Raw genomic sequence first — 119812 nt, 5'->3', positions numbered from 1 at the left:
GAGCTCTTACTGGGCATAGTACTCTTTCTTGTTCATTTCCAACCAAACTAGCAAGGCTTGGAATTTCGAACGATTTGGGCCAAGGACGAGAAGGAAGTTCGTTTTTGGCTAAAAAACCAAGCTGTAAGGAACATGTAGCCGTTTCAGATGTAAATCCAATGTTCCTGCTGAAGGCGTGTATCTCACTGACTCTTTTAGCTGTTGCTAAGCAGACGAGGAAAAGAGTTTTCAAAGTGAGATCTTTAAAAGAGGCTGATTGCAGTGGCTCGAACCTTGCTGACATAAGGAATCTTAGTACCACGTCTAAGTTCCAACCTGGTGTGGCCAACCGACGCTCCTTCGTGGTCTCAAAAGACTTAAGGAGGTCCTGTAGATCTTTGTTGTTGGACAGATCTAAGCCTCTGTGACGGAAGACTGCTGCCAACATACTTCTGTAACCCTTGATCGTGGGAGCTGAAAGGGATCTTTCCTTCCTTAGATATAACAGGAAGTCAGCTATCTGAGTTACAGAGGTACTGGTTGAGGATACTGATTTGGACTTGCACCAACTTCGGAAGACTTCCCACTTCGACTGGTAGACTTTGAGAGTGGATGTCCTCCTAGCTCTAGCAATCGCTCTGGCTGCCTCCTTCGAAAAGCCTCTAGCTCTCGAGAGTCTTTCGATAGTCTGAAGGCAGTCAGACGAAGAGCGTGGAGGCTTGGGTGTACCTTCTTTACATGCGGCTGACGCAGAAGGTCCACTCTTAGAGGAAGTGTTCTGGGAACGTCTACTAGCCATTGCAGTACCTCGGTGAACCATTCTCTCGCGGGCCAGAGGGGAGCAACCAACGTCAATCTTGTCCCTTCGTGAGAGGCGAACTTCTGCAGTACTCTGTTGACAATCTTGAACGGGGGGAACGCATAAAGGTCTAGATGGGACCAATCCAGAAGAAAGGCATCTATGTGAACTGCTGCTGGGTCCGGAATCGGTGAACAATAATTTGGGAGCCTCTTGGTCATCGAGGTTGCAAACAGATCTATGGTGGGTTGGCCCCACAATGCCCATAGTTTGTTGCATACATTCTTGTGAAGGGTCCACTCTGTTGGGATGATTTGACCCTTCCGGCTGAGGCGGTCTGCCATGACATTCATGTCGCCTTGAATGAACCTCGTTACAAGGGATATGTTTCGATTTCTTGACCAGGTGAGGAGGTCCCTTGCGATCTCGTACAACTTCATCGAATGAGTCCCTCCTTGCTTGGAGATGTACGCCAGTGCTGTGGTGTTGTCGGAGTTCACCTCCACCACCTTGCCTAGAAGGAGGGACTTGAAGCTTCTCAAGGCCAGATGAACTGCCAGTAGCTCCTTGCAGTTGATGTGTAATTCGCTTTGAACCGCATTCCACGTGCCCGAGCATTCCCGACCGTCCAACGTCGCACCCCAGCCCGTGTCCGATGCGTCCGAGAAGAGAAGGTGGTCGGGGGTCTGAACAGCCAGTGGCAGACCCTCCTTGAGGAGAATGTTGTTCTTCCACCAAGTCAGTGACGACTTCATCTTCTCGGAAATAGGAACTGAGACCGCTTCTAGCGTCTTGTCCTTTCTCCAGTGAGCAGTTAAGTGAAATTGAAGGGGGCGAAGGTGGAGTCTCCCTAACGCGATGAACTGGTCCAGTGATAAAAGCGTCCCTATCAGACTCATCCACTGTCTGACTGAACACCGGTCCTTCTTCAGCATGGACTGGATGCATTCTTGGGCTTGACTGATTCTGGGGGCCGACGGAAAAGCTTGACTCTGAATCTCCATTCCTAGGTAAACTATAGTTTGGGATGGGACGAGTTGGGACTTTTCTATATTGACCAGGAGACCCAATTCCTTGGTCAGATCTAGAGTCCACTGTAGATTCTCCAGACAGCGACGACTTGACGCAGCTCTTAAAAGCCAGTCGTCCAAATAGAGGGAGGCTCTGATGTTTGCTAAATGCAGGAATTTGGCAATATTCCTCATCAGTTTGGTAAAAACTAGAGGTGCCGTGCTTAGGCCAAAGCACAGGGCTTGGAACTGGTATACGACCTTCCCGAAAACGAACCTTAGAAAAGGTTGGGAATCTGGGTGGATGGGGACGTGAAAGTACGCGTCCTTTAGGTCTAACGAGACCATCCAGTCTTCCTTCCTGACCGATGCTAGAACCGACTTTGTCGTCTCCATGGTGAACGTCTGCTTTGTGACAAAGACATTCAGAGAACTGACGTCTAGCACCGGTCTCCACCCTCCTGTCTTCTTCGGCACTAAGAAGAGGCGGTTGTAGAAGCCCGGGGATTGATGGTCCCGGACTATGACTACCGCTCCCTTTTGTAGTAAGAGAGACACCTCTTGCTGTAAAGCTAGCCTCTTTTCCTCCTCTCTGTACCTGGGAGAGAGGTTGATGGGAGTCGTTGCTAGAGGGGGCTTGCGCAAGAATGGAATCTTGTACCCCTCTCTGAGTAACTTCACAGACTGTACATCTGCGCCCCTGTTCTCCCAGGCCTGCCAGTAGTTCTTGAGCCTGGCTCCCACTGCTGTCTGAAGAAGGTGGCAGTCAGACTCTGCCTCTAGAGGACTTGGAACCCTTCTTCTTGCTCCCACGTTGACTTCCGGCACGAGCACCTCCTCTGCTGGAGGCTCTGCCACGAAAGGGCGGGATGAACCTTGACGCTGGCGTGTCCATCCTAGGTCTAGGGGTGACTTTGCGTGCGGATGACGCCACCAGGTCATGGGTGTCTTTCTGGATCAAGGAGGCAGCAATCTCCTTGATCAACTCTTCAGGGAAGAGACACTTCGAGAGTGGAGCAAACATCAGCTCCGACTTTTGACATGGGGTGACTCCAGCTGACAAGAAGGAGCAAAGGTGATCTCGCTTCTTGAGTACCCCAGACACGAAAGAAGCCGCAAGCTCACTAGAACCATCCCGAATGGCTTTGTCCATGCAGGACATGATGAGCATGGAAGTTTCCTTATCCGAAGGGGAGGTCTTCCTGCTCAATGCTCCCAAACACCAGTCCAGGAAGTTAAAGACTTCGAAAGCGCGGAAAACTCCCTTCATAAGATGGTCCATGTCCGAAGGGGTCCAGCAAATCTTGGAGCGTCTCATAGCCAGCCTGCGGGGAGAGTCTACTAGACTTGAGAAGTCGCCCTGGGCAGAGGCAGGAACTCCCAAGCCGAGAACTTCTCCCGTGGCATACCAGACGCTAGATCTGGAAGCAAGCTTGACCGGGGGAAACATGAAGGATGTCTTTCCCAATTGCTTCTTGGACTGCAACCACTCTCCCAGTACCCTTAAAGCTCTCTTGGACGAGCGAGCGAGTACGAGCTTCGTAAAGGCAGGAGCTGCTGACTGCATGCCTAAAGCGAACTCAGAGGGAGGCGAGCTTGGTGCTGCAGACACAAACTGGTCTGGATGCAAATCCTTAAAGAGCGCAAGCACTTTCCTAAAGTCTAAGGAGGGAGGCGTGGACTTGGGTTCTTCGATGTCCGAGTGTTGGTCGTCAAGATGTGCAGCTTCGTCATCATCAGAGATACCATCGTCTGAATGTTGAGGAGGAAGAGGCAACGGAGTGGGCTGGACGGCTGAGTCCGGCAGCACGGGTGCATGCGTGGCTGCACTGGACCCAACATCATGCCACTGTTGGTCAGTCTGAGAACTGGCAACAACCAAAGCTGAGTGGGTGCGCAAAGAGTCTACTCCCGACTGTGGAAGGATAGCGGAGACCACCGTGGGTTGCGGAGGCTGACGCACCGCGTCAAAACACGGCAGCCTAACTCCACCCTCCTGTTGTTGTGGTAGCTCACGCACGGCAACGGAGTGCTCCGTGCGTCTGCGAGCGTCAGCATGCGTCTGGCAGGGTCGACTGCGCATGGGTGGAGGAGCTCTCACAGCCGGAGTGTGGGAGCAGGCAGCCTCAGCGTCTGCTGGGCGCACAACCGTGGCAGGTTGTAGGCTAACGTCTGCAGCGTCAACCTTCTCCGCACGAAACTCCTGCATAACCGCAGCTAACTGAGTCTGCATAGACTGCAGTAAAGACCATTTAGGGTCTACAAAAGCGGCAACAGACGGAGCTACTGTCCATTGTGACTGAGGGTCTAAAACAGCGGGTGTGGCAACAGACGGAGTTACTGCCTGTTGCGGTACCACCTTGCCTCTCTTGGGAGGTGTGCAGTCGTCGGAGGACTGCAGCGAGTCCGAACTGACCCAGTGGCTACACCTGGGCCGTTGGACTAGCTCGGAAGGAACCTTACGTTTAAGAGGCCGTGAGACCTTGGTCCATCGTTTCTGTCTAGAAACCTCTTCCGCAGACGAGGAATAAATGGGCTCACTCGTCTTCTTGTGGGTGGGACGATCTCGGTAAGATACGTCCGAAACCACGGAGGGTACGTCTGTACTCTGATTAAAGCCTGTCGAACCCTTTGGTCGTACGACATTGCTTCTCCCCTGGGCTTGGGAGCTTGCAAGAGGTCCCGGACTGGGAGGACGACAGGCACGAACAGACGCACCCTCATGCGTAACACTGACACTTTTCACTGCACTGACACTCACTTCACTTCCCACTGCACTTTTACCTTTCAACTCTCTGACGTCAGCCATGAGTTGATTGCGGTCATTCGCCAATGACTCGACTCTCTCACCTAGAGCCTGAATGGCACGCATCATATCCGCCATTGAAGGTTGATGAGAGCTAGCAGGGGGTTCGGGTGCAACCACTACAGGGGAAGGAATAGGTTGAGGGGCATGGGGAGAGGAAAAATCAATTGAGCGAGACGAACTCCTCCTGATCCTATCCTTCTCTAGCCTACGTGCATATTTCAGGAATTCTTGAAACCCGAATTCCGAAAGCCCAGCGCATTCCTCACATCGATCTTCCAATTGACAGGCTTTACCCCTACAATTGGAACAAACGGTGTGCGGATCGATAGAGGCCTTCGGAAGACGCCTTGAACAGTCCCTAGCGCTACATTTCCTGTACTTGGGGACTTGAGAAGGGTCAGACATCTTGAATTAGTCAAAGGGGGGAATTCAAAATCTATCCAAGTCATCAACAAATAATCCAAATCCAAAAAAGAATGCAAGGAAGTATTGAAGATAACTTCTGCACAGCGATAGCTAATAACTAGAGATGAATACTTCACCAAATAACGTGAAAATCAATCCAGAAAACAAGAGCGTATTCAGTAGGTCTTGCCGGTGACACGACAGAGAGAAAATTGGTTCTGTGTTGACATAGAGTGCTTGAGCACCTACTCGACAGATGGCGCTGTTGATGTACACCCCCACCTGTATAGCGATCGCTGGCGTATTCCGCCCGTAGGTTTTTCTGTCGGGCAGCAGAGCTGACAGCTATATGATCATCGGGTAAGTTTAATATTGAAAAATAGGCATTTCAGGGATTCCTCATTACTTATCTCCAATAGCTAAAAACTTTTACAATTGCCAAGCTCTATTTCAGAATTCATATCACGTCTCTTGCTTGGCCATGTCAGAGGTTTTAAAAAACACTGCTGATGCCAACAAACTGATAAAGCAACTGTTCATTGGAATAAACCTTGTGCTTGTCTTTCAGTTTAAAATTACAATCCTGCTTTTCCACTAACTCACCCGACTTATAAGTTAACCCATCTGATGCCGAGGATGGAATTTGATAATTAGATATTTTTGTAATTGCCGATACATAACAGAATATACTGAAGGAACTTCTCTCTAACCATACCTGGTATTATTATTATTAACGGGACATATCAACCTCTGTACCTGATTTGGGATCCTTATATAAGAAAATCTTCTTGACCTTCAACTAGGTCATATATCTGTTCCTGAGTACCCATTTTTACACATGGGCCAACTGAATAACTTTAAGCTTTACTTTCAAATCCTTTATAAAATTTAATGGCAAAGGATGGAAATCCATCATATAGCTAGAATTATAAAGAGGTACCATCTTCTATATTCAGCATATGCAACTCAAACTGCATTCATCATTACCATAAAGGACAATAAAAGCACTCTCACATGGAATCACAGGTTGGTTTTGGGCATCCAGTAAATACCGGTAAAGTAATTTACTTTGCTTCATTTCGCTTTAACAGAGACAAAAAATTGATTAGTGAGGAAGGTTTAATGACCTAAGAGACCATGTATCCACTGGATAACTCCAGAGTGCTTAGCAATGTTAGACAATTTGAAATGACTTCCTTTGATGTAAAATATTTTTGACACCCGGCATGTCCATGTATATAATATCTGTTGTCTAAAACCTTAAGTAATGGTCTAGAGACATGTCTGTCTGTATCAATCATGGAGGCAATGAACAAGGGTGGACAATGTCACTTCCCCTATGAGCAAATCCTTTACTTTTGACAAACTCATATGACCTGTCAGTAGGAGCAGGGGAAATGTGTCAGTTTTTCTTCCTATGTGATTAAAAATGTGGAAATCAAAACTCGAGATGGGACATGGAAATACTACGTCATCAATACAGGACAGTTGCTGTCTTGAGACAAAGAATGAGAGGGAAGAGGAATTCACATCTTTATCACGTGGCAGGAACAGATTGGAACTCTTAATTACCCGGTACTTTAATATCAGCAACTCTTTCTAGTATTATAAAGTAAAAACTATAACTTATGGTATAAGAAGTTAGGCTAGCATCCATATCAGTAACTACTGGTAAATGCAAGAAAATTTGGAAAACAAAATGAAATAACTTTGCAAAATCCTGGATGGAATTACTTAACAATAAGAAAAATTAGCCTCTCTGGCCTAAAGAATTTGAAAATTTTCAATTATGTAATTGGTTACTGCATCATCACCTCCCTTGGCTAAGAATACATCCACAACACAAGAGTAACATCATCAAAACACTACAGTAGAATCAAATTTGGTAATTCTACTCTAACATTTCTTCTAGAACTTGCATCAGTCTGTTGACCGGGCCTAATAGTTAAAAATTAATTTGTCTTCATCGAGAAATATAAAATGATGCTAGACAAGGTCAAAAGGGACTTTCTGTGTCCTAGCATAGAACACACAATGGTTAATGGCAGTGTCCAAAAATACAAAAACTATTCACATGCATTTCAGACAGTATCTGTGTAAACAAACGGCAGGGCTGTGGTGGCCTAATTGGTAACGTTCCTACCTAGTGATCGCCAGACTGGGGTTCGGGTTAGTTCCTTCAGTGGCTGCAACCTCACCATCCTTGTGAGCTAAGGATGAGGGAGCCTATAGGTCAACCTGTAGAGTCTTCAGCAACCATTGCCTGGCCCTCCCTGGTCTTAGCTTGGGCAAAGAGGGGCTTGGCTACTGATATGTATAGTGTATATGGTCAGTCTCTAAGGCATTGTCCTGCTTTCTAGGGCAATATCACTGTCCCTTGCCTCTGCCATTCATTAGCGACCTTTGAACTGTAAATACTGTATACACTAAGACAAACAATAAACTTTTCTCTATTGCTGTTAATATGACACAAGGGAAAAAAAGATAAATAATGATATACTGTACATATGAACAAAAGGTACAACTGAAATAATCTGAATCACAATTTTTTTCTTGTACTTGCTAGACACTCGTTGTCCTCCCGTCTCATCTTCATGTGGCTTAGCAGTTCCTTGGAGAGGATGCATGGTGGCGAGAGGAAAATTTCATTATTGCTATTCTTATGACGAGGTCATCGAGTAGTCACTTCTAAGTTAAAAGCATTTTACTTTTCAAAGGTAAGATTTATGAAAGTAATAATGATTGAATATCAACTTGAATTGCCATAAAGAAAGATGGACAAACAGTCAGTTATCTCTACATTCATTAACAAGTGCTATAAAAAAAAGGTAATTTGATTAAGGGAAAATCAATTTTTGAAGAGTTGCTGTAATGTCTTTAAAGACTTTCCTGTAATAGGGCAAACACAGATAATCCAATTAGACAAAATTACCAAAAAATATTGTCTACCATGCTCTAGGCACAGTGTTTTAACATGTAAAGCCTGAACTCATAGTGTGTATATGGGAGACCCCTGGGTTCAGGCTCTCTTGAACCTGTCAGAGCACCCTCCAATGCTGGAAATAATCTGGCAACTGATGACACATCATCACTGAGAACTAATACTAATACTGGTGACACTGCTACTCGGTCCCTAAATTGTCTCGTCAAGATCTTCCGGACTCTGAGCGAGAGTAAAATGTTCCCTTCCCTACATGAGGATAGGGAGGATGGTGACTCTTGGAGACAACACATCAACCCCCAAAAATAGGTTTTTTCCTTCATTAAAACAATATTTTTGGGATTAATATACTGTGTGGTCTCCAATGACTAATATCAGAGTAATAACTCAGTAGACTTGTGGACCATAACAGACAAATATCTACAACCAAGCAGGCAACTAAATCTCACATGTATGGGCAAGAAGAAAAACAAAAAATCAGACATTCATCACGAAAGAGAATACTCCAAGGAAAATGCAAAATGCTTGTCATTATGCTTTTGTTGAAGGGCCTAGTTGATGTGCTCCAACTTTTATCGGATTTTCCCTCGTAGGCGCCATGAACGTATGATGTACTTGTATTTGTTTCAGGCAGTGTCATTCTTATTAATACAGTAACCTACGCCCAGAATAACCTGTAAAGCTTTGGTTGTCCTGAAATTGCATTTCAGCCAAATAAAATGCTAATGAAGAATTTTTTTTTTTTTTCACATCATGAGTTTTAGGGAGGGAGGTCAATATACTATGGATAGCTTTTGTCTACAGGGACTTTTTTGTCCCATTTTTAAACAGACTACCTTCTGAGGATGTGAATCTCTGCAGTTATAATTGCATTTTTTTTTCTTTTCTGGCTAAAACAGAAAACCCAAAGCAAAATTAGGATATGGTCAGGAATAATGTTGATAAACACCTGATCTCTCCTTAGTGATGCAAGTTTACCAAATTTTTCTTCCGAGGCTAATGCTACATAAAAATATAGCTTTTTGAGTAACTCTCTAATGGAAATAGAGGAATTAAAAGAAATGGAAAAACTCACTCTATTGAGACAAAGATACTGAAGGGGTTGGTGTACATGGCCATTGTGAAGAAAAAGACAAAGTATTCTTGTGAAACATATCAAGAGTCTAAATTCACATCAACAGCATTCTTGAGAGTTTCTGTCAATGAAGATTTGTATGACAAGATTGTTAGTGGCTTAATTAAACTTGCTCCCATGTTCACAGAGGTGGATCAGAAAGCAAATCAGGAAGTCTGGGGTTATCTGGCATGGAGACCTATTGTTCAGGAAGACCATCCATGATATCCACACCAACTGGTATTGTCTGGTGGTAGACCTCTAACAGACTATCAAATATGTCATGTAGCCAGCTAAAAAATCCCTACCATATATCATCATCACCATCTCCTCCTACACCTATTGACGCAAAGGGCCTACTAGATGAAGATGGTTTGGGCATGCTCTTCGCACTCCCCAAGAGATTAGTTTACCAAACATTCAGGTGGGCTCTTCAAGGCACTAGAAGAGTTGGAAGACTCAGACCTACATGGCTGAGGACTATGAAGGGTGCAGTAGGAGATGATGAATGGAGAAGTATTGAATTAAAAGCTCAAGATAGAGACGACTACCGTATATACGGTAAAGAATATCTAAGCATGAAGGTTCTGGGTCAGAAAGTTAGAAGTAAAGATATTCTGACTCCCTACCTTCTGCTGGAACTGTGCTGACTGAAGCTGATGCAACTTCAGTTCCAGACGCTAGAGTAGTGGATACCATGGGCTGTTAGCAATATACTAACACAACTGTCCTTAAGAAATTTTCAAGAATATTCAAAGCCTTTGAAATGAAACTTATTGGAGAAACCGTTAAATCAAGGACATTTTATTCCAGTACAGGTTAAAGACCTCTTTTGCCACTGGCTGAGAATCCACATTTGGGGCTACATATAGGGGAAGCTTATGGTTCCCTTTCGTTACATACTACATACAGGGGAAGCTTATGGTTCTCTTTCATTACATACAAGTGTACTTGGGTTTAAATCCTTCCTTCCCCTTCTCTAGAATTGAATTGAATATAAAACTTAGCCCTTAAGCCAAGCAACGGGGCACCAAATGTGTATCTTATCTTTTATTCATTAAAGCTAGGGGAAAAGGAATTTACATGGAAGCTCATTATATGGAAATTCTACTACTTTAACCTTTAGAATGCAAGGAGCTTTACCTAGAATTTTAACAAAATTCTGTAAATTTTCGAAAGTAGGCGTACAGTACATGGTAACTTTGCCATTGCTGGGAAAGAAAACTGGGATCCCCTAAAGCTCCCACTTCCATAGAGGACATGACAGACACAAGATTAGCAAAGTCTGTCATGCACTAAATTCTGCTGTTCTAAGATGGTCTGGAATGGAAGATAAAGTTACCTAAATGATTAGTATTTACTTGAGCATCCAATTTTTTAGGGAGAGACTTCACAAAAACTTTATGTTCGGCGAATTCTTGGAACTCTTTAGGATAAAAGGGGCTTGGGCGCTGATCATATGTACAGTATATGTGCTCAAACCCTTGGACATTGTCCTGTATCTTGCCTCAGTCACTCGCAAGCAACCTTCAAACAAAGCAGGCTATAACTAGGTCTTACTCTTTTTCCCTGGCTACACAGTAGTCAAAACCCATAACTTGTCAAGCCAATAGGCAAGGAAAGGTAAAAGCATATTAATGCAAGCTTTCATCATCTTCAAATAGAAAGTAAAGACAAACTTGGATATAGGTAACTCAATTGAAAATTAAGACTCTGAAAACTAACTACTTCCCCCCAACTATTAAATAGTGTCAACCTTCAATGAATTAAGGGTACGGAAAGGAGACCATAACTACGTCACACTTTTCCATAACTATATAGTAGTTGAACCTATAAAGTCAATGGGTAGGAAAAGGATTGCATCTCTCATGAGAGGTTCAATTCAAGTAACTCTGCCCTCCCTCCAATACCTATCTCCAGTAACTATGGGAAGGAGTGTAGGAAATATAACGCTCCATACTGTTTAAGTGCTCAAACAACATATGTAATAATTTCATTACCTACAATTTTAGAATGGATAATACTATATGTACCATATGTATAAAAATAATTGATAGATATATATCTGTTTTGTACTCTTTGATATTTCTCATTTATGTAATAGTAATTAATAGATATTTTGTATCTGTTTTGCATTCTTTCATAGTTTTGTATTCTTTGATAGTTTTGTGTTGTGGGGTGCTGTAATAAACGTTGCCATCCTTTCTTCCCAGTTCCCGCTCAGTTCACCTTATGCACTTGAAAAGTTAACTTCTGTCATGTGAAGTATCAAGAAGGGTTCAACATTTTGGAAGCGTAGATTGTTATCTATGTTAAGTGTTTTACACATTTTAAGTCGTTAATCCCTAGAAATGATTCATGTTTGATTGCCAGTGTATGAGGGTTCTCTGAAGAAATTATTTATTGAATTAGTGTGTTCTGGAGGTACCGGGTAAGAACACGTTTACTTTTCTTTACAGAACTACAGTACTTATTCTTGTGAGATTTAACTGATCATTATGATTATTGTACAGTATATTGTCATGTGTTAACTTTCTGCAATCATATTAATTTTCAATGCTTATATTAAGATTTTGATTTGTTTTATCACTTATTTCCGTTCAAATGTAATCCATCATCTGACAAGTCTTACATTAATAAAAAAAAAAAAAAAAAAAAAAAAAAAAAAAAAAAAAAAAAAAAAAAAAAAAAAAAAAACACACACACACACAATAATGAAGTCTTTCATAGTGGTGTCAATTAGAACCCCTACATTGAAACACAGCCTATAAGGAAAATCTAGTCATATGGGGAAAAAGCTACATACTACCACCTTCCACCTTGGTGGAGGGGAGAGAACATCATCACTCTAAACATATTCATATATTCTGAAACAATCCATTGTAATAGTGAAAATACAGCAAAATCAAGCTAATAAAAATATGGGTTATTTACTATTGCATTATCTTTCCAGTTGATGAGTCATTTCAAGGTTTTGGATACCACTTAATTCCACAAACCTGGAATTACTGTACATCATTCATTTTAACTTCATTATTAGGTCTTAATATTTCTTTAGTATTATTGTGTTTGTCATATATCAAAGCATGTTTGTATTTTATTTTTAAATTTTGGAAGCATTTCAATAACAAAAACAATTGCTTTTATTTCACTCTTTATAATCATCAGCTGATCTCAAGGTTACCCAACTTTATTGCAATTATGCACACATAAGAATAACAAGGAGGTTCGTTTATATAATTTCTCAACTTATTCAAAATATCTTCATAATTAATATTACATCAGTACCAATAGGTTATAAGATATAGTTTCCATATAATTCGTATAAAGCCATTAATATTACTTATCATACGGATACATTTGTTCGTTCATTTCTCTAGTTCTCTCACTCTCTCAAACTCTGTTTGGGATATTTCTTTAGAAATTGTTAGATATACGAGGTTTCGATAATGGGTTTACTAATATTACTTGGTAAAGTATCAAAAGGAAATCACTCGATTTGCTGGCTCGCCTTCTGCCAGAAATATGATGTCACTGGACATGCTGTACAGTACTTCTTTTCTTAAATCTACAGTAAAAAAGCAGTACTGTCAAATACTCATAATAACTGATACGGACCACTGAAATACTTGGTATCGTTATGCGATGTTTCGATGATGGGAATAAGGTTATTCTGTAACGAATCTATAGAAAATCCCTCAATTTGCCATTCGCCTTCCGCCCGAAATATGACGTCACCAGATGTGTGCACTGTGATATGAACTTACTGACAATGACTTGCGAAATATGTAAAACCATTCTCCGTTTTTCTTGCAAGAAAAAATACTAAACTACTCGGAAATATATTTAACTTTTATAATGTAAAAGAAAATATATTACTTTCAGAAAATATTTGTCCTGTTTGTAGAGTCAAATTTACACTATGTAGCACTCAACAACCGATACAGACTCTTGAAAGACTTTGTATTATTATTCAATATTTCGATTATGAGAATGCTATCATTAATCGATAGCCTGTTGAAAGAAAATCGCTCGATTTCCCCGCTTGTTTTCCATGGCTTCGCCAAAATACGTCACCAGACATACGCAGTATGAACTCAATAGATATCAAAACTTTTCTTAATATATATCTTATCTAAAATGGATACTGTACATAAAGAAAATTACTCATCAAAGATAAAATAATTCATTTTCATACAAGAAAATAGATTATATCTATGGAAATAGTTGTCCTATTAGTGTATACTACTTCCCACAGACTTGTGACATCATCAAAGTGAAAAAGTGGTCGTAAAGTCGTAATTTGACGACTACCTATACAATCAGCCCTCCATGTCTACGGTCTCTTTCTTCGTGATTTCGCAACACAGAGAACCATAAAACCTATTAAATAAAAAATCCTATATTTGAAGTACTCTCGCGGCACGACAATTAAAAACTGAGCCGTCTCGCTTGGCGCCACTTCCCTCTCCGTCTAGCATAACTAGTGTTTTGTGTGTGGCGTGTACATCTCCAGCATCATCTTAACATATTTTGCAAAATTTTACGGGTTAACTAATCAATGTATATATTCCCCACAGCTATGTACATACTGAACATAATATACATACACTGGGTTAATGTACTGTGGATGTGTGACTTCCTACAGTACAGTACTGCAAGAGACGACGCATCAAAAGTTGCATCATGCTTCAAGACTGCGTAGAGCTTCGTACAAATATGGTTAGTGGTCTTTGTATAAAATATGTATACTTAGTTTATCTTAAACACTGTATCATTGTATATATATATATATTGTAGAGTACAGCACTAAAGTAATGTGTAGTATTATTTATTACCTATACTGTACAGTACTGTACATTAATCATTATTGTACTCTACAATATGTAAATGTAGAATACGTGTGCAGTGAGTTGTCAAACAGTGCAAGTCGTCCAAACGAAAACAGCAAACACTTTCAGTACAGTTAAGCTGTACTGTAGTGATAGTACTGTACATACATTACAGTAATATACACTACAGTTTAAGCAAGTGTTATATTTAGATAGGAACAATATTTTGTTGTTATAAGTGTCCCGATGACTACTGTAGTATTACGTATTTTACTGTACTGTAGCCTTACCATGTACAGTACATAGTGTACATGTGTGCACATGTACTGTACACTTGCTGCAATGTATTCATTCATTTACACAATATTATACTGTGATAGAAACCAAGTGAAATCAACATTAGATAGTACCTAGTGTGTTAGTCAACCATGTAGGCAATGGATAGAGAGTTGATAGGGTTAAGATTTATCCAAACCTAAGGCAGTAAGTATTTGCGGATTCTCGGTCTTCGCGCATGTCTCTGTTAACCCCCCCCCCCCCCCCCCCCCCGAATGAGGAGGGCTGACAGTATAAACACTCGTAAGCCGACTTGAAAAACGGAGCTGAAAGGTGTCATGTGTAGGCAAATGTAAAAAATACTAAGCTATGTTGGCCAAAGAATTAAACTATAAAAACTAGAAGTTGTAATTAAAATGAAATGGGAATAAAGTTTGTAAGATGGCAGCTTGGCAAAAATCAGCATGCAAGTAGCAGTGTCCCTAATATCAGCAATAGTTTCTCGGGAATGATATGTCATTGTTTCCCGGATGATTTTCAATACGGGAGAAGCTAGGATGAGTTTAAGAGAGCCTGAACCCATGGATCTCCCTTATACACACAAAGAGTTCATACTTTGGACGTTGAAACAGACCATAAAGCAGGGAAGAAAGTATTTCTTTTGGAAATTTAGACCTGTTCTGGCCTTGTACAGGAAAGTCCCTGGAGATCACTGCATATTAACCCCAAAAATATAATTGGTAAACTACTGAATTCAGCTGAATACAAAGAGAAATAAGATAGGGATTCAAAGTTTGATACCAAAAAGCTTTGCATGAGGCAATGGTTAGTAGCATAAATATGATGACCACCACAAAGGTAATCTTGAAGAGCAACGAGATGAGCTGTAAACTTAGTCACACAACAGAATGAGGGATGATGAACCTGCATCAAATGATGGTCCAGGCATATGCAGCATTTGTGTGAGAACTCTAATGCCTAATAAAACATAGTTTGGAGGCTACAATATTACTACACAGAAATGAGGAATTTTATGATTAATGGGGCTTTGATGAACAAACTGAAATTGTTCGTACACAGAAAAGAGATAGAGCTGATCACTGCCTTTATTTTCCTTTATGAAACTAAGATTATAGTTCTTGCTTTCATTATCATTATCTCTAACAACAACACTTATTACCCCAGTAAATATCCTGACAATAAACAGTATAAATTACACTAATATACAATACTGTACAGTAAAGGACTTTCATGTAAAGCAGGTGCAAAAAAAGAGAGAGAGAGAGAGAGAGAGAGAGAGAGAGAGGAGAGAGAGAGAGAGAGAGAGAGAGAGAGAGAGAGAGAGAGAGAGAGAGAGAGAGAGAGAGAGAGAGAGAGAGAGAGGATGAGAGAGAGAGAGAGAGAGAGAGAGAGAGAGAGAGAGAGAGAGAGAGAGAGAGAGAGAGAGAGAGAGGAGAGAGAGAGAGAGAGAGAGAGAGAGAGAGAGAGAGAGAGAGAGAGAGAGGAGAGAGAGAGAGAGAGAGAATCACTTTTCTTCATTTACATGAATGCAATAAAGTACAGTATTCTACTTTTAGGCATTTTTGTTTTCTTAAAGTGCATAATTAAAGAAGTTATGCATAGGCTACCTATAAAAAATATACAGTATATGGTGTTAACTTACATGTTATTAATTGAAAGCACAATAAGAAAGACAGAATGTGCAACATGGATGGAATGGAGACGCAATAAGATTATTGGTAAATAAAAATTGTGCCGTTAGAAGAGTGAGCAGACGTAGAATGGTAAATAATTATGCCTCTACAATACTGTGCTACTCTATGCAGCAGAAACTAGGGAACTGAAAAGTAAAATGAAAGATTCTTAATGATGAAACCTTAAAATGATTAAGATTCTTAGCAGGCATATAATAGGAAGATTCTCTTATGAATGAAAAATGGGAGAGATGCGTCAGGAGATTGGAAAAGGCTAAAATCTCAAACTCAATTAAAGGAAAAGCTGATGTAAAATGTATGATGATGTGGTGAGGATCATCTACATTTACACAAATCAAGCATTGAAGCTTGGGACCAGTATACTACAGATAGCAAGGGACAACAACAACTTGAAATTGTAATTCTTACAAATTAAAAAACCATCCCTAATCTATATCATCCCCTTGCACTAACAGTATTGGACATCAACAATTAAAACTATTTTCACTTCACATGATAAAAAAAAAAAATACTTATATGCCTGAAGACATGTGGGAAAGAGCCTGGTACGTGTAGATTCCTATTGCTCAACATATATAACCTGATCACAGCTGACATTCAAGTGCCCTTGATGTGCAGTAAATTAATGGTTCTTGTAGCAACATTGATAATAATGCTGCACCTTCATAAATTCTCATAACAATCTATCTATAATAAGCAACGTAACAAACCATATGAAGTTTAAGACCACTTTCACACATGCCGGGAGACTAGTCATTCTATTTCCACTGAAAACAAAAAGTAATTAGTTTATTCAGAACGAATTCCACGAAAATCCCATTCAGAGTTAAAATATTTGGTAGCATATGCAATGAACCGCAAGTTTGAAGTGACTCCACAAGTAATTTTTGCATCCAACTTTTTAATCCAGTTGGAAAAACAAAAAACTAACCTAAGCAAAAAGAGTAATTACTAGGTTTTAATTGGGTTTCTCACTGCCATAAAAATTACTAATTTTCTTTTAATAAATTTCTTCCATTTACATTTTGTAAGTAATAGTAGTGTGTTTATAAAGGATCACCGGTGTTACATCAGAAAATATATTTTGACTATCAAACAATAATATTGTGTATTTCAAGGGCACCTATAAATAAATTTTTATACTGAATATTAATAAAAAGTTTTCATAGTGAACAACACTATAGAATTTACTTTTAATTAACAAGATACTAATTTTTTAAGGAGCCCTTTACACAACATACAAACTATAAGCTGACATAAAAAGTTATAATATAAATATAAGTATAGCCATTGTTTATGGTTTAATTTTCCATAATAAAGGGCATAAAAAAATTTAGAACACCAAATTTCATCACAGTTAACATTAAAACAAGCATACACTTTCTGGCACATATATATCATAGATTGAAAAATATTTTCCATCATTGTGCTGTGTGCCTTATTACATGGAACTTGTCTTGGTGAGGATTTTTGTTATTTGTTTTTCTGTGTCTTGTGCTCTTTCCATCTGTTTATGATATTCATGAAAACAGGGTACAATACACAGATTTGTTCTACATTCTGGACAGTGATATTTAGTCTTGCGACGGAGAACTCTTCCTTGGGGGTCTGTAGAATTCCAACAGAAGTTGCATCCAAGCGCTGGGCCTCCTCGCAAGACAGGACAATGTCCAGGCGTGGATGCTTGCCGGATAGAAGAAACCTGAGGAATACTTGGCATTCTTCTTCCAATCCCTCCATCTAACCCAGAATCTTGGGACACACTCTGTACTAGAGGCGATGGTCCTGGGGCTAATAGCTCAGGTGTATGTGCAATTGAAGGCCGAGTCATAGCAGCAGGTTCTTCACTTACGGCACGAGTTAATCTGAGAAGTCCAGTGGGACCACATGTACCTACATTAAAACTACTAGCACTGGTCAAGTTGAGACTTCCACTGTCTTCTGAAGGTGTCAAGCGGATCAAAGGAATATCTGTTTTAGGAGATAATTCAGAGGCCTGAATTTCATTGGAGGGCTTTGGTTGTATAGGACGAAGTGTAGATGATAAAGAAGGTGTTGGAGTAGATAACTGGCGATGCTGTTTCACAAGTACCTGCATTGGAATTACTTGCAAGTGTTGTTGAGCACCAGCATTAACACTGCTGCTGCTGCTGCTGCTAGTGGTACTTGGAATACGTTCAATTGAATGCGATGTTGCATGTGTCAACACAGAGGGATAAGACTGTTGTTTAATCAAATGCGGAGGCCCTTGTTGCTTTTGGGCACGAACCTCTGGATGAGATGACTGCTTATTTATAGTATTAGGAGTCAGTGGTAACATTGATGTTGTTGGGCTTGAATGTTGCTTTGGTAATTTGCACAAGCTCAGGGAATCATGGGGTCCCACAACCATTGCTGGAACCTGAAGAAGAGTAGACTGAGCGGTTGTCAAAGTGACTGTACCGCCACCCAATGCCATAGTATCTGGCACAATTAACTCTGGTACTTTTTCTGATTCAATTTTCCTATCACTCTTTATTTCAGTTTTTGTCACTTCTAACTGCTGTAATGTGACCTCATCTCTTCGCTCTTCGACCACAGTATTAATCCCATGCTGACGCTGTAGTACTCCTCGCTTTCCTCTACCTGAAATTACAATCAACAGTCATTTGAAATGTTGGATAAACTGTACTTGAAAAGCAACTCTTAATAAAATCTTTAAACTTGTAACTTTAGTACCTGAAGAAAAGTATATACAGCAATTGGTTATGGAAAAAAGCACATATCTAACATTCCAAATTGACCCTAAATTATGTTTGAAGAAAAAAAAATCTAAAAAATAAACTTTATGGCCTAGTGGATTCAGACGTTCCTAAAGGAGAAATCATTTGTAGTGTAATGGACATCAGGTACATGGAAGGATCATACACTTCGAATACCTTCAGGAAAAAACAGCCTTAAAAAATGTTAATTTCTTGCTCTCCCTCCGCAAGTAATCAGTTCTAAATTTTGTTCTCAAAAGGACTTGCATAAACATGACAAACATGAACAACTCAAGGTGATAAAAGGTGATGAGGTACAAACAAATAGAATATATTTCATAAATTTCCTATTCTTTAAAGAGTTCCTTGTTTTTCTTCACCAAAACTTTTTGTCAATCTTTTGCCAGTAGATTTGGAAAAGAAAAAGCTATCAAATTAACTCCATCCACTACACCACAACCAGATTTTTTACAAATATGAAAACTGAATTTTGATAAAATTTATTTCTATACTCACCTAATGTTTATATTGCTACATTTCCAGTAGCTCGGTTTATCAACATTTCACTAAAATATTCATAAAAAAATTTCCCTCTTTTTAACTTTCAAAAGATGCATGTTGCAAGTACAGTATAGTAATGAGAAAATCTAGTGGTTAATGCACGCTATGAGTTGCGAATTCGATTTCGAACTAAGTGGGTTTCTGAGCTACCCAAAAAGGCATTAAATTCCCAATATATATAAAAAACCTAACTACCATAATCAGGCTGTAATACAGACAAAGTCTGGAGTGGCAGTACTGTCATCATTCCCTCTATAAACAATGAGTCTGCCCTTCTATGCTCAAAGAAAGCCTTTTGAAATGCTAGAATTAACTGCAAGGGAAAGTACAAGTATTTCAAGAACACTTCCTATGTTCTAATCCACATAGAGCTTTGAGTAAACTATCTTGCAAACCATGTATGAAAGATTTTCATTTATTAGTTGTAATGATAGACTCTAAAGATGGCATTATATTATATATCAATGCTAGGTAACTGATTAGTCTTATATAAGTCAAATTGTCTTAAAGTAAAGAAACTAAATGAAACTAGACTTTACAATCAAACAGATTTATTAAATCTTTAAACTCTTTGTAAAAGTGATAAACCATTTCACAACTCTTATTAGCACTAAAATAAAGAAATTGATAGATGTAAGCTGTACAGTTTAAAACAGCAGTTTCTAAAAACTTTGATAAAATAAACTGAATCAAATCCTAAATTATAAACATAATCAAATAGTTTTATTGTAGGAATTCAAGCATGCTTTGTCCTATCACACATTCACTGATTACAACTGGCATGTTAGTGCTGGACATATGTTAAGGTTCAGGGATGAAAGGCATAGCCTACGTAATGACACCTCCCAAGGAACACCAATGTTTTTAATTTGAGAATTGAATATTCTATTATTATAAGCCATAGTTCCTCAACAAATAAAAATAACCCAGAATAATAACTTTTTTTTTATATAGCCAGACTCTTAACGGTAATTAAAAACATGAGTTTTGAAAATTACCCCACTAGAGGAATCCTGCGATGAGCTATTGGCCGAGCTTGAAAGTGAATGAAAGACAATGGTTTGTATTTCACATACAAACAACTAAAATTACTTTCCAAAGCCATTATGAGAATTGAACAGGAGTCATTTTGTTTACAATGTACAGTAGAAGCTAATACTCTTAGATTCCATAAACATTAACCTGAAACATTTCCTGAGAGGAACTGTGACATATCTTACTCCTTATAATGATTATCTAAAACTCAGTGCACATATGTTAACCAATCGAGCTGGTAAGCTGATTTAAAATACAATATATGTTAACCAATCGAGCCGGTAAGCCGATTTAAAATACAATAAACATGTATCACAATCTAGAAGGGGGATACATCCTGATGAAGAAACTGCAACAGAGGAACTGGAAAGGGCAACTCTTGGCGAGCTACTTAGCATTAATCACCACACTGTATCATTACTTTATTGGGCCAGGTATCTTTTGAAAGGAAAAAAATGGGAATTTTTTTTTTTAATATCTAGGGGTAAACGCTGATAAACCGAGTTTATGGAAAAGCAACAATATGAACATCAGGGGAGGTTATTAGAAAATATATAAAGTTTTGATTAGATATGATCCTAATTCTTTAGGATGACCTCTCTGTAGCACCATCATTGTGCATTCCTGAACATTTGCCCTTGATAATATAACGTCCTAAAAATCAGGACCCCCTTCACATTTTGTGCTTGTCAAGCACTCCCCTATACAACCATTCTTAATAAGAGAGATATTATTCACATTGATGTCACAGAGGAAGAGAGAGCATGGGAGCTTCACGTACATCATACAAGTCATTATCTATATGTTGACCAATGTTTGTGAATAAGTCAAGAAACATCACCTTGTGCAGCCTTACATACCACAGAAGAGTTCTTATGGACATCTATACTTGAAATAGCAAGCTTGGTATGCCCTAGAATTTATACTCTTACACAAGAGCAATATATCTTTAAAGGTAACATTTTCTCAAGACATTAGTTTCCTTTCCTTTAAAAGATTCAAATAATACTCAAGACGCAGTCTGTTTCATAACTTTCCACAAGCCCTTAAGAGGGTCAGTCTCTCAAGATGTCTCTCAGACATAATACAAAGTGTTTATATGTTAGAGGGAAGACTAATGACTGGATCCATAGATGTTAAAAAAAAAAAAAACACAGTTTCCCATTCTTAACAAATGAAATTACTCATGGAGGAAAAGAAGTCTAATAAAGAAATCTAAAACATTTCTCTAACGGGTATCAGTTTTTGTAGTCAGTAGAGCAAACTGGGATGGAAACCCATAATAAATTTGGCCCCAATGAATATTTTCTACTGCTGACCTCCCTTTCAAGAGATGAATCAAAGCTACTGTTTTGAGCTAAGGAAGCATAATTCAAGATTTCATTCAATCCAAAATAACAGACCCTGTTCCTGGCTAAATAACAGAAATTCCATTGGTTGAAAATCCAAGGCTAACTCTTCACAAAAAGTATCCTTATAGCATTTACTTCAGAAACCCTACTAGTGAAGTGGAAGGGGTGGTATCACACTAAAATAACCTTTACGTCTATAAAGTAGTTGCAAAATAATAAAGAACATTAGTGTGTAGATAAGTATAACACACTGCTACTGAGCCTTCTGTATAGATTTATGAAGATCTAATTTTGTGGCAGTTTTATATAAAAAATAATTGCACAACAAAGTTATGGTGATCACAATGGGTAGATTTTCTGCATAATCTATGAAGTAAGAAATTAGAAGGCCTACCAGGATAATGGTTATATTGTATTAAGATTTACGGCCATAATAATTGGTTCTAAAGAATTTGTTATAAGAGAAACTTCAACAAGCAATTAAAATCTTTAACCCAGTACAGATGGCCCAAAAAGTTTTTATAATAAAACAGAATAAAATTATATAAATTAAACAAAGTTTTATCAAACAAATCACAGCTTTGTAAAAACTATAACTTTGTAGACATTGATACATAGCTACAGACATATTTTTCTTAAAAGTATTTGCATCTAGTACATGCTTTTATATACTGTGGATTAAAATCACATTCCTACAAAATGGATGAGTTTTCTTAAGAGACCTAACTATATAATACCAAGATTCTCTAAATGAAGTGTTTTAGAAGATCGCACAGCATTAAAAATGAAGATTTCGAGGTATGGTGTCCAGTGGCTGGAAAATATAAACAAAGATCTCAAAGCCCGAGTTGGTTCTAACATGATAAGAAGGGTGAGGAGGATTTACTCAGAAAACTAATAAGCAGACATGTAAAAATCAGGGTGAAGGCAAGTAGCACTGATGAAAAGCTAGACCGATGAGAATTCAGGCAGAAGTAAACAAAATAGTAGACAAAAATTAGAACTTGCTCTATGTTTAATCCATATGAAAATTTAAACTATGTTAAGGCATATGTTGAAGATACACTGCATTCTCTACATGCTATATTTGGTCATGAAATAATCAAACAGGCATGTTAAAATGGTGGCTCATTTTCTGAAGGTATAATATTAACTGTACACTTCTTTCTTTTTGTACTGATGACTGCCATAACCTTACAGTGCGGTTAACTTACTTTAATTAATTGAGACCTTTCGTCATCCTAAATATCCAACCAGATATTTTTCATAATATACTTTAGTAATGTCCTAATCATTTATGGCAGTTATTTCAAAAGCTTACCAAAACAACTGCAATTTTTTTTACTAAATCTGAACATTCATTTCCTTTCAAACCTACACTGGAAGGGATCCATAATGTTTAAGATTTATACCAACTTCATACAATGAATGGAAAGAGTACAGTAATCAGATTTGGTGGAAAGTGATTTATCTACAACAAAAACTCTTATATTAAACAACATTGGTAATATGTTATTTTAATATATCTTTATTGAACTATAACAAGTTACTACATCATGGTTCATTAAGAAGGGTAGCTCACAACTTGTATAAAAATTTGTATTAGAAAGTACAAGAACCAGTACATTTTTCATTCACAATCTGAATTGAGTCTAAAATATCTATGTAAGAGCTTGTGAAAATCTGTGTTTGGACTCTCATATCCACTACAGTAATGGTTAAAGTTAGGTTATGCAAATATATCTATCAGCATTGTAAGTTGTGCTTCTTTACTAGAGCTTTTAAAGAATGTTTGAGTGAAGTAAGCTGGAAGCCAAGGGTTTAGCAGCGTGCAAAAGTGAGAGGCATTAAGGTGTTATTTGGTGCTTTGCATTTCTCATTTTTCCTTTGTGAAGTCTATTTTAAGAATTAACAGTGCTGTCATAGACTATTCCTTTGTGAAGTCTGTTCCAAGAATTAAATGCTGTCATTGATTATTCCTTTGCGAAGTCTGTTCCAAGAATTAAATGCCGTCATTGACTATTCCTTTGCGAAGTCTGTTCCAAGAATTAACAGTGCTGTCATTCACTATTCCTTTGCAAAGTCTGTTCCAAGAATTAAATGCTGTCATTGACTATTCCTTTGCGAAGTCTGTTCCAAGAATTAACAGTGCTGACATTGACTCTTCCTTTGCGAAGTCTGTTCCAAGAATTAACAGTGCTGTCATAGACTATTCCTTTGGAAGTCAGTTCCAAGAATTAACAGTGCTGTCATTGACTATTCCTTTGTGAAGCCTGTTCCAAGAATTAACAGTGCTGTCATTGACTATTCCTTTGTGAAGTCTGTTCCAAGAATTAACAGTGCTGTCATAGACTATTCCTTTGGAAGTCAGTTCCAAGAATTAACATTGCTGTCATTGACTATTCCTTTGTGAAGCCTGTTCCAAGAATTAACAGTGCTGTCATTGACTATTCCTTTGTGAAGTCTGTTCCAAGAATTAACAGTGCTGTCATTCACTATTCACTATTCCTTTGCGAAGTCTGTTCCAAGAATTAGCAGTGCTGTCATTGACTATTCCTTTGCGAAGTCTGATCCAAGAATTAACAGTGCTGTCATTGACTATTCCTTTGCGAAGTCTGTTCCAAGAATTAACAGTGCTGTCATTGACTATTCCTTTGCGAAGTCTGTTCCAAGAATTAACAGTAGTCTGTTCCAAGAATTAACAGTGCTGTCATTCACTCTTCCTTTGCAAAGTCTGTTCCAAGAATTAGGTTGTGTCACTGACTCCTCCTTTGCGAAGTCTGTTCCATGAATTAACAGTGCTGTCATTGACTCTTCCTTTGCGAAGTCTGTTCCAAGAATTAACAGTGCTGTCATTGACTCTTCCTTTGCGAAGTCTGTTCCAAGAATTAACAGTGCTGTCACTGACTCTTCCTTTGCGAAGTCTGTTCCAAGAATTAACAGTGCTGTCACTGACTCTTCCTTTGCGAAGTCTGTTCCAAGAATTAACAGTGCTGTCACTGACTCTTCCTTTGCGAAGTCTGTTCCAAGAATTAACAGTGCTGACACTGACTCTTCCTTTGCGAAGTCTGTTCCAAGAATTAACAGTGTTGACATTGACTCTTCCTTTGCGAAGTCTGTTCCAAGAATTAACAGTGCTGTCATTGACTCTTCCTTTGCGAAGTCTGTTCCAAGAATTAACAGTGCTGACATTGACTCTTCCTTTGCGAAGTCTGTTCCAAGAATTAACAGTGCTGACATTGACTCTTCCTTTGCGAAGTCTGTTCCAAGAATTAACAGAGCTGACATTGACTCTTCCTTTGCGAAGTCTGTTCCAAGAATTAACAGTGCTGACATTGACTCTTCCTTTGCGAAGTCTGTTCCAAGAATTAACAGTGCTGTCATTGACTCTTCCTTTGCGAAGTCTGTTCCAAGAATTAACAGTGCTGTCATTGACTCTTCCTTTGCGAAGTCTGTTCCAAGAATTAACAGTGCTGACATTGACTCTTCCTTTGCGAAGTCTGTTCCAAGAATTAACAGTGCTGACATTGACTCTTCCTTTGCGAAGTCTGTTCCAAGAATTAACAGTGCTGACATTGACTCTTCCTTTGCGAAGTCTGTTCCAAGAATTAACAGTGCTGACATTCACTATTCCTCTGTGAAGTCTGTTCCAAGAATTAACAGTGCTGTCATTGACTATTCCTTTGCGAAGTCTGTTCCAAGAATTAACAGTGCTGTCATTCACTATTCCTTTGCAAAGCCTGATCTAAGAATTAACAGTGCTGTCATTGACTATTCCTTTGGGAAGTCTGTTCCAAGAATTAACAGTGCTGTCATTCACTATTCCTTTGGGAAGTCTGTTCTAAGAATTAACAGTGCTGTCATTGACTATTCCTTTGCGAAGTCTGTTCCAAGAATTAACAGTGCTGACATTCACTATTCCTCTGCGAAGTCTGTTCCAAGAATTAACAGTGCTGGCATTGACTATTCCTCTGCGAAGTCTGTTCCAAGAATTAACAGTGCTGGCATTGACTATTCCTCTGCAAAGTCTGTTCCAAGAATTAACAGTGCTGACATTGACTATTCCTCTGCGAAGTCTGTTCCAAGAATTAACAGTGCTGACAGTGACTATTCCTCTGCGAAGTCTGTTCCAAGAATTAACAGTGCTGACAGTGACTATTCCTCTGCGAAGTCTGTTCCAAGAATTAACAGTGCTGACAGTGACTATTCCTCTGCGAAGTCTGTTCCAAGAATTAACAGTGCTGACAGTGACTATTCCTTTGCGAAGTCTGTTCCAAGAATTAACAGTGCTGACAGTGACTTTTCCTTTGCGAAGTCTGTTCCAAGAATTAACAGTGCTGACATTGACTATTCCTTTGCGAAGTCTGTTCCAAGAATTAACAGTGCTGTCATTCACTATTCCTTTGCGAAGTCTGTTCCAAGAATTAACAGTGCTGTCATTCACTATTCCTTTGCGAAGTCTGTTCCAAGAATTAACAGTGCTGTCATTCACTATTCCTTTGCGAAGTCTGTTCCAAGAATTAACAGTGCTGTCATTGACTCTTCCTTTGCAAAGCCTGATCCAAGAATTAACAGTGCTGTCATTCACTATTCCTTTGCGAAGCCTGTTCCAAGAATTAACAGTGCTGTCATTGACTCTTCCTTTGTGAAGTCTGTTCCAAGAATTAACTGAGCTGACATTGACTATTCCTTTGCGAAGTCTGTTCCAAGAATTAACAGTGCTGTCATTCACTATTCCTTTGCGAAGTCTGTTCCAAGAATTAACTGAGCTGACATTGACTATTCCTTTGCGAAGTCTGTTCCAAGAATTACTGAGCTGACATTGACTATTCCTTAGCGAAGTCTGTTCCAAGAATTAACAGTGCTGTCATTGACTATTCCTTTGTGAAGTCTGTTCCAAGAATTAACAGTCCTGTCATTCACTATTCCTTTGCGAAGCCTGATCCAAGAATTAACAGTCCTGTCATTCACTATTCCTTTGCGAAGCCTGATCCAAGAATTAACAGTGCTGTCATTCACTATTCCTTTGCGAAGTCTGTTCCAAGAATTAACAGTGCTGTCATTCACTATTCCTTTGCGAAGTCTGTTCCAAGAATTAACAGTGCTGTCATTGACTCTTCCTTTGCAAAGCCTGATCCAAGAATTAACAGTGCTGTCATTCACTATTCCTTTGCGAAGCCTGTTCCAAGAATTAACAGTGCTGTCATTGACTCTTCCTTTGTGAAGTCTGTTCCAAGAATTAACTGAGCTGACATTGACTATTCCTTTGCGAAGTCTGTTCCAAGAATTAACAGTGCTGTCATTCACTATTCCTTTGCGAAGTCTGTTCCAAGAATTAACTGAGCTGACATTGACTATTCCTTTGCGAAGTCTGTTCCAAGAATTACTGAGCTGACATTGACTATTCCTTTGCGAAGTCTGTTCCAAGAATTAACAGTGCTGTCATTGACTATTCCTTTGTGAAGTCTGTTCCAAGAATTAACAGTCCTGTCATTCACTATTCCTTTGCGAAGCCTGATCCAAGAATTAACAGTTCTGTCATTCACTATTCCTTTGCGAAGCCTGATCCAAGAATTAACAGTCCTGTCATTCACTATTCCTTTGTGAAGTCTGTTCCAAGAATTGACAGTGCTGACATTGACAATTCCTTTGTGAAGTCTTCCAAGAATTAACAGAGCTGACATTGATTATTCCTTTGTGAAGTCTGTTCCAAGAATTAACAGTGCTGTCATTCACTATTCCTTTGTGAAGTCTGTTCCAAGAATTAACAGTGCTGTCATTTATTAAGGATTTATTATGGGTTTTTAGGTTGAGGAACGAATTAAATGAATTACCATGTATTCTTATGGGAAAATTCGTTTCTACATCCAAACATTTTCTACATCCGAAGTCGGTTGTGGAACGAATTAAATTCGTATGTAGAGGTACCACTGTATAGTTGATAGATGGGTTCCTCTTGGGAATCGCAATTTTAGTAGGAATAAAATAGTCAATGCTGCTATCATCATCTTTATTCGGGAGCTTTCGACATAACTTATGTCATCTTCAGCCTATCTGCAATTATCATATGTAAAATTAATAAAATTAATAAAATCATCCTAAGTACATAGTTAGGAAGATACACTTTCATGAATTAATCAACTAGTTCTAAAATCAACCAATCAAGGAACATAAAACCTTAAAAAAAAACTTATTACACACAACTATATAAAAGACTTAATAACTAATATAACTAGTCACCCGCAGGAGATGATGACCACCCATCCAGACCAGCAACCCACAGACCACACGGATCAATGGGTCACCGGTAACTGAACAGGTAAGCCCTCATTCAAGCTGGGTTTTGTCTTAAAAATATACAAAGACTCCAAGATTCTCAGCTGGCTGACGTTACTATGTCTGTCCGTAATTTTGAAATTTTCAATAGAAATGGCATGACCAGATTTAAATGCATGGTCATAAATAGCGGAAATTGGTTTTTTACTTAACGGTATTTTGGTTCTTACCGATCTCCCCATGTGCTCCGAAATCCTACACTGAAGCTGTCTAGACGTGCTTCCAGTGTAGCACTCATTACAGAGTGCACATTGAAAAGTGTATATGACACCGGAACACAAGGGAGTAGGTAGACTCTCCTTATATTTAAACAGTGAGCCAACCGAGAACTTGTTAGTAAAAATTAATTTTAAATCTATGTGGGGATAACATTTCCCCACAACACTCATAACCTCTGTTCTTAGTCTCTCCGAAACATAACCATAGTACGGAAAGGAGACATATAACTTTTTCTTACTGACTGTTTGAATTGTTAAATTTTGACTGTAAACTTTATCTAAAAACTTCTTGACTTGATTATAATAAAGGTTCAGAGGGAACCCATTGGTAATAAAAAATGATTTTAGAAAATTTTCTTCCTCATGAAACCCCAGATAAGTTGAACATACATGATAACATCTATATAACAGTGTTTTTATCGAATTAATTTTGTAGATTTTTGGTTCGGAGCTTAAAAAATGAGTGCTTAGTCCGGTAAAAGTGTTTTTTTCGAAATACTGAGGTCTCAAAGGTATTATGTTTCCGAGAGACCAAGACATCGAGAAAAGGCAAAGAATCATCCTGTTCATTTTCTTTTGTAAATCTTATGTTACGATGCTTTGTATTTAAATAATCTAAAAACTGGCTTATATGATCTAAATTTTTGAAAAGTAAAAATGTATCGTCTACATATCGACGGTACAAAAAAGGCTTAAAATCCACAGGACAATCATTCAACCATTTCCCTTCACAATAACATAAAAATATATTTGCCAAGGTTGGTCCACACGGCGATCCCATTGCTACTCCATCTACCTGCTCATATAACTTGTTATTAAACATGAATGTGGATGTAGTGGTAGCTAGTTCTAATAGTATTTTAAATTGTTTTTTACTGAAACCTTCGAAAATGTCCTCTGGGTTAGGGAAAAGCTGTTCAAGAATTATCTCCAGTGTTTCTTTTAAAGGAATGTTAGTAAACAAACTTTCAATGTCGAAGCTGCACATAACATAGTTATTTGCATCTCCGACAGAATTAATCAAGTCTACAAATTCATACGTATTTTTCAGGGTATATTCATTTACTGTGAGAGGGGCGAGCTTAGTTACTAGATGTTTTGACAGGTCATAGGAGCAGGTATTAATAGCGCTGAGAATTGGTCTCAGAGGAATACCTCTCTTGTGAATCTTTGGGGAACCATACATAATACCAGGTTGCGTTCCTGTTGCCATTATTGTTGAAGCTGTTTCGTCTGACAATATGCCATCCTTCTTCCACTTACGAACCCTGTAGTTAATTTTATTCTCCATATTTAAAGTTCGAATTAAGGGGTCCTCCGACACCAACTCTCTGAACTTAGACCTATCATTTAAAATATCTTCCATTTTCCTTACATAATCAGCTTTATCCAGTATTACAATCCCATGACCTTTATCCGGTTTACTTATGATTATAGTTGGGTCTTTACCTAGATTTCTCAAGATTTCAATATCCTTCTTAGAAAAAATGGGGGAAAAAACTTTGTGTGGTTTGAAATTATAGAAAGTTCTGTATGCAATGTCCTGTATGGCTCGTTTAAAGCCACATCCATGGTCGCCATGTGGCAACAGGAACGCAACCTGGTATTATGTATGGTTCCCCAAAGATTCACAAGAGAGGTATTCCTCTGAGACCAATTCTCAGCGCTATTAATACCTGCTCCTATGACCTGTCAAAACATCTAGTAACTAAGCTCGCCCCTCTCACAGTAAATGAATATACCCTGAAAAATACGTATGAATTTGTAGACTTGATTAATTCTGTCGGAGATGCAAATAACTATGTTATGTGCAGCTTCGACATTGAAAGTTTGTTTACTAACATTCCTTTAAAAGAAACACTGGAGATAATTCTTGAACAGCTTTTCCCTAACCCAGAGGACATTTTCGAAGGTTTCAGTAAAAAACAATTTAAAATACTATTAGAACTAGCTACCACTACATCCACATTCATGTTTAATAACAAGTTATATGAGCAGGTAGATGGAGTAGCAATGGGATCGCCGTGTGGACCAACCTTGGCAAATATATTTTTATGTTATTGTGAAGGGAAATGGTTGAATGATTGTCCTGTGGATTTTAAGCCTTTTTTGTACCGTCGATATGTAGACGATACATTTTTACTTTTCAAAAATTTAGATCATATAAGCCAGTTTTTAGATTATTTAAATACAAAGCATCGTAACATAAGATTTACAAAAGAAAATGAACAGGATGATTCTTTGCCTTTTCTCGATGTCTTGGTCTCTCGGAAACATAATACCTTTGAGACCTCAGTATTTCGAAAAAAACACTTTTACCGGACTAAGCACTCATTTTTTAAGCTCCGAACCAAAAATCTACAAAATTAATTCGATAAAAACACTGTTATATAGATGTTATCATGTATGTTCAACTTATCTGGGGTTTCATGAGGAAGAAAATTTTCTAAAATCATTTTTTATTACCAATGGGTTCCCTCTGAACCTTTATTATAATCAAGTCAAGAAGTTTTTAGATAAAGTTTACAGTCAAAATTTAACAATTCAAACAGTCAGTAAGAAAAAGTTATATGTCTCCTTTCCGTACTATGGTTATGTTTCGGAGAGACTAAGAACAGAGGTTATGAGTGTTGTGGGGAAATGTTATCCCCACATAGATTTAAAATTAATTTTTACTAACAAGTTCTCGGTTGGCTCACTGTTTAAATATAAGGAGAGTCTACCTACTCCCTTGTGTTCCGGTGTCATATACACTTTTCAATGTGCACTCTGTAATGAGTGCTACACTGGAAGCACGTCTAGACAGCTTCAGTGTAGGATTTCGGAGCACATGGGGAGATCGGTAAGAACCAAAATACCGTTAAGTAAAAAACCAATTTCCGCTATTTATGACCATGCATTTAAATCTGGTCATGCCATTTCTATTGAAAATTTCAAAATTACGGACAGACATAGTAACGTCAGCCAGCTGAGAATCTTGGAGTCTTTGTATATTTTTAAGACAAAACCCAGCTTGAATGAGGGCTTACCTGTTCAGTTACCGGTGACCCATTGATCCGTGTGGTCTGTGGGTTGCTGGTCTGGATGGGTGGTCATCATCTCCTGCGGGTGACTAGTTATATTAGTTATTAAGTCTTTTATATAGTTGTGTGTAATAAGTTTTTTTTTTAAGGTTTTATGTTCCTTGATTGGTTGATTTTAGAACTAGTTGATTAATTCATGAAAGTGTATCTTCCTAACTATGTACTTAGGATGATTTTATTAATTTTATTAATTTTACATATGATAATTCCAGATAGGCTGAAGATGACATAAGTTATGTCGAAAGCTCCCGAATAAAGATGATGATAGCAGCATTGACTATTTTATTCATACCACTGTATATATATATATATATATATATATATATATATATATATATATATATATATATGTATGTATGTATCTATGTATGTATATATAGTTAGGTGCTGACTTCTTTTAGAGCCTCTGGTGGCATGGTTAAAAGCAACCTGGCCTTTCATTTGAAGGGCCTAGGGTTCGATCCCAAGTATGAGGTAGAAATTTATTTCTATTTGAACACGATATTGTGTTGGTTTTCATCCATATTGACTCATTGGGGGTGATTCCAACTAAAAAGCTCTCAATTGTGTCATATATATACATATATACATATATTTATATATATCTATAATATATATATATATATATATATATATATATATATATATATATATATATACAGTGGTACCTCTACATACGAATTTAATCCGTTCCACAGCCGACTTCGGGTGTAGAAAATGTTCGGATGTCGAAACGAATTTTCCCATAAGAATACATTGAAATAGGATTAATCCGTGGTTGAGCCCAAAAACCTATGATAACTCCTTAATAAATTACTACACATATTTACACATGACAATATGCACACCAAATTAGATAATAGACATGTAAATATGAAGAATTAGCAAAAAATGATAAATAAGAAACGGGTTTTTAGCGTCACTTTACCTTAGAAAGTCCAGCGCAGGTGTTGTTGGTCTTGCTACGCAGAGAGGAGACGGACGGGCGGCGAGGAGGTAGAGAGGTTGACTACGATAAACGTACACTACCGTAACTTATTCTAACTTACACTAAGTGAACTTTAACCTAACTTAGCTTATTTATTTTTTTTATTTTCATATTTTATATTTTTTTTTTTTACATTTTCTTTTTTTCTTTTTGATGATTAATTTTAATCACTTTCACTCTCTCCACTTAAAATTGATTGAGTTTTTTTCTCTTCACTCTTTGCCATTTTCTTTGAACCACTTCCATCCTCTTCATCACGAGTTCGCTTTGTAGTTTTTTTAAAGAAGCTATCAATAGAAAGCTACTTGGTACGGCTTTTCAGAATGTTTCGAAAATGAGTTAGGCAAACATCATCGAACTGCGCAACTACACGACAAACCTGCAATTTTTTGGATGGTATTTGTCGATGAAGTCGACCACGTCTTGATATTTTCCTTACACCTCTTTTATTTGCGCCGAACCTAACACATGTTCTACCTCCTCGATCCCTTCCTTGTCATCACTCATGTGCTCAGACATAGCATGGAGTTCCTTGAGCTCCTCTGTAGTAAGTTTGTCGTGATGTTCTTTTGCAAGTTCACTCACACTCAAAACGTGATTTATGTTTTTAAGAGTCTCTCTCTCTCTCTCTCTCTCTCTCTCTCTCTCTCTCTCTCTCTCTCTCTCTCTCTCTCTCTCTCATGCTTTTCAATAATTCCTTGCTTTACTTCTAAAGAAAGCATTTCCTTATTCCTTTTCTCACCACTACCACTACCACCTGCGAAACTAAGCCTTTTAGGACCCATGATTTACGTAAAATACCGTAAAAGGATGAACGTAAAAAGTCACGATTAAAACACAGTTAATAGCAGAACGCACTGGGCACAACCACACGAAGCCGACGAGAACAGAGGAATGTCCCAAGCCACGCTAATTGAGGGTCCCTCCGAGGTAGAAATGCTGCCTTCTATCGGCGGAAATAAAAAATACATCCGGCGCTATGAGTACCACCTACGCGTACGGGTATTGTTTACTTCGGGTGTCGAAAAAAAATTCGGGTGTAGAGTAGGAACGTGTTCGAATTGTACTTCGCGTGTCGAAAAATTCGGATACAACCGGTACAACGAAAATTGCTTACTTCGTGTGTCGAAATAAAATTCGGGTGTAGAGTCAAAAAATTGCTCGAATTTTACTTCGGATGTTGGAAAATTCGGATGTAGATACGTTAGTATGTAGAGGTTCCACTATACATACATATACTGTATATATATATATATATATCATCTCCTCCTATGGCTATTGACGCAAAGGGCTTCGGTTAGATATTAAAATCGTCTCTATCTTGAGTTTTTAAATCAATATTTCTCCATTTATCATCTCCAACTTCACACTTCATAATCCTCAACCAGTGAGTGTGTGTATATATATATATATATATATATATATATATATATATATATATATATATATATATATATATATATATATATATATATATATATATATTATGTATATGTATATATATATATATATATATATATATATATATATATATATATATATATATATATATATTATGTATATATATATATATATATATATATATATATATAATATATACTATATATGTATTTGGGCCCGATCATGTCGTCCTGATGGAAGGTTCCTTTAGGTAGCTTTCAAAGGGATATTTTCTACAGTGATACTCCCAGAGAATTAACCATAGGTCTCTAGAAGTGTAACTCCTGGCGCGAGTATCCTTAATAAATCTTCAAGGATATCGCATAATATCGGAGTGTATTTTTTGATACGACACATAGCAATCTTCACCCCGAATAGATTCAACTCTTTGAGGGGGAAGAGTGGCGAATGTAAGGGGAGCCGATATCAAGGTACCCGGTGGACCTCCTCTCCGTACTACTACAGGCCATCATTCCTTTAATTTGTAGCATTTTAGCTAAGTGCTCTTCCACACTTCTCTCGGTGTTTGTTACGGTTTTTGGAATATTATCATGCAATCTCCAGCATCTTCATCCTCTGGAAAGTTGAGTATCTAATCTTTTCTGTGTATAATTTTAAGGCTCCCTTCTCACAGTTAAATTCGTATAATATAAGTGTGTTTGGTTGAGCGTAGCCGACACCGGAGGCATCCATTTTGAGACCACTGTCGCACGTCATAAATGCATTTTATTCGGTCAGTAGTGCGACACTCCCAGTATTTAGCTATAAAAAATTATACTAGTGAAGGTTTTGCATACAATATATTTATTCCTCTTCTGATATGTAACGTTACTTTCGTATACGACGGGGACCCCGGTGGTACCAACCTTGGTCACAGTCCCCAGCAGAGTTAGGCTAGCCTAACTCGTTATGTAAACGTTAGTAAAGTAATTCCCATTGTTTAATCTCATTGTATCATTCCCTATAAATTTGGATGGGGATATATGTCTCCTAGAATTTATGGATATGGTTCGATATTTTTCTCTTTTAGAGAAAAGAGGCCAAACCCTTCCTCTCTCCCTGAGCCACCGCCATCACATGCGGCAACCCCTATCTTTCGTCATGGCCGTCGAGTAGTAAACTCCGGCTTGACTTAGATAGTCATACACCGTCTGTCTTCTTTGCCGCCGAGTATCACGGCTTTGAAGTAAGACGGTAGCTCAGGGTGTACTGTCTTGCAGCCGACAATGTCGCCGACAGGGGAATCTTTGTTCCTCTGCCGCCCACGACATCATTGGCACAGGAAGCCATGATTCCTAAGTTTACAGCCGAAAGTAGGATGCATACCTGCCGCCGCCTTTCTCCCCTGTGAACTATAAGACCCTTTACCCTCCCCTCTCAGTCCTTTAGTGTCGGTCTAGCCATCACAACATTCTTTCGCCGGTATTCTGCAGTCATCCTGACTTGCTGGGTTGACTGCGTTGCCGGCCAGGGCCCTACCAGCGGCGGTTAGGTTGCCGCCTCGGCCACTTCCTCCTCATGTCCTTCCTTCACCGGAGGTGAATGCCCCGGGGGGAAAGACTGAGCCAGCCCTGACGGCTGCCAGTGGAAAACCCATTATACTGTTGAGAATTCTTCAGTTCTCTCTTGGCCTGTTATCCACAAACCTTGAAACCGGTAGTACAGCCGGCGGCAAAAGCTGTGGATGGATGGAAGCTAGAACCAGATGCATTCCTCCCCTTCCATTAGAACTCTCATTCTGGCAAGGAGACAGTAGACGGCAGAAACCCTCCTACACTTCCAATTATTGTGCTAAACCATAATAATAGGAAATCCTCCTTTCCATTCTTTCTCTCTCTCTCTATCAGTTAGTGCCGCCAGGCACTAGCCTAATCCCGGTAGTATACCGGTAAAACTACAGTATACAACAATACAGTAGTACAAGTATTTCTAACATATTCTGTGTATCCTATCACAGTCTATTGTTGGGACCACATAACATGTTGCTGTTGAAGTAATCCCTCAACACCCTGATGAATCCTTTGATTATCGGGACACTTATAAAACACCGTTCAGTATTAATATTCTACAGGTAGAGGAGTTAGTATAAACAATCACTAACTCCGGCTCTACGTACGAGAGTTGTTCCACCCTGTATTTTCTGTTATAAGGAATTTAAATATTAATATTGACGGAGGTCTCAGCGATTGCCTGGGAGAGGAAACACAGAGTATGTGTCTTTCCTATTTCCTTTCTAGCTTACTATCCTAAGCTATTAAATATAATAGTAAATATTACTATTAAAAGTATGCATTTATATCAACGATATAAACAACTGTATACTCATTTCACTCTTTTACCTTTACAGGAGGAGCCAATGGTGATGTGTGCAGTTGTGTTCTGCAACCACAAGAGTAAGGACTTTTGTGGGCATACGATGCGCAGGTCTCATGCCACCTGCTGCATCGTATCTGGATCCCTGAGGTACTGGGACCCGAAGGGTTGCTCCAACTGCTCGACCTTGCTGACCAACGGCTTTGGAGAAGATATCCCTGCCACCATGGAGGCAAGGGATACAGCAAGGGAAACCCTTTGAAGGTGGGTAAGAGGGTTCCAGAAGAACTCTCCGGGACCTTACCTACCTAGCGAAACTCTTCGGTGCCTTCTGTTCCCTAAGGCTCAATCCAGTGCGGTAGTGCCCCAGGAACAGGTCCAGTCTTCCTTCATTCAACTGAAAATGGACGCGTACATCAACAAGGCACTTGAAGGCATGGACATCCACCAAGAACGGATGTCGGAGGTGTCCACCGACACCGAACAGGACCTACTGCAACAAGGCCCTGAAGAAGAAGTGGTTCAACCACCAACGGAGGAAGAAGGATCCATTTCGACGGTGACTGTGGACCCCCAGTTCATTGTGACAGCATATCAACCTATGCCGTCGACCTCTTCAGCCCTAGCTCCCCAACCGATTACTCAGGTCGACAGGAGCGAGGCGCTCCTAGAGTCGATCCAGCACATGTTGGCAGTGTTCCGGAAGGAACACGAGGAGATAAAGCAAGATCTCAAAGAGACGAAGAGAGAGGTACAGGAAGGGAAACGCCCGGGCACTTCCAGGGGCTCTGCTAAGCCCCTTAGAGTATCTGACCTCCCTCACTGCTCCGAAACCAACCCCTGGAGGTATACGGAGCACATGCCCATGATGAATGGGAAGCTTTACATCTCCGAGAAGTTGGGGGCCAAACCCCTAGAAGATCTTCAATTCTGGCCAAGATTTTCAGCATTCCCAAATTGCTACGTGACTGCGAGATGAGCCTACATCCCGCGAGGAGATGGTACCCAAGAAAGTCATTGTCTTCGAACATGACAAGGCACAAGCCATCCTAACCAAGACCCTGAAAGGAGCCGGATATACCAACTCCAAAGTCTCAGCATTGAGCAAGAAGCACCCAACCTTCATTGCTCATTCCTCCAGAGATTTCCCCTTTTTGGTGAAAGCCCTTGACTGTGTCATGAAAGCAGTTGAAGAGGGCAAACCCTGCCCAGTTCTAGAGGAATGCAAACCATTATCTCTAGCCATGCCCACCTGCAAGGAGAAGTGGAAAGAAGTACATCTAACCTTCTCCGTCTCGAAGTTGGATCCGGAAATAGCAGGCCAGCAGCTTAATGAGAACCTTCTAAAGTTGCCCGACCATCTTTTGAGAAGGGAACGGGAGACGAAAGAAAGACTTGCCACTTCCTTGTCTCATCAGAACTGCCTGGAAATGTGTGCAGGTCTAACCAATGCCCCAGACATGTACATGGTCTTAGCCAAGTCCCACATGGGTACCCTTGTGAAGGACTTATATGCCTTCGTCAGGTCAAGGAGGACCTGTAGAGAGCATGTGTTTGCCAATACAATGGTCAAACCCAAACCCAGGAAGCTGATCTCATCATGCATCTGGGGCAAAGACCTTTTCCCACAAGATGTGGTCCAAGATGTCACTGCCAAAGCCGCCACGGAGAATAGGAACCTTCTCCAAAAGTGGGGCATGTCTTCAAAAAGGAAATCATCCTCAGACAGTGGTCCCCAGCCTAAGAACAGAAAGGCAAAGAGACCATGCAAACCTGCACAACTTCCGGCCGTGACCATGGCCACAGTGCCTCAAATGGTAACCCAGCTGCAAACCACCTTCCAGATGGTCGCTCAGCAACTGGTGGCCCCATCACCTGTCTTCAACCCAGGTTTTGAAAGGCATACAACCACCTTTCAGCCCTACAAAGGTAAAGGCCCAAAAAGAGGCTCCTCCGGAAACCCCTTAAGGGGTAGAGGAGGACGCGATCACGGAAACAAGTCCTCAGAAACCTCTAAGCAATGAGAGGTTCCAGGCAGGAGGCAGACTTTTCCCCTTTCGGGATCATTGAACTTTTGATCCCTGGGCCCACAGCCTAATCACGAATGGACTCGGTTGGAAATGAAACAGAATTCCACCCCTTTTTCAGAATTCTTCCAACACTCCACCCCATTGTTGGAAGAATATACCTCAGAACTCTTGAAAAAGAAGGTAATAAGGAAAGTGAAGTCCATCAGATTCCAGGAAAGGCTGTTCTGTGTTCCCAAGAAAGACTTGGACAAACTCAGAGTCATTCTAGACTTGTCTCCACTCAACAAATTCATCGAGAACAACAAGTTCCGGATGCTTACCTTGCAACACATAAGGACCCTTCTACCAAAAGGGGCGTACACAGTCTCAATAGACCTGACAGATGCTTACTGGCACCTACCAGTCAGTCGCCCCCTCTCCTACTACCTAGGATTCAGGATACAGAAGACAAAGTATGTCTTCACAGCCATGCCCTTTGGTGCTAAACATAGCCAAAAGGATATTCACAAAGCTAGCGGATACAATCGTCCAACAACTACGCTCCAAAGGAGTTCAGGTAGTAGCTTACCTGGACGACTGGCTCGTGTGGGCAGCACCCAAGACTACTTGTCTGCAGGCAGCCGGAAAGGTGATCCAGTTCCTGGAGCACCTAGGCTTCAAGATCAACCGCAAGAAGTCTCGCCTTTCTCCAGCTCAGAAGTTTCAATGGTTAGGAATCCATTGGAACTTACAGTCACACCATCTCTCCATTCCACTAAAGAAGAGGAGAGAGATAGAGGGATCTATCAAGAGACTAATCCAACACAAGAGGATTTCAAAATGCCAACAGGAAAGAGGAGTATTGGGCTCTCTCCAGTTTGCAGCAGTGACAGACCCTATGTTAAAAGCACAGTTAAAGGATGCGTGAGGAGTCTGGAGAAGATATGCAACAAACGCTCGAAAAGATCAACGAATGTTGACCCCGACTCAATTGCGCACGCTACTAAGGCCGTGGTCAACAGCCAAGAGCCTAGCACGGACAATTCCCTTGCAACCACCACAACCATCAGTGGTGATACACACAGACACCTCCCTGGAAGGATGGGGAGGCCATTCGAAAGAAAGCAAAGTGCAAGGGAATTGGTTGCACCAGTTCAAAACTTTTCACATCAACATCTTGAAGGCTATGGCAGTCTTCCTGGCGTTGAAGAAACTATCCCCTCGTAGAGCAGTCCACATCAGACTGATCCTGGACAACGAAGTGATAGTAAAATGTCTAAATCGACAAGGCTCGAGATCACCTCACATCAATCACATGATGTTAGCCATCTTCCGCCTGGCAAGGAAGAGAATATGGCATTTATCAGCAGTTCACCTTCAAGGGTTCTGCAATGTGATGGCGGACGCTCTATCCAGGCGAAAGCCGATAGAGACTGAATGGTCCCTAAACGCAGACTCATTCTCCTTCATCTCGGAAAAAGTCCCAGAACTGCAGATCGACCTCTTCGCAACGAGCGACAATAAGAAACTACCTCGTTATGTAGCCGCTTACGAGGACCCTCAAGCACAATTAATAGATGCCATGTCTCTCGATTGGAACAGATATAATCGGATCTACCTGTTTCCATCAACCAATCTCCTGCTAAAAGTCCTCGACAAGCTAAGATTCTTCAGAGGAACAGCTGCAGTAGTGGCCCCCAAATGGCCCAGAAGCAATTGGTTCCCTTTAGTTCTAGAATTGAAACTGAAGCAGTTTCCTCTGCCGAACCCAGTTTTATCCCAACTGGTTCAGAAGCCGACTGTTTACGCTTCATTCTAGAGAACCAACAACCTACATTTCATGATTTTCTCACCCTAGCAGCCAAGAAAAGGTTTGGGATCTCAAAGGACAAAATTGACTTCATCGAAGAATACAAGTCAAGTTCAACTAGGAGACAATATGAATCGTCTTGGAAGAAGTGGCTTTCCTTTGTGAAAGCAAGGAAATCAACAGAAACATCAATAGACTTCTGTCTTTCTTTCTTCATCCACCTACACGAACAAGGCCTGGCTTCCACCACAATAACTGCGTGTAAGTCGGCTTTGTCTAGACCTCTTCTGTACGCCTTTCAGGTGGACCTCTCAGGTGAAATCTCCAATAAGATACCAAAAGCATGCGCTAGACTCAAGCCGGCAACCCCTCCAAAGCCCATAACATGGTCGTTGGATAAAGTCTTGCACTATGCTTCGAATATGAACAATGAGGATTGCACCCTAAAGGATCTAACACAGAAAGTTATATTTCTGTTTGCTATAGCCTCAGGGGCTAGAGTTAGTGAAATAGTGGCCTTATCCAGAAATGAAGGCCATATTCAGTTCCTGGAAACAGGAGAACTGAATCTCTTCCCTGATCCTGCTTTTATTGCCAAAAACGAGCTGCCCACAAAAAGGTGGGGTCCTTGGAGAATCTGCCCTCTGAAAGAAGATGTCTCTCTATGCTAAGTAGAGTGTCTTAAGGTCTATCTTCGAAGAACTTAGGACTTCAAGGAGGGACAGCTCTTCCGAGGCGAAACCTCAGGATCAAACTTATCCCTAAGACAACTGAGAGCAAAACTCGCCTACTTTATTCGCAGAGCGGATCCTGAGAGCACACCCGCAGGTCACGATCCAAGGAAAGTTGCTTCTTCGTTGAATTTCTTTCAACATATGGACTTTTGAGAGGCTCCACTCTTATACGGGCTGGAAATCATCCAGAGTCTTCTATAAACATTATGCGAAGCCAGTGCACTAGATAAAACACTTTGTGGTGGCGGCAAGTAGTCATAAAACCTGTCGTCTAGTGCTGCGATGAACAGTGGACTGTTTTGGGACTCAACAGTGCATCGGGTGCATAGGTATTAATACCTTCGAGTGAAAATCACTATGGTGATTAATAAACTATTCTATACAGGTGCAGAATCTAACCAATAACACCAGTGCCGTGTGAACATTTGAACACAGTGTTGATGCACATCCAACATCTGAGTGAATCTAGACAGGTTTAGCTTAACATTCATCTGAGTGGCATTTTTACAATGAATTCATATGTGTATATTCCCCCCTTGCAGATCAGAAATATATATAACCATTATGTTTATATATGCAAGGTTAAACTCCTACTTATGATGTATACATTGACAATTTATTTTGCTTATGAAAATAAATAGAAAAATGTATCTGCGTCTTCTTTTATCCCTCAGTAAATCAAATAAAAGAGTCCAGAGTTTTATTCTATTCCTTTAAATAGAGTCTTGATGGTACCGATGTCTAAAGCACGAAAAAGTTATCTCTAGAAAGTTTCCCTTGCGTCCTTAAGGAGATAGAAACTTTGAATCCTTATAGTTGAACTTGACACTTTCCCTGCAGGGGGCAGGAAGCCCTAAGCTAGTTCCAAGCTTAGTGGATATGACAAATAATGGTAATGTCATATATACGGGTCTAGTAGACCATACAAGGAACTCATTCAAAGTAAAGGCACTTAATACAAACCCACAGATATAGTACTTTAAAGTTAATTCTCTGGTAAGCTTCCATCGGGACGACATGACCGAGCCAAAAAAAAAAAAAAAACGATTTTGAGCAAAGCGAAAAATCTATTTTTGGATGAGATAGCCATGTCATCCTGATGGAACCCACCCTTCTTTCTTAAATGACCCCACCCAAAATTACTCTATATGCGGCTATTCCAGCTTAAAAGCAAGTTAGGAATGATGGCCCGTAGTAGTACGGAGAGGAGGTCCACCGGGTACCTTGATAACGCCTCCCCTTTCGTTCGCCACTCTTCCCCCTCAAAGAGTTAAATCTATTCGGGGTGAAGATTGCTATGTGTTGTATAAAAAAAATACGTCCCCTGATATTATGTGATATCCTTAAAGATTTATTAAGGATACTTGTGCCAGAAGTTAGAATTCTGGAGACCTATGGTTAATTCTCAGGGAGTATCACTGTGGCAAATATCCCTTAAAAAGCTACCTAAAGGAACCTTCCATCAGGACGACATTGCTATCTCGCCCATAAATAGATTTTTCGCTTTGCCCAAAATCCGTTATAATATATATATATATATATATATATATATATATATATATATATATATATGTGTGTGTATATATATATATGTGTATATGTATGTATGTATGTGTATATATATATATATATATATATATATATATATATATATATATATAATATACATATATGTATATATATGTATATATATACATATATGTAGATATATGAATAAATATGTATATATATGTATATATATATATATATATATATATATATATATATATATATATATACATATATGTAGACATGAATAAATATGTATGTACTGTATGTATAATATTTATATGTATATAACGTATTTTGAGCGAAGCGAAAAATCTATTTTTGGGCGAGATCGCCATGTCGTCCTGACGGAAGTTCCTAAGGTAGCTTCAAAAGGATATACTATATACTACAGTGATATTCCCAGAGAATTAACCTTCAGGTTCCAGAATTCTAACTCCTGGAGCGAATATCCTTAAAATTTCCTCAAGGATATCGCATATCAGAGGACGCATTCTTGACACGTCACATAGCAATCTGCACCCCAAACAGCGTTAACACCTCGAGGGGGACGTGGCAAAAGAATAGAAGGGGGCCGTAACAAGGTTACCCCCGTTCCCGTACTACTATTGACCACCACCCCAGCGCCATTCCCAGGATGGCGGACATTCCTTGTAGCATTGAGCGTGGTGCTACAGATACAGTACATCAGGGAGGGAACTGTGAAGATCTTTTCTTTTAAGAAAGAAGGGCGGGTCATCAGGACGACATGGTGATCTCACCCAAAAATAGATTTTTCGCTTCACTCAAAATCCGTTTTTTGGGCTCAAGCCATGTCGTCCTGATGGAAGTATACCAGAGCATTAAAGTATCTGTGGATTTTCATCAGTGCCTTAACCTTGGGACAACCTTTCTATGATCATTTGGATCAATCGAGACAAATGACGTTACCGTTATCCGTCATTATCACTAATCATCTCCGATGTTAGTGCTTCCTGCCCCCTACAGGGAAGAGTCATTCTAGACGGTAGAAAGGGGGTCTCAAGGTAAGCATATATTGTATGGACAAACATAAGAATACACCAGATGAACAAACCGTCTCGTAGTTTGTGAAAATTCCCAAATACTTAACAGTGTTTCTTAATTCCATTGTTTGTGAGCATACAAATATATAAAAGTAAATACTCTGGACTATAAACATGCAATTGTTGGGCGAGTTAGGACGCAATTACATTCTAATAGACGTTTATTAGTAAGTAAAACGAATGTAGCATGATTACGGAACTATACATGTAACCTGTACAGAGATTATCTTTCTTTCTTAGAAAGCAAGAAATGATGAGTGCCACCCTCAGATTGAAGAAAATTATAAAACAAATTCTCTTCATAATTCCTGTACTGGTTACTTTTATCGGCACTGTGTACTACGTACACTGGCACTAGTGTTATCTGTATGATTCCACACCTGGGATTTTGAACAGAGCTAGTGTCACCATGGTAACACTTGATCAAAGGTGGTCACACCCTTAGAGGGATGACCTCTTCTCCCTTTAATTGACAGTCCCAGTCAATTAGCTGTACATCGTAGAATTAGACGGCGGGTTAAGTATTCTACCCGACGTCACCACATACTGCTTTAGATCATGGACTTGCTTAGCATAGTGTTTATAAAACACTCTGGATGATTTCTTCCACTGTATGAACGAAGATGCTCAAAGTCCATATACTGAAAGAAGTTCAGTGATGAAGCAATCTTTCTCGGATCATGACCTGCGGGAGTACTGTCAGGATCCACTCTACTAATAAAGTAGGTGAGCTTCGCCCTCAGTTGTTTTAGGGATAAGTTTGATCCAGAGGTTTCTCCTTTAAAGAGCTGTCCTCCCCTGAAGTCTGAAGTTCTACGAAGATAGACCTTTAGACACTCTACCGGACATAGAGAGACATCTTCCTTCAGAGGGCAGATTCTCCAGGGACCCCACCTTTTAGTGGGAAGCTCATTCTTAGCAAGAAAGGATGGATCAGGGAAGAGATTCAGTTCTCCTGTTTCTGAGAACTGAATGTGGCCCTCATCCCTAGAAAGGGCCACTATTTCACTAACTCTAGCCCCTGAGGCTATAGCGAACAGAAAAATAACCTTTTGGGTTAGATCTTTAAGCGAACAATCTTCATTGTTCAAGGATGAGGCATAATGTAGGACCTTGTCCAAAGACCAAGAGATGGGCTTTGGTGGTGCAGCAGGCCTAAGCCTCGCACATGCCTTCGGGATCTTAATAAAGATCTCATTCGCCAAGTCTACTTGAAAGGCATATAGAAGAGGCCTAGTCAAGGCTGACTTGCACGTAGTTATCGTGTTGGCTGCCAAACCCTGGTTATGAAGATGGATAAAGAAGGACATGCAGAAGTTCATTGAAATCTCTCTCGGTCCTTTTGATTTTACGAAAGCAACCCACTTTTTCCATGATGACTCATATTGTCTTCTAGTCGACTTAGACTTGTATTCTTCTAAGAATTCTATATTGCCTTTTTGAGATCCCAAATCTCTTCTTAACCACTAGGGCAAGAAAATCATCCAATAAAGGGTTTGGGTTCTCTGGATTGTTCATGGGCTACCTGGGAGCCAACAGAGCTACTCCCACCTGGAAGGATCTCAGCAGGTGATTGGACGGGATGAACTGGAAATCCTAAGTCTATCCCTTCCGTTTCAGAGACATGATGTCTATCATTTAAATTAGAGGATCCTCGTATAGGGCTACATATCAAGGTAGTTCCTTGACGGCGCTCGTAATGAAGAGGTCGGATTGCAGTTCGGGGACTTGTTCCCATCTGGGAGAGAATAGGTCTGCGTCCGTGGACCTTTCTAACTCTATTGGCCTGAGCCTGAGTAGAGCATCCACTGTCACATTGCAGATTGGTTGTATGTGACCTGCTGACAAGTGCCATCCCTTTAGGTAAGGGATGGCTAACTACACCTAAACTGTATGAGACGTTTCTTAGCATCGTCGATTGCAGCGTCTCGTTATCGCTTCGGAGTCCCAGATCAGCTGTAGACAATCTGATCTGCTTGGAGAGAGTTTCCCTACTCATGACTGGACCAACATGGTCTTGGGATTTTCATTCTTTGACCTTTGTTAGGGAAGCAATTAAGGAAGGACCGCTATCGGTCTTTTTAGGCCTCTTCGAGCGTTTGATGCTTGTTTTCTCCAGGCTCCCAGCGCATCTTGCAGCCGTGCTCTTAGCATAGGGCTTCCCTTTATTGCGAACTGGAGAGAGAACAGGGTTCCTCCCTGTTCTCGTTTTGGGAATCTGAAATTTATCTTTCATCCACGATGTTCCGGGGATCGGATCATTTCTTCAGATGTTCATAGACCAGCCACCTTGGGTGCTGCCCACCCCAGCCTCTTGTCCAGGAACATTGTTGCCTGAACCTTTCTTAGGCTTAAATATTGCATGACTGTGTCTGCCAATTTTATGAAGGCAGCTAGGACTCTGTCTAGTCTGACGAGTATCTTTCCTAGGAAGTGCATTACTTTGTGTAACCTGAATCCTAGATAGGAGGGGAAAGGGTGATTGACTGGAAGCTGCCGATAGACGACTTTCAGGTCTGGTAAGACTATAGGCACCCTTTTTTGCAGCGGGGTCCTTTTGTTCAGGAGGATAAACCTCCTGGACTCGTTGTTTTATTTGGACTTGTTGAGTCGCGATAAGTCCTGAATGACTCTGAATTTTCTTGAGTCCTTCTCGTAAACACACAACGGCCTTCCCTGGAATCCGGTGGACTAAAGTTTCCTTACCACCTGTATGCTCTAGAGCTCTCAGGTAAACTCCTCCAGGAGGGTTTTGGATAATCGGAGGAGTAGAGGAAATGTTGGTAGAGATATTTCCACCTCTCATCTTAGTCCCATCTTGATTAGGCCATGGACCCCAAGGATTGAAGGTCCAGCGATCCTAAAGGAATCTCCCTCCTACTAGAAGCATTTCTATGCTTCAACTGATCAGTAGGAATCTCTTTTCGACCATCTGTCTGTGACATCTCGGTCACTACAACTGTGGATTGTTGTTGAACCGCTCGAAATGGATGTCCAGACCTCTCCATCTTCCTTTTAGGTTGGGGACCCACAACCTTAGAAGATTCTCTTTTTGAAAGGATGCCCCACTTTTGGAGAAGTCCTTCTTTCTCCATGGAGGCGTTCTTAATCACTTTCTTGACAACCTCGTCTGGAAAGAGGTCTTTACCCCAGATGTTGGAAGATATTAGCTTTCTCGTATCGTGTTTTGCTGTTGCGTTAGTTAACACCAACTCCCTACATGTTCTTCTAGCCTTTATAAAGGCATAAAGGTCTTTTACCAAAGTAGCCATATGTATTTTGGCTAAGACCTTAAGCATGTCTGGGGTATCTTGATGAGCCGAACAGAACTCTATGTAGTTCTGTAGAGATAAGGAGGCTGCAAGTCCCTCCTTTGTTTCTTGTTCATCCTGTAAGAGAAACTCAGATAATTTGGAAGATTTTCCTTAAATTGTCGACTGGCGACATCCGCCTCAAGTCTTCCTACTGAAAAGGTGGAATAGGCCTCCTTCCAGTTCTTCTCCTGTCTGGGAAATGCTAGTGATAGAGGCTCGCACTCCTTGAGTTTAGGACACGGTTTACCTGTCTCTACTGCCTCAGTGACATATTTGAAAGCCTTCTCCGTAAAGGGGAATGAAATTGAAACAGGAGCAAGAAAGGAAGAGTGCTTGTTAACCGGTGTGGATACCTTGGATGCCAAGTAACCGCCTATTCTATGCTGCTTGATAGGATACCCTGTGCTTTATCATTGTCGAGAATCATAACCTCCTTTGATTCCGTTCCTTTTCCTGATGTTGGTTCATCCTTCAGTCTAATGAAACAGTTCGGGAAAGCGTCAAAGCTTGGCCATAACTGGATTTTGTCCAAAGGAACAGCACCCATCTTCTCCAAGATGTAGAGTTTGCCGTTTAAAATCAGCATTAGCTCCGCAAACCTTCAGGGATTGGTTGTGGAGCATGTCAGAAGGTCTTGATCTACGAATCTTTTGTACGACCCTTTAGGAGCGACAAGTGGAGCTTTATCAAGCTCTACCTTGCATTTCGCTTCCTGCTTTTTGCTCTGTTTACACAAATTTTCTACTAGATTCTTGACTTGGGCCCATAACTGGTTCATTCCATCTAAAAGAGAGATAGAAGGCGGAGATATCGATGTCGTTGGCTCATGAGCCTGTTGGGACGGAGACGATTCCAACCCGACATTCTCCCCTTCTTCCCGTGAGCACCTTTTGCCCACCTTCCCGAAGGTTATCTGGCCATCGGGAAATATACCTCGTGTCTGGGGTACCACTATTTCTTTACTCGCTGTTGGAAATAGTAACCTACGCATCTTGTCATTAGGCAGGCAAGGTCCGGAGAGATTTTCTGAAAGCCTCTCACCCAGTTGCGTAGTTTGAAACGAGCTGCATCCCTAGTCTCCACCGACTTGGGACAACAGGGCTCAACATACTTTGCAGGCTTGCGGGTTCCAATACTGCAGGTGTTCAGAAATAATATTGCAGGGGGCATGAAACCTGCATGCATTATGTCCGTAAAAACACTTACTCTTAGTTTTGCAGAGGACTGCAACACATGACATCTGGCGTTCCTCCTGTAAAGAAAGGAAAACAAAATGAGTATACGATTGATCATCTCACTGATAACCAATAAATCAAAAGTCATATCTTAACAGAATAGCTTAGGATAGCAAGCTATAAAGGGATAGTAGGAGACACATACTTGTGTATCCCTTGCAAGCAAATGCTGGTACCTCCCCTCAGTATTAAGTAATAGGAATTTCCTTTTCGAAGGAATTCCAACTGAAAAAGGGGTTTTTCTAACCCCTAGGGATAGGGAAGTGTATACTTCACTGTCCCTTTCATACTAAATACTGTGGGGTACGGAAGACTGATTTCTCAATCAGTTTAACGAAGAAACACTATTCCTTCAATGTAAGAGTGGCTGTAGCATAAGCTCACATGAGGATACCCAAGATATGCTAGAGATAATTACTATATAATCATACTGTAGTTTTCTATTTGCAGTATGCACTATATTGCAATATACTGGCTACTGTATAATTATATATAGTATGATCCAGCCAATGTGTTGCCTTTCTGGTAAGCAACTGACTGTACGGTCAAGCTGGCTTGATGCCAACTGGACTGGGGAAAGGAAAGACATATATTTGTATATATCCCACCCAACTTATTTGCTGTGACCCCCTTACAAAATTAAAACATAGAGTTTCCTAATCATGGAGACTCGAGGATAAGGGCTCTGCCCTTTAAGGGTTATGAGCGTAATCTCCAGTCCTTAAAATTTTAATATTGCAGGGTAATCTGAAGACTGATTTCTAAACAGACTATTGAAGAGTTAAATTCTTTCAATATGAGATTGGGTTCCACAAATATTTGGGTAGGATTTTCAAATATATTGGAAAAACACTACTAGCATAAAATATACAGTATATCCTATACTGCAGAAATACTAACTACCTGTATAAACATATACTGTAGTACAGCCAGCATGTCGTCGACATAGCTAGCTAATGCTAGCACATCTAGCCTGCTAGCTAAAAGAAAGAGAGATAGCATGGAGAACAGGCTACCTAATACTGTATATATATACAGTAAAAGGGATGTAAAAGTCTACTATTACTACCTTCTCCAGAAAGAAGGTTCAAATGGAAGGGGAGAATATAAAATTCAAGCTTCCATCCAGCTACAGTACTGTCGCCAGCAAGGATCTGTCTAAACCTTGCCGGCCGGCACCGCTGGTCAGTACTGCCGGCCGGCAGTATCAGTACAGTCGGCGTGCTGCCGGTTGAGCAGGCACCATTCTGTGCCGGCCTGGTAGGCAGCACCCCGGCAGTAGCCACTGTTGCTAGCAGTTCAAGAAAGAACTGAAGAACCTTTGTAAACAGAAGGGACTTCCACTTACAGCCAACATGGCCAGCAACTGCCCTGGTTGCCTGCCAGCAGTCACCATGACTGCCGACCTGCAGCAGCCATGACTGCCGGCCGGCAGTAGTCTTTACTGCCAGCCGGCAACTAAAATGGCTGGCAGCTCACAGCTGTCATTACTGCCAGCCGAGATGTTAAGAATGCCGGCCGGCAGCTATCAACTGTAAGAGGAGGAGTCTAGTCGATCCCGGCAACCCACCGGCAACAGTAAGGTTGCCGGGATTCGCCAACATAAAGGGACAGAAGGGAAGGGAAAAGAGGGTCCTGTGAGAGGTACAGCAGGAGCCGGCCGTAGCCTGTCCTGCCCCACCTAACAAACTCCGTTCCTGTATTAGAACCATCCCAGGCGGCTAAAGAATTCTATTCCTTAGCCTAGGGTTAGATTAATAAAATTAAGAGGTTGGTAGCACCCTCGCCACCACCTCTAAGGGAAAGGAAACGGGGTTGCAGTGCCAGTGTCCCCTAAGCATTAGAAGAATTCTATTCCTCAGCCTAGGATCCACTAACACAGGACTAGTCTGCTAGGTCACAGGAAGAAGGGTCATATCGTACAGACCCTTCAGGAGTGGCCTAGGGAGGTCTAGCCTCCTATGTCGGTAGCCTAACGTAGCAAAAGAATTCTATTCATCTTGCCAGGTAGCTACCGACCACAGACTAAAAACTCTGAGATTCTGGCCAAAAACCCCAAAAACCTGCATCTGCGGTTACAGAAGAAGGGCAGAAAAAACCCGTCGGAAAATCATGCCTGAATTAAAAATTCGAGGCCGACCCGCTAAGGTTGTAGCCTGAGGCTACACTCAGAGGGAAGAGGGATTACCCTTAAACTCCCTTTTTTGAGAGGGGTAAAGTTCATCCAATTAAAAGAGATACCAATCTCTGCATAATTGAAATCACTATACACAAGGGTAATTGGGAAGTGTCTAACGTATAATAACACGCCTAAGTTAGGAACCTAGGCGAGACGAGATCTCGGTTACCTCACTCTCCGAGACTCTAACTATACGATCGACATGGAAAGGAAAAATATGCACAATGTAAATATCTTTACAAGAATATATTGCCTAAATAGCTAACATAATAAAATAATTAATTAATGATATATGAAGCTATTTAAAAACAAACGGGAAGTCGTTCTGCTAACTAAATAACATGCCCAACGAACGACAGCGCTCGTTGCGCCTCCGGTACAGGCTAGCTCTAAACACAATAAATTACTCAAATTTCACTGTGAAAAGGGAGCTAAAAAACTAATTGTTAAGACCCAATACCCAACTTTCTGAAGGCGAAAGAAGTTGGAGAATGCATAATAAATCCATGAAAATCGATCGAAAAGTTAGATCTACAGGGAACACCACTGAGCGAAATCGCTACAAAAATAGGAATGTCCGCCATCCTGGGAATGGCCCTGGGGTGGTGGTCAATAGTAGTACGGGAACGGGGGTAACCTTGTTACAGCCCCCTTCTATTATTTTGCCACGTCCCCCTCAAGGCGTTAACGCTGTTTGGGGTGCAGATTGCTATGTGACGTGTCAAGAATGCGTCCTCTGATATTATGCGATATCCTTGAGGAAATTTTAAGGATATTCGCTCCAGGAGTTAGAATTCTGGAACCTGAAGGTTAATTCTCTGGGAATATCACTGTAGTATATAATATATCCTTTTGAAGCTACCTTAGGAACTTCCATCAGGACGACATGGCTTGAGCCCAAAAATATGTATATATATATGTATATATATATATATATATATATATATATATATATATATATATATATATATATATATATATATATATGTATGTATATATATATGTATATGTATATATATATATATATATATATATATATATATATATATATATATATATATGTATGTATATATATGCATATATATGTATGTATGTATGTGTGTGTATAAATATATATATATATATATATATATATATATATATATATATATATATATATATGTATATATATATTTATATATATATATATATATATATATATATATATATATATATATATATATATATATATGTATATAGATATAGTTAGGTTCTGACTTCTTTTAGAGCTTCTGGTGGCATGGTTGGAAGCAACCTGGCCTTTCATTTGAAGGGGCTAGGTTTCGATCCCACGTATTAGGTAGAATCTATTTCTATCTGAACACGATATTGTGTTGATTTTCATCCATATTGGGCCGGGAAGTCGGGGAAAACTCCCTGGTAAGAGACTGATATTTCGCCAGGTAAATCTTGAACTGCAGGTAGCAGTTAGGATCCGACTTCTTTTAGAGCCTCTGGGGGCATGGTTGGAAGTGACCTGGCCTTTCATTTGAAGGGCCTAGGGTTCAATCCCAAGTATGAGGAAGAAATTTTTATTCTATTAGAACTCGATATTGTGTTGATTTTCATCCATATTGACTCATTGGGGGTAATTCTAACTAAAGAGCTCTCAATTGTGTTGTACATATATATATATATATATATATATATATATATATATATATATATATATATATATATATATATATATATTATATATATATATATATATATATATATATATATATATATATATATATATATATAATCCACTACATTCAAACGCTCATGTGAAAGTAATCTCTGCTCGATAACTCAATCTGCTGAAGCCCTGCTCTGAAATAATCCTAAGTGCCGCAACAAACAGCATAAAACAAAACTAAAGGAATTCTACGTAAATATAATAAGTGCCTTACGGAACTCGGGCAGAGACACGTTTAGACTCTCTAGAAGTAACCATCGAAACATACCTGGTTGGAATGATTTAATTAAAGACCTCTATGCACACTCTCGAGAAATGTTCCTTCTTTGGAGGAACGATGGTAGCCAGAGAGAAGGTCCCCTTGCTCTACAGATGAGGCAAGCAAGAGCACAGTTCAAACTTGCTCTTCGTCAATATCGTAGCAACAAAAATCAGCAACGAACCGATGCATTGTCCAGAAAATTGACCACCCATGACTTCCCCCGTCTTTGGAAAGATATTAATTCACTAAACCCAAAGTCAAACAAATTATCCCAAAGAGTAGGGGATGCAGTTGGCGAAGAATCCATTGCAAGAATGTTGGGGCATCACTTTAGCACCATCCTAAATTGTATAAATGATCAAGATACCTGGAATGAAGTGGATACTCTCATCAATGTCAATATGGAATTTCAACATAGTAATGACCGTATCTCTCCGAGTGACGTGTGCGAGGCTATCAAGAAATTACCTGGTAACAGGGCATCCGGCTGCGATGGCCTTCCGGCCGAGGCTTTCAAATTCTGCCACCCTATAATTTATAACCTATTTGCTGCACTATTCAATGCCTGTATAATACACCAATATCTCCCTGAAACCCTTCTACTTGTCCACTTAATACCTCTCATAAAAAACAAACTGAAGGATGCGAGTGTCCCAGGAAACTACCGCCCCATCGCCATCACAACAATTTCATTGAAAATATTTGAATCTCTTCTATTCCGTCGCCTTGCACCCTTTCTCCACACCGCAGACAATCAATTTAGTTTTAAGACTAACCACTCGACTGACACCTGTATTTATATATATCAAAGGAGATATTGAATTTCTATATATCCTCGGCCTCACCCGTCTACTTATGTTTCGTTGATGTGTGGAAGGCATTTGACAGAGTAAACTATCTGAAACTCTTTTTGAAACTACGCAAAAGGGGAACTCCTCTATATCTCATTGGCATATTATACTGTTGGTTCTCAACACAGCAGTTCTGTGTCAAATGGGGCAATGTCCTATCCCAACCATTCGGTTCATCTAACGGTCTCAGGCAAGAAGGCATCCTCTCACCATATTTATTTAATGTTTACAGATGATTTGAATATCAGACTGAATTCACTTACCATTGGTTATACGGTTAATAATTTTACCATAAATAACCTTTGCTACACTGATATGGTTCTCATCTCCCCCTCTGCCCCACGCCTACAACGTCTTATTGACACCTGCAACGCATACGCTAATGAACATGACTTAATCTATGACGAATCGAAGACCCAGTGCATGTCTGTTCTTTCTAGAGCACTCCGATTCGTGGAAGACGGACTTATTTTCCTCCAAAATCATCAGCTAGCATTTGTCAATGATTTTCCTTACCTACGTCACATCATCATGAAAGATTTAAAGGACACATCTGACATTGAAAACAGGCGACGTAAATTGTGTTGTCTAGGGAAAATGGTAACGAGAAGATTTGCCTTCTGCCGCCAAGATATAAGAAAACTCCTGTTTCAAACCTACTGCTATAACATGTATTGCTGCTCGCTAGAGGCAATCTATACACATGAATCGATGAGACGTATCACAGTCATTCACAATGATATCCTAAGACGCCTCACCAATACCCCGAGGCACCATTCAGCTTCAGCGATGTTTGTTGAAAATATACTGGATAACCTAAAAACCATAATTCGACGCTCTATAGTAAGTCTCACCTCCCGCCTACGATCTAGTGAAAATCCCCTAAATCAAAATGTGCTTGCAAGTGCAGCTAGAATAAAATCCAAAATGTGGGAAACCTAGAATAGGGAAGTGTCAGTGCAATGAATTGTATTTACTAATCTTTGTTAGTGTGGCTATGCCAAATCTTCATTACTAAATAACTTAGTTATAATACCCCGTAATGTTATGATAACATGTTTTATTATGTTATATCTTTGTTGTCTTGAAGTCCTGTATTTCCTTCACACCACCTACTCTGTGACTATATTTTTTCCCCGAGTTCTATCATCATCCAAGCAATTATAGTTCCAACATAATTATCATTGTCATCGCCATTTTTTTTTCTCTCTCTCTCTTTTTGTTTGTTGATATGCATGTTATCATCATTATTAAGCGTTAATGTTACTGTGATTTTATTACCCAGACCTTAGAACTCTGTGGTCAACCTGCCAATTGATGCTTGTACTATATCACTGATATTATTGCATATCTCATCTTTTTTACTGATGTCAAAAGTGTAAGATCACTGTACCCCTATTGTTACTCTGTATATGGCTTTTGCTGAAATAAAGATTATTATTATTATTATTATTATCATTATATATATATATATATATATATATATATATATATATATATATATTGGTTGAGGACTATGAAGCATGAAGTAGTAGATGAATGGAAAAATATTCAATTCTTTTATGGGGGGATTCAAATTAATTTTTTCAGGGCCTTTATTTTTTGTCCAATGCAGCCCTGATGATGTATCACATAGCATCAGTCAACTGGAACGCGTTGCACCAGATATTATATGGATAAACATAGATGAGTGCTTTCTTCTTTTCCTGAAACCATAACTGCAGTTTTGCCTGATCTAGAGAGATGTTATCTTCGATTTATAGACACAAGAAGTATTAATTGTGTAAAAACTGTGCATATTTCTCCTATATATTATAGGAATAAAAAGCCAGTGTCTGGCTACATTTATATATATATATATATATATATATATATATATATATATATATATATATATATATATATATATATATATATACAGTATATATATTATATATACAGTATATATATATATATATATATATATATATATATATATGTATATATATATATATATATATATATATATATATATATATATATATATATATATATTATATTATATATATTACAGTATATATATATATATATATATATATATATATATATATATATATATATTATATTATATATATTACAGTATATATATATATATATATATATATATATATATATCTTTCTGGTCATGTTAAGCAGGGTTACCGATGTACAACTACTTGGTCTCTCCCAGTACTTCTGGCAATGGGAAGAGTAGTTATACCATGGTGAGAGGGTACACCCCAAAAGGAAATAGGTAAGAGGTGGGTAAGTGTTGAATTTTCCCGTGTGCGTGCATATATATACAAATATTTAGCCATCATTTTTTACGGTTCGTGTACGCTAGTACATTATATGTCTTAACAGTGAATGCTCCTTATCCACTGATTTAACTATCCACCGTTGATCTAATAAGACCAATATGAAAAATATATGCTTTAAATACCACAGCAGCTAAACTAGAAGCTGCGCATAACATTTTATAACCACGAGTCATTAGATCATCGCTCAGCAGAGAAGGCTACAGTAGTCAAATTTCAAGTAAAGGTAATATTACCCAACAGGCAATAAGGATTTTCCATTTCCTTTTCTCAACTGTCATTCCCCTATTTTTGCTATTCTTTTCAGTATAGTTTTTTTCTTATATCCTTAATACCTTTCTTAATCCTCATTATTCTTACTTTTTTCTATTTAGTATTTTTAACTACAGTATTGTATATTCTACCTGTATTAATTTTACTAAATGCTAAAAGGTTTCTCCAATTCTTCCCTCTTTTCTATTCTATTTACATTTCAATGTCTGTTATTCAAGTATTTTTATTGTTTATTTGAGTCTCTTTATACCTAATACTCTTACTAGTGCATGCAACCTTTCAAAAATTATGGCTAAATATTTAATTAAGACATGCACACACAGATTCAACTCTTCCCACCTCCTCTCCCCAGAGTAAAACAAATCTTGCTCCCCCTACCCTAGGGATGGAGAGACTGAGTAGTTATACATCTGGCAATGCAGATGTGACCATCTGGCAATGCAGATGTGACCAGAAAGAAAAGTGTATATATATAATATATATATATATATATATATATATATAATATATATATACATATATACATATATAAAACACCCTTATTCCCTTTTATCTAGTATTTTACACTATATTCTCTGTATTAAACTTAATTAATACAGACTTTTAGCGTGTGAATTTAGTGCATAAAATTTCAGGACTCCAGATAACGAGATTTTACTATATGTATGTATGAATGCATGTGTATATACTGTACATACACACACACACACACACACACACACATATATATATATATATATATATATATATATATATATATATATATATATATATATATATACAGTATATATAATTAAATACAGGTATATATATATATATACACAATCATATATATACATATACAGAATACTTATAGTATATACAGTAGTATCTCGTTTATGAGTAACTTTGAACACAAGCAGACAAATTCAAATTGAATTATATTTCATCTGTCTACGAGCAAAAAGTTTAGCTGTGTGTGGGCATCATATGTGGACAAGTAGTGCATGAGCGAGATTCCCAGGCGATGAGCAGAAGTGCTTGGGTGAAATGAAATACTATATCTAAGTATCAAATTAATATGCTTTAAAGGTTTAATAAGTTGAGATAATTCTCTGTACATAGTACATAAATTATCGACATTTATGTATGTGTGCATTCCATTTTCATACTAGGCTTGTGTAAAAAGAAGTCAGGCACAAGTCCTTGGAAAATCTTTTTTTATATCTTAAGAGTGGGGGGACAGACAAAAGCCATTAGCTATTTTGTATACCCAGCTACTGGCATTCTGTCGTTTCCTCCACCCTTCTTCTGATAGGAGGCTGATGGCTAACGACAGAACCCAATACTCGGACACGAGTGGGCGCCGACGACGATTTTGTAGAAGAGAAAATGGTTAAAACACTTGAAGAGGGCAAATAAAAAAAGAAGTATTAAGGTCATTATGATTTGAGGTTCAGAAAAAATTGTGCCCATGTAAGTACTATGCCAGGTCACAATATCATTTGAAAAACTCCCATCAAATGGTTTCATGAACAGGGTAGCCTCAATCAAGTCATCTATAACTATTCCTACAACAGCATGTATATGATGGAGAAGGCAAGACTATTAGAAATAACTGCATACCTAGTACTACATAAAAAACTATCTGAACGACAGTGACAGAGATCAATATCAAGATCAGGAAAAAGAAATTTAATACACCAAGTTTGTTCAATAAATTAAGATGAAAATCAGTAGTGAAAAACCAGACAATGGAACAATATTTAAAACCAGGCAGAATGAGAATGCAAAATTTCTTCAGAAGAGATTGATCACCAAAATTCTCAAGACTTTCTCAATAAGCCAATTTTGTTGTGCAATTAAAGAAGAAACAGACAAAATATGATTCTTAAAAGTAACTTCATCATAAAAGAGTCACACACTATTTTCAAGTTGTATATACTGTAGTTATAGAAACATACCAATGCAGACATCCGAGTGTTGAGGAGCTACCATCCTCAACCTATTCTACTTAGAATCATACTTTAAGTTTTGTTTGGGTTTAACTTCATGGCCCATAATTTGCACCCTGCACCAATTTTAGCTAGATCTCTATCAAGGGATTCAGCAACCCTAGATCTACATTCAGGAGATGGAATTAATGCAAAGAGAGTAGCATTATCTGCATATGAAATGAGCTTGTTTTCCAGTCCAAACCACATATGTGTATAAACTGAAGTAGGGTAAGTAATGGGACCAGAACACCACACTAAGGAAGACCGGATATCATATTCCTATACTCACTATGGACTCCACCAACTCCTTTTTTGCAATATATGACTTAAAATTTAATAATGATGCTAAGAAAAGACCCACCCACTCCCAACTGCTTGGGATTGAAAACAAGGGCCTCACGATTAACGCTATCAAGAGGCAGCACTAAAATTAAGGCCAATCATACAAACTTCTTGACCACAATCAAGGGATTTCTATACAGCATTGGAAATTGTAAGAAGTGCATCACATGCTTCGAGCCTTTTCAAAGTCAAATTGTAAACTACGGAACATTTTACTTCACCACACCCAATTAGACATTTTGCCAAAAGACGTTAAAAGACTTAGGGTAATATGGGAGCTACCACACACACATTTTCCTAATGTTTAGTTATGGACATGAGGAAAACAGCCAAGTGAAATTCCTTTATCTCTTATCGGAAAAAATGTTTTAGAGATTACAAGCACGTTAGCTTGCAAGCTCACTCCCAAAATAAATTAAACATGTAAACTGAGGTACCACTGTAATGTACTGCGTGTGCGCATGTGTATATGTGTATATATACATACATATATAATGTATTCAAAACAAAGAAAATATTAATTGTAGTATATTTGGGAATAATTCAAAATAAAAGCTTACTATACTGTATATACAATAAGAGCACCTACTATCACTGGTTTTCAAACCTAAGCCTCCCAGGTTAGTACATGGAAGACATGAGATACTTAGATACTTTGTGAATAATGGCAGTTCATGAATAAATTCACACACGAATATATAGTATACACACACACACACACACATATATATATATATATATATATATATATATATATATATATATATATATATATATAGACACACACACACACAATAGAACCTCCCAATAACAGACACTGTTATTACGGACTAAATCCAAGTGACCAGAGTGATGTTCAATTGGCAAAGAACCGTAAGAAGTACATACTATAGTTCTGTGATACTTATATTTATTTGTTGTATATTCATTTATATAAAGGTAATATAACCATTTCTACCTTATTTATTTTTGGAAAAATTTTATACCAATGAAATCAACTTTTTTCTTAAGTAAGCCTTTGATTAAATGTAAACACACTCAACTGATTTACTGTATTCTTAGACAATGAAAATAAACAAAATGAAGTTGTTTCTTTACCATTTTTTCCTTACAAATGACACCCAAAAAGGAAAACTATTGTTTGCTACTTTCATTTCCAAACAATATGAACGAATGCATTTACACATCTAATTGATAAAAAATGGCACTATAAGCTTCTAGTAAACTGTATGCAAACTATGGTAGTCTATATTTGTGCAATATTCATTATAGGATACTTTAAATAAGTTTGAAAATTACAGTCGAGCCCAGCTGAGATTACGTAAACATCGTCAGCTGACTCAAGCTACTGCTTTCATCAAGGCTTTGCATGCATATAACTTCCAGTTTTACTTAAAACATCTTATAATTAATAACACATTTTCATACAGTTTACTAAAAGGCGTTTCTATCATTAGTGATATATGTGTTCCTTCCTTCCGTGTGACCCGCAACGAAACAAAATGGTTTCCTTTTTGGGTGTCCTGTGTAGTGGAAAATATGATATAGAATTGGCTTTATTTAGTTTATTTTAAACTTCTAAGCATACATTAACTACAAATTTGTAATAAGACCTTTATATAACCAAAACCTAGCCTATAGGACTACACAGATGGTGCCATGATTCACCAGTCATCTTACACTACAGATATGAAATAAATTCAAATCTGTCTTCATTTTCACCTTGTCTAATCTAAAGGTAGTCTCATGCATAGATATATAAAATATTTAATTTAATTTACTTATTCATTTACAAATAAAGTATTCCTGATTTGCTTTAATTTTAATACTAGTGAAAGTATTAGTTCCCAGATTACTCGCTAGTTCTCTGGGGCTACATTCATTTTGTTTTGATATGGAACATGCTTGAAATAATCTTTGTTTTTGTTAGTTTAATTTAATATACATTCTTTAATTCTATTACTTCGTCTTCATGGTTTCATTTAGTTAATCACATTCCTTAATTATGTCACCCACGGGTGAAAAACAAGTGTTAATCTCAGCGGTTCACTCTGATGTTAACCCGAAGTTGAGGATATATAGTAGGCCTATAACCTATACAATTTGGTATGATTTTTCTTGATTTTATGCTTCGAAAAACATTGCGCGGATAACGGACTACCAGTGGTAATATACACCCCTACCCCTATTAATCCGCTACACACACACACACACAAACACACACACACACACACACACTCTCTCTCTCTCTATATATATATATATTTGTATATCTCGAATAGTTAGGGTTAGGAACGAAGTAGTGAGGGTGAGACCGGGTGTAATAAATGAGTTAGCTAGAGTGGATATGAATGTTTGGCCATGATGAGAAAATGGAAAATGGCTGTCTGCTAAAGAAGGTGAAGAATGCAAGAGTTGATGGGAGAAGTACAAGAGGAAGGCCAAGGTTTGGGTGGAAGGATGGAATGAAGAAATCTCTGGGTGATACAAGGATAGATGTGAGAGAGGCAAGAGAGCGTGCTAGAAATAGGAATGAATGGCGAGCGATTGTGACGCAGTTCCGGTAGGCCATGCTGCTTCTTCCGGTCACCTTGGATGACAGCGGAGGTAGCAGCAGTAAGTGATTTAGCGTTATGAACTTACATAAGTGGTGGATAACGGGGGAGGGTGGGCTGTGGCACCCTAGCAGTACCAGCCAAACTCGGTTGAGTCCCTTGTCAGGCTAGGAGGAACGTAGAGAGGAAAGGTCCCCTTTTTTTTCATTTGTTTGATGTCGGCTACCCACCCAAAATTGGGGGAGGTGCCTTGGTACAGTATATGTCTATATATACAATAAATATATATATATATATATATATATATATATATATATATATATATATATTCATTTATAAACATACATAGTGTATACTGTACATGAAAAAAGAAGAAAAGGTTATCAAAGAAAAATCAACTTCTTTTGAAATAATTTTTTGTGCTTCATGAAGTTAGAAATGCTGAATATGAAATTATAAAAAATTCTCAATTCCTGTGGCTGTAACTTACAGCCCTATACTAGATAACATTGCTCATGATACTTGTATAATAAAACTAATAAATAAATGGGTAAATCAGGATACTTGTACACAATACTTTGTTAAGTGGATATGCAAATATATCCTTATGACTTTCACTTATTAACAATCTTATTCTACGCATGCAATTGAAAATCCATATAGCCAAGTATAACTGCAATCATTAAACAGTTAGTCCAGGCTGGGGTACTTCAGGTGACTATCTCTATATCATCATCATCACTATCAAGAGATAGTTTAATTAGATATCAGATTACAAACTTGAAATTTGTAGCTCTCATTGGGCTGGCATGAAGGTAGTTCTTATCAATAAAATAACAATTTTACTAAATATTCTGATGTTCCTTGTAAATGTAATAAGTGACTAAGGTAAAAAAATTTCATGTCAAGATTCCCTTAATACTTTGTTTATAAAACTGGACAAATGATCTTGGCTGAAGTTTGGACATTTACTCCGAATAAGTTTTGCTGTCAGTGCTCACCTCTCCTCTCCATAGACGGTTATTCACTTTAATAGTGAAATTTTACATAATATCCTTTGAACCTCAACATATCCAACTGATATTTTTGCCTTAAAAAATAGATGAAAATTGGGCACAGTCCTCAAAGAATGATTAATTTTTCTAGATAATTGTAACTTGTAATGTTACCATTAATAATTGGTTGCTTAATCAGAGATTTCTCAAGTAAATTTTGAAACTTATTATAGAAAAAAGGAGGATGAAATCAACAGAAAGTTCTAAACAATGAAACTGTGAATTATAACACAAAATAGAAGCACAGGCAAAGTAATGCTACATCATATAACGAGATGAAAGGCACACAATAAACAGCGAGATTAAACCCTTAAAGCCATTATAGAAGTTTTCTAGGTCAAGAGAAAAAAGGAGCAAAATTACCAATCATTAATTAAAAACTAAGTTACTCAAGCTTACTTGGGGATTTTCAAGCAAATGGTAAAAATATGAGAAAGGAGACAAAGGGGTCAATGACAGGAAGCTAAAAAAAAAATGTTTTCTATCACATGAACACCTTGATATGACATGGATGAAGCCTCAGACTTTCAAGAGGCTCACCTTTGCTATGGCGCAATAACATACATTCATGACAATATTTTGAGTTTCTAAAAGGCATATAAAACAGTGAGAGGACATATAGTTTTGCCTTTTCATTAATACATTTGAAAACTGCCACACTGCCTAGGCATGTTTAATTTCCAGCCTTATCAATGGAATTATCAAAAAAATTCTGCTGAACATATAAAAAGCAGGGTTTTACCATTACTTTTGACTTAATTTCCTATTTTTTTTATACATTACCCATAGCTTTGCCATTCATTACTGAGATAATGCAGTTTAAGTATCAAAATACACAAGCAGGCATTTTTGCATCCCAATCAAAAGTTACAGAAGAATCAACTGTTCACTGATAAATAAACTGTTCTTGTCTTTTTAGGACTGATTATTTTAGAAAACCATTGTCACAAAGTGTAATTTGTAGATAATGCTTACAAAAAATAAAGTACTAGTGAACTTTAGAAATATGTGTAAATAATGAGCTTTTCACAGTATTTTTAGAATAAAATAGTCCTAAAGGACTAGCTATACCAATAAAAATGCAGATAAATCTGTTATTGACTCCAATGAAATATGGATCCCCACTTGGAAAAATCTGTATCTGGGTTACCCTTTTGGTTTGGGGCCCCTTTTGTAGTGCAGGGTAAACAGTATTCATCTGAAGTATCCATTCAAAACAAGATACATTGCTCCTGCCTGTCACAGTTCATCATTGACCTCTGTACAACTTTGAGTGACAAAATTTAATCTTGGTTGCGTGCAAAGTGCAAACCCTTTAGCTAAGGCCGATGAGAGCTTGCTGGTCATATTTTTCATTATAATAATACACTCCCTCAGGTAAAGTAGAAATCCACTAATAAAATGTTATAAATGCTAAAAGAAATAGGAAAAAACACATGTGAATGGCTACAATTTCATCTGATTAAACATTACCTTTGGGAAGAAAATTCATACATTGTAGCTTGTGCAGTGCATGCACAGTTCATTGTACAAAAGATTCTTAGTAGCGTCTCATCTAATCACAGCTGCATCACCATAAACCTTCTGGTCCCTACCCACTCCTTCCCCAACTTTTCTTGATCTTATTTTCCAGTGATTTAGACACATCAGATAACTATTTAGAGTTTTAAATGTCTTTAAAGTAACAGTGGAAAAGAATTTATAACTGTCTTTCTGTTCAATACATCCATGGCAAATACCTGGCCTTTGGACTATGTCATGGCTTCAAAGAAAAACTGAAGTAACTTAACTTTCAACAAGTATTTTATATGCCCTAGGTGTATAGGATGAATTAAGAGCTTATGCACATCATGTAAGACTCTAAGAATGTAAAGGCCTTGATTCTGAAGCATTTTCTGATTTGAGTCTATTAAAATCTATAATGGATAATACTGAAGCTTTGTATAAGAGAAAAAAATACCTAGTACTACTTCCAACAACAGTGGATGTGATCACTAAATGGACTTGTTTTACACATATCAAGTTAACTAAAATACCGCTGGTAGCACTATAATATGCATTTACCAAAGTTATTCAAAAGCCTTATTTTCAATATGCTATATGCAGTACCCTCCATTTGATTGACAACAGAGGAAAAATGGGGGAAAAAAATTACCTTTGAGAAAAAATCTTTCTTTTTAATGACCAATCAATTAACCACTATCCTTCAATTGATTTCAATAGTTTGGATTGAAAATGGCCTTCCAATATTTCTATTTCTTTTGATCTCTCTCCCATACATATTCAATACCACAAGGTGTTTTAACAAAAATAGCCTTAGGGAGAATTGACTGGCAACTTTCTGTGAACATCCAGTTGTATAAATATACACTACTAACCACTGAAGCATAAGTCTAATGTTAAACCATTAACTAAAAGTCAAATAGGACCACACATCACAAAAATTAAAGGATTCTGCAATTACCGAGTGTTGATAGTAGCAACAGGAACTTTCAAAGTGAATTACAATGGAAAAAAATACTATGTATATTCTATCAGCACTCATTCACTATAAAGCTTTGTAAAAGTACAAAATAAAAAATTGATTCTGTATCACAAATGCACATCAAGAATGCCACACATACACGACTACCTAGGTATTCCTACCTTTATTATATCATGAATTATACTTAAAACATCAAAGGTTACTATCTATCTACATTCTGCACCTTAATTATGATAATCATATCATGTTACAAATAACATAAATGTTTTCTCCCATCAAAAATTGCCTAAATGTAATATGAGAGAGAGAGAGAGAGAGAGAGAGAGAGAGAGAGAGAGAGAGAGAGAGAGAGAGAGAGAGAGAGAGAGAGAGAGAGAGAGAGAGAGAGAGAGAGAGAATTTTTCTTTCCAATACAAAACAGGACCATACATTTCAAGCACCGTTTGGATCTAATCTAGATCATTTAGCATTAACCACAGAGAAAAGTGAATTTCAATGTGAACCACTCAGGCACTAACAATTTGCCCTCACAACAAACTCAATCTCTTGCCACAAGTTCTCAGAAAAGGCTGAAAGCTTGAAGTTTACATGAATTTCAGCCATATACTGCAGATATGGTTCTAAAATATTCCTTACTGACGACAGAATATATCACGCCATTAGTAGTACAGTATTTGGCGTAAATTGGGTTACCAAGCTATCTTCCTAAATTGAATGGATTCTCATGCCAAGACCATTGGACTGATCAATTTTTTGCCATATAAGATGATAATTACTTGTAGAATAGCTTAAATAAACTTCTGAATCTCAACGGACTCAACTGCATGAACAGCCTTCAGCAGATTAATAAAAAAAGTCCAAACTTACAGATCCATGTGACAATTTAGGAACATCCTAGTACAGGAGAAAAGTTCAATACTGTATCTGTCAAACAAAAATAAAAATAAAGAAAACTTGTGATTGTACAATTGACTAGAATTATTTATAAACACATCATTTAAACTCCTATTAATTTTTTGCCTAATACAAATTACCGATACAATAAACACTTTTACAAATGAATGGTTAAAGTGTTGTTAATCCTTAAAATTTTAGCAGACGAATAACATAATTTTCACCACAGTAATCTTTGGCAGAAGTCACACTTATTGTGAGAGCCAGAAATCACTTAGCATCTATTATGGCAAAGCTGATGTCCCTAACAATTCACCTCATTCAGTTGAAACATCCCTTAACTAAACCATACAGTATTGGGTAAAAAACTTCCAACCTCCAACTGCATGCAGTGCCATACTAATGTTCCAGTCTGGAACATTACACATCAATGTAAAGGAATTCAAATGCAATATACAGAATGCATTTTCATACCATTCTTCAGATGCATCAGATACATAACACTGCAAACTACTCTAGACTTATGAAAGTACATATATTTCAAACAAATAGGTCTTCATCCATATATCTTACATTCTTAAAGAAATCTGTTCTTCTCAATATAAGCAGCACCCATCAACCTCCTTACTGTATACAAATATCACATTCTAACCATATTGCACTTTACTCTCCTATTTTGATAACCAAAAGAATAAAAAAAAATTATTAAACTTCGTGTATTTTATAAAAACCTATAAAATTTTACCCCCTAGATCTAGAAGACAGCCACTTTATACTTTTATAAGACTTAAAAGTATCCCACATACTTCACTGCACTTGAAATCTATCAATAGACTTTTGAAAACCTCCCTTCAAAATAACTAATTGCGTAGAGTACATTCCACCTAAATTATAATATTTTTCAATTCATTCAAAATATCATGAATAAACTTCATGTCTACTGAAATCTTACCACAATCATAATTTTTAAGTAATAAAAAAAATTGTGAACTACTCTTTTTTGGCAGAGTCAAGACTTGTTTTACTACAACAAGAACTATTCAAGACCCCACCCCTTAAACTGATTACCTAACTATTATATACTAACCAAGACATAATTGTACTGTTGAGTATAATTATGTAGTAAAAATATAAAACAACAACGTTCTCACCACATATACAAATCTTTTTCTTAAAATATTCCTGTTCCCCTAACTGAATATAAATTGTTACTTTCCTTAACAGACAATGAAGTGTAAAGCTGAATACAACTAATACTATAGGAAATCAATACATAATTACAGAGATCCAAATATAAAATGGCACCTTATTAATCAACAAATACATTTCTACACCTGATGCATTGGTTATACTCATGAATAGCCTAAAGAACAATAATGTTCTGTTATAACTCAGATTAACTAGATCCTTAGTGAAGACAACTGAAACTATTCATGCTACTGGTATTGATGACCTCATTCCATCATATAAACTCAAAATGCATATTTCAATGAAATTATCATGGTCTCAGAAAAGGTTAAGATTATATCCTTTAAATAAAATATTACTTTCGATCTTTCAAGATGGAAATGCAAATTCATAGAAAGCTTCAATTGACTTAACAGACTCTTCTTTAAATAGTGAATTTTCATAGTTTTTGCACATAGTAAAAATACTATTACGATATACATGCCAAACAAAGCAATTAAGATGTGTAACAGATGAATAATGCTTTAATAAGGCATCGAGTTAACATTAAATTTCAATTGACTTCTATCATTTGCCAAAGAAATATTACAAATGGTTGGATCCTTTTACCCCATTCTATATGTTAATCATTATAGGGTGTTTCTGTATTTCTCATAAATGTGTCCTTTATTGCACGACCAACATTCTTTGACGTCACTGGTTCCACATTCTGAAACACACCCTTTATACTACAAGGTTCCTGCAATTGTACACTAACATCTTTTGTTGGTGGGTTTTTGATGTTCATATTTTGAACATGGGTGCTACTACAAGGATTTGCAATGATATGTGGAAACAACTTTCTGTTGTCTGGAAGGTAAGGCATGTCAGAGTGTGTCGTTGGAACTGAATAATACCTACGTCGTGGCTCTAACGGTATCCCATCTGGTCTTTTACGGAAATTGGGATTGTTAGTCTGATTACGCAGGATATACCCCATTGCTTTATAATACTTCTGAAGAGTGGCATGGCTAACTCCATAAAGTCGACCAGCTTTACAAAAACCCATCCTTCCCTCCCGCACCTCATCTATGGCACGTAAGAAACTGTCTGGGGTGCCTTGGCGGATGGTTATGGTAGAACCATTAGCAGCTTGCAGTTTTGGATAAGGTGAATTAGGATACAACAACAGATGCTGCTGCCTGGTAGCAAACAGAGGGGGTACCTGGCCCACAACACCCACGACCCCTGCAGTAAAAAGAATACCCGTCAGTGGCACTCATCAAGTGACTTCCACAGCTGCATCCACCACAAAAAGCTACAAGAATACCTACAACCTTGCAACATGCAAGTTTATACACTTAAACAGTTATCGAGAATGTACCTGATGTACAAGTTCAATAAATAACTTCCATGTTGTAATCCATATATATGGTTAGCACAACAAATCCTGTTAAGTTTCTAATCTAGCAAATGAACTAGTACCTAAGAAGCAAGAAGCAAGCAAGGCAACGTACTATAAATACAATCCCATAATCAAAACAAGCATAAACTGTACAAGTACAATATGCCACTGTGCCACTGACGAGTCACTAACAAGCACAAATAAAAGACTTCCAACAAGCATATAAATCTATAAGAAAGCTATTTCCTATAACTTTAACAGACTCTACTCCACATACATTAAAACACCACAACAAACTTTTAGTTACTTTAAGTACCAACCCTCTTGGACCTTTCCTTAAATACTGTACTGCACATTACTTACACTGACAAAAATGGAGCTGTGAGATCATACTGCCACTAATGTATTCCAGATTCTTCAAATCACAGATTCTGGTAACTATTACCATTAACATAAATGACTAAAAATGTTGACTAAAGTATATAATCTAAGCTTTCATACATACATATCAGTCAAAAATTCAGTGTACATATGTACATAATATGTAAGCCCTACATATGTAGCACCATGTACTAAAGTTTAAATGTGTGCATGGGTGTGTGCATGTGTCAGTATACTGTATATGTACAGATAAAGTAAAATACAGTAGATGTGTTTTATTTCTTATAATGTACACTCTCTTATAATAGTATATGGTGCAGTTACTAATAAAATTCCTATTGTGTGTTGTAGAAATAGCTGACCTCCAAATTTAAACCTAGCAATATTACAATTCTAAATGCAGAGATTAATAATTTCACTAATAACTGAAGTACACTTAGACAGATGTTGTCCAAATATTTTTCATGTTAATGGAATCTAATAGATTCTGAAGTGTTCTTGAAGCTTCATCAGCAGGTATTTCCTCATTTGGATTACTTGGAGGAGGAAGCTGAGGAAGATGAACAGGATGAGGCATTGGAGGGGGAGGTTGATGATGAGAAGCAAAATGTTCTTCACTTGTAGGCTGAAGATGCCCTTCAGTTACAGGAACATCAAGTAATGAGTCACTATTATCAGTAGGTACAATTTCACCGTCGTCATCATCATCTTCGACAACTGTTACTATGGGTATAGCAGGTACATCTTCTTGGGAGAATTCTAAATCTTTAGAAGACCCCGGACAATTGACATTTGGGGTAAAATTCATGTTTGGAGCTGGATTTTCAAAAAATTTCTTTTTACCTCTAAAAGTATTGTGCACTTCGTATCCCAATTTACGATAATATACCCACAATGTTCGACCATTTACACCGTAAGTTTTGCCAGCCTGGGTGAAGCCCATTTTCCCTGCGCGCACAGCATCAATAGCCATAAGCATGTTTGGGGACATCCTGCGAAACTGGGGAGGCCAACCTTTGGGAACATGATAGGAGGGACCTGGTGGATGCATTGGATAGGAGATAAGGGACAACGATGAGGGTATTGACTGAGAAGGCAATAAAGGAGGTGGAGGGGGAGAAGATGCAGGTGTTGGGGGGCCAGGGGGGGTGTAAGGCCCAGCCAGGAGCGACTCCAGCGTGGGGGGTTCTCCAGCGCCCCATCGACACATCGACCCTGCGGGCAAGAAAACAGCAGAGGTCAGCCTCCTGCCCAAACCTTACACCACCCCCTTACTCCCAATGAAATATTCATATCTAAAGAATTTCCTCTAAATGCAAATGATATGATCCTTGTTTACAAGAAATTTCCATATTGTTGTTATACACAAAAACTATTTATGTGAATCTGACCTAATAATAAGAAAATGCATTATAAATTACTGAATGATTGTAACTTCTAAAAATAACACTAGGGTAGAATTAAAACACAATATACCTGCGAAACCTATTTATTATTCACCTGTCAAAGCTATAAACGGATGTATTTTATTGTAAGTGAGCAAACTGTGGAGTATAATGGATGAGTCATTACTTAAGGGTACATACAGGATACATGCAGAAATTGAGCTGAGCCATGGGGGCCCTCCTGTCAGTTGTGAGCAGTTATAAAGTTGGGAAATACTTTTCCCATATATGTGAGCAAAAGGCTAATCAGTGAGCATATGAGCAACGAATGGTGATGTAAAACACCACTCCATTATTTGTGAGAGGGTTCAGTGAGTCCTAATTTCTTTGAATATCGCCAGAGCGTCGTCACTGAAACGGCATATAGTTTGGCAGCAGAGGAAAAACTTTCCCTTCTGGCTGCTACGGCCTGCAAAGCTTGTATCATCTGAGGAGACACTTCTTTCCCTAATACAGCAACTAACGACATCTGGTCTATTGGAAGAGTAACAGGAGGACGGGGACTAACATTGCCTCCAACCCCTCCACCTCCACCATCTACCATCTTCCCAGACGTCGTTCCTAACATTCGTCCACATGAACCTATACCACCTCTACCACCCCCACTGGCTGCTGCCATTGAGCGCATTGAGGGAAGGTGGGCCAGAGACGGGTGAAGTGGTGGTGGGCGAAGGGCTGGAGACCGATGGTGATGATGGTGTCGCGTCAGAGCTGGTAACACGGATGCCCACCAGGGACTGAGCTGCTGCAGGGACCAGTCAGCAGGGCCTGTGATGAAGAGCTGTCCATTATAAATTCTCAATACATTCCCGTTTAACCTCATCATCATCATCATCTTGTCATTCAGCAGAAGTGTGTGCCAAGTAGTAGTAGTACAGTAGTAGTAGTAGTAGTAGTAGTTGTTGTTAGCTTTAAAAGCAGCATTTACGTGCCTTAAAGCTGATGGTGCCAAGTGCCCTGAAGGTGGCAGCAGCAGCAGCAGCAGCGCAGTAGCAGCAGCAGCAGCAGGTAGCAGCAACAGCCCAGCAGCAACAGCAGCAGCATTGTCAGTCAGCCCATGCCCAGATCAGCATGCCCGATGTAAGCCGTAACAAGTCATACTGCTGCTTAATAGGAATAATCAGACTGTGCCTGCCTCATGTAGCCTTGTGAAGCCCTTTGGTGAGGTTAGCCAAGCCTGGTGGTGAGGTGAGTGACCCACATGCCAGTTTAATGCCCACCATTAGTGCCCAGGCGTTGGACCCACCCAACAGCTTTAGCAGTCACCAGCAGCATTCGACCAGCAGTAACAGCAGCACCACAAGCAGCAATAGGACAGCAGGTGCTCCCACTGCCCAGTAGTGCCTGTACCCTGTGGTCCACCATCCAAGCATGCCAGCAGCAGCCTCATGGGTGGTGGTTGGTGGTTGGTGGTGGTGGTGGTAGTGATGGTGGTAGTGATGGTGGATTGGTTGGTTGACTGGGTGGGTGGGTGCAGGAAATTTTGGTTGGTTGATTGAAAAAGTTGAGTGGCAGTGAATTTTTTTTTCTCATTCCCTTGCAAAATGTCAAGGGTTTGGATTGATCCCAAAACACCAGTGACGTATGAGTTTCGACCAATCCCTTCCCAATTTCAAGTCAGCGTGTAATGACGAAATAGTCACATGTGCCCCCTTTGGCTTTAGGCCTCAGGTGGGTTTGAATATGAAGGTGGTGCATAAGTTACAAAAGAACAGAAGCAACAAGACCAAAGTTAATGCCGAGTAGAAGCAGAGACCACACACGACGGGCTCCAGACACCACAAAGCAGACAAGTCAGCCCAGAGATCATTCCCATCACATATCATGGACAAATGTGCTTCCACTAACAAACTTTGATGGTTTTTATATACTGTATTAGAAAATAAAAAAAAAGTTTGATGTTGCATTAAAATGTCTTTCTGTTTATAACACGAACCATCAAAATAACGACGGGAGGCACAAATGGATGATACACATTGATATATGCAAATATTATTTTAAGAATTAAAGTATAATTAATTCCCCTTTAGCAAGCACTGTACAACTGCTACCCAAATTTGTTTATAAATCAAAATTAATAGCCAACAGCATTCTCACTTTAGGTTTCAGTACGTACACACAAAAAGAAAAAAGTAGGTATTAAAAGAATGTTCTGTGGAACATGTAATTGATGATCAGAGGTTTATATAAAAAAAACAGCATATAGAAATATCCGATAACAAAACACACAGCAATTATCATAACAATACTGATGTAAATATCCAAATACTTTATAGTACAAAAGAATATGTCATAATCTCATATAGTAATTGGGGTGGTCTTTTTCCTGGCATTGAAATGAAACAGTCCTAAACATAAAAGAAAATTTTCAGGAACAAAAAGTAAACAAGCTTTTTTCTTTTGATTCTGCCCGATAAACATTTGTATACCGAACATTTCCAACCAGGATGATTAAGATGGAAACCACATTCCAATAGTGAAATCATATAGCAAAATTTTCACTACTAAAAGAACCCATGAATGGATAAAGAAAGTAAAGATTGCAGCCAGCTTTTAAACACACAATGAATACTGTGCTGCACTGTATACAGTATATCTGAAGGAAATACATTAAAAATATGAAAAAATTCAATCAGAATTACCTTGAGAGTGAGAAGACGATAACGTGGCATCAGAACTGGTCCCTGCAGCATTGCCAGAATCTTCTCCGCTATCTTGACTTGCTCCCTGCAACATCAACATTGCATTTGCTACCCTATTCTGCAAGAGGAACTAAATGCCATAAAACTATTCTAGACTATTATTTTTCAAGTCAGATATATTTCTAACAAAAAACTACTGTACTATATGTTCTACACTGGATGTAAGAAGAATAATGTTTAAAAGAAAGTACTTTTACACTAATTACACCATCAATAAAACTAATGAACCATTACTAGTACCATTAAGTGATCAAAATCTCAACATAAATATACATTATACTATATAAGAATTTGCCTTTCTTCAAACACAATCTATCTTTTTTCCTACAACCCATGTTCTTTTGGCGATAAATCTTTTACTTTGTCCATGATTAAGCCAAAAAGTCTTTTTCCTTTCTCTCCCCACTCAAAGTGTATCTCCTTAACTTAAGTTTGGGTTAGATATGGACATCATTTTATCTGCCTCATCAGCCTTCATAAGAAAGAAACACTACACTATATATTGGTGTCCATCATAGATATAGAGAAAAGGATGGATTAGTAAACTTATTTAATGGGCAACACTAAAATTATGCCCACATTGACAGCAAATAGATATTTTGTAGAAGTGGATGAAGGAAGGCTACAAAGTAAAACAAAATATGAAATGAGATCTACATAAACCTGCTCAACAAAATGGCAGCTGCATCAAGTCTAAACTTTGGAAGCTCCTCAGATTCAATTATTGCATAATGATTTGGGAGATAATTATATAGCCTAGTTACAACTGAAATAATACTTCTGGATTGCTGTGAAGTACAGTATTGAGCCTCACAAAAAAATGCAAGTAAGTTATAATGAACTACATACCAAGTACTACATGGTGGGTGGTATAGTCTATGAAGATATAAGTGTAGAAGATGGTTAGAACTAAGGAAATTCTTATAGGGCATGTATGGAGATCATTGAACAAAGTGACAGAGATTAATCTCCAAATCAGGGATAAAAAATATAATATACTTCCAGTTAACAAGATACTGAAGAAATTAACTACTGTAATAAATGTAGACTAGAGTAACAAGTTTAACATCAGAAAAGATAAATTACTTTACCATACTATAATTATTCATTAATTTGGGCACAATAGCAATTTTGTATGAAAATGCACAGGGCATGTGAGAGTGGAGAGGACTCATTTCATGTCAACCCACAGAAGGGTAAACAGGTATAAAAAATAAGCTGCTACAGCTGAGAATGACAATTAACCAGGTCAGAGTTTTAATACAGATTGGCCTATACAGGTATATAAAAGTAATATCCACTTATATACATCATATGTGACATACGGTATAAATTGAGTACTGAATGAGGCTAAAAAGTAACATGAACCAACGGAGTGCAAGATCTTTTGCCGTTAATTAAGGGCACTCATAAGCAAACTACATACATCAAAGAAAGAACATTGCACACAAGACTTGTTAAGGAAAGGCAACTAAGATTATAGGGACATATCAATAGGAATTATTGATGCTATTTAGTTTGTCTTTTTAAGATTACAGGTATATATTAATAAGAATTATTGATGTTATTTAGTTTGTCTTTTAAATCTTCATCAAACATCTTGGAGCAAAATTTGAATTGCTTTCATTTGTCAGATGCATTCACACAAGACCTAAGGAATTTCGAGATACAGTAATGCAGGACTTTTCAATTTTGTGATTTTTCACTCAGTCATACAAATCAGCATTATACTTTTGGCAAATTCTAACTGAATATTCATGTCTATTAAATTAATTCATAATCTGTCTGAATTTGTAAAATATTAGTCCCTACATGGAATTCTATAAAGTATGTAGAAATAATTTTGAAGAGTTTATGTGTGTAAAGCTGGATAATGCCAAGCAACTCTGTAATTCATTGAGATGGTATTAGATTACCGGAAGTTCCTTTTGAGAAACGATCTTTATCTTTACTTTAGTTTCTCTTAGAATATTCACAAAATTTCTTCCTCCCTAAATTGTTTTCCTTAGTTTAAATGAAGTCATCCACAAAAGTTTCCCCTTTCACATCCTTTGCCTTAGCATGTTCAAGTAGTTGTAAAGCATTCCTCATTCCAGTACAGGACCCCTTACAAAATACCTTTCCAGGTATTGTTCAACATGTTTACAAGTTATTAAAACCATAATTCAGCCTCATAATAAACAAGCAAAGACTGTAATCTTTATAATCTTGCAATATGCATGTCACCATAAAAATTCACCATAGTATGTGAAGAAATAATCCTCTTAATTGAATCAATATTTAATGGCAAAAATAGAACTGATTTTTCTGCCACACATAATCTCTCTCATGATGGATGAGCTGCTGCTCAATCTACTGGTAGGATGTCCCTAACATTGTCTAAAGTAATACATAATTTTCATATCTGTCTAAGGAGTACTAGAATGAAATAGTTATAGAACCTGTAGCAGGCATTTTATTGGGTGTACCAGTAAAAAACTGACTGGTAAGTTTTGAATTATTTCTTCAATGTTGAAGGTTTCTGTGTCCCCTCAATAGACAAAGGCTCAAGAGTATGTAAGCCTTACACACTTGTACAGTCATAACTGATAAAAAGTCCTTTATGCCTTTCCTCAGTGTTACATGTCTCATGCCTCTAAGCCTCAGGAGGAGCCCTTCAAGTTTAAGTTGCACTATAAACTTTATTTAACAATTAGCAATCATCTTCACAATTGACACCCGATATAAACTTTAATTTATGATGAGCCACTTTATTCCAATAAAGAGGCAGACTGATTCCAAAATAACTCTATAGCAGCTTTGTTGGGACTGGACTACTCTCCAAATCAACTGACTTATACAAAGACAATCAAACCATCCAAGACATAAGTCATAATACTTGATGCTAAGGTGTTTTGTCATGCATTTAGCAGTCACCTCTTAGTCTAACCTACAGCCCAGGATATTACAAGCATGTTGGCAATGCAATTTAAAAATGGCAAAATTTAAATACCCACTCATGGAAGATTTATGCCCTTTAGAGGCCCTCTTTAAGCCATTGGTGTCTTCTAATTCCCATTTATGGTCCAAAACTTTAAAAACTATCGGCTTCATTCTAAAATCTATACAAGGAGAGCATGTATCACCCTTTCAATCTGTTTCTCTTAGTAGCTTCATTTTCTCAGGGATGCTTGGAAATTTGGATTTTACTTGAATTTAAGAGGCCTAGCAAGTCTTAGAATTGTAGTACAGGAATCTTTAGCCATATAGCAGTTCACCTATCACTCGCTCAGTAAATCGCAGATTTATAAATATACAGTATTAGATGCAAATCATAAGCTTCATGTTTTTCATATTTTAATTAAAATTTGTGATAAATAAACATTTTGGGGCTTAAAATTAAGAAAGTAAACTATAGCAATACCACACACATATACTCATTTCACACTTGCAATCTTGCATACTGTGAGAGCACCAAATTTTCATTCATAAATAATGATTTTATCACATATCTCTTCCATCGCACGAGTTATTTGTTTGAGACCAAATTATAATAAACTAGAGTAGTTTTTTACTTCACCTCTTCATCCCAACTTCTATTTCAATGCATTAACCCTTTTACCCCCAAAGGACATACTGGTACGTTTCACAAAACTCATCCCTTTACCCCCATGGACGTACCAGTACGTCCTTGCAAAAAACTGCTATTAAATTTTTTTTTTTTGCATATTTTGATAATTTTTTGAGAAACTTCAGGCATTTTCCAAGAGAATGAGACCTACCTGACCTCTCTATGACAAAAATTAAGGCTGTTAGAGCAATTTAAAAAAAAATATAATGCAAAATGTGCTTGGAAAAAAATATCCCCTGGGGGTTAAGGGTTGGAAATTTCCAAATAGCCTGGGGGTAAAAGGTTAAAAAAGCAAGAGAGAACGAATGATAAAAATAGCATTACCAAACAAAAAATAGCTGACTTGTTGTGAGTAGCTCAATTCAGATATCAACAGCTGTTTGCTTGCATTTCAACTTTCATATGATAGTAAACAATTACCGTAGTTGATACAAATAAGGTTAAGTAAAATATAACTGTTATGCTATAACATTACTACATAAAGAATTGAAAAAACAAGTCTCTAACTTTTCCAGCAATCAATCATCATAAGATAGACTAAAATTATCGTGCGTTAATGGTAATTTTCACTAATTTCCTTAAATCCAGTAAAAATCTTTAGTCATGGCTTAAAGAATAACTGAATAAAAACTTCTGTCTCATATTTACAACTTAGAGGATATTGCAATCCCACCCTGACCCAGGGATATTTCCTTTCACAATGATATATAGTTTTACATATTCAATAAAAAAATATCCAGTACATGTATATAGTAAAAGAAAAAATCACAGGAAATTACTGAGTAAAAATTGCTGGATATAGAATACATCTTAAGGAATCAAAAGGTTTAAATTAGAAATATATTGGGCCATATTTAAAGTTAGTCTATAATAACAAAATACCTTCTATGCATGTACTGATATCTTAAAGAGGATGAAAGATTCTGAAATGTCCTAACAGTACCCTAACCTGCACAAATATAACTACAACACACTACGGTATATCAAACCTACAGCCATAAATGAATATCAATATAAAAGCTATGACATAACTGTTGCCAGCTACAGAATCACATTTCTCGAAGGGATCTGTATCAACGTATGTTTGCTTAAGGCATACAAATAAAAACAATCATGAGCCATCAGCCAAATCAACAATACAAAATTTTCCATTGTTTGTGATATCGAAATAAATAATTCTTGGATAACATATTCCAAGAATGATTTTTATCATTGCCAAACTTAGGAATTCTATTCTATAATTACTGACCTTAAGAGAACCCTATCATACTCTGGCTCACTCATATTTCTTTCATCTATAAAAGCACTGTAATATAATTCATATAAAAAAAAAAAATAAAAAAAATAGCAAAAAGTATATAGTACCTATAAGCACCTGAAACTATAGTACTTTAAAGGATATCTCAAAATATTATTACACCTGTTACTAACAATGAAGTAAGAATATTTATAAAGTAAATATTTTCTTATTTCATGGAATTATCAGTGCCACTTAAATAATTGGTACAATAAATTTACCCGCTACCTTCCTTACTAGATTTCATGAAAAAGAATTGAAAATAAATCCTAACAAACCTCAAATTAATTGGATTGATTACTGTACTGTACTACCATATCATACATACATACATATACCAAGGAACTTCCCCCAATTTTGGGAGGTAGCTGACATCAAACAAACGAAACAAAAAAAGGGGACCTCTCCTCTCTACGTTCCTCCCAGTCTGACAAGGGACTCAACTGAGTTTGGCTGGTACTGCTAGGGTGCCACAGCCCACCCTTCCCCGTTATCCACAACAAATGAAGCTTCATAATGCTGAATTCCCTACTGCTGCTACCTCCACGGTCATCTAAGGCACCGGAGGAAGCAGCAGGGCCTACCGGAACTGCGTCAATCATTCTCCATTCATTCCTATTTCTAGCACGCTCTCTTGCCTCTCTCACATCTATCCTCCTATCACCCAGAGCTTTCTTCACTCCATCCATCCATCCACCCAAACCTTGGCCTCCCTCTTGTACTTCTCCCAAACCACCTCAACACATTCATATGCACTCTAGCTGCTAACTCATTTCTTACACCCGTTCTCACCCTCACTAATTCGTTCATAACCCTATCTACTCGAGATACACCAGCCATAATCCTTAGACACTCCATCTCAAACACATTCAATTTCTGTCTCTCCATCACTTTCATTCCCCACAATTCCGATCCATATATCACAGTTGGTACAATCACTTTCTCATACAGAACTCTCTTTATATTCATGCCCAACCCTCTATTATTTACTACTCCCTTAACTGCCCCCAACACTTTGCATCATTCATTCACTCTCTGACGTACATCTGCTTCCACTCCACCATATCTACCTCTTTCACATGAGCAGCTAGTGTGTGATTAACACTAGACAATTTCTAGGGTACCCAGGACCCTCAAAAGTTAAAATAGACAAAAGCTAGATATAGAAGTTGCAATTTATTTGACCTAACTGACAATTTTAACATGAAACCTGATCAATTTTAAAATGCATTTTCCAAGTCTATCATATTTGAACTGTGGCAAAAAATCCGCAAGTTTTCAGTAATAATGTTTTTTCTTAAATTCAAATGAAGATTGTTCTTTGTGAGGATTTGAATACTAAAATATATCTAATTGGATTTGTCCACTAAATACATTATCATGCAATAAAAATTCTATGAATTATTTATGAATAAACTCAATCCAGCATACAACAGAAAAGTGGCAGCAACCACAGGCCATCAATAGTGGAAAAACTAGGAACATATGAACAGCCTGACTGAATCTACAAGAGATGCCAGCAATTGTGGTAATATTTGTATCGTGTGAATCCGGCTTTATGCATTTCAACATTTATATCTTACTATCATTTGGTTTGTGTGTACAGAGTACAGTACCTACTTATCAACTACATATTCAGTGCATAGAGATACTACCTTACATATCTTCATTGGTACTAAACAATCCGCTGTGTACCATAGATTTAAACTTCAATACATGATCTTTTACTTTTAATAAGTCCCACTGGCCTCTTCCCATCTAGCTATTCAAATTACTATACTGTACTTACACCTTTTTTCTACATTCATCTGTTATATTACAACAAATCCTTCAGGGAACTTCAAAAATCCAGAAATATTATTTACTGTCTCATTTAAATAAAGTAAAGTACAGTAATATAGTTCTTTTAAAAAATTCAAGGTTAATTAGCTTCCTCGCTCCAGCTAACACTGTTTTTATTCATATTAGCATTAAAAGTGGGCCATTATGATGGATGAGGAAAAATCTATACATTAACATGTACAACTTCTTCACGTACTTATGTTGATGGAATTCAATGCTTTAATAAAATGAATACTTCTAATTCCTTTTTCTTACCCTAAACTAAATATATATACCCCTATCTGAATTTAATCTTTTTTTTTCTAAATAACATACCAGACCACAAAATTTCAAGTGTTCCACAATTAGAATATTCTACTGACAAAGCAAAAATTTCACACATCTTCAGCTAAAAGAATCATGAAAAAAAGTATTAATAATAAAGACAAAAAAAAGTGTGTAATAATCTAGATGCTTACCACATTAGACTCTTGTTCTGTATCCCCTGAATGTGATTTATCGTTTTCACGGTCTTCTATGGGTTCATTTTTGACATCCAAGACACAATTTGTATCGTCTTTTTCCTGTTCATCTGCAAATAAAATTGAAAAAAAAAAAAAAAAAATTAAATTTACTATATCACGGCTAAAAGCCAAAGTCTAATGATAATTTTTTTTTACTTCTATGAACCACTCCTGATGTTCATATTGCTTCTCCTGAAGCTCTGTTTACTTGATGTTTACCAAAAAAAAAAAAAAAAAAAAAAAAAAAAAAAAAAAAAAAAAAATTTCTTTCCTTTCAAGATACATGACCTAAGTTTCTCATTCTTTGGTTTTCTCATCGCATTGGTTTATGACTTCTATGTAGAGACTAACTTGAAGACCACTACAACTGCAATTCTTAATTGCATGGGTGTAACTTGCAATGATGTCGGGAAAGGTAATACAAAAAGAGATAACACATAAGACTATGTTTTAGTTTTTAATTAACAAATTGAAAATAGTTAAGAGTGTATGCGTAACTAACCACATATGTTAGCTGTATCAGAAGAAATGGTGCTTACATACTTCATCTTATAACAAACACACCAAAGATGAATTCAAGTATTTAATTCCAACAATTAATTGTTAAAAGAAATCATTTTTTTTTTATTATAGTGTAGTTTAGTATTAATGCATTTATGATATTTGTACCAGTGATTTCCTGCTTCATTTTCTACAGCAATAACCCCTACAAACTGACAAAAACTAGTACCCAAATCATGATGTTAAGTACAGTACCTGAGTCTTATCATTTCCACCCTTAAGGTAAACACAAATCTCTTATCAGATAATAGCCAAGTGAGTATGTTAATGTAAAGTTTAACTTACTGTTACAATGTCAGTCCAGTAACTGAGGTACAGCTTTCAATTTGCCTTTGCAGTGTCAAATTTAAACTTTACCTTGTCCCAATTTTTGCCTTAATAAAGAATTAGCCCTTTGAGCAAACTTAATCTAAGGAAATTACTTGATTGCCTAACAAAACCAAGCTAGACAGTGTGATTTTAATGTTTAATTTTACCCCTATTGAACACAAAAATTTCCTGAAAAAATATCAGTGATTAAATTTCAGATAACATAGTTTTGTGTTAATTCCAAAGATTTAAACCTCACTTAAAATCAAGAGATATACTTGAGGCAGTAAGTGAATCTTGAGTGTATACTGGAGTCAAGGAAAGAAGTTGAATTTTGAGCTTCTTACGGCTGACAAATATTCAATGATAAATATACTGTGACTGATAAACAAGTGGAATGTTTACAAACATGAAAATGATTAGCGTCACAACAAAGAACACAGGATTGGAACTGAACAGAAATTTTTTTTTTCAGTACAAAACCACTGACTTTCGGGGAACTTTATCCCTTACCCCGATTATAATTTACTCATCTTCAAGCAATAAAATCTATTTGGTTCTGTGAAAATGTAAGCAGCCAAAACTGGTTAGCATGTAAAACTTAAGTTACGTTGACATACACTAACCCTCCAAAAAGTCTAACATCTATCTTACAAATGTATTATAGTTAACAAGGCTCATTCTTACCATTGAAATTATTAATAATTTCAATGGTAATAACTACTATGTATGGTAAATATAACTGTGGATTTGGGTAACCGTCATTAACGATCTGAATGTGCCACTCCTCCTGGAACTCACCTGGTTGATTTGTCATCTCTAAGTGGAGGACACATGCTCGTAGAACAGTAGGAGGAGAAAAAGAGAAGAGATGTGGAGAAACACACATTCTATAATACACGGCAAGGAATTGGGTTTAGAAATGATCTGCAAAAGATTACTTGTTGGGCGGCGATGATTAGGGCTAAAGTGGTGTCCAGTGTCTTGCGGGTAACCACCCGAAGGTAATAGTGAAGGTAGATTGTCTCTTCCACACCCGTGCCCACAACAACTCCCTACAGATCCATTCTTCTTGAAGGCTAAGGTCACTCCCACGCCATGTATCTTGTCAGCTATTAATACTTTTGCATGCTCACCTGATGGTTTCTCATAACCAAAATGAGATGGTATTTAGACTAATTTTCTTCTTTTACGGGCCCATACCTACAAACAAGCTTTGCACAGCTGGTTGGCAGTGGGCTGTTTTGTTTTAGGTACAGGTATATCTAAATGGTCCTGACGAGACACAGGAGTTCCTATGGGAAACCAAACAAAACTGAGGGAGAAGATTCAGAGTAAAATCAAACATCCCTCACTATAGGGTCTTGTGTTTTGGCCACAAATTCCTGAACAAACTTAAAAGTCATATCCTTCCTTCCACTCTACAGAGTGTGAGATCAGGTAGGAGATCCCATGGAGCTCACCAACTCTTAGCCGATACTGTACCAACACTAGGATAAAACAACCTCGAGGGTTAGGTTCTTGTCAGATGCTTCCCGCAAAGCATTACAGAAACAAAAGTACCTTCCTGACGTCCCATTTCGGGAGTCGTACCTGCCTGGAATTACAAGACTGTTCAAAACTCCTCATGATCATAGAGATATCTCTGGAGGCTCTCAAGTTGAGACCCTTCAGTCAGAAGACCTTGCCATGGGCTGCCAGATAATCCCTAATCACTGGCACTGACAATCTTTAGTTCCTCCAAAGAAACACCAGGATGCCTGCAATGTCAAACATGGACCACGCACAGAAGACTGCCCACTTGGGTTGACAGACTGCTTTGGAGGATTTCCGTACATAGTCTGACATCTCTCTTGCGGTTCGTCTTGAAAATCTCTTCTTTCCAAGGAGGAACTGGATAGTCTCCATCCATGAAAAGAGAGGGATGGGAGTAGATTGTGATACCCCTCCATAACAAGAGAGGGATGGAAGTAGATTATGATACCCCTCCATAACAAGAGAGGGATGGGAGTAGATTGTGATAACTTTTCATTAGGTGAGATTGGCATAGTAGATCTGGACTCTGTGATAATTCTTGAGGGTCGCCCCTGAGAAGAACAACTAAGTCTGGGTACCATTCTATGTGACACCACCAAGGTTAACCGTAGGTTGGGAGGATGGCTAAGACTGTTGAGCATCCATATGATCAGGAAGAAGGGGGGGAAGTATGCACATCTATCATGTCCTAGGGGTGCTGAGGAATGCCATCAGGTCAGGAACTGGTGAGCAGTAGATCGACAGCTTGTGGCTTAGGCCAATCGTGAACAGGTCTAAGGTCGGGGAAACCCACGAAGTCAAACGAGTCCTCATCACTTGAGGATGATGGGACTAATGATCAAACTACTTGGCCTCTGCAGCTGAGTTTTTATTCTATGATATTCCACTTCCCTGTCAAAACTTTCTTCGTTCTCTATTGCCCACGAGTGAGCCTCCGTCACCAAGGCGCACAAGGATTGGGATGCTCGGGTCGTGGGAAGTGGCAATCCGGTTAATGCCACGACTAGAATTAAAATGGAGTCAAACCCAGCTACTCCACCACACAGGAAGCGTGTTTTTTCTACCAGAGGGATAAGAGGAACCTAAAGTATTCCTACTTAAAAGGACGAGGGTTTGTATTCGTATCAAAACAAATTTCAGTACGAGGACCTTGCAATTGTAGCCTTGGACATTTTTGTTATCTATGGTTCTCCCTGATGCTTGCTACAACCTTGGAAGAGGCTGCATTAGATCTCTAGTAGTGGCAAGCATGAGGGAACCTTAGTTAGGAGCTCCTATGGTTCTTCAAGCTCTTCTTAGCTGTGGAGTAACTGGACAACTGATTAGTCTTAGTCATAACAGAAGTAATAGCCCTAAGCAGTTAGATCCTCAAGGATAATGGTGTCGATTTAAAAGATTGACCATCAGCACAGTCCTCCACTCAAACTGTGGTTATTCCTGTTTCATCACCAAATTTCTATGGAAAAACTGGTCCCTACTGAGACTTTTCAGTATGAGGATCTTACAATTGCAACTCTGGACATGTTAGCTGGTTGTGATTATCCAAATTCTTACTTTACTGTGACCTTGAAAGAAGAATTTCCAATGGTGAGCAGTGAAAAGAACAAAGCTATTGAAGTCAGGTGTCTCTATAGTTTTGTTACCTCCAGAAGTCTTACCTTCCCAGGGTGGCTGGTAGGCTTATCAAAGTCAGTAAGTAACAGGAACCTGGTTGGAGGCAAACACAAAACATCAACTTCCTGGAACATTTGCCACTCTGTAAAAGGCAACATTGTCAGGGCTGGGATTAACCGAATTATAGCGGTCAACAACAGGAACCAAGGATGAGAAAAGTCCATATCTCTGTAATCTAGCAGTGGAGACTCTTCTTATGGGCACAAGCCATGACAGTATATGAGTAAAGATTGTCCAAAAATTTAAGACAAGAAGGCAAAATTGGACAATATCTGAAGAGAGAAGTAAGCTCTTTCTTAATGGATAGTCTCTGAAGAGGAAAGTCAGCCCTGGCTTTGGAGAGGCAGCTAGTCCCATTAGTTTGGAAGTTCTTTTGCAATTGTGGTCAATGCTTCTGGTAGAAAATTTTGCGACAAATGTAAACAATAAACTTCAAGTATATTTCCTAAAACAACCAGATACAGTAGTACTGAAGATGGATGCCATGATTTATGGTACAAATAACCTTAAAGTTCCTGCCTTCCCTTCAATCAGTTTGATCAGGCTTCCCTGCCCTTTAGTTATGATCAGGCATATGTTAGCACAGAAAAAAAGGGCAGCAAAAGCACTAAGATAAAAATTATTGCTTCCACACCAAGATTGGTATCTGGACTTAACCACTTATGGGGATCATCCAAGTACCCTGACAACTTGCAAGATGCACCCAAAGCATAAAGCAACCACACTTCCACAAGTTCACAATGACCCATGTACCCAGCATGTTAAAGGAAGGAGCTTACAAACCAAGGCCTCACAGGTTGCTGCTATACCCCTTGCATAATTTTGCCTACACTCGATCATCAACCTCTACACATTGAAGTGGATTCTTCAGTTTATGTAGTGTCTATACAATGCTCATTGCAGTTACCATTGTCTGTACAAGCCAAGCTGCAATTGTACAGTAGCTGAAAAAGTAGGACATTGCTTTGATTTCAGTGTCTCTAATAGAAGAGGTCCTTACTATTAATAAAGTTTCTTCTACCCTATCACATGGGCAAATAACCACTAAACAGCTACAGTAGCGACCAATTCAAGTGTGTTTAAGCTGTAATAGGCTTAGTATTGTCAGATTTGAGAAAAGAGGAGAATGCGTATGGTATATGGAAGACTATTCAGTGTATGTGTAGGCAAGGAAGACTCGTAACTCGTAAGGAGTACGGTTGTAACTGGTGAAATCTACCTATGCCATCAGCCTGGAATAAATCGCTATTGAGGGGCAATTAAAGCTGGTTTACTGAAGAAAGTCTCTGAGGACCTAAAAAGACTTTGATAAAGAATTTCCCTGCACAACAATCTAGCCCTTCAATTGGCGCTTGTCTTAGCCATCCGAACTCTCATCTCTGTCTTTAAGAGCCTCTTTGGGAGTCATCTCTACACAACCTAATCATGAAAGGGCATTCCCTTTAGCTTTTGTGTTTGAAGTATGTCAGTGAATTATATTTTCTGTTAGGTAATCACACATATTGGAAATTGATTGTGGAATGGCCTTTTGGTTGCTCCTGAATTTTCTACGAACAACATGGCTGGTACTCAGTATTTTACCACCACTCAATTTGCTATTCCAGCCATGTAGATATCCTACTCTGCCAAGAGAGAGCTATCTCTCATTAGGAATAGTATATGGGTCTAGCAGGTCACCTTTTAAATAGAAGAGCAGGTTTCAGAAATGAAGTTAAGCAAGCTAGAGTGATTGACCATGAAATCAGGACCTCTCTACTCAAGAATGTTTTAATTTCCCAGTCATGAAGGAATCAAATTCAACATTTTCCCACTCTTACTGTAAAGATATTGTGTATATGATCATTGGAATAGTAAAGTTGCAGCAGAATATAATTCACCAACAGAGGACATAATATATTGCACTATTTTTCATTATTTCAACCATTATAGATTACCATGAACTTTAGTTTGACCCATTAAAAACAATTTCCAAAAAAAATCTAAGTCATCACAACCTTCTGGACAACTTTCAGATAAGAAATATAATTGGAAGCATGTGAATGGGTAACATTCATTTATGTTTGCTGTATAAAGCCCAATATCACTAATTTCCTTAACAGTCATTCATTTGGAAGAGAACTTTTCTTGTTCTCTAACTTTAATTTCTTTTTTTTTTTTTCAAACCATACCAATGAAAATTACAACTCTTCCCCCAGAAAAATAAAACTTAATTGTTTCACAATGCTACCAAAATTTAAAAATCTACTACTGAGGGGAGCATCACCTAAATGATCTGAGAGGGTTGCAGAAAGATTATAAAACTTATAAAAGGCATAAAACCAAACTGGGTTAATCATTGGTCCTTTTTTTGATGAGAGAATTAGTCTCAGAACTACTTAATTTTACATCTTGACTGCATGTTTGTTGATCATTCTACCTTTTTGACATATAACATGCACAATTTACAAAAAATCCTTTCTAGGGTTTCCATTGACAATTGTTCAGAGGATGCACTTTACATAATATTTAGTTTTGGGGTAAAATTTGTAAGATGGGCTAATCATACAGAGAAAGATTAAATATACACGAGGCATCAAATGCTGAACAAGTAAGTTGGTTGAATCTAGGTCTATATATTTCAAAATACTGTACACCATGATTTGTAAAGAAAATACATTACTGGCAACTTCTGTTTCAAATAAAGATATCATCTTCAAAAGAATTAGAAATGGCAGCTTCCATCACGTGTGAGCCCACAATTGCAAGTCACCTCTTATACGTCTGAACAATCTTAACTAGCAATTGAAAAATTCATCACAGCACTAAAACCCAAGCTAAAGAGAAGATGCCAAGTACTAGTAAAATATTCAAATAGCTAAAAAATAAAGAATCACCTGATATCAAAATAATTTCTAAGGTTTACTGCCTCCTCTCATCATTATTCACCAAACGCTGGACATAAGTTATACATATTGAGTAACTGTGCAACCTTTTTAATTTACTCTCATGGTGGTTAAGGTAATTACTCCAACCTCTAAAAACACCTAAGACACCCAGTTCCTTACATATTCATTCCTAAAATGCTATTCTTGCTCTAACACAACTGTGCAAAATATGGACTCTCCACTTGACCTATCACCTAACTTGTGATTTGGACTTTTTTGTCATGAAAATGGACACTTGAACAACATGAAACATTTGTTTTTCCTATCATATAAGCTACATACAAAGTGCCTACCTTCCATCCCTTCGTTCTTGACCTGTCACAGTTTTTTCATAAGACAATATCAATTGCTACCTCCCTTAAAACAATGGATTACTCGAGTGTAAAAAATACTTGATTATTCTTACCATGTTGACTTTCCGAACTGTCATGGGAAGAAGTTATCTTTCTACGTTTTGAAGAAGGGGGTGTACCTGGTTCACCATCCTCTTCACCTTCTAAACTAAGCGACTGCTCTCGGGAATCTGTTAAGGATGATCTTTGTCTTGCTACCTGAAATACAATACAGATCATAGTTTACACAACACATCCAATATGTTAAATGCTTCTTTAAACATCCAAGTCTTCAGACTTGCAAACTTTACATAAGAGAACAGATATGAAAAATCAACTACACAGAAAAATTTACATTTAGTTACCAAATTCAAGGAGGTAACTCCAATGCTGGTGGAAAAACAGAAACAAAATACGATGATTTATCACTAATAAAATAAATGCACCTTCCCAGAATATCTCTTACCATGTAAGCCTACTTTTTATAGCTTTCATGCAATTAACTGGAGCTTCTAGATGAGAAAACACTCTAACAATTAAAAGAGGTCTCCCAATAAAATTAAAAGTGAATGTCAAATACAAGTCTATTGAATCTTTTGAAGTTTACATTACTACATACATACATATACCAAGGCACTTCCCCCAATTTTGGGGGGTAGCCGGCATCAAATAAATGATAACAAAAAAACCGGACCTCTCCTCTCTACGTTCCTCCCAGCCTGACAAGGGATTCAACCGAGTTCGGCTGGTACTGCTAGGGTGCCACAGCTGAACTCGGTTGAGTCCCTTGTCAGGCTGGGAGGAACGTTACTAGTAGGTAAAAAAAAAAAAAAAATAATAATAATAATAACAATAATAATAATAGACATAACCAATATGAGATGCATGAATTAGAAACCACTATAGCTCACCCCTAAGGTAAAATCAATTATGAATTCAGAAATTAATCAACTAACCTGTGGCCCATGGGCGGACGTTGGGAAGCGCGTACTTGGACATGGAATTTCGTCATAGTTACGAGGATTCTCCGCTAAACCTTTAATTCTAAGTGATTCTGCAGTCTATGGATAAAGCAAGGAAACAATGAGATACAAGGACATTCATTCTTTTTTAAATACTGTACTGCATATCAAAGTTTATTCATAATCTTTTTAGAATTTCAATAGTAATTATCTAATGGTATGTACATTTTTTCAATAAACAAATCAAACAATATACATGAGGAGTTCCAGTAACCAAGTCTACTTTTCAGGATTGGTATGTAGATTTAAATATGTATTAGGTTCAATTTTGAATCTTTGGGAAACTTTCTCTAATAAATTTAATGGTTAAATGCATAACCTACAAGCACACTCTTTAAAGGTAGGCTTTGGGAGCTAAGTTGATTGTCTCTTTTGCCTTTATTTAGAGATAAATTGTTTCAAGACCAAGACTTACAATTTTCTTTTTTCATTTCCCCTAATTTGTAATAGTTGTAAGTACGTATTTCATATGAAATTAGTAGTCCTTGATCAGTAAAAGACATTCAGTATATTTTGAACAAACTATGAACATTGCAGGTAGTGACCCTTATTGACTATGTGAGATTAGGTCAATTCATCCACTGTCCAAAAGGCAGCGACATTTCTTGTTGAAGGTTTAGCCTCAGGAACCCACCAACACTGGATCCAAATTTTATATAAACCTTGTAGATTATGTTTTGAGATAATATTATGCAGATAGTTTTTTTTGGAAAGAATTTTAGGCAGTCCAATAACGTACCTGATTGGTGGTAGATGGACATTATCTTGAGAAATCCTGACTTTTTTTTATTGAGATTATTACCCTCTAGGTTCTATTGTGGCTGCTGCAGTGGCCATCTAAATATTTTGAACAAATTGAAATTACAGATTTCTTTTCTGATACTCCCAATATCATTGGAAAAAATAGCTTTTGAGATAATTCACACAAAATTCCAGATTTATTTGCGACAACTTTCCCAGACTCTTAACCGCAGATGGTCCAGTTCTGCAGATCATTTTCCTGGTGTCCAGAAAGGTCAATTAAAAGACATTGCGGTTCACAGAAAGCCTTCAAGACTCTGGTAAAAAGAGGGCAATGTGTAAAAGTCTTGATTTTTATAAGTAGACAAAATGGAACTAAGGGAATTAGAACTACATGACAAAACACCCCTATTATTGTTTTGTCAAAAGCATCTTAAATTCCAACAGGGTAGTGATGAGCGCCAACGTTGTTTTAACTTCCATTAATAATCTGCTGTAAATATGGTGTTTTCCAAGTTGGATGAAGTTGTAAACACGCTGAGAATCCCCAGTGAAGGGACCAGCATGAATATGTATGGGTAACCCTACCTTTTCCAAACTTCTAGGTATAAAGACCAATAAAATGCTCAACCACTTGAGAGTACAAGAATTTATCTACTCAGATTTCACAGTGCATGGACTTGTTTGGGCAGCCTTGTGAAGAAATACTTTATCAATTATACTACCTCTTTATATATAATTTGACTGAAACAGTGGAACAATTGCACCTCCAAGAATTTTCACCATTGAGTCAAATACCTATTCATTACCTTTATCACAAAACCAATCGGCTGATACACCACTTTAAATAAGCATCACTTTCTCTATCTGGAACTGGGAGGATGACCTCGTACTCTTTTTATTTCATAATTATGTGGTCTATTGATGACACACGTCTGGAGACACCTTTAAGGTCTGCCTGCCCCCATTGGTTTGTGGACTTACTTTGTATGTACTGTATCAAAGGATACCTCATATCCAAAATTAATTACCTGGACCTAACCTATTTTAGGTATCTGGCTACTAAAGGCAATAGGTTAAAATCATCTATCTTTTTTAATAATACATATGCCAAAATTATTAAAAATCATCATGATCTCTGTTGAAATAATTTGTAAGTTCCTTGTTGATGAGTAACAACACAGTAAACATATCTAAATTCGGAATTAGTATGGCAATAATCTGTCTAGTATGGTAAAAGGCTCACGTCCTAAACGTAAAAATGAAATACTAGTCTTAGCCTGCATTTAGGGTAATTTTATAACTTGGCCACAATTAGTTATGTACCTAGTAGTTTATTCGGCTTTAATAAATGTTACATGTTAAAGACCAATTTAAAATCTTTTAAAAATCTACCTTAAAAATGTTATTACATTGTTTTCCAAATGCCTACCCACTACATACAGAAACTGATGTGCATGAGAGAGAGGTTTGTTCAAACAAGTGAGGTACTAAACCCTACATTTACCTTATAAGAGAAACGAATGAAATGGATTAACCGTCAAACATTCAAACAAGATACAATAAAACGGATTTAGTAAATCTTTAAACAAAGAAAGAACCATTAGTCCGAGGGATCATATGAGTTGTCAAACTAACCATAAAACTCTAATATATGTAGGGAGAGCTTACTTTATAAGAGGAGGAATAAAATATCCAGCTTAATATTTTGGCAAAAAGAGATAAGCAACGGTTTAGTGATACTTTAACGAAAGGAGAGAAATAAGGACCCAAGCTACCCACCATTCAGGCTTCAGTCTTACAAATTCTGAACTGTCTAAAAGAGTAACTAGAAATGCACGTGTGATATTTATGTTACGGAAAAGCACATGTAAATAAAGAATTTGAGGCCTGCAAGATGATCTTGGAACTGAGATAAATTGTCAGCACCAGAACCATTACTGAATTATGTAGATGACCACTTTATTAACCATTTGAGCATTTAGGTTAGCGGAGTAACTGGATAGTTAGCCCCGAAATATTACTCTGAATCTAGAAATATGTTGACTTCTGAGCTACTCAAAATGAATTTAATGTCAAATTTCCAATATAAAAAAAATAGATAACAGTAGTTAGGTTGTAGCAAAGACAAAATATGGAGAGAAAGTAGGAAGCAAAGACAAAATATGGAGAGAAAGTAGGAAGCAAAGACAAAATATGGAGAGAAAGTAGGAAGCAAAGACAAAATATGGAGAGAAAGTAGGAAGCAAAGACAAAATATGGAGAGAAAGTAGGAAGCAAAGACAAAATATGGAGAGAAAGTAGGAAGCAAAGACAAAATATGAAGAGAAAGTAGGAAGCAAAGACAAAATATGGAGAGGTAGTACTGTACTATTAACATTTCCTCTTAAACAAGCCTAGCCTTCTCTGTTTAAAGAAAGCATTCTGAAACACTGGAATTAACTGCCAAGCTAAGTATTTCAATAATACTTCCTATACTGTATTCTTACCAACAAAGAGCCATGAGAGAATGAGCTTGCAAACTATGCATTCATTTTCATTTATCACTGTAAAGATGGATTTAAAACAGCATATTCTATAACAAGGTTAGGTAACTGATTAAACTTATATTAGTCACAATGTCTTAAGGCTTAGAAACTAAACTAAAATTTACAACTGAACAGTTTAATAAATCTTTAAACCAAGTACCCATTCTTATTGAAAGAGATAACCATTTAAAAACTCACATTCACCATAAAATTGAAGAATTGAGAGGTATATGCTGTACTGTTTAAAAAAAGCTGTTTCTGAATACCTTGATGATAAAGCCACATCAGAATCTACCTTAAAAAAGTAATACACAAGTTTATCTTAAGATTCCCTCCACTCTACAAATGGCATGTTAGTATTGTGCATATTGTGTCTCATGGCCAGAAGGATTAGCATATGTAATGCCACCTGCCTTAGGATAAAGATGCCTACGTAAAGGCACCTTCCATGGGATAGAGATGCCGAAGTAACGACACCTCACCAAGGATATCAATGGACGTAATTTATAATTATTTATAAACTATACTTCTTAACTAAATCAAAGAATCCAATATAATAATAGTCTTTTTTACAGCCAGAGTTGTAAGGGTAATAACTACATGAGTGTTTGAAATTATCACACTAAAGTAAACCAGTGATGAACTAGTGGCCAAGCTTGTAGGCAGATACATCACCAATAACAAAATTTATGAGCATCTACAATATTAAATGTCATTTCCTAAATGAAAACTATGTTGTCTAAGAGCTGTTACTTTAGCGAGAAGAGGCATATAAGGATCAAGTTACCAAACTTAGTTTTATGCCTCACAAGTTACACATCGTATAGAGCAATAGGTATGCAGAAACATAAAGGTTATGCTGCAAAAGGAATAAAATAATACCAGAATTAAAGACTCATATGAGAGAAACCCAACTCTATAACATGCAGCGACAGAAGGACCGACTATGTTAGTTAGGTTATTGTAAGCAACAGGGCAAGCCGGTCAGACTTACCACCCACAAGAGAATGCTTGCTGTCATTTGAGCATATCAAAGGAAGTTAAAACTCAAAGACAGGTTCATCACTAACTTGGCTGGTAAGAGAGTACAGTATTGGCATGTAATATCATTATGAAGTCCACTAAAACTATTTTCTCTTCGATTCCTCTTTAACTGAAAATTAGTCCTCAGCCGTTAAGAGCAAAGGATGGCAGTTGTTCTGTTCACAATGTAGAAGCTTTATTGCAGCAAGGAATATACTCTACAGATCCATAAACACTGACATATATTTCCTGTGAGGAACAGTGAGATATCTTAATCCTCACAAAGGTAATTGAAAATCCAGTATATTCCCTGTACCGAAATGTTAACCAATCAAGCAGGTAAGCTAACTTGAAATGCAATAAACACTTATCCCAATATGGAAGGGGGACGTTTTGACATACCAACTAATACAGAGAAACTGAAGAATGGGAAGCTCTTAGTATGCCAGTTACCATTAACCCCTAGATTGTCTCATTACTTTACTGTGGGGAAGTATCTCTTAACCCCTTCATTAAGCACAGGATCTGCCGTCAAGCTATATACAAGATTTGTCACCATCAGATATACATACTTACTTTACTCTATAATAGCCTACATTTCCATGTTCATTTGTTTTATTACTGATTACAGAATAAATTTTTCAAAAGTTTGCTTTATTTTCTATTGTATTTCACTCTAAACTACCAAAATATTTTTTTCCATTCATTGTGACATGACTATAGAATAATTTTTCAGAAATCTGTTTATTAATTGCTCCAAACAATGGCAAAGCACTGTGATTTTATGATTTTATTGAGTAATGCCTCAGGTAGGGAATGTTGCCATTAGCTGGAGAGTGGTGTGACTCTATATGGCAACATAAAAACAAGACTAAAATAGCTCTTACATAATCAGAAATAAAGGCTCGAATCCCCAAAGACTACATTAGTTGGCTAAAGAAAGGAGAAAGGGCTAATATCAGGGAGAGGGGGAGATTCTTTGTGAAATTTCCCTCGTGTGAACTGTAAGATATACAACCATGTGCTATACTCTTTTGTAGGATATACGAGTTATACAAGTAATTTTAACCTCCATCTGGTTTAAATTTGTCAATGACGTATCCGGATGTAATAGTCTGTATCACCAGGCATGTTTTGACTTTGAATGTCATCGTAGCAAAGGAGTTAAAAAGAAAGAAAATGGGATTGTTTTTGTATACATAAATTTAGGGGGTAATCATGAATAAAATGAGCTTCTGAGGAAGTAGCAATATGAACATCAGGGGAGGTTCCTAGAAATACTACTAAAATAAAAAAACACCATATACACTACTGAGATGAGAAATATTCTTACCTTGAGCACATCCTGAAGTCTGTCTTGGGAAACATTTACTTCGCCCCGATATATAAAATCAATGACCGTTTTAAGATCATCAATTCTAATATCTTTTAAGATGACTATCGGATGTTGACACGGGTTCTTCCCAAACAGATCCTGAAACGGGATATAATTGAGCTATAAAAATTCAATCTTTACAAAAACAAAATTCTGTTGATTAATTGCTCAAATCACAGGAATTCCATTATGAAAGCTACAGTATTCTTATAGCATAAAAAAGAATCCTAAAAAAAGTTATCATTAGAATAATCACACAAGACCCCTAAAACTCTACTGTCTACTAACCTCCAACTAAATATATCTTACTATAAACATTAAAAGTAACAATATATATTACACATGTAATGGTTTCAGATTAACATATCACCTCTTATTCTATATACAGTAATACAGTAAAGTAATACCACGCTTTACGTCAATTCCAACTTTTTGTTGCTGATCCTTATGTACTGTATCTAATACAAAAATAAAATCCTGATTAAGTAATTTTTTGTGACCTTCTTGTTACATTGTAAAATAATGATTATGTGCTGCAATGTCCAGTACTGTATGTTACATGGAAGCTTATTAATATAAATATCTGGTTTTTATATACAGTAATGATACCATGATACCAGGTTATAAGTACTTTTTTGTGTTTAGTATGTGTATAGGGATCATATAAGCCACTTTATAAAAGTGACAACCCAACCTAATGGCAAAAATAGCATTACATCAGGTCTCTTAGAACCAGTTAATGGCATAAGGCAGGGTATTACTGTAATGTATACTACTTATCGTCTCCAGATATCAATGAAAAAATAAAATAAAACCATGAAAGGAAGTGAACTTACCTTAAAATAAACACTACATGCTGACAATACTAATTTATGGGCTTGGATGTAGTGACCGTCGGTTGCTAACGTTACATCTACTAGAGCTTCTGAAGTGAGCAGTTCGGAAAAAACAGTCACCAAGTTAGGCCGGTGATTGTTCCAACGCAGGCAGTATTCTGACATCTTGTACTGTACTCTTTTATACTACATAACTATCTGAAAACACAATTAGAAAAGTTAGATATAAATATGAATTTAAATTTGAAGTAAAACGTCTTTACTGTATAACATTATCACTTGCATAAGACATTTTGGGTCCATAGGAAATTTCCCAGCACAATAACATCCACAGCCTATCAGAATATACTATGAAACCATTTCATTAGATACTGAATAATCTATTTTTATATCCTTAAAAAATAAGGAAAACTTGTTACAGGTGTAAAATCTGATGCAGTAGGGATGCTAATGAAGTGTTTTTTGTGTATTCAACTGATACTGTTATAAATATAAAACCCAGAACCTTAACCACCTTGTTTTCTTGCACAAAGCAGTCAAGTATATTATTAGGTTCCTAACAATGGAAAACATGAATACAGAACAAATAGCTATTATTACTGTATAGGAAGAGAGAAACTACACTTCAACAAATCATACTAATGTACTTGGGAAAAAAAGGCATTAGAATATACAACTACAATCTACTTTCTAAAAATGGTAAAGATGTAAAACATTTCACAATACTGTAGCATTCACTACATTAATATAAAAATTGGCCATTTGAATTTACTTATGCACCAAAAACCAACTTCACTGGGACATACATTATTCTATAGAGTTGATTATAACTTAAAGAAGCTCCACCTAATATTGGTACACAAAATACATGCCTAATACTAGTGTACATTAACAAAACATGTCAAGTCAAAAGACTAAAGTGAACAGTCTAAGGACAAAACAGCAGCATTGAAAAAATTGAATTATGCAACAAAAATATTGAGAACATAATATAAGTAACCACAATATCTTTTTCTAATTAAACATTTTAATTGAAAACAGAAAACTATTGAATAAAGAAGAACGTACAGAAATACACAGCGCAGATGATTTCCAACCCTTCACATCAAATATCTCTCCACTATCTTATCATTCACCAAACAGTATTTATTGGAAAATTTGCCCAACCCCACAAGAGTGACACACGATTTACTGATAAAATGTACCAATCAATACAAAGCTTTGACCCATCTAATCTAATTTCAGTATCCCATGACTGCACCCTCATATCACCCTGAACCAAAGCTGTATAGGAATTCAAGACTTGAAAAAGAAAAGGAGTTCACTCCAAAATCAAGACAGTTGTGTACATTCAGTCCTAAAAGATAAATGCCCTGGTGTAGATCCACACACAGAAGACCTGTGAAATGGTATTGCATCACTTCCTCAGTGATCCAATAACTCTTCCATAAGCTGAACAGTGGTATCAACAATACACAAACATGATTTAAACTACAAATGAGCGTCTTATTTTTACAAATCTTTCAATGATTACCATGTCTGGTAAACAAGATTTATTTTTTCTTATCTAATACTTTGTATGTCAAACAGGATCAAGCAGTGAAGGGAAGAAATTGTTCAAGGCTTTATTAAATACCAAAAACCCACCTTGTGTGAACAAAATTAACTGGTATATTTCACATTGACAAAAGGACAAACAGTATAGTACATAAAACCTTACAGGTTATACTGTACATTAAAGCTACTCAAACATCACTAAGTGTAGAAACTTGCAAAAATTCCCATCTACTGTACATGTATTCATTTGCTAATAAACATGGTAAATGGTGCTTTAGTGAAAGACCAAAAGTCTTGATGTATATACTGTACTACTTTGATAAGACACTAAAGCTGTTAACATGATCGAGGTCTGCAAAAACAAACAAATAAACATTTATCAAATCAAATACCAATGCTACATAAGCAGTGCCATGCCTACATAGTACCTATACTGCACAGTCAAGGGTAATTTAGTATTACAGTGCAACAATTTTTCTAAAACATTCAATTATAAATTACTGACAAAAACATAAATGAAGCAATAGTCTACTCATGCACAGCATCCAAACATTCTAGTTTGTGGTTCCTTTCATATAGTGTCAAACATATTCAGAAAGATTTATTACCAATTAAAAAAATGAAGATTTACACAACTAAATCACAAAACATGTGTGGTAACTTATACAAAAGTATAATTTCATCTTTATTGATCTAATTACAATTATTACTGATTGTATTTCATGAAATACACACACATAAGTGTTAATACTGAAACACGGAAAGATGAAGCAACAAATTCTTTGGCAAAAAGCACATAAAGCATACTGATCATCAGCAAACCTTAATTAAAGAATCTGACAAATAATAATTAAAGAGATAAAAGGTTAGCCCAACACTTAAGTTTAGATAGATGTGGTGGAATAACTAAGGAAACCACGGCAGAAAAGTTATTCAATGAGGACAAGTCAACTGGATAAAAATCATTATGGCTTCAAATTCTTAAAACATGGCTTTGCATACCTAATTCTAAAGAACCATCACCTAATAGGGAAATGAAACTGAAATCTAAAATTTATAATTATAGGCTCTGTGACTCAAGAAAAAATTAAAGATAAAATAGAAATAATCTGCTCTGTATACTGTGTAAAAAGATGTTTACATATTGTAAATAAAGACCATCCTTTCATTAAATTAGCCATGATGCTTATTCCAAAACTCTCTTCCAACTCCTACCATGGGTCATTCATAATTAGGTGGTAAAACATGTACAGTAATGAGGGGTAAATACAGTTGTACAGTACTGTATTGCATTTCACTAGATTTACTCAACAAGCGCAACCCAGTTTTTCTCTTAATCCTTGTCTTAGATTCCTCTTGCCATAAACAATTCTTTCAACACTAAAGATTCCTTACACACATTAATGATAGAAACAAATGGCGGATAATGGCAAAAATCAGACTAACTGAGCTGCTTACTATATAGATTGCATATTGAACGACTAACTAAATATTGAGAAATTAATGCAAGGGAATATGACTTCTCACTTTAATTATTAACTTGGGACATGGATACTGAAGTTATATTGCTCTTAAAGAATGAGGAGAATAAAATCTACCATAACACTGTGGGTCCCAAACATAGAAAAAACAGAGGACTATATTAGGGCCTATTCATTATAGCAAGCTACCTGAAATGAGAGCACTAGGCTCTTAGAATACTAAGACAAACCTAAGGTTAACCAGTATGACTAGTAAAATCCAATTATTGAATTAAGAAAAGAAAAGCAATCACTAATATTTATGTACTGTACTACATTTCAATCAAATTGTGGGTCCTTCTCCCCTGACTTACTCAATCTGCAATTTGAATGAACTTACTTGAAACAAAATGCACATTAGTATAACAGCATGTTGAAACATGAATATAAAATAGTTTGATCCCCCCTTAGAAATAAAAATATAACCACGAAAACTGAAACCAGAAAAAAAAATCATATTTCAAGTTGTAAACCTATGAACACCCATAGCAATGGCAACCCTGATTAGATCAACAGTTTATGCAATTACTGTTCCATGGAAGAAAACTAGTAACTACACCTGCATTGTTGCAAAATAAATATATTGTAACACCCAAATAGCTGAATTATAAATTCTTCAGAGACATACGCTATAAATGTTAACCCAATTTGTATTCAGTGGAAAAGTACCCCTTATATTTACCAATCTTAGCTGCTTGCATCTACAGCCTACAACAGATAATTAATGTGAGCAATGAAATAGTGCAGTGAACCATTAATGTACAGTATATGCAATCCTCCAATGTAAAAGAAATTACAGCTCAGATAAAAAAAAGTCCACCTCATAGTTTCATCCTCCCCGACTTTCTAATAGGTAACCCATACTGCCAGAATAAATCATGTGGGAAATATTTAGTTGAAAACAAAACTGTCAAGACAAAGATTACATTTCCCTTTTTTTGTTTCATCTTTTATGACCTCAAGCTGAGCTACATTGACATTGTATTCTTTTGCACAAAAGAAAACTGCTATTTAATCCTTAAATAAAGAGCACAGCGGCAAAAACATAAAATGGTTTAAAACTTATTTCTTTTAAGTTTTTATAGTTTATATATGAAAGATCTATTTAATGTTGTAACTCTTCTTAAGGTATTTCATTTTGGTTGTTCATTACTTCTCTTGTGTATTTATTTCCTTATGTACTTTCCTCACTGGGTTATTTCGCCCTGTTGGACCCCTCGGGGTTATAGCATCCTGCTTTTCCAACTAGAGTTGTAGCTTTTATGGTAATAATAGTAATAATAATTGTTCCTTGAACATTAGAGAGCCATCCATTATTCAACTACTGGAACAATTACACAGCCCATAGACAGTAAGTCTTACAATGTCTTAATCTTTTATAACTAGTAATGGTTGTATTTCAACTAATTTTCCATATGATATCTACAGGACAAAAGGGCATAAAATACAGTAACGATTGACGTGATTCAAACAAGCAAGCAAACCCAATTTTCTTCCCTAGACAAAATACTGTGCTAAAATTTAATTATCAGATAAAGAATGAATCGACCGAATGTTACGATATGAAAGACCTAAACACAGGGATCTAATGCACAATTACTCAGGACAACTGCAGTACAGTAAATATGCATCCTATAAACAAACAACTAGAATTTGTTTCTGGTAATAAACATTCCACACAACTTCCCATCAGTATAAATCAAACCTGATTGGTATTTCAAAAAATCAACAACTCTTTAACTGAGAGTATATGGAAAATGTTTTCCTTACTTTCTGAGGTAATAAGTCTTTGGAAAAGAATTTACAAATTCCATGTCTTTTAAACAATAAACTGATCTACATTAGGGCATAGCTGGAGAAACTAATTACCACTGACAGACCAATAAGCAAGCTAGGCTTTGCTGGTGACGGATGTGGAAATAGTTAATTTTCCTACTGAAACGACCTATAGTCAATTCTTTTTAGTGAAGCAGATTTGCACCGACTCGCAGGGGTACCCTTTTAGCTCGGAAAAGTTTCCCGCTCACTGATTGGTTGGACAAGATAATTCTAACCAATCAGAGAGCACGAAACTTTTCCGAGCTAAAAGGGCACCGTTGAGAGTCAGTGCAAATGCGCCTCATTAAAAAAAATTGAGTATAGGGCAACAACACGTAAACCTCATTAGAGATGTAACAACCCTTACCTTGTCTAAAGTGGTGTTTTCCTATTGAAACTACCTAAAGACACCTAAACCTCAACAGAAATATAACAATCTTTACCTTGTCTAAGGTGGAGTACAAGCTAACCAGACCTGGCAAACAGGCAACAAACAAAATTACATTGAAATCTTTATTTTAATTATTGATAAGGAGTTCTAGCGATAATTGAAGTTCAAGTAGAACAGTGCCTAAATTATGCACTTGGTTATAGGGAATGAAAACAAAATGAAAGTCGAGTTTAACACAGGGTACTTAATTTACTGGAATATCATAGGCTTTATAAAATCCTACTCCAAAATTTAAATCTACTGTAGCCTAGTGGAACACAAGTAATGTACTGAATGTGTATTTAGAAATTTAGGCTTCCGTCAATGGACAAAACCCTTTGTTCATTTAACACATTGAAAAATAAATATTTCTCAATCAAGAAATATATTAGACATTTATAAAATAACTAATAATGAAACCCAATTTCAAATTTGGTTCAATTAATAAACTTGTGTAGTAATACTATGAAGCTTCAACTGATATGACAAGGTAAATTCAACTTTTTTTTTAGATAAACTAATTCATAAAAAAACTCAAATCTTTCATTCTGTAAATAATTTCTCTTGGTTGATAATCTTCCACAAACTAGCAATTTCTCTTGGTTGATAATCTTCCAAAAACTAGCACATTACTCTAAATCTTGTTTGTTGCTAATATATTGAAAAAAAAAAAAAACAATCACCTTATGCAAAACAATTACCCTAAATAGGTATTGGAAATAACTTTTGCTCTTTCAATACTACCTTAAGTATGGCTAATTTTTGACATCTAAATAATGAATAGGCCAATTAAATCACCCCCACCTTTGTTACCATATTAAAAATATCAAATACTCGAGCTGGGTTGGGATTTCAAATATGTCTTAATTCAAGGCTAATTAATATATAATATAATGTGCTCATGTGCAAAATTTTAACTCAATAAAGCATAAAATACCAAAGGTGAGTAATCTAACAAAGTAAAAATGTTATCAGATACATGAATGTTAAAATCCAAGGTAATAATTGAAAAAAAAAAAAGTGGTGCTAAAAAATTTTACAACAGTGAATTGGCCAATGGAATTGAATTAATCAGATTATGTTAATGTTTACTTTAAATGAAAATATGCCTAAGCCTCAAGTTGATTGAAGAATTACATTTGAGTGACAAAATATTTGCAAAAACTCTACTGGATATTTCGAAGTTATAATGGGGAATGCATTTAAGAGAACTACTACAGGAAATTCCAGTTCATGATTTCCACAGTCAGCCAATGTTTGCCAAGAATAAATATTAATGAATCGGCTACCCCGGGGATTTGCAACTCAAGATTTGAATAAGCCCGCTGTCAGATTACTGTAATGCAACACATCAGCCTACTTACCGAAATCTCGATTGAAATAAATAGCCTACGACGAGCAAAATGCTACTAAAAATACCTTCAGTGGAAGCTCTTTGGCACAGCGGGATGTGACTAAGAGCCTATCATCAAGGTAAAAGATTAATACTGTAATGACACAGGAGACAAAGAATCCGCTAATCTAATCCTACGATACAACCATTGACATTAGTATTCCATAAATCAATTGCTGCTAATGATTTGGTTTGCTTGCTTGCTCGAGTCTTGCAGTTCAGCATTATTATTAGGGAAGGGATAATTCTGATCGTATGAAAGCACTTTCACACCAACTTAAACGAAAGCACTAGGAAAGGGGCGGGGGTCAGAGGATGTGCCCACCCAAAGCACATCTCTTCACGAAACACCACTTATTGAAATTCCATGGAGAGCGAGTTTTACCCCCAACGAGTCAAGGCCACACACTACTGACGACTGAGCCACCTCGCATGCAACTGCAACTGCAACAGCAGCAGCAACGAGCAAGCAATCTCTTCGCAGCTCGCCAGCAGAAGTCACGATTCCAATGGCGGATAACAACAAACCTGTGTTAACACCTGGTGAAATGGAAGTAGGAGTGACACAGATGAGTCTGTGGATGTTTGTGTGTGTGTGAGTGGTTGGAATGAGTCATTCACCGTCTAGGTTTATGCTCCATTGCCCATCGCCACCACAACCACCAACATTACCACTACACCAACAATCATCATCATCATCGTCATCTCCTCCTCCCAGCGATAGTACCACCACCTACACCCAAATCTCACTCCGTCACACAATTCCGCTTCAATAAGTCCTTCCTGTTACTTTTCACAATGGATTTCATATCACAGGCATTGAAAATGACGCGTTGTGCGCCTGTAACACATTCTCAATTATCATACCTGTGTACAAAGTGTAGTAATCCATAGAAATAAACGTCTTACAAACAAAACATCATCGGTCACAGGCAAGGCGTTCATACCAGTGTTGCCAGATGATCCGATCCCAGCATCCGTGAGAAGTGCGTAGCGCTGCCACCCATTTAGAAAACAGCGCCAAACTTCAGGTTTGCTATAATGATGCTCACTTTATGTAGACAACTCACTTTTTTCAGACTACATCTGGAGTAAAATAATGGCTATAATCATGCAAAACATAACAATTTTATAAATGCACATTGTTTGATTTTAGACCTTATATGAAACCATACACACACACGCACACACATCCATATATATATATATATATATATATATATATATATATATATATATATATATATATATATATATACATACATACATACATACATACATATATATATATATATATATATATATATATATATATATATATATATATATCTTATAACTTTTGAAGCTACAACCCTAGTTGGAAAAGCAGGATGTTATAAGCCCAAGGACTCGAACGGGGTAAATTGCCCAGTGAGGAAAGGAAATAAGGAAAAACTACAAGAGAAGGTTAAGAACATTAACAACATTAAAATAAATCTTTTATATATAAACTATAAAAACTTTAAAATAACAAGAGGAAAAAAACTTCAAAATAACAAGAGGAAGAGTAACAAGATAGAATAGTGTGCCCCACTGAACCCTCAAGCAAGACATCTCTAACCCAAGACAGTGGAAGGCCACGGTAAAGAAGCTATGGCACTACCAAAGACTAGAGAACAATGGTTTGATTTAGGGATGTCCTCGTCTCAGAAGAGCTGCTTACCATAGCTAAAGAGTCTCTTCTACCCTTACCAAGAGAAAAGTAGCTACTGAACAATTACATTTCAATAGTTAACCCTTTGAGTGAAGAATTGTTTGGTAATTTCAGTGTGGTCAAGTGTATGAGGAAAGAGGAGAATGTGTAAAGAATAGGCCAGACTATTCTGTGTATGTGTCGGCAAAGATGAAATGAGACGTAACCAGAGAAAGGGATCCAATGTATTACTGTCTGGCCAGTCAAAATTATCCAAAAACTCTCTCGCGATAGTATCTCAAAGAGTGGCTGGTGCCTTAGCCAACCTAATATATATATATATATATATATATATATATATATATATATATATATATATATATATATATATATATATATGTGTGTGTGTGTGTGTGTGTGTGTGTGTGTTCTCGAGAACTAAGCTTACAAATAAAATAAAATAACCCGCCATACCCAAACTCCACCCGCCAAAAATGTTTCCATATGTTGTTAAGATTACCACGATATTTTTAATGTTAGTTTACAACATACCTCTATTAGGGCGCTTATATATTTACTACATTAATTACTAGTTTTTTAATTATGGCATAGATCAATAGATCAGAAGCAGAATACACACACACACACACACACAGATGCGAATCCTTATTGGAGAAGAGGGGGGGGGGGGTGTTGTTGATCAAAAGGGAAATGATGGACGCAACACTAAAAAGATAAAATATTTAATTGTCATTATAGTCTCACATATTCAGGGGAACTTAGAGAATTCTGTTCAATATATAAGGTTACGTGAAAATCTTATAATGATCAAAACAAAACCAATTTATAAACTAAACTGCATTAATAAAATAAGAAAAGCAAGGGCATTCACCATTAAATAGAATCGAATATATGTTTTCCTTTCTGGAAAAAAAAATCATTTAAGCTCCAAAGTAAATAGTTAAATATACCCCGTGATACAATTTAATTTCTTGTTCAGAAGAAAAATCGTCTGATTTGCACTTACACATCAAAACTAATATTCTAATTGAGGATACGGTGGACATAACGTTTACATTTGATTTCTCAAAAGTCTACATCATTCATCTCTTCGAAAATCGTTAATAATGATCCACAGCAAACAGTCTGCGTTCACTCTAGTGGACAATTGACAAAATGTATGAAACTATGTTTCAGCATGTGTAAAATATATTCATTACCCCTAACAAAAAAAGAAAAGCGCCACCATAAGCTATCTTGAGGAAAATCTTTTATCGAAACACTACCAAAGAGTAGTCTTGGGTAGTGCTATAGCCTCTGTACCATGGTCTTCCACTGTCTTGGGTTAGAGTTTTCTTGCTTGAGGGTACACTCTGCCACACTATTCTATCTTATTTCTCTTCCTCTTGTTTTTGTTATAGTTTTTATAGTTTATATAGGAGATATTTATTTTAATGTTGTTACTGTTCCTAAAATATTTTATTTTTTCTTGTTTCCTTTCCTCACTGCGCTATTTTCCCTGTTGAAGCCCCTTGGACTTATAGCATCCTTCTTTTCCAACTAGGGCTGTAGCTTAGCAAGTAATAGTAATAATAATAAAAATAATAATAACAACAACAACAATAATAATAATAATTGAGTGGAGATTACCACTGGACATACTACTATAGATATTCCTCATTTCACAACAATCCTTCGTCGCTGCTGCTTCTCTTAGACTTTCATTAGCAATCGTTCTCTTATGCTTAAGGCTGGAAGATGCCTGTTGAAGAGTGATACCCCTGGATGAAGGAGGCGGGGAAGCTGCAGGCAATCGGCTGCCGATAACTTGTTATACCACCCAGCTGTCTAGACGGAGGAACAGCCATTTGATTCAGGCGGAGAGGCTTTCTGACTGCTATTACAGAGAGAGCTCGAAATACAGTACTTATAAAGAGAGAGAGAGAGAGAGAGAGAGAGAGAGAGAGAGAGAGAGAGAGAGAGAGAGAGAGAGAGAGAGAGAGAGAGCATGCATACAAGTGAAGTATCTCAAATACGAAAATAAATCTCAATTGATATAAGAGCAAGGCACCAAATTATTATGAAGGTTATTATCATTAGCTAAGCTAGAACCCTAGTTGGAAAAGCAGTCTGCAAAGGGAAAATAGCTCCGCGAGGAAAGGAAATAAATAAACTACAAGAGGAGTAATGAACAAATAAAATAAAACATTTTAAGAAAAGTTTCAACATTATAAAATATATCTTCCATATATATAAACTATGAAAACTTCAAAAAACCAAAAGGAAGATACATAAGATAGAATAGTGTGCCCGAGTGTAGGCTACACTCAGGCAAAAGAACTCTACCCCAAGACAGTGAAGACCATGGTACTGAGGCTATTTACATTTAATGAATAAAATTTCACATATATGTATGTATATGTATCCTGTGTATGTATGTAAATGTCAAAATATCGATAAAGAGGCCTGAATTGTCCAACGAAATCAAGGTGGGACTGTATTTATAGAATTTTGAACCAATTCTCCTCTAAAGAAGTGAAGAGTAGTTGTTGAATATGAAAGAGAAGAAAAAACGTGAAATGTTTGAAACTAATTGTCTCTGTAAAACTAAAGGTTTAAGAAAAAATGATAGAGGCAAAGCGACCAGACAAGCAGAATTGGTAAAGACGCTAACTTACGTGAAATCATTCAGGTGGTTTGGTCATGTGGAAAGAATGGATGATAATAGGTAAATGATAAATTTGAGAGGACAATTCAGAGGTTCCAGAAACTAAGAGGAGAAAACGATACAGGAAATGGACAAACTGATATTGTGAATGCAAGATCTGTTGATTGGTGCAGAAAGGGTTCTGTGTGCTAGTATATGAGACAAGAAATTAAGTTTTCCTACATTAGAGATTCATACAAAATTCTGCAGTTAAATGAATATGGCACACTGTCGCGTTGTCCTTCCTGGGCCGACTCCTATTAGAAGATACAGCCTATTGTTGAAAAAATATATTTGTGTAATAGATGCATATTATATATGTGTTATAACACTTGAAGATATCTATATGGGATGTACAGCCATACTAAAACTACATAAAAGTCGTGAAAAAAATTCCAATTGAAAAAGGAGTTACACAGGGAGACAGCATCTCTCCTAAATTATTCACAGCATGCCTGGAAGAAGTCTTAAAATTTTAAATTGGGAAAAGGCAGACAAAAATAAGGGTCATGTATATCATTTTAGAGATTGTTAATGAATATAAGCACTTAAGACACATAGTAAGTGTTTCCTCCGGACACGACACCGAAATTAAAAGAAAGATATTCATGGGATAGAGAGCTTTTGGTAAACAAAATGAGATTATGATAAGTAAAATGCAACGCCCTCTAAAAAGAAAAGTATTTAATCAGATGGTCCTACCAGTATTAATTTATACATCATAAACTTGGAGCCTTACTAGAACCATAAAACATAAGCTAGTTACAACTTAAAGTGCTATCGAAAAAATAAAGATGGGATTGACACTAAGAGATAGAAAAAAGAGCAACATGGAACGAGAGCAAACTACATTCTAACATGTAAGAAAAAGAAATAGACATGGGCAGGATATATCATGAGAATGACAGACAATATCTGGATAATAGGAATAACAGAAGGGGGCCCTAGAGATTGCAAAAGAAGCAGAGGAAGGAAGAGAAGGCTATGGATTGGGGAACAAAGAAAACTGACTGGTATAAACTGGCATAGAAAGACCATAAACAGATGGGAGTGAAAAGAAAAGACTGAGGACTTTGTTCTGCAGAGGACTAGTAATGGCTGATGATACATACATACATACATACATACATATATATATATATATATATATATATATATACACATATATATATATATATATATATATATATATACACACATATATATATATATATATATGTATATATATATATATATATATATATATACACACACACATGCATACATTTAATTTTCCCTGTAGTTATTTTGCATCTGAGCATCACGTTTCCCTGTGATTTTACGTATTTATATATATATATATATATATATATATATATATATATATATATATATATATATATATACAGTATATATATATATATATATATATATATATATATATATATATATATATATATGCATGTACTGTATGTGTGATATGTATTACTAATAGCCAACAGGAATGCTTAACATTTTAATTTTCATCAGATGAAAAAATAAATGAGAAATCCTTTTCCTTCTGCGGTAGGATTCGGAACCACGCATACTAATACGACTAAGTGGTCTCTCTCTCCAGCTTGTTCCAAAGATCGATACCAGTTTATTTAAGCTTTTATGTAGCATACATACCATATACATATGTGCATATATACTGTATCTATACATATAGATACAGTAAAATTCAAGAAAGTTGAAATATAATTAGCAGCAGAACTATCCAAAACAATAAACAAACTAAAAACCCAAGACCAAACACAATCAGATCAAAACTGAGGATAAATTAAGGAAAGGAAAAAAACAAAAACATCAAGTGAATACAAAGAAGGCTTGGAGCAGGATGCCAAAAGATTTTTGTTTTAAAGGATGAAAATGGAAATATTATCAACGAAAGAGAAGGACTGATAAAAACTGCAGAGGAATTCTATACAATGGTAATATAGGAAGTAACTTTGCAAATAGAAATAATGAAACCCCCGAATCTGTACCAAACGTAACAGCGGGAGAAGTAAAGAAAGTATTAAAAGGCATGAAAAGAGGCAAGGCAGCATCAGAAGATGGTCTGATAACTGATTTAATTGTAGATGGAGATTTCATATTAGTAAAACTTGTCGAACTTTATATAAAATGTCAGCAAGAATGCTCTATATCTACCGCTTGGTAATCTTTACAAAGATAATATTAGGCCGAATAGAAAGATAGCTAGACATTAATCAACCAAGAAAACAGGCAAAGTTTCAAAGTGGGTGATCAACAACCCACCATATCTATGTAATTAACCAGTTAATGAAAAAATCAACAATGACAAACTACATGTATGGCATTTATAGACTATGAGAAAGCTTTTGATTCTTTCAAAACTTCAGCAGTAATGAAAGCCCTTTTAAAGCAAGGACTACATGAATCTTATGTTAGAACACTTGAAGAAATCTATACGGGAAGTGCATCAATCCTAAAATTACACACAGACAGTGAAAAATTTCCGATAGAGAAAGGAGTTACACAGAGAGGCTCCATCTCTCCTAAATTATTCAAGAGAATGCCTAGCAGCTTTTAAATATTTCGATTGGGAAAATGTGGGAATTAACATTAATGGGCAATACCTTAACAACTTAAGATTTGTAGATGACATAGTTCTATTTAGTGAATCATGGGGGAATTGCACAAAAAAAAAAAAAAAAAAAATATATATATATATATATATATATATATATATATATATATATATATATATATATATATATAATTTAAAAAGAGAAAGGAAAATTAATGATTATATCTAAGATAAAGTCAATCGGAAATGCAGACACCAAATACAGGATATGGATGAATCACTAGAGATTATTAATGAATATACATACTAAGGACAGACAGACTGTGTTTCCCCGGGACATGAGACCGAAATTAAAAGGGTAAGTATGGAACGGAGAGCTTTTGGTAAACAAAATGAGGTTATGAAAATCAAAATATCACTTTTTCTAAAAAGAAAAATATTTACTCTTATGTCCTACTAGAATTAACTTATGCATCTGCAACTTGGAGCCTTACTAAAGCCTTAGAGCATAAGCCAGTTACTACTCTAAGAGCAATGCAATGAATAATGATGAGAATAATACTAAGGGACAGAAAAGAGCAAAAAATATAAGAGAGCAAACGGAAGTATAAGATATTCTAACATCATGTACGTAAAAGAAATGGACATGGGCAGAACATAAAATTATGGACATTAAGAATAGCAGAATTGGTCCCTAGAGATTGTGAACGAAACAGGGAAAAGAAGAGAAGACGATGGATTTACGAGGTAAGAAAATTTGCGGATATAAACTTTCATACAAAGACCATAAACAGACATGAGTGGAAGGTCATGTCTGAGACCTTTGTCCTGCAGTGATCTAGATACAGATAATATATATATATATATATATATATATATATATATATATATATATATATATATATATATATATATATATACACACACACACACACACACACATATATATATATATATATATATATATATATATATATATATATATATATATATCCAGCAGAAAATCCCACAGGATCAAACCTCACAGGACATGATTCCCAAGGACAAAATTCCACAGGGCATGATCTCTCAATGTGAAAAGTGAGCAAAATCTCACAATAAATACACTTTAAATAATTCTAATAAAGTTCCGTTAAATCATTTAGTAGGGCTGATTAAGAAATTTTTTCTTTCATTATAAAAATTATTGTAACAACAAGCTACACAGAAGCCACTCCACATTGAACCACACAGAAGTCACACTACCCATTACTAGGATAGGTGACTTCAGTGTGACCAGTTTGATATGCAATAAAAGGCAACGCAAATTGTTCAACTTTGTCACCTTGAAGGTTATCATCAGTAACAAGGGTGATCAGAAGATTTTATTAAATGGCTACATATATACCAAGAAATGTACCAGTAAGTCGTGTATCTTGTGGAGTTGTGTTTGTAGTGGCACTGGTCATAGCACCAATAGTCTGAAAACTTACCTGACAGTGGACAATCCTGACGTTGGAACAACATACAACCATGATCCCAATACAAGAGCTATGGACGTTGTCAAGGCCAAAGTGAACATAATACAGCTTGCTAGTGTTACAAAGAAGAACCCTAGCTCTGTTGTTGCCCAAGCCCTTTCCAACATCTCAGAACAAAATAGAGTACTTTTTGCGAAAGAAGACACAGCTAAGAATACAGTCCATCGAGCACATGTCGGCCAACATCCTCCCATGCCAGAAAGTCTGGATGACTTAATAATTGACTGGTAATCGGTCAGAGCAGATGGGGACAACCCAGAACCATTTTTGTTTTATGACAAAGAACAGGCCACATATTGTCACATCATAGGTTTCACCTCTGTTACTGAAATGCGACTACTTGCTGCAGCTGATACTTGGTTTGTTGATACGAATTGGCCATGGCACCATGAGGCTTTATGCAGTTCGAATTCCCCCTGGGTTCACAGCTGTCAGCACAGTGTATGCTTTCCTGGAAAGGAAATCACAGAAGTGCTACCAGGATCTGTTCCAGGCCGTGATGGACTTCAGTGAGACTTTTGAGGGTACTGATGACAATACTTCCTCCTGATGTCTCCATCCAGGGTTGCTTCTACCATATCTCCCAGGCGACCTGGAGGAAGATCCAGGAGGTGATGAGGACTTCAAGCTGTTCTGTGGAAAGGTTGATGGCCTCGCCTTCCTACCTCTGGATGAAGTACCTGCCGGGATTGACTATCTCATTCATCACGCCTAAGTTACTTCACTGGCAGCTCCCGGCGAGTACAACCTGAACATGGTCAGAAGGCATCAGTCTTCAGCATGTGCCACTGCGTTTCCCTCCAGAAAAGTGGAACATCCATGAAGCCACCATCAATGGGGCACCTTGGACCAACATCCAGTGCGACCGCTGAAAAACCCGCTTCTTCTTTCTGGATGGTTACACCCACCACTTAATATAGACCCTCACCACAGCCATTAAGAAGTAAGACATCAAGGAGGCAATACTCATAACAGGATTTGATTAAAATAGCCACCTCAGAAACGCATTCGCCGGGAATATAGGGGCCTCCAGACTCACTTCCGCACTCAACCAAGATCGTGCAGCTCAACGTAAGGCAGTTGAGGACTTTCAGTCTGAGGCTGGGCCCATCATCTGTTGACGGCCAAAAAACAAGCAGGAAGAATAGTTGAGCTTTGTGTAATGCAAACTCATGAAAATAGTGAACAAAGGCAACACAAGAAATTTATCCTGTAGTTGTCAAATAAGGATAAAATAACTGGAATAAATCATGCAAATGGCAAATAGGTTGTTTTAATATATACTAATAAAGCAGTGCATATGCACATCAACATGAAGCGGCTCATTAATATGTACTATTAAGTAATAAGTAAACTTAAAAAAAAAATGTTTACCTTATTGTACAGGGATTATGTCCAGTGGGATTTTAACGTGTGAAATAATTTCAAATGGTTCTAGTAAGAAGTAACGTCATAAGAGCCAATGTTATGAGAGTAAATGAAGTCCAGTTACTAATGTATGTTGTGGAAGAATTAAATTATCCAATATTAATGAATTTTTCCCTTAATCACTGGGATATTTTTTCTGTTGGAGTCCTTGGGTTTATAGCATCCTGCTTTTCCAACTAGGGTTGTAACTTAGCTACTACTACTACTACTACTACTACTACTACTACTACTACTACTACTACTACTACTACTTCTACTACTACTACAAATAATAATAATAATAATAATAATAATAATAATAATAATAATAATAATAACAACGAAGGGAAATGCAGAATAGTTGACAAGGTAATAGAGAGTCTCCAACATATCAAAAAAATTGATTGGACTCAGAAATAGGTTCAAACTGCCCAGTGCTGGGGCCAGGGATGCTATTCAGCAAGGACATATACTATATATATATATATATATATATATATATATATATATATATATATATAATATATATATAATATATATATATATATATATATATATATATATATATATATAAAACGAAACAAGGTGATAAGAGAAGACATATTTGTGGTTGGATATTCTATGATCATTTTCCATTTCATAGCATGTGCTCATTTCTGACAGGATTAAGAAGTCCTCGGATACGGTGTAGAATAAAATTAAACCTATAATTGCATAAAGTCAGTACTATCAATGAACGTGAGACTTAATAAAGGTAAGATTTGAAGGAATCTTCTCCACAGAAAAATAAATTAAAAGGCAAACGGGAGAAGACGTTGTCTAAAACCTTCTAATAAAAAAAAATAAAAAAAACTTTATTGGTTGTTCTTGAGCATATATCCCATCGTCCATACTTGACATACCTGAATGGTCTTGAGGTTTATTAGTTTTTAATAATTTTTCTACCGTCCTCCAGCCACATCAAAGCCAAAACATTCAACGGGGTCAGAGGTCTCAATAGCAAAAACATACATTATATAAAACGTATAATATATATATATATATATATATATATATATATATATATATATATATATATATATATATATATATATACATACATATATATATATAAACATACTGTATAACGTAAACAGTCTATTAAAATACTATATATATATATATATATATATATATATATATATATATATATATATATATATACTGTATATATCCGACCAGAAGCTGTTACCATAAAATGAATTCCATGTGGATATATATTCCTAAGATAGAATTCGGTATTAAATACTATTCGTGGTTGGTATTTACATTGATTAAAATCACGTGTGTTAGTCATTTATATATTCATCATAAAATAACCACGTGTTGCAAACTCACAATTCAGCTATCATGGTGGAGACGGGTTCATCTCAAGTCTATACACACACACACACACACACACACACACACACACACACACACACACACACATATATATATATATATATATATATATATATATATATACATACATACATACATACATATATATATATATATATATATATATATATATATATATATATATATATACATATATATATATATAACATGTATACATAAATCTTTATATATATATATATATATATAAATATATATATATATATATATATATATATATATATATACAGTATATATTACATTAAACGTACGCACACATGATGTGAATCTCTCATGGTGTTCTACAAACGCAACATTAACTAACAGCAGTAAAAAAAAAGATTCGATTATATTTATAGTTTAACACCATGAGGAACAAGATCTATGCTGCAAAGTATGTTCAGATAGCTCTCCCTCCCCCAGGGCAGCAACATTTAACCTCTTTATAACAACGCTAGTTCAATAGGGAATGTTTTGTAGAAAAATAAATACTGTTAGGAAATAAACAAGATTTAACTGTAACTTAATTTTCTACTCGTGAAAAATATACTTCATCTTGAAGTGGTTTTATCGATAAATACATAAAACAAACTGGATGATATCGTCAAAAAAGTTATCGTCTGGGAGCGTTGTGAAAAAGTTTCAGGGTCTGTGCTAGAAACAGAGAGGACCGCTCTCGCCAGAAGGCCAAGTAACCCGCCAATATTCATACGATTCCAGATCTGGTAACATTGTCGCCTATGACGTTCTACAATACGACGCAGAAAAGAAATATTCCATAAATAATACGTAATATAAATGATTTTATGTGCATTATAATAATTGAAAACATTTAATTTTGCACACACTTCTACTTACAATTTAATAATTTCTTCCAAACGATGAATTAAAGAACATAGTTTTTAAGGAGGAGTCTTCTGGTCTCGTGACGTAAGAAAATCAGATGACGTTTCAATACGTCACCATGACATCATTGGAAAATGGCAAACATCTCTTGAGAGTGAAATAATTATAACTTCTCTGCCAAATCATACTTTATTTTAGCTGTTTCCGAGTCAAAGAAGATGGAGTTACACGGAAAGAAAAAACATTTGAAATTGTAGTAATTATTAAAATTCAACGGAAACAGAAGTAAACATAATTGGACGGTTTAAATGAACCTTGAGTATTTTAAATACTGTAGTTATTATCTATCGGAAGAAACGAACCAAACCGATAAACAGGAAAAGGGAGTTAACTCCGCATCAGTCAGATAAACTCCAATAATTCGTATCAATAGTCAACCTAACATGGTGAACATTGTTTATCCAACAAACTGTTCTACTGAACGGGAGGACGAGATTATTATTATTATTATTATTATTATTATTATTATTATTATTATTATTATTATTATCCAAGCTACAACCCTAGTAGGAAAAGCAGGATGCTATAAGACCAAGAGGTTCAACAAGGAAAATAGCCCAGTGAGGCAAATAAATAAGTACATTATATATGAGAAACAATGAACAAAAATATAAAATATTTGAAAATAACCTGTCATATATAAAATATGAAGAGTCATATCATCCTCTTCAACATGAAACCATACGCTACAAGTTTGAACTTCTGAAGTTATTATCATTATCATTATTATTATTATTATTATTATTATTATTATTAGCTAAGTTACAACCACATTTGGAAAAGCAGGATGCTATAAGGCCAAGGGCCACAACAGGGAAAATATATCAGTGAGGAAAGTAATTAAGGAAACAGATAGAATACTGTGCCCCAGTGTATCCTCAAGCAAGAGAACTCTAACCCAAGACGGTGGACGACCATGGTACAGAGGCTATAACACAACCCATGACTGGAGACGAATGTTTTTTTTAGTATCCTATTTAAGAAGGATCATTCCACAATCTGGTCACAGCTGGCATAAAACTTATAGAATACTATGTAGTATTAAGCCTTATGATGGAAAAGGCAAGACTTAGAATTAACTGTATACCTAGAACTACGTACAAAAGATCCGAATGCAAAGGATAGTCAGAATTATGAAAAATCTTATGCGAAATGCATAAAGAACTAACTGAACGTCGACGGTACCAGAGATTAATATCAAAATATCAAGATTTTATCCAACAAATTAGGATGAGAGTCACCAGTTGATGACCAGACAAGAGAACACTAGAACAAGTTAATCACGAGCGAGAACAAATTCCAGATCAATATGATAACCTCCTCACATGTGCTGCGTAATAACAATCTTTGAACAAATTCAATGTTAGCTGAGGAGCAATAAAGCAAGTGTTTCCTATGCATCGATTTCTTATGTTTTGGACTGTGTTTTCACCTGGAATTGGCCATAACTATAGCGGAAATGTATGGAGTTCCTTCAAAAAGCATCCCGACTCGGATCAATATAGATTACATACCGAGAACGTATGAAAATGATGTTGAAAAAGACAACTTATATTATTTCTTTAAAATCACGATAGTGTAATAAAAATAAACATATCAATAATTAAATGCTTATACGACCTGATAGTTAAAGGATTCCATACCCTGAATATAGATCTGGGGTTGGTGAATCCCTTAATAGAGATTTAGCTAAAATTAGTGCATGGTGCAAATTATGGGGTATGAAGTTGAATCCTAACAAAACTCAAAGTATGATTGTAAGTAGCTCAAGGACGATGGCTCCTCAACATCTGGATCTCAGAATTGATAATGTTTATTTAAATTTGTATGACACTTTTAAAATTTTTGGTGTGATTCTCGACAGCAAATTTACTTTTGAGAAACACATTAGGTCTGTGTCTTCTTCAATTGCACAAAAAATTGGCTTATTGAGAAAGTCTTTTAAGATTTTCGGTGATCAATCTATTCTGAAGAATTGTTTTAATTCTTTCATTCTACCTTGTTTTGAGTGTTGTTCTCCTGTCTGGTGTTCAGCTGCTGATTCTCATCTTAATTTGTTGGACAGAAACTTACGGCCTATTAAATTTCTTATTCATGATCTAGATATTAATCTTTGGCACCGTCGTTCAATTAGTTCATTATGCATGTTGCATAAGATTTTTCATAACTCTGATCATCCTTTACATTCTGATCTCCCTGGACAATTCTATCTTGTTCGTAATATTAGGCAGGCAATTAATTCCAATAGCCAGACCTTCTCCATCATGAGGCTCAATACTACACAGTATTCTAGAAGTTTTATTCCAGCTGTTACCTAGTTGTGGAATGATCTTCCTAATCGGGTAGTTGAATCAGTAGAACTTCAAAAGTTCAAAGTTGGAGCAAATGTTTTTATGTTGACCAGGCTGACATGAGTCTTTTTATAGGTTATATATGACGTATTTGTTTTTGACGTTGTTAATAGTTTATATAGGACATATCTGTTTTGACGTTGTTACTGTTTTTAGAATGATTTATTGTTAATTTATTCTCATCATTTATTTAATCCCTTATTTCCTTTCCTCACTGGGCTATTTTTCCATATTGGAGCCCTTGGGCTTATAGCATCTTGCTTTTCCAATTAGGGTTGTAGCTTGGCTAGTAATAGTAATAATAATTATAATAATAATAATAATAATAATTGTCCCAAAATATATATATACATACATATATATATATATATATATATATATATATATATATATATATATATATATATATATATATATATAGCAATAAAAGAGAGAGATAACTTACCAAACCAACACGAGCTACGTTTTTTCTTGGCCTTAGTAGAGTAATATGTGTTATGCTTTTGTGAAAAATATATGCGCGTTCATATGCGTTCGTACGTATGTATACAATGCTATAAGCAAACTCTAGATCGGAAAAAATACTGGATTCCCACTGCGACAGAAGTTATATAAGGACTGCAACATTCTCTAAGTTTCATAATCGGCCGTCGTTGATAGTCCACTGCAGGACAAAGGCCTCAGACAAGTCCTTCCTCTCCCGTTTGTTTAGGGCCTTCCTATGCCAGTCTATAGCCGCAAATTTTCTTAGCTCGTCAATCGATCGCTTTCTCTTCTTCGTTTGCAATCTCTATGGACCCATTATGTTATTCTTAATGTCAATCTATTATCTGTCTTTCTCATTATATGTCTACCCCACATCCATTTCGTTTTACCTTCGCCAACTTCAATGCGTCTAAGGTTATTTTAATAGGCGTATGTTTGTATATACGTGTGTTTGTGATTCGTATAACTCAAAAACTATTTGACCGAATTGCATGATATTTGGTGGGGTGATTGGCCATGATCCAAAGACAATTTGATTAGATTTTGGGAGTGATTGGATCAAAAGTCAAGACCAAGGTCACAGAAAGGTAAAACAACGAATCACAAAACTCAAAAACTATTTGACCGACTCTTATGAAATTTGGTGGGGTAATTGGCCATGATCCAAGGACAATTTGATTAGATTTTAGGAGTGATTGGAACAAAAGTCAAGACCAAGGTCACGAAAAGGTAAACAACGAATCGCAAAACTCAAAAACCATTTGACCGAATCTCATGAAATTTTGTAGGGTGATTAACCATGATCTAAAAAAATTTTGATTAGATTTTGGTAGTGATTGGGTAAAAAATCAAGGCCAAAGTCACAAAAATGTAAAACAACGAATCAAAACACTCAAAAACTATTTGACCCAATCTCATGAAATTTGGTGGGATGATTGGCCATGATCAAATGATAATTTAGTTAAAAGATTTCTGGTAGTGATTGGATCAAAGGTCAAGGTCAGAAAGAGGTAAAAATTATCATTTTGCTAAACCGTGGTCAATTTATATCCTATTTGCATGAAACTAGTGCCAAGTTGTGCATAATTCAATTGCCTGTCTTGTGATATACAACATGATAAGGTGATGTCATTACCCTTGTTTGTATATTTATTTGTTTGTATGTTTGTCTGTGATTGTGATTGGCATAGCTTAAAAACTAATTGACTGAATCTCATGAAATTTGGTGCAATGATTTTGCCATGATCCATGGACAATTTGATAACATTTGGGGAATAATTGTGCCAATAGTCAAGGTCAAGGTCAAGGTCACGAAAAGGCCAAAGATGTCTTTTTGCCATATCGTGGACAATTTCTATCTGATTTACATGAAACTAGTACCAAAATATACATAATTCAATTGCCCATCTTGTAATGTGTGTTTTGGGATCAAATACCTAGAATATCATCAGTCTTCTTGTGTGTTTGTTTGTCCGTCTGTATTTGTGATTCGCATAACTCAAAAACTATTTGACCAAATCTCATAAAATCTGGTGGGATGATTGGCCATGACCCAAAGACAATTTGATTAGATTTTGAGAGTGATTGGGTCAAAAGTCAAGTCCAAGGTCACGAAAAGGTAAAAAAAAAAAAACTCCTTTTGCCATATAATGACCAATTTTTAACTGATTTGCATGAATCTAGTGCCAAAATGTGCACAATTTAATTGCCTATTTTGTGATGTATGTATTTTGGGATCAAATATCCAGAACATTATCAGTTTTCTTGGTGCCAAAAAAAGTGGTGGTGGGGAAGGTATGCGCTCTACTGAGTGCACCTGCTAGTTATTTTTTGTTATTAGACTATCCTCTACTTTAGTTTGCTCTCGTATCCATGATGTTATTTTTCTTTCCACAAATCTTTGAGTTGCAACTAGCTTATGTTCGAAAGCTAATGTTCAAAGTTTCTGATGCATAAGTTAATAATGGTAGGACCATTTGATTAAATACTTCTATTTTTAGAGTAAAGAGCATTATAATTTTCACATCTCATTTTGTTTACCAAAAGCTCTCCATCCCATGCTCAACTTTTTTCAATTTCGGTCTCATGTCCTGGGGAAACACTTACTGCCTGTTATAAGTACCTATAGTCATTAACAATCTCTAGAGATTCGTCTATAAAGCTTATTTGTTGTCTTTCTCTGCATTTTCACTAAAAAGTATCTTAGTTTTACTCCTGTTCATTTTCAGTTCTACATTTCTGCTTTCTTCTAATTTTCTGTCATCTGCAAAAATTAAGTTGTTAAAGTATTTCCCATTAATCTTAATTCCTACATTTTCCTAATCTAGATTCTTAAAAAAAACTTCTTCTAGACATGTTGTTAATAATTTAGAAGAGATGGGGTCTCCCTGTGTAACTCCTTTCTCAATCGGAATTTTCTCACTATTTTTATGTAGTTTTAGAATTGTTGTACTCTTCGTATATATATCTTCAAGTGCTTTAACATAAAACTCATCTAGTCCTTGTTTTTGAGGAACTTTCATTACTGGAGAAGTTTTGGCAGAATCAAAAGCTTTCTCAGTCTATAAATACCATACATATTGGTTTGTCATTTTCCGTTGAGTTTACCATTAACTGGTTAATTACAGTGATATGGTCAGTTGTTGAATACCCACTTCTAAACTCTGCCTACTCTCATGGTGGATTTAAGCCTAATGGTCTTTCTATTCGGCATAATATGATCTTTGCAAATATCTTATACATTGCTGAGAGTAAACTTATTGGGCGGTAATTTTTCATGTATTTTGTGTCTCCCTGTTTTTGTGAATTGATATAATGATAATTTTTCCTAACTGTAGGTATAGAGCATTCTTACAGACATTTAGTTTAAAGTTCAGCGCGGTTTACTACTATGAAATCTCCCCATTCTATTATCAAATCCATTGTTGGGCCATCATCCTCTCCTCTTGTGCATATTTTTACGAATTTTAATGTTTTTTTACCTCTATAGCGTGAAAAATGTATAGGACTTGAACATACTCTACAATGATAGAAACTTCTAATAATATCTATTCTGTTTAGGATTAGTGTATTTTTACAGATGTCTATGCAAATTACGAACAAAATATAACACAATCTCAAAGAGACATATTAAGACAGACAACACTAAATAAAGGAACTAACCATGCCAAGGAGAGAGAGAGAGAGAGAGAGAGAGAGAGAGAGAGAGAGAGAGAGAGAGAGAGAGAGAGAGAGAGAGAGAGAAGCAACTAGTGTATCTCCGTGACTGCAACATAAATATCTTTTTTTTTTCATGAGATGCTATTTATATCTCACGCAACTTAATACGCTGATCTTCAAGGATCAAGAAACTCAAGCTAAAGGGAGCAGATTTTTTCTCCATTCATATCTCTCTCTCTCTCTCTCTCTCTCTCTCTCTCTCTCTCTCTCTCTCTCTCTCTCTCTCTCTCTCTCTCTCTCTCTCTCTGTCCTTGTGCTATTCATGCAAAGCATTGGAAATGAATCTATGGCCACATTCTGTTTCTCTCATCAAGGCAGCTTCTTTTGACTTGTGGATGAAGTTCTTATGACCTCCCAACCGGCGCTTTGTTTCCTCATATACTTCAAACAATATTATTGTATTTTCCATTAACTTTTATCGTACCCATCGGTGTGCAACTTCATACATAATGCTGCTCTTTTCTCTATTACGATAATCAATTTTGATTTCATCTTTCAAATAAAAAAAAAAATTGAAAAATTCAACTTTAAAAAATAATTGATTCCATCCCCACCAAAAAAAAAAAAAAAAAAAAAAAAAAAAAAAAAAAAAAAAAAGTGTAATCTATAAATCTGAAATCATGATAACTATCACCAAAATTTTGTTTACCTCTTTTTTCCTAAACTTCGTTTTTCATGGTTGCAAGAGAACAACCTTATCGATACATAGACTCCACCCGTTCAAAGATTCACCCCCAAGAGGCCATTCGTGTTCAACTGCATACCAGTTCTAGCAACCGTTGGTATTCATCATTACCGGTCATCTCTTGGGTCATCTCTTGGCTGAGTTCTCGCCTGTCTGATTATGAACATTTTACCGCCTTTTCGAAACGAAACTTTAGACGGGGCTTTGAAAGCATGCCTGGATCTCAAAGCCGTATTCATTTGCATAATTCCAGCATATCATAAACAGAAGCTCTAGAAGCACAGACTTTCTTCGCTTGTTTATGATTGATTGATTTGGAGTTTTCTTTCATCCTTCATTATTTTAAGA

The 119812-nt window shown here is 36.8% G+C and overlaps 1 protein-coding gene across 4 annotated transcripts; it reads right to left on the bottom strand.

Annotated features, from left to right (window-relative positions):
• Positions 1-16865: 16865 nt before the first annotated feature.
• LOC137655994 (protein jim lovell-like) lies at positions 16866-101537 on the bottom strand. 4 transcript variants are annotated; one of them, XM_068390193.1, is made up of 8 exons: positions 101388-101537; positions 93803-94000; positions 92925-93065; positions 87234-87338; positions 86352-86496; positions 78897-79009; positions 71630-71747; positions 16866-18505 (listed from the first exon to the last, which is right to left on the bottom strand). In XM_068390193.1, the coding sequence occupies exons 2-8, from the start codon at positions 93965-93967 to the stop codon at positions 17322-17324; spliced, it is 1971 nt and encodes a 656-aa protein (XP_068246294.1). In that variant the 5' UTR covers positions 93968-94000; positions 101388-101537; the 3' UTR covers positions 16866-17321. The 4 variants fall into 4 exon arrangements, with proteins under 4 accessions (XP_068246294.1, XP_068246297.1, XP_068246291.1 ...); XM_068390196.1 differs by lacking the exon at positions 101388-101537 and adding an exon at positions 101049-101223; XM_068390190.1 differs by lacking the exon at positions 101388-101537 and adding an exon at positions 100906-101045.
• Positions 101538-119812: the final 18275 nt, after the last annotated feature.

The sequence above is a fragment of the Palaemon carinicauda genome, chromosome 1 (genome assembly GCF_036898095.1).
Source record: "Palaemon carinicauda isolate YSFRI2023 chromosome 1, ASM3689809v2, whole genome shotgun sequence".
In the NCBI taxonomy this organism is placed as follows: Eukaryota; Metazoa; Arthropoda; class Malacostraca; order Decapoda; family Palaemonidae; genus Palaemon; species Palaemon carinicauda.
This window is presented reverse-complemented; position numbering and strand designations above follow the sequence as displayed.

Coding starts and splice junctions, on each gene's coding strand:
- LOC137655994 (XM_068390193.1), bottom strand. CDS start 93,967: ATGTCAGAATACTGCCTGCGTTGGAACAATCACCGGCCTAACTTGGTG. Junction 93,066..93,802: donor CATGTAGTGTTTATTTTAAG/GTAAGTTCACTT, acceptor ATCCCGTTTCAG/GATCTGTTTGGGAAGAACCC. Junction 86,497..87,233: donor CGTCCGCCCATGGGCCACAG/GTTAGTTGATTA, acceptor ATTGTATTTCAG/GTAGCAAGACAAAGATCATC.